Source organism: Eubalaena glacialis, chromosome 6, assembly GCF_028564815.1.
Source record: "Eubalaena glacialis isolate mEubGla1 chromosome 6, mEubGla1.1.hap2.+ XY, whole genome shotgun sequence".
NCBI classification, from domain to species: domain Eukaryota; kingdom Metazoa; phylum Chordata; class Mammalia; order Artiodactyla; family Balaenidae; genus Eubalaena; species Eubalaena glacialis.
Genome location: NC_083721.1, coordinates 101181490 through 101325668, shown reverse-complemented (window position 1 = coordinate 101325668; position 144179 = coordinate 101181490). Strand labels below are relative to the sequence as shown.

The 144179-nt window shown below is 35.7% G+C and overlaps 1 protein-coding gene and 1 pseudogene across 1 annotated transcript; one reads left to right on the top strand and one right to left on the bottom strand.

Moving 5' to 3' along the window:
• The first annotated feature begins 2195 nt into the window (after positions 1-2195).
• LOC133093018 (phosphomannomutase 2-like) lies at positions 2196-2947 on the top strand (annotated as a pseudogene).
• Positions 2948-32061: 29114 nt separating this feature from the next.
• On the bottom strand, positions 32062-112233 carry BCHE (butyrylcholinesterase). Its single transcript, XM_061193465.1, has 4 exons — positions 112138-112233; positions 104502-106026; positions 38240-38406; positions 32062-32300 (listed from the first exon to the last, which is right to left on the bottom strand). Exons 1-4 carry the CDS (start codon positions 112184-112186, stop codon positions 32176-32178), a joined length of 1866 nt encoding a protein of 621 aa, XP_061049448.1. The 5' UTR covers positions 112187-112233; the 3' UTR covers positions 32062-32175.
• Positions 112234-144179: the final 31946 nt, after the last annotated feature.

The following is a 144179-nucleotide window of genomic DNA, read 5'->3' as shown; positions in this document are numbered from 1 at the left end:
TCCCTATCAAATTACCAAGGGCATTTTTTACAGAAGTAGAACAAAAAATCTTAAAATTTGTATGGAGACACAAAAGACCCTGAATAGCCAAAGCAGTCTTGAGGGAAAAAAATGGAGCTGGAGGAATCAGACTTCCTGACTTCAGACTATACTACAATGCTACAGTAATCAAGACAATATGGTACTGGCACAAAAACAGAAACATAGATCAATGGAACAAGATAGAAAGCCCAGAGATAAACCCACGCACCTATGGTCAACTAACCTATGACAAAGGAGGCAAGGATATACAATGGAGAAAAGACAGCCTCTTCAATAAGTGGTGCTGGGAAAACTGGACAGCTACATGTAAAAGAATGAAATTGGAACACTCCCTAACACCATACACAAAAATAAATTCAAAATGGATGAGAGACCTAAATGTAAGACTGGACACTATAAAACTCTTAGAGGAAAACATAGGAAGAACACTCTTTGACATAAATCACAGCAAGATCTTTTTTGATCCACCTCCTAGAGTAATGGAAATAAAAACAAAAATAAACAAATGGGACCTAATGAAACTTCAAAGCTTTTGCACAGCAAAGGAAACCATAAACGAGACAAGAAGACAACCCTCAGAATGGGAGAAAATATTTGCAAATGAATCAACAGACCAAGGATTAATCTCCAAAATATATAAACAACTCATGCAGCTCAATATTAAAAAAACAAAGAACCTAATCCAAAAATAGGCATAAGACCTAAATAGACGTTTCTCCAAAGAAGACATACAGATGGCCAAGAAGCACATGAAAAGATGCTCAACATCACTAATTATTAGAGAAATGCAAATCAAAACTACAATGAGGTATCACCTCACACCAGTTAGAATGGGCATCATCAGAAAATCTACAAACAACAAACGCTGGAGAGGGCATGGAGAAAAGGGAACCCTTTTCCACTGTTGGTGGGAATGTAAATTGATACAGCCGTTATGGAGAACAGTATGGAAGTCCCTTAAAAAACTATAAATGGAATTACCATATGATCCAGCAATCCCACTACTGGGCATATACCCAGAGAAAACCGTAATTCGAAAAGACACATGCACCCCAATGTTCATTCCAGTACTATTTACTATTGTAAATAGCCATTTACAATGGAAGCAACCTAAATGCCCATTGACAGATGAATAGATAAAGAAGATGTGGTACATATATACAATGGAATATTACTCAGCCATAAAAAGGAATGAAACTGGGTCATTTGTAGAGATGTGGATGGATCTAGAGACTGTCATACAGAGTGAAGTAAGTCAGAAAGAGAAAAACAAATATCGTATATTAAAGCATATATGTGGAACCTAGAGAAATGGTACGGATGAACTGGTCTGTAGGGCAGAAAATGAGACACAGATGTAGAGAACAAATGTATGGACACCAAGGGGGGAAAGCGGCGGGGGGGTGGGAGGGTGGTGTGATGAATTGGGCGATTGGGATTCACATGTATACACAGATGTGTATAAAGTTGATGACTTTAAGAACCTGCTGTATAAAAAAAAAATTTAAAAAAAGAAAAATAATTAAAAAATAATTTAAAAAAGAAAACAGAGTACATTTACCCTTATTTTTAGGAAATGCAAATTAAACTAATATTAATGGATAGAGGGTCCTCATGTCTGCAACTTACTCTCAAATGGTTCTGAGAAAAAGAAACAGGTATATATAGCAGATAAAGCACATATGGTAAAATGTTAACCTTTGGGGAATCTGGGTGAAGCATATATAAAAATTCTTTGTACTATCTTTGAAAGCTTTCTGTACGCAGTACAATGTTAGAAATAAGGAAAAAAACTGTACATTTACCTAGAATTTTATATACAGTGAAGGTATTCTTCAAAAAGGAAGGCAAAATAAACTTTCAGAGAAACAAAACCAAAGAGAATCTAGGACTAACAGAGCAGAGTTGCAAGGGTCACCACAGGAAGTGAATCCAGCTGAAGAAAATGAGACTGGAAATAATTCTTGCCTTATATGAAGTGGTATGATATTAATTCAAGGTAGGTGAAAAGTTAAGGAAGCATATTGTAATCCTAAAATAACCACTATAAAACTAATTGAAACAGTGAATAATAAAATTCTATGTAGGAGATCAAATAGAATACTAAAAACAGTCAATTATTTTCATTATTTTAACAAAGTGTAGGGGAAGGGATGGAAACTAGGGACTTGAGGGCTCGTGGCCCAGTGTTCTGCCTCTTTGGTGTGGACTGGACCCTGCTGGCCCCTCAGCAGAAAATTACTAAAGAAATAAATGGCATTCTACAAAAATTGAGGCAGAAGATCAAAATCTGAGTCGTAGGTGGGTTAAATTTCGATAAAGTGCAGGTGAAGCTGGGAAATGACGTGATTAAAAAAATATGATTATGTGTTTCCAGGAAATGGCTTGGTAGCATACAAAGATGGGCAACTCTTATTTAAACAGAATATTCAAGGTCACCTTGAATAAGGCCCTAATCCAAGATTTAATCAATGACTGTCTGAGCTACATTGTAGAAACCAAACTCCTGAAGAAGAAGGGGTGCTTTCATTGAAATTCTAAATGGGATGTGAATTCATCCTCTATTGAAAGAAGCTGCAGCCCCAAAGAACACATGGAGTTCTATACACATTATAAAGAAAGAAAATGTAAGACAAAAATGTGTAGCAGGTCTGTGGAAAGCATTTGCAAATAAAGGCCTCACGTTTTCTGTAGGAGGCCAGATCAGCTTTGAGGTCTTTCGGGATGGATAGAGCAAGAGGTATTGCCTGGGACATGTGGAAAATCATGGTTATAAGACCATTTCTCTCTTTGGAGACAAAACTGTGGCAGGTGGGAACGACCATGAGATCTTCACAGACCTGGGAACTGCAGGCCACACGAGGCTGTGCCTGAGGACACAGGCAAGATCTGTGAAGAGCTCTAGTACTAATGGTCATTTTCCCTGTGGGAAGAAGAGGGAGCTAATGAGCCTGACAGGGTCATTCGGTAGCCAAACCCAAGGTCTCCCCTTCATATGCCCACACTACCCAGCCCAGGCCAGGCTCTCCGCAGGGTTCAGTCATCTCATAGGGTCCTGACAGTGATATCCTCACGCAGCAGAGAAACCTCCCTCTATCCCCAAACATGTGAGGCCTTCCACCTCCAATGCCAGAAGAGAAAAGAAAAGACTTGTCAAGAATGGAGCAAAGGAATAACCCCACCAATAGACTTTATCCCCCAACTCCATATTTGTAATCACAGTATGCCTGGGCTTTGGGGAAACTTCCTATCATTCTAGAAAGATAGAGAAAGAACAAATGTGCTGGAACCCTCCCTCTTCATGGGTCCTGTGATAAATGTAACAGATATTTATGTTTGGACCCCCTGCATCAATAACAGAAAGGGGGATTTGTGATGAGAAAGAAAGGACAGGACAATTACAATGATTCAACCCTGGGACAAAAGTCTAGAAACACTTTCTGAAATGAAGCTCCCCCCTGAGCGTCAGTTTGATGGGGCTTTGAAACTGAGAAGAATGTGATCACTGTGGTGGTATTCAGTTAAATGACTCTGTACAATCTTTCTTTTCCAATCCTGCTTCCTGTTTGTGAGATGCAGACCTCAGTACGGGCTGCCGACAGATGACCAGACAAGTGACCACTGACCCCAAGTAGTTTGCACTCAGCTCTCCCAGAAGGCAGATCAGCTCTGTATTCACTACACCTTGAATACCCTGGCTGGTTCTCAGTAACCATGGAGATGGGAGGAAATAGAAACCAACAACCCCTGGTTAGAGAACTGGCACTAGCAAAACAGTCCTTCCCTTGGATGTAGGTTCTGATCCCAGGTCTGGAGAAACTAACCTGGGATGTTAAATTTTACTAAAGGTACCTTCTTATGGGACCTGGCTGGCTTCCCAAAGGCATTATTTGCCTCTAGTTTCTCAGGTAAGAGCTTAGATTATTCATAGGAATAGGAGATGCACTTTATCTCTCTGCAGACTTTTTAATAAAAGTTGTCCACCCAGGCCCTCACCTAGACTTTGACTTAAGGGGTGAGAGCAGCTGTGGTTGGGACCCTCTCTCCTCCCTTCCACATTCTGCAAGTTCTTTGTGAAACTGGAGGCAGCTCAAGGCCCTAGTTCAGAACACAGCTGAAGAGAGCTCCCAAGGTAATTGTTCACACGTCACTTTTCAGTATTTGGCAACGTTGAGACCCCCAAACCCTGCACAGATAGGTCCTGGGGCCAGCTTCAGTCTACAGCGTGGCCTCTGCTGGGGGTCACCTACCTGAATCCTGGGCCAGGGGGAGCCCTGTGCTCTGCATCCCCTGCCTCCCAGCCCCCAAACAGTTGCTTGCATCAGATAAACCTGGTTCCCTCCAAACCTTCTGGCTGCTCAGTCTTCTCTTAGCTCAGGATTGGGTTGGGAGAACAAAAGAAGAAATGCTGGCCTATGAAGTCTGCCCGGCTCAACCACTCCGTTTACTACACACAGGACTGTCGTTTCTCAGTGATTCCCAGGCATAACCATCCAGTGGTATCTTTCCTAGTAGAATTTTGCAAATGATACTGCAAGGACCTTTCAAAGTGAAAAGCAGCAAATTAAAATGATTTTATTGTTTCCTAAAAAACAAGGCAAAACAAAATAAAAAGGCAGTGAAGGCTAAACAAAGGACAAAGAACAGATGATAAAAAATAGGACAAATAGCAAGAAGGTACAATTAAACCCCCAAATATCAATAATTATACTAAATATAAGTGGACATAATGCTCCTATTAAGAGTCAGAGATTGTTAAACTAGATAAATAAGCAAAATTCTGTCTATATGCAGTATACAAGAGATGAATTTTAAACACAGGAAAGTTGAAAGTAAAAACATTGGAAAAGTTATACTATGTAAACACAGCAAACTAAAACTGACATGACTATACTTATATCAGATAAAGTAGACTTCAGGACATGGGGTATTTCCAGGTAATGAATATTCATAATGGTAAGAGAGTCAATTTAACAAGAGGATCTAAAAATATTAAATTGTATGTACCTAATAACATAGCTCAACAAAACATAAATAATAACTGTCAGAACTAAAGAGAAAACTAGAGAAATCCATCATTATTGTTGAGCATACTGTAGGATTTTATTTACATGCATTTCTAGAACACAAAATACTAATCTAATCTGAGGCAAATTTCATTAATGGTTGATCTTGGTGAGGGTTTGATTGTAAAAGGACAAATTATATTTTCTCAGGGTGATGAAGATACTTTCTCTCTTGATCAAGATGGTGGTTTCACAGCAGTACACATTTGTCAAACTCTTCAGGCCATACACCTGTGCTTTTTATTGTATGTAAATTCTTTCTCAACAAAACCTCAAATCAATGCCCAGTATTTTCCATAATGCCCTTTTGTCACTTACCACATTTAATATTGGATTTTCTACACATTTAAATGTGTTATTTCCCCTATTGGAATTACAGAGTCCTGCCTGAGTTGTTTATTTACCTTTGCAATTTTGCAGCACTTTTCCCAATTTGGATAATGAGTAAATACCAATTGAGCAAATAAAAATGAACTATAAATATTGAATCCTGCATTTTAAATTGGATTAAGTTTATTTTATATTGTAGAGCAGGGATTAGCGAATGCTGCCCCATAGGCTAAATTTGGTGCACTGCTTTTTTATGCATGGCCCTCACCCTAGGAATGGTGTTTACATTGTAAATGAAAAAAAAAAAAAAAAATCAGAAGGAGAAAATATTATGTGATAAATGAAAAATGATGTGAAATTCAAACTTCACAAAACATAAATGGAGTTTTATTGTAACATAGGAAAGTAAAAAGATGAGAAAAGACAAACCAGGCAAACACTGAGAGTGATGAAAAGCTGATATGGTTTTACTAGTATCAGATAAAGGAGGCTTTGGGGACGCAGGGTATTACCAAATATAACTGAGGAGAATTCACAAAGGTAAAAGGTGAAATAGAGATTTTTACTGGGCTGACATAAAGCCCAGGAATCTGAATTGTACCAAGCCCTCTGTAACAAAACCTGCTCTAGAGTAACTGGAATAACAAAATAATCCTTAGTCATGAGCCATATAAATAATCAGCCATTTCACAAGATACAAAGTAACAGATGGCGTCACACAGATTTAGTGAGAGGAGTGCAAGTGATTATGTAGGCTCTAGGAGAGGATACAATTTGGAAGGCTGTGAGATAAGGAGATAACTGGTTTCTGCCTACACAGTTTCAGCAGCTTTGCAAAGATGAGATTTATAAATACTTTATAAATTAAAGAAATTAACTACAGCATCACTAAACTGAAAGTACCACCTACGCCACTTGCACAGTTTTCTATTAATAGTGAGTGAAGCATTAGCTGCCAAGGCCTTGGAATAAATTATTATGGAATTAGAGCTTGCAGAATTGCCTCTCATATACACATTACTTGTAGCAAGAAAATACCATATTTGGAGTCAATCTCTTGGAGAGTCCAAAAGCTACACACAGTTACATTGACATAAGAGCTTAGACTTACAGCCTTATTAATGTTTTATAGAAACAGGGTGGAGAAGATAAAATGGATAGTAATTTAAATGAAGATGAGATGGTTCTTCAGTACTTCTTAATCCTTTTGGTCTCTCAGCTACTTCTAAGAGTACAAGAAGGCATCCCTTGTTTTAAAAAGAAACACATCATTCTATAACGTTATTTATTAAGGAGGGAATAAATTCAGTATTAATTACATGAAAGATTATAGTTAGAAAATAGTTGAGGTCTACATTTAATAAATTGTCATATAACTCTGTAATGTGGGTATAAAGAGGTTTCTGTTCAGGATCATCTACCTATAGTTAATAGAATAATTATAACTCTTACTGGCAAATAACAAGCCCATTGGGACTTGCTTCATCAAAAAGGAAAATTTTTTTTTTTTTTAAACATCTTTATTGAAGTATAATTGCTTTACAATGGTGTGTTAGCTTCTGCTTTATAACAAAGTGAATCAGTTATACATATACATATGTTCCCATATCTCATCCCTCTTGCATCTCCCTCCCTCCCACCCTCCCTATCCCACCCCTCTAGGTGGTCACAAAGCACCGAGCTGATCTCCCTGTGCTATGCGGCTGCTTCCCACTAGCTATCTATTTCACATTTGGTAGTGTATATATGTCCATGACACTCTCTCACCCTGTCACATCTCACCCCTCCCCCTCCCCATATCCTCAAGTCCATTCTCTAGTAGGTCTGTGTCTTTATTCCCATCTTGCCACTAGGTTCTTCATGACCTTTTTTTTTTAATTTTTTTTTTCCTTAGATTCCATATATATGTGTTAGCATACTGTATTTCTTTTTCTCTTTCTGACTTACTTCACTCTGTATGACAGACTCTAACTCCATCCACCTCATTACAAATACCTCCATTTCATTTCTTTTTATGGCTGAGTAATATTCCATTGTATATATGTGCCACATCTTCTTTATCCATTCATCCGATGATGGACACGTAGGTTGCTTCCATGTCCTGGCTATTGTAAACAGAGCTGCAATGAATATTTTGGTACATGACTCTTTCTGAATTATGGTTTTCTCAGGGTATATGCGCAGTAGTGGGATTGCTGGGTCGTATGGTAGTTCTATTTTTAGTTTTTTAAGGAACCTCCATACTGTTCTCCATAGTGGCTGTATCAATTTACATTCCCACCAACAGTGCAAGAGTGTTCCCTTTTCTCCACACCCTCTCCAGCATTTATTGTTTCTAGATTTTTTGATGATGGCCATTCTGACCGGTGTGAGATGATACCTCATTGTAGTTTTGATTTGCATTTCTCTAATGATTAATGATGTTGAGCATTCTTTCATGTGTCTGTTGGCAATCTGTATATCTTCTTTGGAGAAATGTCTATTTAGGTCTTCTGCCCATTTTTGGATTGGGTTGTTCGTTTTTTTGTTATTAAGCTGCATGAGCTGCTTGTAAATCTTGGAGATTAATCCTTTATCCGTTGCTTCATTTGCAAATATTTTCTCCCATTCTGAGGGTTGTCTTTTGGTCTTGGTTATGGTTTCCTTTGCTGTGCAAAAGCTTTTAAGTTTCATTAGGTCCCATTTGTTTATTTGTGTTTTTATTTCCATTTCTCTAGGACCTGGGTCAAAAAGGATCTTGCTGTGATTTATGTCATAGAGTGTTCTGCCTATGTTTTCCTCTAAGAGTTTGATAGTGTCTGGCCTTACACTTAGGTCTTTAATCCATTTTGAGTTTATTTTTGTGTATGGTGTCAGGGAGTGTTCTAATTTCATACTTTTACATGTACCTGTCCAATTTTCCCAGCACCACTTATTGAAGAGGCTGTCTTTTCTCCACTGTATATGCTTGCCTCCTTTATCAAAGATAAGGTGACCATATGTGCGTGGGCTTATCTATGGGCTTTCTATCCTGTTCCATTGATCTATATTTCTGTTTTTGTGCCAGTACCAAACTGTCTTGATTACTGTAGCTTTGTAATATAGTCTGAAGTCAGGGAGCCTGATTCCTCTGGCTCCATTTTTCGTTCTCAAGATTGCTTTGGCTATTCGGGGTCTTTTGTGTTTCCATACAAATTGTGAAATTTTTTGTTCTAGTTCTGTGAAAAATGCCAGTGGTAGTTTGATAGGGATTGCATTGAATCTGTAGATTGCTTTGGGTAGCAGAGTCATTTTCACAATGTTGATTCTTCCAATCCAAGAACATGGTATATCTCTCCATCTATTTGTATCATCTTTAATTTCTTTCATCAGTGTCCTATAATTTTCTGCATACAGGTCTTTTGTCTCCTTAGGTAGGTTTATTCCTAGATATTTTATTCTTTTTGTTGCAATGGTAAACGGGAGTGTTTTCTTAATTTCACTTTCAGATATTTCATCATTAGTATACAGGAATGCAAGAGATTTCTGTGCATTAATTTTGTATCCTGCTACTTTACCAAATTCATTGATTAGCTCTAGTAGTTTTCTGGTAGCATCTTTTGGATTCTCTATGTATAGTATCATGTCATCTGCAAACAGTGACAGCTTTACTTCTTCTTTTCCGATTTGGATTCCTTTTATTTCTTTTTCTTCTCGGATTGCTGTGGCTAACACTTCCAAAACTATGTTGAATAATAGTGGTGAGAGTGGGCAACCTTGTCTTGTTCCTGATCTTAGTGGAAATGGTTTCAGTTTTTCACCATTGAGGACAATGTTGGCTGTGGGTTTGTCATATACGGCCTTTATTATGTTGAGGAAAGTTCCCTCTATGCCTACTTTCTGCAGGGCTTTTATCATAAATGGGTGTTGAATTTTGTCGAAAGCTTTCTCTGCATCTATTGAGATGATCATATGGTTTTTCTCCTTCAATTTGTTAATATGATGTATCACGTTGATTGATTTGCGTATATTGAAGAATCCTTGCATTCCTGGAATAAACCCCACTTGACCATGGTATATAATCCTTTTAATGTGCTGTTGGATTCTGTTTGCTAGTATTTTGTTGAGGAATTTTGCATCTATGTTCTTCAGTGATATTGGCCTGTAGTTTTCTTTCTTTGTGACATCTTTGTCTGGTTTTGGTATCAGGGTGATGGTGGCCTCGTAGAATGAGTTGGGGAGTGTTCCTCCCTCTGCAATATTTTGGAAGAGTTTGAGAAGGATAGGTGTTAGCTCTTCTCTAAATGTTTGATAGAATTCGCCTGTGAAGCCATCTGGTCCTGGGCTTTTGTGTGTTGGAAGATTTTTAATCACAGTTTCAATTTCAGTGCTTGTGATTGGTCTGTTCATATTTTCTATTTCTTCCTGGTTCAGTCTTGGCAGGTTGTGCATTTCTAAGAATCTGTCCATTTCTTCCAGGTTGTCCATTTTATTGGCATAGAGTTGCTTGTAGTAATCTCTCATGATCGTTTGTATTTCTGCAGTGTCAGTGGTTACTTCTCCTTTTTCATTTCTAATTCTATTAATTTGAGTCTTCTCCCTTTTTCTTTTGATGAGTCTGGCTAATGGTTTATCAATTTTGTTTATCTTCTCAAAGAACCAGCTTTTAGTTTCATTGATTTTTGCTATTGTTTCCTTCATTTCTTTTTCATTTATTTCTGATCTGATCTTTATGATTTCTTTCCTTCTGCTAGCTTTGGGGTTTTTTTGTTCTTCTTTCTCTAATTGCTTTAGGTGCAAGGTTAGGTTGTTTATTCGAGATGTTTCCTGTTTCTTGATGTAGGCTTGTATTGCTATAAACTTCCCTCTTAGAACTGCTTTTGCTGCATCCCATAGGTTTTGGATCGTCGTGTCTCCATTGTCATTTGTTTCTAGGTATTTTTTGATTTCCCCTTTGATTTCTTCAGTGATCACTTCGTTATTAAGTAGTGTATTGTGTAGCCTCCATGTGTTTGTATTTTTTACAGATCTTTTCCTGTAATTGATATCTAGTCTCATAGCATTGTGGTCGGAAAAGATACTTGATACGATTTCAATTTTCTTAAATTTACCAAGGCTTGATTTGTGACCCAAGATATGATCTATCCTGGAGAATGTTCCATGAGCACTTGAGAAAAATGTGTATTCTGTTGTTTTTGGGTGGAATGTCCTATAAATATCAATTAAGTCCATCTTGTTTAATGTATCATTTAAAGCTTGTGTTTCCTTATTTTTTTTCATTTTGGATGATCTGTCCATTGGTGAAAGTGGGGTGTTAAAGTCCCCTACTATGATTGTGTTACTGTCGATTTCCCCTTTTATGGCTGTTAGTATTTGCCTTATGTATTGAGGTGCTCCTATGTTGGGTGCATAAATATTTACAATTGTTATACCTTCCTCTTGGATCGATCCCTTGATCATTATATAGTGTCCTTCTTTGTCTCTTGTAATAGTCTTTATTTTAAAGTCTATTTTCTCTGATATGAGAATTGCTACTCCAGCTTTCTTTTGATTTCCATTTGCATGGAATATCTTTTTCCATCCCCTCACTTTCAGTCTGTATGTGTCTCTCAGTCTGAAGTGGGTCTCTTGTAGACAGCATATATATGGGTCTTGTTTTTGTATCCATTCAGCCAGTCTGTGTCTTTTGGTGGGAGCATTTAATCCATTTACATTTAAGGTAATTATCGATATGTATGTTCCTATTCCCATTTTCTTAAATGTTTTGGGTTTGTTATTGTAGGTGTTTTCCTTCTCTTGTGTTTCTTGCCTAGAGAAGTTCCTTTAGCATTTGTTGTAAAGCTGGTTTGGTGGTGCTAAACTCTCTCAGCTTTTGCTTGTCTGTAAAGGTTTTAATTTCTCCATCAAATCTGAATGAGATCCTTGCTGGGTAGAGTAATCTTGGTTGTAGGTTTTTCTCCTTCATCACTTTAAGTATATCCTGCCACTCCCTTCTGGCTTGCAGAGTTTCTGCTGAAAGATCAGCTGTTAACCTTATGGGGATGCCCTTGTGTGTTATTTGTTGTTTTTCCCTTGCTGCTTTTAATATGTTTTCTTTATATTTAATTTTTGAGAGTTTGATTAATATGTGTCTTGATGTGTTTCTCCTTGGATTTATCCTGTATGGGACTCTCTGTGCTTCCAGGACTTGATTAACTATTTCCTTTCCCATATTAGGGAAGTTTTCAACTATAATCTCTTCAAATATTTTCTCAGTCCCTTTCTTTTTCTCTTCTTCTTCTGGGACCCCTATAATTCGAATGTTGGTGCATTTAATGTTGTCCCAGAGGTCTCTGAGACTGTCCTCAGTTCTTTTCATTCTTTTTTCTTTATTCTGCTCTGCAGTAGTTATTTCCACCATTTTATCTTCCAGGTCACTTATCCGTTCTTCTGCCTCAGTTATTCTGCTATTGATCCCATCTAGAGTATTTTTAATTTCATTTATTGTGCTTTTCATCGTTGCTTGGTTCCTCTTTAGTTCTTCTACGTCCTTGTTCAATGTTTCTTGCATTTTGTCTATTCTATTTCCAAGATTTTGGATCATCCTTACTATCATTATTCTGAATTCTTTTTCAGGTAGACTACCTATTTCCTCTTCATTTGTTAGGCCTGGTGTGTTTTGACCCTGCTCCTTCATCTGCTGTGTGTTTTTCTGTCTTCTCATTTTGCTTATCTTACTGTGTTTGGGGTCTCCTTTTCACAGGCTGCAGGTTCGTGGTTCCCGTTGTTTTTGGTATCTGTCCCCAGTGGCTAAGGTTGGTTCAGTGGGTTGTGTAGGTTTCCTGGTGGAGGGAACTAGTGCCTGTGTTCTGGTGGATGAGGCTGGATGTTGTCTCTCTGGTGGGCTCGTCCACGTCTGGTGGTGTGTTTTGGGGTGACTGTGGCCTTATTATGATTTTAGGCAGTCTCTCTGTTAATGGATGGGGCTGTGTTCCTGTCTTGCTAGTTGTTTGGCATAGGGTGTCCCGCACTGTAGCTTGCTGGTCGTTGAGCAAAGCTGGGTCTTGATGTTGAGATGGAGATCTCTGAGAGATTTTTGCCGTTTGGTATTACGTGGAGCTGGGAGGTCTCTTGTGGACCAGTGTCCTGAAGTTGGCTCTCCCACCTCAGAGGCACAGCCCTGATGCCTGGCTGGAGCACCAAGAGCCTTTCATCCACACGGCTCAGAATAAAAGGGAGAAGAAATGTAAAGAAAGAAAGAAAAAGGATAAAAGAAAATAAAATAAAGCAATTATAATAAAAAAATAAGAAAAAAATTATTAAGAATAAATTTATTAAGAAAAAAAATTTTTTTAATTTTTAAAAATAGATTTATTAATTTTTTATACTAAAAATAAGAAAAAATTTATTAAGAAAAAAATTTTTTTAATTTTTTTAAAATAAAAAATATGAAACAACTTATTAAAAAAATTTTTTTTAATTTTTTAAAAATAGAAAATAAGGAAAAAATTATTAAGAAAACATTTATTAGGGAAAAAAAAATTTTTTTAAGTAAAAAAAAAAAAAAAAAAAAAAAAACGGACGGACCTAACCCTAGGACTAACGGTGAGAGCAAAGCTATACAGACAAAATCTCACCCAGAAGAATACACATATACACTCACAAAAAAAGGAAAAGGGGAAAAGTTAATATATCCTGCTCCCAAAGTCCACCTCCTAAATTTGGGATAATTCGTTGTCTATTCAGGTATTCAACAGATGCAGGCACATCAAGTTGTTTGTGGAGCTTTAATCCGCTGCTTCTGAGGCTGCTGGGAGAGATTTCCCTTTCTCTTCTTTGTTCGTACAGCTCCCGGGGTTCAGCTTTGGATTTGGACCCGCCTCTACATGTAGGTCGCCTGAGGGCGTCTGTTCCCCGCCCAGACAGAACGGGGTTAAAGGAGCAGCTGATTCGGGGGCTCTGGCTCAGTCAGGCCGGGGGGAAGGAGCGGTACGGAGGAGGCGGGGCGAGCCTGCGGAGGCAGAAGCCGGCGTGACGTTGCAGCAGCCTGAGGCGCGCCGTGCGCTCTCCTGGGGAAGTTGTCCCCAGATTACGGGAGCCTGGCCGTGGCGGGCTGCACAGGCTCCCGGGAGGGGCGGTGTGGAGAATGGCCTGCGCTCGCCCACAGGCTCCTTGGTGGCGGCAGCAGCAGCCTCAGCGTCTCATGCCCGTCTCTGGGGTCCGCGCTGCTAGCCGCGGCTCGCGCCCGTCTCTGGGGTCCACGCTGATAGCCGCGGCTCGCGCCCGTCTCCGGAGTTCGTTTAAGTGGCGCTCTGAATCCCCTCTCCTTGCACGCCGCGAAACAAAGAGGCAAGAAAAAGTCTCTTGCCCCTTCGGCAGCTGCAGACTTTTTCTCGGGCTCCCTCCCGGCTAGCTGTGGTGCGCTAGCCCCTTCAGGCTGTGTTCACGCAGCCAACCCCAGTCCTCTCCCTGGGATCCGACCGAGGCCCGCGCCTCAGCTCCCAGCCCCCGCCCGCCCCGGCGGGTGAGCAGACAAGCCTCTCGGGCTGGTGAGTGCTGCTCGGCGCCGAGCCTCTGTGCGGGAATCTCTCCGTTTTTCCCTCTGCGTCCCTGTTGCTGTGGGATCCGCGCTGATAGCCGCGGCTCGCGCCCGTCTCTGGAGCTCGTTTAGGCGGCGCTCTGAATCCCCTCTCCTTGCGCGCCGCGAAACAAAGAGGCAAGAAAAAGTCTCTTGCCTCTTCGGCAGCTGCAGTCCTTTTCCCGGACTCCCTCTCGCCAGCACCGAAGCCCGAGCCTCAGCTCCCAGCCCCCGCCCGCCCCAGCGGCTGAGCAGACAAGCCTCTCGGGCTGGTGAGTGCTGGTCGGCACCGCTCCTCTGTGAGGGAATCTCTCCGCTTTGCCCTCTGCACCACTGTGGCTGCGCTCTCCTCCGTGGTTCTGAAGCTTCCCCCCTCTGCTACCCGCAGTCTCTGCCCACGAAGGGGCTTCCTAGTGTGTGGAAACCTTTCCTCCTTCACAGCTCCCTCCCAGAGGTGCAGGTCCCGTCCCTATTCTTTTGTCTCTGTTATTTCTTTTTTCTTTCGCCCTACCCAAGTACGTGGGGATTTTCTTGCCTTTTGGGAGGTCTGACGTCTTCTGCCAGCGTTCAGTGGGTGTTCTGTAGGAGCAGTTCCACGTGTAGATGTATTTCTAATGTATCTGTGGGAAGGAAGGTGATCTCCGCGTCTTACTCTTCCGCCATCTTGCCCCTCCTCAAAAAGGAAAATTTATTAGCAGAATAGAATATAAGGGTAATTCACAGGTCACAAGGGCCTCATGTGGCCAGACCTCAGGAAAAGAACTGGAACCACCAGTATGAGTGCCATTAGAGCTTTCTCATTAATGGTCACTTTGGGCTGTTTCCTTGTTCAGTCTTGCTGCTGAACAACCTCTTCTCATACCTGAAAATGGCTGCTGTTGGCTTTCAAGTTTAGAATCCCTATTGTGGAGGGATGCCATGATAAAGGTTAAATGTCTGGATGCCTTGCTAAGGAACTATTTGGTCTGGTTGGTGTCAGTACCTCTCCTAGTCTAACCACAATGGGTCCTGCTACTATGTCCAGAGAAAGAGGTCTCACTATTCCAATCTGACAAGTTATCACTAGTCAAGCCAGAAAATATAGTAATAGGGCCAGATTGACAAGATATCATGTGTCTAAAAAATTCCCTTATCCATAAAAACAATGTTTGATTTTCATTTATTGCCCTCAACCCACCAACCTCGGAAGCTATTGAGAAAATAACGATAAGAAGATGAGCTTAATATGAGTCCATGCTCTTTTAAAATTAGTATCTAGATGCATGTGTCAGAATTCATTGAAAGGATACTAAGGGTTTATGCATTTAAGGTATATAAATTTTACCTCAACAGCAATAACCAAAAAGCACTAGAAACAAATATTGAACTCTGGTTAATAATATGCCTGTTGAGGTATTTGTGGGACCATACTGATGTCTGTAACTTTGTTTGAAATGCATCAAAAAATAATATACATGAATCAATGGTTAGAGGGATGTGTAGATGAATATAGACAAATAGGTCTGTGATAAAGCAAATATAGTGAAATGTTAATTGCAGCACTGACAGTATATATATGAATTTTTACAGAAAAATTCTTTCAACTTTTTTGTATGTTTGAATATTATCCCAATGAAATATTGGAAAAATATAAAAACTAAATGAATCAGCACTTCCTCACATAATGCATTCTCAATTAGTATTTCTATACACTTGAGAATCTAGAACAATCTCTATGCCTACTACTTTAGATAGTATTTTACATTGCTTTAAACTCATTTGCCTTTGGAGTTTCTGAGTTCAACGTGTACCTTTCTCACTGATTACAGTGGGTCATCTTAAACATTCCTTTCAAGTTTTTAATTCCACAATGAAGAGTTATGCATTTTTAAATACAAAAGAGCAAAATCTGAAAATATAAATTATCTGTATACTCACTACTCAGAGATATTTGGTGTATGTTCTTCTAGAATTTGGTTTAATAAATGCCATTTTAAAAGTTGGAGAGACTAAAGCAAATATATGGGAAACATGTATTATCTTTGCCATTTAATAGATCTGGCCAGAAACCCTGCTTTTTAAAATCCGAATTTATCATTTCCCACCTGAAACTTGTCATGACAAATATTTGTTTTTATCCTTCAATCCTTTCTCATTGACCTAGTCCATGGGTATTTTATGTTCTATTGATTTTCTCAGCTAGTACAGTATTTCATGTAATTCTACATGTAATTCATAATACAATATTATTGGATTGTACTGTCTCAATAGCTTAAGTACTGAGATGTTTATCAAGTACTGCCTAATAGGCACCACTATGAATTATGCCACAAAAATAATATAAAGGAGTAAAATTTATTTTAAAAAATAGAATTATGCCGCAAAAATAATATAAAGGGAGTAAAACTTATTTTAAAAAATAGAATTATGCCGCAAAAATAATATAAAGGGAGTAAAACTTATTTTAAAAAATAGAATTATGCCACAAAAGTAATATAAAGGGAGTAAAACTTATTTTAAAAAATATTAAACAGGTCATTTTGTTGAATGGTTAAGACAGGTAACTACCTTGAGCCCCAGTTCTAGAACCTTAACAGCTTCAAAAGAAGTAAAATAAGATACTTGTAGCACTTCCTCCACTGCACATCACATGCTCAGTAAATCTAAGTGGGAATTGCTATTAGTATGTTACTTTAAATTTGCATATTATTAGCATATTCACAGACTAAAATATGCTAAAAATGTCTGTACTTAAAAGAGGTTTCAATATTTTCCCATAAGTATTTTTTAAATTATTGATATTTTTATTAAGCCCATTTTCATTGATAATGCAGCCCACCTTCAGCTTAGACAAGTTATGACACCACAAAGTCTGAATTTTTTTATTCTCAGTAATTGAGATTTTGTTATTTAAGAATCTAAGATAATGAACCTCACTTAATGTTTTAGAGTCTTTGGGATGACATCATTCTTTTATCTCTATACTGGACTAGTGACTCTGGTACTTCATTCGTGTGTAATGCATCACTAAAAACAGTAAAATCTTTGTTCCTCAAATGATACAATATTATTTATGTTTTCTCTTTGAATTAAAGTTTTTCCATTTGTCACGAAACAGCCGTTACTAATCTGTTCAAATCGTTTGTGTAATTCTCACTTTCCATCCATGTTTGCTATATTTTTTCAATCAAAAAGAAGAAAAAACGATCGATTAATTTTGCTGTCCTCCTTATCTGATGGAGTTTCCCTTCCAATTCCCCTTATGTGAGTCAACTGACATGTGGCAAATACCCTCCTCACAGATGGATGGGTAATAGCAATTGCACAGTTGCTGAATTTTGCAACACAGGTGCTTGGATTGGCTCTGCTTGCCTGCCAGCAATATACAGATCTTGGCAGTCCCCGCACAGTTGTAAAAGGAAGCAGAGGAAGAGCACATACTCATTCAGCTGGCACTCATCCTTTTCTGCACTGAGGCCCACAGTTGAGCCAGACGCACTGCTTTCATTGCCTCTTAGCCCCTGAATCACTGTCAGATTCTTGACCTAAATCTGCGACTTGCAAGGAAACCATTTTGGTTTAATTACAAATGTGCAAATTTAATATAGAAATAATGTGTTCCTTCATGCAATACTTACTACCAACAAATGAGTGGGAACTGAGAAACTTGAAGATAGTATTTTTTCTTCCTAATACAAAATGGAATGTTTCTACAACAGAAATAAATATACATTTAAAGTGAGGTTTTCTTTAATAAAAAAATCATATATTTGCTATTAGTTTTTAAATTAAACCTTTGATTTTCCAAACATTCCTTGGTCCTATGTACTCGAAGATGTACCTAGAGAGAATGATTGCTATTTATATATGTGGGTGGGTCTAAAATACTACTTGTGAGCTGTTTTTCAGCATGAGAATGTAAGAAAATTTGTCTGTAGTGAGAATTTATGCACTGGGCAAGTTTTCAGGAATCTTAGTACAAATTAGAGGCAGACTCACCCTTGAGGAACGCATGGTAGAGTTGATGAAAATGTTAGTGTGATATCTTCTCCTAAAAAGAAGGAATAAAATGAAGTGATACAGTTGTGCCTGATAAGGGTCAAGGAAAGCAATAGAAAGAAACTGATATATACTTGGGACTTATAGGATCTGTAATACTTCTTTAGGAAAGTGTGCAGATGTAGATAGTTTGGACAAAGGGAAATGGAAGAGTAGGTTTGTTTTGGAAAATGGGATTTACATATGTTTGTTAGGATTAACTAGAGATGTGGTTCCAGAGATCCTCTTGGATCAGAAATGAAGAACTAATAATTTTTCCTAAGGATTATGAGGTTTATTTAAACATAGGCAGTGTGAATTGTATGTCAGAAAGAACACTTGATTTACACCCTCAACTAATGAACTGGTTCCACTTCTTGAGTTTCCTGATCTCAGCTGCCCCATCTCACCTCACCATAATACACTGAGTTAATCAAAACAAAAATCTTAGAGTCACTCTCAAGTCTTCCTTTTTCTTCATACCCTGTATTCAATCCATTAAAAAGCTCTGATGTTTTCACCTTCAAAGCGTATTCCACCTTCTCATCCAAACTTTCAAGCCATAATCTTTTCTTGTCTGCAGTATTTTAATAGCCTCCTTATTGGTCTCCCTGCTTCTGTTTGGGGCACCTTTCCCAAGAATCTTTGCCACACAGAAGTCAGAATGATCTTTCAAAATCTAAATCTGATCATGTCATTCCTCCACTTATTACTGTTCTAATAGCTCTCCATTGAATTTATAATAAAACGCAAAGCCCTAATGCTCTTATATGACCCTGCACGATTCAGCTTCATCTCTTGTGGCTCATGCTATTCTTTCTAAATTCTAATCTTTTCCTCAAAAACAATAAGCTTATTATGGCCTTGGGGTCTTTGCACTAACCTAGAATGCTCTTCCTCAGACATCTGTGTGATGATCTCATTCTTGTTAATTTCATCTCAGATTTAGATCACTGACTTGGGGGGCCATTTGTGACCATTCAGCCTAAGTCATCCTCCAGGCATACGGTATCACAGTGCTCCTCTAAATAAGACCTTCTGAGTAGTTGGAAACATAAATAAGGAACTTGCAACAGAATGGAAATCAATGCACTGCTCCTTGATGCAGAAAGTTTTGCTGTGTAGCAAAAAATAGTATCTTACGTATAAGAGTCATACTTGCTTTATTCAGAAACTGCAGAAGCGAGTATGGTGAACATTCTAAGAAAAAGTGGCTTTATCTTGATCAGAAAACAGACCTGATTATCTGACAAAGAATCTGCCTGGGCATGGTATTATGACTTTTTTGCTTTTTGTTAACCTCTTCTATCTTATCAACAGAAAAAGGGAGGAAGGGAGTGTATAGGGGTAACAGAAGGTCAAAGAAATTCTCTCTGTGTGTGGTTGTTATTCAAATTTTGATGCTTCTTTTCCTTTATCTTTTAAGGGGGCGAAATGGCCTGGGTTTTGGGCAAATCTTCACATGCATTTCATCTGTTCCAAAAACCCAGGATATAGGTACATTCTGATACTGATTGAAGCAAACTGTAAGTGCTCATTTTGGAAATTAAAGACTATAAATTGTATTTTCATTTAAGGAGTCCTATTGGCTATATTTTTTTTTTCCTGTAAAAGAATCAATGCCTTGGTTGAGATCCCAGAGTTCTGCACTGTGGAGCGTGGAAGAGCCATTTTGGCCTGGAAATGTTAAGGGCAGGTGTTACCAGTTATCCATAGACATTGAAAGACTTTAGTAAATTTCTTTGCCAAATGTATAATTTTGAATAACACTGCCTTCATGGATCCTCCAGCATGAGTTAGCAGCAAAATACTGCTCTAAGTAGTTGAAGGTGAAACCGAGTGAAGCCCTGTGGGGCTTCCAGGCACGGAGGCCCTTTTTGTCCCCCATTTCTTATAGACAAGACTCCAGCCTTCATGACCTTCCCTGAGTTCCAAAAGGTGGATTCAAGCCGTTACTAATCAAGGGGGGAGTAGCCAAGAAACCACCTGAGGCAAGAATGAAGGGACCAGAGAAGCTCAAGATTAGGAGACCAAAGGCCACCTGAGACGAGATTAAAGGAGTGCAGGCTTTACACACATCCTAATCTTGTCAGAGACTTCACCTTTGAATTATTGTTATAAAACCCCTCATCAAATCCTTTGGGGTTGGGACACATAGTTTTTCTAGGCAGAAGCCCCTGGTGTGTCTCCCTTTGCCTGGCAAAGTAATAAAGCTATCCTTTCCTACTTCACCTAAAACTCTGTCTCCGAGATTTGATTTGGCACCAGTGTACGGAGAGGTCGAGGTTTTGGTAACAAAGGTATTAACATGTTTGATGGAATTATTTAGCATCATCCATTATATTGCAGAAAAATGCCTGTCAAAAGCAACAGTATGGGTATTCAGTTGTTGTTATATATTTTTTTCCCTGCAAATAATTTAACAGGTTTGGCTGCCTTTTTACAATTACGTGTTATTATTTGTTTTGAATATGTAATGTATGCCCATGCTACAAAGTATAAAAGGCACTCAAAGACAGAACATGACAAATAATTCTCAGTCTGACATTTCTATCACAATCATCTAGTTCCTTCCCCAGAGGCATTCACTGCTATAGTACTTTAAAAACGTGTTTCCAGAGAGAATCTATGTATATCTAAGCATAGATACCAAACATATTGCTTTTAAATAGATATAATAATGTAACCGAAAGTGGGGTCCGGCTGCTTACCACTCAAAAGCTAATAAAGAGGCCAGGTTGGTGGAAAGGAAAGTTTTCTTTAGTTTGGATGCCAGCAACCAGGGGGAAGGTGGACACCTGTCCAGAGGCCAACTCCCCCCCTCCCCTGACAATCAGGGGGCAAGAGCTTTTATAGACAGAGGGAGGGGGCTACAGGCAGAAACAATACAGTCAGCTCCGACAGTCATCTTGAAATTGGTCATCGGTGGTCTGACCAGCGTCAATTTGATTGTTTTAAGTACAGTTCATCTTCAGTTCCCGGGTCGGTTTGTTTCCATTTCTTTGAGGACAGTTCTCAGAATTGTGGCAACTTATGTCATGGCTACAGCCTGGTCATCACATAGTTGACTTCTTCCACCTGCTGGGGGTTTCAGTATCTATAAGACAGCTCACAGGATATGGCTCAGAATATTATCTGTAGCCCTTGAGGAGGAACTAAAGGTCCTTGACTATGCTCAATGACTAAACTATTACTATTTGGTCTCTGACTGTTTTCCTTTGTTTCTGCACTTTCTCACTTGTCTGATTAAACTTATTCTTTGGATAAAGTTTTTCCACAGACAAAAGGCAGGCTGAGGACATGGTGGGGTAAGGGCCATAGGGTCCTGCTCTGTTTCAATAACACATCTTTAATATTATTCACATTGATATCTTTCAATTAAAAGAATCTTCGAGATTTTTTCATATCAACACATAAGGAGTCAATTACCTCATCCAACTGCTGCATGGTATTCCATTTTCTGAATAAACCAAATTAGCTTTAACACCTTCCTGTTAGTGGATATTTATGTTGTTTTCTAATCTTTCTCACAAAGAAGAATTTTTTTAAAGTCTTGGAGAAGTCCTAGGATACTGTACTACTCTAACATTTTTTCTCCCTGAGAAATACTGCCCTCATTCAATTTACAGGCAAAAAGTTTGTATTTAACATACTTTTTTCCCTGAATTACATCATCAATTCTTTTTTGTCCTCCTATTTCAGTTTTCACAGTTAGCAAGCTGATTGTGTTGTATCTCCTTCTTCAATCGTTCCTATTCATCTTTGGCTTTTTTTACTCCTGCTTTCCTTTTATCTTATTTTGTTTATTTTTCAATCCTGTCATATTGTCAGTGTGTTTTCAGCCAGGATCGTTCTCTTTTATGATGTTCTTAATGTGGGCCTCATACCTGAGATTTTATTTTTTCCTCCTTCTGTCTTGTGCTTTGCTGACTCATGTGTTGTATCTCTGTTACCTATGATATCTTTCCTGAATTCTTTTATCTCTGCTTTGAACTATTTGTTATATAATTACTTATTAAGATTTTTTAGTTTAATGGCAATATATTTGGTCACAATTTTTTTTTCTTAGTGAGTGTTTTTTGTCCATCCTTTATTTTCCTGATTTTTTTTTTTCTTTTGATTCTAGCATTTTCCTGTAAATCCTGTGCTGGTTTTGATCTTGGGTGACGTTGGCCTGCATTGGCTTGAAGCAGGATGTCGGTTCCCAGCCAGAGATTGAAGTCAGGCCACAGCACTAGACTACTGGCTAGTGACAAGGCCCTGGCCCTGCGTCTTTGTAGAAATGAATTCCCACAAAGACGGAAAGTAGTGAAACAAGTAAAGTGTTTATTAGGAGGAAAAAGAGTACGTGTCAATAAGCACACAGGGATGAGCTCAGAGAGAGGTCTCGCCCTCATGGTAGTTTGAATCACTTATATGGGGCATTTCTTCTGGGTTTCCTTTGGCCAATCATCTTGCTTTGCCTGGTTCTGGGTCCGTATTTGGTATATCTCAGGGTCCTTCCCTGTGTGCGTGCGCATCTCTTAGCCAAGACGGATTATAGTGAAGAGGCCTATGGGTAGGTTGACATAACTCCCTTTTGACCTCCAACGAGCCTTTCTGTGCATGTACAGTTGGGAAGGTCTCCTTGACTTCAAGAATGAGATATATGTGATCTCTGATCTGGGCAGGGCTCAGCTTCTCCTCCCTCCTGCTATTTTGGAGTATCTGTCCACAGGGGACAAACTCGGGCTGCTCAGCCTGGGGCCCATCTATCTCCTGCCTCAGTTTCGTAATTTCAATGAGTTCAGTTTGGGACCAAGAATTTGCAGAAATTTTGCATGAGGAAAATAATTTTTCTTAGAACTTATTGAATTAGGTCATTATTTCCTTAGTTTATTACTGAAAAATATTATATTTAAAATACATTTTGATATTTAATTATGGCATCTACAACCTCTTAGCTTAGTGGTCCCCACTTGTTCATCTTGAGTGCTATTTTTTTTAATTAATTTATTTATTTTTAGCTGTGTTTGGTCTTCGTTGCTTCGTGCGGGCTTTCTCTAGTTGCGGCGAGCAGGGGCTACTCTTCATTGTGGTGCGCAGGCCTCTCATTGCTATGACTTCTCTTGTTGTGGAGCACAGGCTCTAGGCATGCAGTCTTCAGTATTTGTGGCACATGGGCTCAGTAGTTGTGGCTCACAGGCTCTAGAGTGCAGGCTCAGTAGTTGTGGTGCATGGGCTTAGTTGCTCCATGGTATGTGGGATCTTCCCGGACCAGGACTTGAACCCGTGTCCCCTGCATTGGCAGGTGGATTCTTAACCACTGTGCCACCAGGGAAGCCCTTGAGTGCTATTTTAAAACAATAAAAAGATGAAGCATTTGGTGAATTTACTATGCCCGAGCCACGAGTTGATTTATTGCATCTCAGGATTAGCGGCACCATGCCTCTTGACTTAATCGAAAAAGCATCTCAGTGAAAAATGAAGGAGTCTTTAAATGCTACTGAACATATAGGCATATTATATAAGGTATATCTGACAGCTATTGAGCTCCTATTACAACAAAAATAAAATTACTGGTGGAAGTGCTACTCAAAATGAAAACTAGTGCTGTGATCCAGTAAAAATAGTTTTACAGTTCTTGTGACTATTATTTGAAACATTTTCAGTAGTCTTTTCTACAGGACAATTAATACCAATAGTGTGATCATCAGTTGATATCACTATAGGTGAGTTATTTGTTCTTGAGTGATATATCTCTTTGAGTTTCTGATGTAAGATATCTGACACACTGATTTACAGGTTTTGAAGATGTAGTTTTTTTTTTTTCTTCTTTTTCCAGCATAGGAATTTCTGCACAGATGTCACACATAATTCCAACCTATACCCCTTTATTTTTTTAGAATTAAAAAAAATCTTTAAAAATGCAGGTCAGCAGCATTTAGACTCTAACATTTTAACTAATCATATTTCTAGTACTGAAGACTGAGCCAGACAAAGACCAAACGGACCTCCGAAGGTGAATACTGGTGTATCCCATTACCAAACAAGGCTGAAAAAATGTGAAATAAAGCCAACAGGAAAAACGAAGAATAAACTGAAATAGGGCATTGCTAAGGCAGTTTTCTGTCTATCACACCTATCTTGGAGTGGAATCCAGGTAAATATCCCTTCTGTGGAAGGGCCCTCCACTAGAATTACCTCTTAGAACCTACCAGATATTGGATTTCCCCACTGATAAATTAAAATTATATTAAATATAATCTTTCTCCTCTTCCTTTGCCTGTATCTGGAGAACTAGACCAGCAATCCCCACCTATTTCTGCCAAAATTTACTTCAACATTTATATCACATAACACTGTGTTAGACCTATGGAAAGATAATTCATCTGAAAGGATGAATTATCTTTCCATAGGTAAAGCTAGCCTGCTTTTGAAATTCTGCTAGTGCAGAAATAAAAGAAAATTTTAGAGTATTTATAAACATATAAAAATTTATTTTTGAAAGATCAAAGGAATTTTTATACTTATGAAATTGTAACAATGAGTTATAAAGAGAGAATAAGTTGAAATTAGAAAAACTATATGAGATGCAAAAAAATATAAAATTTAATAAAAATAATTGTGGTAATAAAAATAATGGATTAGTTACAGAAGACAAATCTGGGAGGAAGAGCAAACACCAGAAGGAAATTTTCCCAAATCAGAGTATTTCTAAGGAAAGGAATAAAGGAAAATTAAAGTGAGGGTAAAAGGGGACAGATTCAGGTAATTTGACTCATGTATAATAGGACTATGGGAGGCGAGAACGGAGCAGACAGAGCAGAAATAACAAAAAGATATACACATGAAAACTTTCACCAAATTAAGATGTATATTAACTGGCAGATTGAAAGTAGCTTTGAAATCCTAGGGAAAATTATGTTAGATAAATAATACTTAGATATATCTTGGTGAAATTTTATTTTATGTATTAGTATCTTATGGCTGCTGTAATACAGTAACACAAACTTAATGGTTTAAACATTGGAAATTTATTCTTTCACAGCTCTGGAGATTAGAAATTTGAAATCGGTTTCATTGTGTCAAAACCAAGGTGTCAGCAGGGCCACCTTCCCTCCATAGGCTCCAGGGAAGAATTTGTTCTTTGTCTCTTCTACTTTTGGTGGCCGCTGGCATTCCTTGGCTTGTGGCTGCATCACTTTAAACTCTGCCCTCTGTGGTTACATTGCCTTCTCTTCTGTGTGTCAAATCTCCCTCTGCCTCTCTCTTATAAGGATACATGTTATTGCATTTACTGCTCACCTAGATAATCCAATATTATCTACTTCTCTCAAGATCTTCAACTTAATCACTTCTACAAAATTATTTTATGCAATATAAGGCAACGGTTACAACTTCCAAGGATTAGAAAATGGCTGTCTTTTGGGCTTCCATTATTTAGTCTGTGAGTTATAAGTATGCTTGCATGTACGTGTAAATCTAGCAAGCACCCAAACAAAAGATATAGATTATATGCATAAAAACAAAACTCTAGTTGCTCTTAGACTTTCATTCCGTAGAGAATTCTATGGAGTTGAGAAAAATATTTTTAAATGGTTATATTATAAATTCAATAAAATAATCATTTATTTGTGAGGACACCAAAAGATTTTCTCAACTATAAAAAGGCTTGGTTTACTTCTCCTGAGGAAAAAATTTTGTTGAATTACAGACGAATGGGAGATGAATCAAGGTTAGAAACTTAAGGATAGGGAAGTCATTTTATAAAGGTCTGACAATAAGCACAGACCTTTATAAAACTGACAGACTTAAACGTCAAATTAAGTCTCAGGGCTGGAGTGCTGGCTTGGCTCGGTCCAGATTTACACCCAATCTCTAGGTAATCTTCAGTCCTATGGCTTTATATACCATCTTTATGCTGGAAACAACTTAATTCATATCTCTAATTTAGACATCTCCCCACTACTCTACTCTCATTTAACAAAGTGTTTTCTTGGTTTCTTTCTTAGAGACCACATAGGCATCTGAAACCTAGCATGCCCTGAAGCAAACTCTTGTTTCTCTGTTAGATCTATTTCTCTATTTAGACCTACAGCTTTCCCTGTCTCAGAATATGATAAATCCATTCAACCAGTTATTTAAGCAGAAAATCTTGTAAAAATCATTGTTTACTCCTCTCTATCTTTTGGCAAATCTTGTTGGCTATGGCTTAGAAATATAATAAATATAATACCTCTTACTTCTCGACAGGTACTAACTAGGCTCAAGCCATTCTTTTCTCTTGCCTGGAATAATTAAACCGTTTTCTTTATGCCCATTCTTGCCTTTGTGTAATCTAACCTCCAAGGAACTAGAGTGCGCCTGCTAAAATAAAGGATGATCATGATTATGTTACTCATCTGCTCAAAGCCCTGTGATGGCTTCCTATCTGCCCTTCTCCTCACTTCCCGCCCCATTTCCTACCACCTTCCTCTATTTCCTCCAGCAGTTTAGATCTCTTGCCTGTTCCCTAAACACAGTAAGTGAGACGATCTCCCCAGGGCCTTCTCATTTGTTCCCTCTACCTGAACTTAAGTGGGACAGTGTCCCCAAACATTCCACTACTCAATTTCTTTAGGTAGGATCCAAGCCAGACTCAATTTACTAAAACTGACATGCCTTGGAGGGATAATGTAATGTGATAAATCAAATACTTTTCATTAAGACATTAGCATAGGATAGTTGGAATTTTTGTTCTTCCAAGGGATAGTGACAGTCAAAAAGAGGTTGAAAAGATGATTGAAAGACACCTTAGGAAAAGTTAGAATGTTTTTCAGGCATTGAAAAATATACATGAAAAAGTAGAATTCCATATAGCAGTGCCAGCGAATGATCAAGAACCTTAGGTGCTCTGGAATTCGAGACATTCCTTTGTAGCCTTCAATCTACTCTAAGATAAGAAAATTGCTGCCTCTCTAACTGGCTGTAACACCAGGTGACCTGAGAGGAAGGACATGGTATTCACTCTCTGTCTTTGAAAACTTCAAAAATCTTAAAAGAAGAACTAGTGTTCTGTTAGAATTCTCACTTAATATTTTGCACATGACTTCAAAGAGACAACTCCAAGGGAGATTATTAAAATTTTATCTTTCATGGTTATGTGAAAATGTTAATTCACTTACCAAAGAGAATATTATGCACACATTTGGTTTAAAATTGAAATGCCACAGCAGATGTTAGCATTTGAGTTTTTCACTCACTTATTACCCTGCACAAAGATAGTAACTTCAAAATTAGCATATTACAATGTTGTAATACAATGATAGCACATTTCAACTAAAGAAAACCGGTAGAATGTCTTTAAAGGCAATGGGGGGAGGAAGAGTCCTCTTAGACTAAAAATGTCATTTTGTGTCTGGGGCTATAGACTAAAGACTCATTTCCACTGATGTGGTGAAAAATAACAACTAAACCAAGTTTTGTTCCTCCTGTGGAAACTGTCTTTAAGAAAAATAATATAAAATTACCTAGAGTGCCTTCAAAGGGGTCCTTGCAAGTAGGATTCCTGAAGTTTAAGCTATTCTTCATGATAAATTTTTTTCTGGGAAAAAGCTATTTTTTGTTCCCAAAGGCCTAACAGCCTAATGAAATTTGCATTATAGATGTATATGCAATCCTTTATATCTCCAGTGACTCCTAGACCACTGTACAAGAATCTGTATCTAAATTTTTTCTTTTCTTTTTTTTTCTGCATTCATGAAAAAGAAAAGGAAAGAGGAGAGGAAAGAAGAGAAAAAAAGAAAAAAACGTCCTACACGCAAAATGGGGGAATCCATTTGTTTACAGCCATTCTATCAGGAAAAGAGTATGCCCATGAAAATTTAAATTTGATGTGGAAGGGAAGAAAAAAAAATACTATGGAACATTAAGACATGCTAAAAATGAAAAATTCCAAAAACTTGAGACTAACACGAGAATGAAAATTACCATCTGCTTAAACTGTAAAAGATATTAGAAAAAATTACTAAAAAATAGATAGTCAACACCTCATAAATTCAAGTTTTACTGCCCTCTTCACTAGGGAATCACTCTTTCTGAAGGATATCTGCTGCAAGAAAACATTTGTATTTTCCTGATATGATATTGATAGTAGAATATTAATATAAATGTGAATGTGCCCTAGGCACTTTAAGAAGTGTTGAATTTTGGTTTAGGCTGTGAAAGTAAATATTGCACTGAACAAAGTTCAACAGTCAAGAAAGACTTTATATAAGGCTACTGCAATAGGGGAGAGAGACTGAACTCAACTCCCCTGAAATAAAAGATGTGAAGGTTTCTAAGTGTTGAGGTGAACTAGTGAAAAAGTACTGGAGGACTTTGGGGGAGGGTTGACCAGTGGGATGTGTCGAGCTTGTAGAGTTATCCTAGAGTTTGAAATGTTTTCTTCTGGGATTAAGCCATCTGTGGCTGGTAACTGGCTCCCAAAGTAGTTAGGCTTCTACCTTCCCATCGAGACTGAGAGATGGAGGCACTATGTCTTATAATGTATAATTTCAAAGTAATAGTTCCCAGATCCTTGAGAAAGACATTTCCTGGGAAGTAAAACTGGCAAGAGGTCAAGAGGCTGGGAGATTTATATACATTTCAAAGGGACAGAGAAAGAATTTACAATTGCAATATTTCTGAAGCAAATTCTCTAAGAAACTGGAGGTCAGAGGCCCACAGCCAGGAAGAAATCTGTCTAAAAGTTAGTCAAGCTGAGGGGAACAGTAAGGCTATCTTGGTCAAGGCAATGGCTTTGAATTTATATTCCAGGTTGTATTAGGTATACTAGTAACCCTCCCTTTGGTTAAAATTGGGAGTGGCTATCCTAGATAGATGATAGATAGACAGACAGATGGTAGATGATAGATAGATAGATAGATGATAGATCATTCTCTTCATATATTCACTTCAAGGATTATAGAATGCTTAACACTGTTACATACATTTTTATAGTTTATTATCCAGAGACTTCTTTGATAAGTTTTCCCCCCTTTTCTCCCTGAACCATTGAAGGAAATCAAAAAGAATTAAAACAGAGTAGAAAGTCTCACTTCAGAAAAGCAAGGTAATACAGTAATTACCTCAAGCAAAAGACTTCTGCAAATTCTTCTGAGGAGAAAAAAAACTCTTAGTACTCACCTACCTAGTTTAGTAATCATTAAGTAATTAATCCCTAACAACATCTCTTTTTGAGTCTGGCGAGAATGATTATTTATCCATATTTTTGAGAGTTCACAAGACAGTTGATACTCTTTACATGAAAAGTGCAATGGAAAACGGGAATTAAAGTTCTGATTCCTTATCTTGAATCTGAATTACTATTATTAATTATTGTCAAGTGAAAAAATTCTGGTTTAGCTCAAACCAAATGATCTTCTGTAATAACTGCAGTTACATAAAACACTGTAAAATATTGTATGTACTTTATGTACTCTTTTTAATTTTTCAAACATACCTCTCAAAGCGTATATTTATGGTAAAAATGACATCCTGAAAAGATAACTTTCTGGTGTGGAGGTCATAGAAAAATGTGTGCATGCCAAATTTATTTTACACATTCAGTAATATCTGTTACAGTTCCTTGTTCAGAGAAAAACAATTAGGTCCTCAGATATCAATATCAAGTACATTTCTTTCTCATGCCAAACTGCAAATTTTATAGTTATCTGCTTGTGAGTAAAAAAATGGTATGAATATTCCCCCACTTGCTGAAATCAGAATCACCTGGGAAACTTAAAAATACTGATGTCTAGGTTCTACTCCCAGAGATTCTAATGTGTAGTCAAGGTTGAAAGTTAAGAATCGCTGAGTTAAATACCCAAATACCAATGTGAAATTATCTACTATATATATCTGCAATTCCCTTTCTCATCACCTCTTCTGCCCTGAAATTCTCAAGTATTTAGGATGACCCATTTGATGGCTCTCCTCCTCCTCCACCCCTGCCCCCAAGCTTTTTCTTCTACTTTTTTAATGCTTCTTCCTGGCTCTCTGAGGATTCACAGTGCAATTTTCCTGCTACACAGAGGAACTGAACTTGGCTGTATCTCATCCTCCCATCCATTCACTCAATCAACAAGCACCTACACAGTGTGATGGCACTTTGCAAGCAGTTCCCAGCTGCGAATCTAGAGATGAATCTCACAATATCAAGGCACTGACAATTAATTGCCTTGGAAATTTGGGTTTTTTCACTTTTCAGAGTAACCATAAAGGATTAAACCAGGCCAAGAAAATGGGCAATGTCTGGAGAAGAAAACAGCCTTTTTTTTTTTAGTGACATAAATGAGTTTTTGTGTTGTGTGTGCATGGTTATTTGTGTTAGCATTCACTTCTAAAATCACTGTCACTCCTACTGCTTTATTATTGTCTCATCAATTGGTAACTCTAATGATGAGATTTCAGACCAGGGATAAGACAGAGTAAAGCAAAATAAACTCATGGATAAAAGCTTCAGAGTAAGTCAAGTGGTGTTCTAGTTAAAATTCAAGAATGAAGCAATTTGTTGTCCAAGGTAGGACAAAGTGGTCCATGGGATCTTTTCATATGACTGGATTTGTCATATGAGGGAGGTTACAGGTATTCTACAAACATTAGTTATGTTTTCCTCATTATTGCTGTCATTAAGAGAACTTTTAAAGGGTCTTTAATGCTGTTGAACAGGCATCATCCAGTTATTTCATATGTAAGAGGGTTCTACATAAAAAGGAGGCTCAAATGATTCAGAAAACATAATAGATCCTAGGAGAATGGTACCTGAAATGAAGATGGTGGTGTAGAATGGAAAGCCAGATAATTTGTCTATCCTTTGTGTGGTTTTTTTCTTCATCTCAGGATGAGGGAAGAAATATAAAGCAAAATGTCCATTTACAGCAGCACTGAAATGAACTAACTTGGCTTGTATAACAACTCTCTTTAATCAGCTGAATTTGATAAAATACCATGATCTTTGAGTGACAATTTGATGAGGATGGCAGACCTATATTGGATCTAACTATAGACATACTTATGACCAATGAATAATGAGACTGCGTTAACCAACAGTCTACAGACCGATAGACTCACTTTATCCTATCCTGAGTGCTAGTTTTCAATGCTTAATTAGCATAATCAACAGTATTGCCCTTTCCTGGGATTTAAAATCCCCTGACTTCTCCCCTTTAGTGAAAGACAGTGAATTTATTCATGGGATGTGTTCTCTTGACATTCAAGTTAGTAAATGCAAATTTGTAATTTTTTAAATTATTAAAACAATATAGTTTGTCTGCAGAAAGTATAATCATTTCTTTTTTGGAATTGAACAATTTCTCTACTAAAATCCTGACATTTCTGGGTCCAGCCAAGTGTTCCCTTATTCCGGATGGTACATGACTTCTGAAATTGTTCATTTAGACTTCTGCTCATCCACATTTTTTAATTTTTGAGTTACCGGAAGAGTACTTTACATGTGGGCATGTTTGAGGAGAGTTGGGGAGTGGAGAAGTGAGGAAAAAAAGAGTTGAAAGAATGAGGAATATAATTTGAGGACTCCAAGCATACATATTTTTAAAAATACAAAATATAAATAATTATATTCTTTTACATTTTGTCTCTTGGTAGTAACATTTTGTTTCTGTCATAAGGTGTTTCCAAGTGACCAAGTCTGTTATTTTAAGATTCTCTTAAATAAATAAATTCTCTTGCCTTTATATAAAAAAATCAAAGCAGCCAATTATTTTCTGTTTGTTTTAATGTATCATATTAACATTAAATGCATAAATTAATTAAAGGAAGTAATATTGTAAATTATAGTATCTAATGTTTCAAGACCTTATCCATTTTAAAAAGATATCTTTTATGAGTGGTAATGAAAATAAAGTTGATACTGGAAAAAGAACACAGATACTTTTTAGGGAAAAAAAAAACATCTTAAAGTTTTTCAGGAAAGAGAGAGTTTGAAGCTGCAAATTGTTTGAATATGCATATAATTAATTGTGAAACTTTATAATGTGAAATTTAATTAAACTTGTTCTAGCCATTTGGGTTTTGAAATGCTAGGTACAATACTAAGTGAAAGATATGAGAAATCGATATTATCCTTCTGGCATTTTTGTTTCAGCTATATAATAGCTTTCTTACCACGTGTGTAAGAGAGCCACAGATATTTTTGCCTTGATCTACAGGAAGAAGAATGTTCTATAAAGGTAAATCTATTAATTAGAGACCTGCGCAGCTTTCTTTCTTGCTAGTGTAATCATTAAACTGATTTTTCCAGTCCATCATGTAATTGTTCCACCGATGGAATCCTGCTTTCCATTCTCGTTCTGCTTCATCAATATTTCCTGTAAAACATGGAATGAGTTGTATTAATCTAAATTTTAATCTCTGTTTACGTTCATTGAAAAATAATTTTGATTGCAGATGCCGTTTTCTCCAAGTACACTGTACATCGATGTTTTATTCATTATTTATTATCAACTTCTCTCACTACCTGAAAAGATTTTAATTGAATTTTTATATATTATATGAAAATGCAAATAATATATATGTACAAAATATATATAACATAAATGCAAAAAAATCAGTTCATGTATTATGTCAAATTATGTTGCATTACATATATTTGCTTTAGTTTCTGAGAAGATGTATAAATATTATTCTTCTCTTGACTCTCCTAGGCACAGCAAAAATCTCATTTAATACATCTCATTTACATATATAATTATATAGTGGAGTATTATTTCTGATGAAAATGTTTATACATGAATATTTATTAATGCATAAGGAGAACTTTGTAATTGGCATTCTGTATAGATTCTACACTCATCATATATCAATATATTTTAATTCCAAACAATGCTTGGTCATTGAAAGCAACTTATTGAAACTATTTTACTATATGATAGAAGTTTATTAATTGCTTTGCAAATTAGAAGGATGATTAAGAAAATCTCCAGCAATTTGCAAAGTATATGTATGTGTCAGGGGAGAGGAGTGTTTATACCAGAAATAATGTGAGGCAATGAATCGAAAAGGTTTTATGTACTACAAAAACCTTGAAATCTTGATTTATTTGAAAGTGTATTATATTAAAGAATAAAGTTTGTGAACAATAGAAACTCTTAAATTACAAACTTTTAAAACCATATATTTATGTTCCTAATATAAATAGATATAATAAAGCTAGAAGATAGTTTATTTAAATCTGTAAGTATTTTATACATTTGTAGTTCTTTTACTTTTTAAACTTTTAGGATGCTGAGCTATAGTCATTGAATTAAAAACAAAATTTTAAGTGATTTCAACTATTGTGAAAATAAGAACTGACAATTTTTTAATGTATACTTTTCAGTTAGGAATTTTCTAAAATTATAACTTTGTAGGATGTTAATTTGGAGAAGAAAGTTCATGTGATCGCATACTACATTATAATGTATATGAAAAAGTGCCTTCACTTATGCTATCAACAATGGAGCATATTCAGTGATTTGTTTTTAGTTTATATGAAAATCAAAATATTTAAAACATTTGTACATCCATTAAGAGATCCCCTGTAATTTAAGATATATATAGGTCTTAAATGTTCACAATGCTTGGACATTGGATAAATATTTAAGAATTTATACAAAAATGTCCTATTTTTATGTAAAATGCCTTTTAAAAGTCAATGGCTATAATTTTTTGTGAATAAAAGAATTTTTCTAAAGAGTCAAAGCCATTAAATGTGGAAGAAAGATGTTAAATAGCATACCAAATGATCCACTTTTATGTTCTTTTTTATGAAAATTAAATGCTGTTTTAAATGTTATTTATGCAAAATAAGGACTCTAAAATTCTGGAAAAACAAAATTTTTAATATAACAAATAAATGACTGGTAATTTAGCATTTAGACCATGAATTTTAATATTTAGAGAAAAGGTCTTATATCTGATTTTCATTTCCTCTTCATGGAATGATACCAAATCCATTGATACATATAAATATAAATTTATTTCCTTATGTGTCATAATCAAATATCTATACAATTTAGTTATTAAAATAGTTTACTTTTTAGTGCACAAATGCTCTGTAAACCTGAGTATATTTTTACTTTAGAAGTACTGGACATTGATTGAGACAATAAAGTTCAAAACATTTAATTATTTTCTAACAGTATCCAAAGGAACTGAATATACCATAATAAAAAGACAATAAAAATCCTGAGTCCTTTGTCATAAGTCAAAACCAAAATTAGAAGTTTTTCTCCTCCCCCTCCTTCTTTTCTGCCTCCAAAACTGGAACACTACTTAAGTGGCTATAGATTTATCATCATTGGTGAGATGTAGATCTATTTGTTTTGTAGTTAACAGGGTGCTGCAGTGTGAAATAAAGAAAAGAGTATCAGTATAGGCTTTGGAGTGACATGGGTTGAAATTCCAGCTTGATCAATTATGATATTAGTGACATAAAAAAAAAAATTCTTAACTTTTCAAATTAGTTTTCCAAATGTAAATGGAGTTGGTAATCCCTATTTTGCAGTGTTGCCATGAGGGATAAATGAGATGGTGTTTACATTGTGAAAGCAAGCTATATTCATCTACGGGGAGCTCTGGAAATGAATTTACTGCCCTTGTTATAAAAATTTATTCCTAACTTTGCTCTTTATTGAATCAGTGCACAGCTAGATCAATACCAGTAGTTCATAAACATATTGACACAACTTTTTCAGGACTTTGGTGACCTTTGTTTTGCCCACATTGTGTCTCATTTGGGGGAAAATCAGGCTCTCTTCCCTACAGAAAGAGGGATAATAATGAAACTTTTTTTTGTCTTGTCAATTAAAAAAGGGTGAGCAATATTTCACCAGAGCTGAGTCTATTTAGCCAAGTCTGAGGAGTTAGGACAGAACATAAGAGAGGTGAGTCAACCCCAAATAGTTATTGGAGATGAAGTTAGAAGACATTACATTGATATTTAATGGTGCTGAACATTTTGATTAAAAAATAACATATTTCCTGTACTTTGAGAGTTCATTAAAAATATCTTCTGTCCTCTTTACTTGCTTATTTTCCTGTTTGTCAACCAGTTATTAAAATTGCAAAGGAATTCATAATTCTTTATGGAGTAGATCACAAACTTACTAGTTGTCCTGTTATAATTTTGGGTGTATGGTGAGACAGTAGAGTGAACTACGATAAACTCAGGCTGGGCTTTCTGAAGACTTCATGTACTTTCACAGTGAAACAAATAGATCATTTAATTTGATTATCAAGTTACACAAAGCCTTTGTTTATTTGTTCATTTTGTTTTGCTTTTAACAATGAATGGAAAATTCAAATATGAAATCAGCAAAACTAGCATGATTTTTTTTCTTCAAACCACCTTTCCACTATCTCATTTTTGTTTGCCATTCTTGCTAAATGATTAGCAAATAGCAGTATATGAGGTTCCAAAGTGACTAATCCAAGTGGTATCTCAGCTCTTAAATTTATATGTGGTCTTCTTTAGTTGTAGCAAGCAACAACTAAAGAACACTTTGGTTCATGATTTATTCAACACTTTGATTCATGATGTATTCAAAGGTCAAAGGAGGAACCACTGGATCTGAAATTTTTTTTACTGGGAAGATGTGAAGGTTAAATATTTTTTCCTTTAAATAAATTTACTTTCTCAATTTTAATGAAAAATATTGATATTTTATTGACATTGAATGCGTCATTTCTCTACTTCCTTTTCTTTTTTCAAATGATTATGAGATATTGTGGAGTTATGTTCTTAGTGAAAAATCTGAATTTGATAACAGTTGAAACAAATATTGTATTTTATTTCTTGTAGGTGTATGCAATAACAGCATAGGTGTGTGCTGAAGTATAGTCTGAAAGTTAAGTGCTAGAATTTGTGTGTTTAAACAAGTCTTAAGGATCATTTTATTTGAGAATATTTATTGCTCAGATGTAAACAACTGCTCAAATGGTACTTATAAGGTCTATTGGGCTTCCATCGTGAGTGAGGTAAACATTTCTCCTTTTAAGAAAGGCAGTCACTAGTTATTTTTTGAAATTTTCCTTTACTTGTAAAGTTATCTTTTTTAAAAAAAGTAATATTTCCATAAAAACTTCAGCCCAGGTCATCTGAATAACTCCAATTTTCAGAACATTGAAAATTAAAATGTTTGAAGTTTTGTGACTTGAAAAATATAAGGTATGGTAAGAACATATTTTCTTAATCTTTTAGTCCTTTTATATCATTTGTTTATAAAACCTAAAAACATGGCATTTCAAACTGGTTCTGTTTGTTTAAATGTAAATATGTTTATTATTAATGAATACATTGTTGATGTTATAACAATTATATCATGCATTTACTTTAAATTTTATTAAATATTTTTCATATAACTCCTTTGGGGGAATTATCTGAAAAAATAGTGCTAAAATATAAAATTATGTTTTCAAGACACACTGGAAGTATCCCAGAGGAAGGTATGGTATTTCCATACAGCTCAGTGTTGCTTACACTAGAAAGTTGTTCAGCCTTGTGTAGGATGGAGCAGCACCTAGCCAAAAATTTAGGAGTTTGTTTATTCAACCTGCTTTATAGTAGTTGAGTATTTAGAGAGAGAGATTTTGAAGTACATTTTCAAAAATTGCTGATATTGAAATTTTATTTTACCAACAAATACATCACAGTAGACTACATGTGCTTGAACCAGAATGACTCAGTTTGGTTTATAATAAATTAGTCATTTAAAATTTGCCCTTACCCCACCTTATTTCCCTTCAAATTATGACCCTCTCATTTACAAATATTTTAAGTAACGATTGAGAATATGTAGTCTGTGATTTGTTAAATGATACCTCTTCTGGTCTCTTGGCAGATTAAATGCGTTACCTCATTGCTATTCACACCCAGAGGACACAAGGGCAGCACTGTAGTTCTGCCAAGGGATGCAGAAGCCCATCTCTGATATATATTGTGCCACAGAGCATTTAGTGATACACAGAGAACTGGTCTATCAGTAATGTTTCCCAAACAGATGAGTCCATAATTATAATTTTGGTGAGTAAAATCTGAGAATCAAAAGGCATATTAAACAATCAAATACAACTCTGAGATGTCCATATTTGCCTGAAACTAACCCCTAACCGCTCTAAGGAAGAAACTAAAAACATCTACTGTATTGTGATATCTAGTACGTAGCCTGAAAATTGTGGAATGTTCTGATGAACAGAATGGTAAAGTATAAAGGAACTAGTAGGCAATGTGTCTGGTGATTGAAAGCCAATTACTTTTATTTGAAAAATATGGAAAATAGACCTGAGGAGCCACATCAGTTATAAATAGCTGACATTTAAAAAAAAAAAGAAAAAAGAAAAACAGGCAATGAATTGTATAATGAATTGTATATGTATGTCATTTTTCTCACAGAAAATGTGATCATTCATGTTGGTCATTCAAGTTTAGCCAAATATCTTCTTACCAATGAATTCTGAAATAGTAGGATAATCTGAACAATTTTCCTAGTATTTCCTTATACAAATTTAAGTAATCACTTCCTGAAGAGTAGTTAACTAAATTACTACTTTTTTATTGTATTATGTAATGTATGTAGGTGGCCTTAAATATCTCCAAGCTTAGAATATTTAGAAATATTTGGATTGTGTTTTTAAATATGTAAATTTTAGAGATTTTTTCCCCCTTAGAAATCAAGCTTTCTACTATTTATCACTAATTTTTTTTTCTTATGAGTTATCTATTCTATACATATTAGTGTATATATGTCAATCCCAGTCTCCCAATTCATCCCACCACCACCACCCCTCCCACCACTTTCCCCCCTTTATGTCCATACGTTTGTTCTCTACATCTGTATCACTAAATTTGTTTTGCCTCTTTTTGAGTATAAATATATAAAATAAACAATTACACATTGTTTATTTTATATATTTATTTTTTCATTTATCCATTAGTTAATTCCACAAAAATTGGCTGAATAGTGAGAGTGCCCTATTTTAGTTCCACTGCTATGTTTCATGTTCCTCTAGGGAAAAATTCCTAGTTTTGCTTTCTTTATTTAACTGCTAAGGTTCTGCTTATATAGTAAGCCCTCAAAACATATCTAAACTTGATGGAAGAAGGTTGTTAAAATAATGTACACATTGGAATCAATTAATTGTAAAGTCACAGATGAACATTATCACTGTGCCATGAATAGTCTACCTTTTCCCCCTTTTACATAATCCATAACCAATTATTTAACCAAATACTAAAACAAAACAAAACAAAACAAAAAACAAAACACACCTGTCATTTCCAAGACTTTGGGAAAAAACAGTGTCCAGAATCGGCATTGTTGAGCACGTAGTTTAGTGTATACTCTTGGTGACTCTGTATTCAAGGTTAAATATTTTTGTTCATTGCTTTTGAAGACAGGCCATCTTGTACTATTGTTTTGGGTCCCATTTGGATTTCTAAAAAATTAAAGAGAGGCATTATAGTTCTACTGAAATCAATGATAGATAAAAAAATATATATATATTGTTCTCAAAAACCAATAAGAGCTTTTAAAAAGTCAGGAAAATTGTGGAAAAAGAAAAATTGTAGATTTGTTTGATGATGTCAAGCATAAATGAACTGGGTTGAATGTTTTCAGCACCTTGAAGCACTATGTTAGTTAAAATTGTAAGAATTAAAATTTAAAGAAGAACTTATTACACACATTTCTGCTTAACATACAGGGAGAAAAATATATTCTATTCTAGAATGCTTATATTTTCTTCACACTTAAACATGTGTTTAAATTTGGGACTGATTACACATTTTCCTAGTATGTAATAACCTCGTTACCCTAGGGAACTGCCCTCAGTCTCATTTTTCAGTTGATCTTACATTCTTATAGATCTGTTCACTGATTAAACATCTTTCAATAATTCCCCAGTGAGTTAGTTCAATAAAGGTTAGTGACCATGCTGCCACCCACATTTCCAAACTTACTTTCAGGTATTCTCTTCATGGGCCAACCAACAGGAATTAGGGACAGTTCCTTAGTGATTCCCTCCTCTATTTTACCTCCTGTCTTTGCTAGCTATTACTTGTGCTTGGAATTCCTTCATTTTCTAACATCAGGAGTCTAGAACCTTCAGATTCTCTTTTTGTGCTGATGTTTCCCATATCATTGTGATTTTTAAATCAGTAACACTTGGCTCTATTTTTCAGAAATTTATGATTTTTGGTTCTTTTGTACCTTGTAGGACTTAATAATATATTATTGCCTAGGTCACACAAACAGAAACTCAAAGAGTAAACATTATAGAAGTTACTCTGTCTAGATAGTCACTGGTGATTCTAAAGATTTTTCTTTAATATATTTGTATGCTATTATTATGAGTCAGACCCTGCCTGGGCTCTAGAAACACAAATGAATATGTAAAACATGGTTTCCCTCAGAGAATTTACAATCAAGGACATCCATGAAAACAAAGAACCAACAATATATGGTAGACTAAATCAAGCATAAACAAAGGGACAAAAATTGTCAGAAGAGGGAATTACCTAAAGGAATGCGATTTTAGCTGAAGTAAGGAGAAAAAATAAGGAACTGAACCAGAAAGAGAAGTTTGGAGTGCTAGAGAAAGGGAACAGAATTAACATAGTATAAATAATAAGTGTTCTCTTAGTTCAAATAGCAATGAAAAAACTAGTTTTCTTGGATTCTAAGATAGAGGAGATCCTATTAGAATTATGGCTTTAGGATGTAAGTGTTATAGCAGTAAGATCTGACAGCTTAGGAAAATGGTTTAGACTTTAGCTTGTAGGCATTTACAATTCTTGAGGGATTCTTTGCTAGATGGCTTATTGTGTACATAACATTTTAGAAATATTGACCTGGAGGTGGTATCTAAAATAATCAAGAAACCTAGAAATTAGTCACAGATACTTGTATCATAAAAGGGAGACTAAAGTGATAGGGATAAGTAATTCATTCCTTTCTCTTAGATTCGTCTAACTTAAGCAAAGTCATATAAGAAAAACTCCAGTTGAACTTTTCTAAAAGTTTAGCACACAGAATTCTTCATCATTCAAATACCTTCTGTATATTATTAATGGATAGGAAGTTGGGAGTAGTGATAGCAGATACACTTTTTTTTTTTTTTGGCCGAAAGTCTGTGAACCCCTAGAATTTGGAAAGCGAAGCAGGCATTCATCCAGCTTGGTTAACTAGAGGCAGATTTTGCCAACAAGAACTTGTGTTGAATAAGTACCATAAATTCCTAATTTATCACAAATGCACAAATATTCAACCATGATTCAGGGGCTGTAGAGATAAACAGCCTCTTGATGAACTAGTTGATTTTATGTAGGAGTTGGATGATTTAATAAGAATTATTAATAACCAGAGCTATTCAAGCTAAGCCAATATCATAACAGGATTGAAACCTCTTGCTTTAAGGTATTACTTGAAAGAGGTCAGGAAGAAAATTTCTTCAGATCACAGATGGCACACTTGTCTAGGTGAATTATGTAGTCTTTTTCTTTTCTTTTAAAGCTTTAGAAACGAACAAGTACAGCTGCTGGAGGCTGGATATTAAACCAGGAGAACCATTGGTCTGATTCGGTACAGCAATTCTTATGTTCCTAAATTGCCCACTTTCCTTCTAATTCCATTCTAATTAACTTATGGCACCATTTTAACTGCACATTTATTTCTGGCTTCTGCAAATGGCGACTTAAACAGAGCTGACTTGTACTTGAGTTCAAGAGCGAAACACTAATGACACTGCCAGTGTTCATTTAACAAACTTTGTCCTACGAAATAACTCATGACATTCCAAATTGTAATTCAGAGATAATAAAATTCCTTTGCCTATGGATGCAGATATGGTTTTCAAAAAGTGATTGAAATAGCTCTTGAAGTGATGAAGCATTTTACTCTATAATTGAAGAAACCTCCAAAGACTCTAAAACTTAACCAGAGACATAATTCTCTTCCTATTTGTATCAATTAAACACTTTGTGAAGTACAGTATAATTCCCAGATACAGAATTCTGAAACACTATGTAATTTTAATTCCAAAATTATAAGATAAATTTAAACATCTTGACTTTATTATTTTTCAAAAATATTTTCTATTCTGGTTACAAAATAAAGACCTCAAAGTGATAATACTTAACACTTTCCATGAGATAAAGAAATCTCTTCTCTTTTTGTTACCAGGTTCTTTTCCCAATTTGTGGTATACAAAAGTGGTTTAACAGTCATCCATTTCACTTTTCCTCTGATGTAGGATAGAAAAATTTTAAGACATGGCTTATTTAACTAAAAAAGCAGAGTACCTTTCAAACTGTATTACAGGAAATTACCTGCTTGTCATTCGTATTTGAGCACAGATTTGATAATTCATTTTATGAAGAAATTCTTTAAAAAGACATTAATTTACTCAGGATGCCTGGTATGAAGAAGTAGGATGCACTCAACTTCATGCATCAAGTTTTCTTTGAATTACAAATTCCAATATTGCTTACCCAATCCTAACACAGGAATTAAGATTCCCTTTAAGAATTCAGGGACAGTTATTTCTTTTTTTTTTTTTCTCATTTGAAGAACTTGTCTTTATTTTTATGGGATTTAAGCAAATATCAGAATTGTTAAAGGTGTGTTCCATTTGTTTCTTTAGCTTTTATTTTATTTTTTTTTTTAACAGAGGAAGCTAAGACAGTATGTTTTATATTGCTAGTTCTTCTATTTATTGTTTTTTTTTTTTTATGAACTCTAGAGTCAGCCAGAATTGACTTTTTTTTTTTTTTTAATTTTATTTATTTATTTATTTATTTTACTTATGGCTGTGTTGGGTCTTCGCTTCTGTGCGAGGGGTTTCTCTAGTTGCGGCAAGTGGGGGCCACTCTTCATCGCGGTGCGCGGGCCTCTCACTGTATCGCGGCCTCTCTTGTTGTGGAGCACAGGCTCCAGACGCACAGGCTCAGCAATTGTGGCTCACGGGCCTAGTCGCTCCGTGGCATGTGGGATCTTCCCAGACCAGGGCTCGAACCCGTGTCCTCTGCATTAGCAGGCAGATTCTCAACCACTGCGCCACCAGGGAAGCCCTCTTTAGCTTTTTAAAAATTTCCGAGGACCACAGGCATCATTTGTTCTTTCTTTCCGGCACAGGCAGCTCACTTTCCCTGTCATCTATTCAGTCCCTCTAATGAGGTCAAGTTTAGGCACTAACAATGTTTTTTTTTTTTTTTTTTTTGGCTGCATTGGGTCTTTGTTGCTGCGCACGGGCTTCCTCTAGTTACGGCGACTGGGGGCTACTCTTTGTTGCGGTGCATGGGCTTCTCATTGCGGCAGCTTCTCTTGTTGCGGAGCATGGGCTCTAGGCTGGCAGGCTTCAGTAGTTGTGGCACGTGGGCTCAGTAGTTGTGGCTCACGGGCTCTAGAGCACAGGCTCTAGTAGTTGTGGTGCATGGGCTTAGTTGCTCCGCGGCATGTGGGATCTTGCTGGACCAGGGCTTGAACCCGTGTCCCCTGCATTGACAGGCGGATTCTTTTTTTTTTTTTTTTAATTTATTTTTGGTTGTCTTGGGTCTTCGTTTCTGTGCGAGGGCTTTCTCTAGTTGCGGCGAGCGGGGGCCACTCTTCATCGCGGTGCGCGGGCCTCTCACTATCGCTGCCTCTATTGTTGCGGAGCACAGGCTCCAGACGCGCAGGCTCAGTAGTTGTGGCTCACGGGCCCAGTTGCTCCGCGGCATGTGGGATCTTCCCAGACCAGGGCTCGAACCCGTGTCCCCTGCATTGGCAGGCAGATTCTCAACCACTGCGCCACCAGGGAAGCCCCGACAGGCGGATTCTTAACCACTGGCCACCAGGGAAGCCCAGCACTGACATTTTTAGAAGGTGAAACTTCTAACTATATTTTGTGTTTCCAAACAGTTGCCTTTGGGTCTACCTTCTTCTACTTTGAGATGTGTCCTCCAGAGCTAGGGGTTTCCCTGGGGCCGATTGCTGCACTGCAGGTCTAAGGCCCAGGTGTCCAGTTGGCTTTATGAATGATGAAAGTGGTTTTGATCTCCTCTGTTAGACACCTGTGTCTGTCTCCCAGCTCCAAATCACATGCCACCTCTGGGAAGCCTGCCCGGCTTTCGTTTCCCATCCCATGAGGTGACATCTCCTGTCCTGCTGTAATTTCTAGGAAGTCCTGGGGAAGCAAACACTGTGTCCTTACGCTGGTGTATCCTGGTAACGTAGCCTGACACTTAGGCAGTGCAGGCAAGCTCTGCTGTGACGTCAGATAAGGAACTTCATTTCGTGTGCCTCAGTTTCCTCATCTGGACCCTGAGACGGGGCCTGGCGCTGTGTGTGTTCCGTGGGAGTAGGTGAACCACCTCTTCTGGGTTGGCATTTTCAGCTATTTTAACTATGTATTCACTTGTCCTGTTATTTTGGAGGCTCCTTTAGTCCAGAGATGTCAGTAAATTCCACTTAATTCTCTTTTCTTCCCTGATTTCCTTTAAACAGGCATCCTGGGCTGTCTGGTAAGGAGCAGGGTCGTGAGAACTGTAGCATTTGGTTGCTTGGGCTTCTGAAAACAAAAACCTCCACAAAGAGTAGCTTAAAAATCAAGATTTTTTTTTCCTGACACTATAAAGACAAAAGGAGGACAATTCCTGGTTTGGTTGGGTCAGTGACTTAGAAGCATTTGTTACCCAGGATCCAGGCCTTCCCCTCTTCCCACTTGGTCGTTCTCAGTGTGTCCAGGGTCCTCGGGTGGCTTCAGGAATTCTGGGTGTCCTTACTGTATTCCTTTCTGTATTGTTTCAGTTATCAATCTCTGCAACTAGTTTTTAGGATGTGTGACTACATCTAACTTTAGTAAGATTCTTGATCCCCAGCTTCAGGGCAGAGTGGCCCAGTGATTCCCTGAGTTTATGGATCACGGGTTTTTCCTTGCAGCTCAAGTCACGTTTAACCAAAGCAAATTTCTTCTGTTTCAGTGTCACCATCTGTCGGAAACTTAGATCTTGAGTGGGAACCCACACACAGGACGACCCTGTGTCCTGGGGGGGGGCTCAGGGGTGACAGTAGCCGTGATTGCAGTAGCCGTTAGGGGTCCCCTTCAGAGCCTCTGTTCTGTGATCCTGGCCACTGGAACAGGTTTCAGAGGGGAGCATCAGGCCCATGCCCCCTTCCACACAGCCTGGGGGCCTCTGCTGGACACCTCAGTGTCCACGTATCTGCCTTAGCAGAGTCCTGCTAGTGTTGGAGGGTCTCCTGCAGAGGCGGGGGGTGGCTGTGTCCCACCGTGAGGACAAGGACACTGGCAGCAGGAGCTCTGGGAAGCACTCCCTGGTGTGAGCCCCCCCAGAGTCCGCCGTCAGCCCAACCAAAGAGCCTGGGTAGGCTCCAGTGCCAGGTCGCCTCAGGCCAAACAACCAGCAGGGAGCCAGAGATAGTTATTTCTAACTAAGTTATACAGTGATTTTAAAGTGAATATATTTTAGAGTGCTTTACAATCTAGTAAAATGAAGCCATGATTAGCGGTTGTAAATTGAAAGGCCACCTGAAATATTCCACAATCATAAGAGTGCTAAAGGGATACAGTATATATTGGATAATTTCTTAAATATGCAAATATTTGTGGATTTATATTCTATGTCATGTCATGCTTAAATAAAACTGTATTTTTTTGGGGGAGGGGAGGTAGAAAAGGATAATTTTATTACTTTGCCAGACAAAGGGGGACACAGTGGGCTTTTGCCTTCAAAAACTGTGTGTCTGCTAACAGTATTTTAATTTAAAGAATAGAGGGGTTATAAGAGAATCTGAATTTAGAGATTAAATCCATCCTTTCATTAAACAAATATTAACTGAGAGTATAGTATTGAAACTGTGCAACTCAGATTGGGAATTGAACCCACATTCTTTTAACTGAGATCACACACCTGGTCGCAGGACTTAATGAAGCTCAGGTTCTTGATGTCTCATCACAGAAAGAATTCAGTGAGAGACAAAGTGATAGGTAAGAAGTGGATTTATTTAGAGAGAAATACAATCCACAGATGGAGTGTGGACCATCTCAGAAGGTGAAAGCGGCACCAGGGTATGGGGTTGTCAGTTTTTATAGGGGTGGGTAATTTCATAGGCTAATGAGTGGGAGGAGTATTCCAGCTATTTTGGGGAAGGTGTAGGAATTTCCAGGAATTGGGCCACCACCCACTTTTTGACCTTTATGGTCACCCTTGGAACTGTCATGGCACCTGTGGGTGTGTCATTTAGCATGCTGATGTGTTACAATGAGTATACTGAGGCCCAAGGTCTAGTGGAAGTCGACTTGTCCGCCATCTTGGACCTATTTGGTTCTAATCAGTTTATGTTGTATCCTCAGGCTATGTCATTTTTTCAAAGTTGTGCCCTGCCCCCTTCCCTCCTGTTTCATTATGTCAGGCTTGTTTGAATCACTGAAGATTCAACAAAAACAAAAAAGACAGAAATCTCTGCCTCTTACAGTTTTCATTCTATGAGAAAGATAGATGATAAAGATGAAAATAAGGGAAAATATATAGTATGTTAAACAGTAATAGCTGCTAGAAATAATAATAAAGTGGAGAGTGGGGATGATAGGAAATGAGGAGTGTATATTATTGTGTGTGTGTGTGTGTGTGTGTGAGAAGGGGCAGTGGTGAGGGACTGTATAATAATGAATTTGATTGGCTTTTGTCCACATTTCCTTGTGAGATAACCCCTAAGTCTTTGGAATTTTTCAGTGTACCTGATACTTTATGCTAACAAGGTGACTCATGTTGTGCACATGATGGCTTTTGCTAATGCCATGACTCAGGGTGAGGCTGTCACACTGATAATTTTAGGGAAAGAAGTATCCTCACCAGAAAGGCTAACTATGTGATTAAAGGGTTGGGACTTTGAACCAAGTGATATCATCCTGATCTCCAGGAAGGCGAGGAGCCTGAAGATTGAGTTTCACCACTTGGCCAATAATACAATCAACCATGCCTTTATGATGAAACACCAGTAAAACTGTGAACCTCAAGTTCAGGTGAGCTTCCTGGGTTGGCAATTCTCCATGTGCATATTGCCACTTTTTTTTTTTTTTTTTATGATAAAGAAACTGGATTTTATTTTACATGGCATCAGAATATTTCAAAATGTTTAGGAGGGTAAGTGAAAGGATAAAATCTACGTTTTATTGTGTGAATTTTTGAATTTTATTTTATTTTTTATACAGCAAGTTCTTATTAGTCATCAATTTTATACACCTCAGTGTATACATGTCAATCCCAATCACCCAATTCCTCACACCACCACCCCCACCCCCCCACCGCTTTCCCCCTTTGGTGTCCATACGTTTGTTCTCTACATCTGCGTATCAGTTTCTGCCCTGCAAACCAGTTCATCTGTACCATTTTTCTAGGTTCCACATATATGCATTAATATACGATATTTGTTTTTCTCTTTCTGACTTACTTCATTCTGTATGACAGCCTCTAGATCCATCCACGTCTCTACAAATGACCCAATTTCCTTCCTTTTTATGGCTGAGTAATATTCAATTGTATATATGTACCACATCTTCCTTATCCATTCGTCTGTCAATGGGCATTTAGGTTGCTTCCATGACCTGGCTATTGTAAATAGTGATGTAATGAACATTGGGGTGCATGTGTCTTGTTGAATTATGGTTTTTTCTGGGTATATGCCAAGTAGTGGGATTGCTGGCTCATATAGCAATTCTATTTTTAGTATTTTAAGGAACCTCCATACTGTTCTCCATAGTGGCTGTATCAATTTACATTCCCACCAACAGTGCAAAAGGGTTCCCTTTTCTCCACACCCTCTCCAGCATTTATTGTTTGTAGATTTTCTGATGATGCCCATTCTAACTGGTGTGAGGTGATACCTCATTGTAGTTTTGATTTGCATTTCTCTAATTATTAGTGATGTTGAGCAGCTTTTCATGTGCTTCTTGGCCATCTGTATGTATTCTTTGGAGACATGTTTATTTAGGTCTTCTGCCCATTTTTTGATTGGGCTCTTTGTTTTTTTTAATATTGAGCTGCATGTGCTGTTTATATATTTTGGAGATTAATCCTTGGTCCGTTGATTTGTTTGCAAATATTTTCTCACTTTCTGAGGGTTGTCTTTTCATCTTGTTTGTAGTTTCCTTTGCTTTGCAAAAGCTTTTCAGTTTCACTAGGTCCCATTCGTTTATTTTTGTTTCAATTTCCATTACTCTAGAAGGTGGATCAAAAAAGATCTTGCTGTGATTTATGTTAAAGAGTGTTCTTCCTATGTTTTCCTTTAAGAGTTTTATAGTGTCCGGTCTTACATTTAGGTCTCTAATCCATTTTGAGTTTATTTTGGTGTATGGTATTAAGGAGTGTTCTAATTTCATTCCTTTACATGTAGCTGTCTAGTTTTCCCAGCACCACTTATTGAAGAGACTGTGTTTTCTCCACTGTATATCCTTGCCTCCTTTGTCATAGATTAGTTGACCAAAGGTGCATGGGTTTATCTCTCAGCTTTCTATCCTGTTCCATTGATCTAAATTTCTGTTTTTGTGCCAGTACCATATTGTCTACATTACTGTAGCTTTGTAGTATAGTCTGAAGTCAGGGAATCTGGTTCCAAGCTCTGTTTTTTTCCCTCAAGACTGCTTTGGCTATTCAGGGTCTTTTCTGTCTCCATATAAATTTTAAGATTTTTTGTTCTAGTTCTGTAAAAAATGCCACAGGTAATTTGATAGGGATTGCATTGAATCTGTAGATTGCTTTGGGTAGCATAGTCATTTTCACAGTATTGATTCTTCCAATCCAAGAACATGGTATCTCTTTCCATCTGTGTCACCTTTGATTTCTTTCATCAGTGTCTTATAGTTTTCTGAGTACAGGTCTTTACCTCATTATGTAGGTTTATTCCTAGGTTTTTATCTTTTTTGTTGCAATTGTGTATGGGATTGTTTCCTTAATTTCTCTTTCTGATATTTCATTTTTAGTGTATAGGAATGCAAGTGATTTCTGTGCATTAATTATGTACTCTGCAACTGTACCAAATTCATTGATTAGCTCTAGTAGTTTTCTGGTGGCATCTTTAGGATTCTCTATGTATAGTATCATATCATCTGCAAACAGTGACAGCTTCACTTCTTCTTTTCCAATTTGTATTCCTTTTATATCTTTTTCTTCTCTGCCATGGCGAGGACTTCCAAAACAATGTTAAATAATAGTGGTGAGAGTGGACATCCTTGTCTTTTTCCTGATCTTAGGGGAAATGCTTTCAGTTTTTCACCATTGAGAATGATGTTTGCTATGGGTTTGTCGTACATGGACTTTATTATGTTGAGGTAGGCTCCCTCTATGCCCACTTTCTGGAGAGTTTTTATCATAAATTGGTGTTGAATTTTTTCCAAAGCTTTCTCTGCATCTATTGAGATGATCATATGGTTTTTATTCTTCAGTTTGTTAATATGGTGTATCATATTGATTGATTTGCATATATTAAAGAATCCTTGAATCCCTGCAAAAATTCCCACTTGATCGTGGTGTATGATCCTTTTAATGTGTTGTTGGATTCTGTTTGCTAGTATTTGGTTGAGGATTTTTGCATCTATATTCTTCAGTGATGTTGGTCTGTAATTTTCTTTTTTTGTAGTATCTTTGTCTGCTTTTGGTATCAGGGTGATGGTGGCCTCATAGAATGAGTTTGGCAGTGTTCTTTCCTCTGCAAATTTTGGAAGAGTTTGAGAAGAATGGGTGTTAGCTCTTCTCTAAATATTTGATAGAATTCACCTGTGAAGCCATCTGGTCCTGGACTTTTGTTTGTTGGAAGATTTTTAATCACAGGTTCAATTTCAGTGCTTGTGATCATCTGTTCATATTTTATATTTCTTCCTGGTTCAGTCTTGGAAAGTTAAACCATTCTAACAATTTGTCCATTTCTTCCAGGTTGTCCATTTTATTGGCATAGAGTTACTGTAGTAGTCTCTTATGATGCTTTGTATTTCTGCAGTGTCTCTTGTAACTTCTCCTTTTTCCATTTCTAATTCGATTGATTTGAGTCTTTTCCCTTTTTTTTGATGAGTCTGGCTGGTAAATTTAATCCATTCATGTTTAAGGTAATTATTGATATGTATGTTCCTATTACCATTTTCTTAATTGTTATGGCTTTGTTTTTGTAGGTCCTTTCGCATTTTATCAATTTTGTTTATCTTCTCAAAAAACCAGCTTTTAGTTTTATTGATCTTTGCTATTGTTTTCTTTATTTCTATTTCATTTATTTCTGCCGTGATCTTTATGATTTCTTTCCTTCTCCTAACTTTGGATTTTGTTTGTTCTTCTTTTTCTAGTTCCTTTAGGTATAAGGTTAGATAGTTTATTTGAGATTTTTCTTATCTCTTGAGGTAGGCTTGTATTGCTATAAATTTCCCTCTTAGAACTGATTTTGCTGCATCCCATAGGTTTTGGGTTGTCATGTTTTGTTGTAATTGTCTCTAGGTAGTTTTTGATTTCCTCTTTGATTTCTTCAGTGATCTTTTGGTTATGTAGTAACGTGTTGTTTAGCCTCCATGTGTTTGTGTTTTTTCCGTTTTTTTCCCTGTAACTGATTTCTCATCTCATAGCATTGTGGTCAGAAATGATGCTTGATATGATTTCAATATTCCTAAATTTACCAAGGCTTGATTTGTGACCCAAGGTGTGATCTATCCTGGAGAATGTTCTGTGTTTACCTGAGAAGAAAGTGCAATCTGCTGTTTTTGGATGGAATGTCCTATAAATATCAATTAAATCTATCTGGTCTATTGTGTCATTTAAAGCTTTTGTTTCCTTATTAATTTTCTGTCTGGATGATCTGTCCATTGGTGTAAGTGAGGTGTTAAAGTCCCCCACTGTTATTATGTTACTGTCAAATTCCTATTTTATAGTTGTTAGCAGTTGTTTTATGTATTGAGGTGCTATGTTGGGTGTATATATATTTATAATTGGTATATCTTCTTCTTGGATTGATCCCTTGATCATTATGTAGTGTCCTTCCTTGTCTCTTGTAACATTATTCATTTTAAAGTCTATTTCATCTGATATGAGTATTGCTACTCCAGCTTTCTTTTGATTTCCATTTGCATGGAATACCTTTTTCCATTCCCTCACTTTCAGTCTGTATGTGTCCCTAGGTCTGAAGTGGATCTCTTGTAGATAGCATATATATGGGTCTCGTTTTTGTATCCATTCACTGAGCTTGTGTCTTTTGGTTGGAGCATTTAATCCATTCACGTTTAAGGTAATTATTGATATGTATGTTCCTATTAACATTTTCTTAATTGTTATGGGTTTGTTTTTGTAGGTCCTTTTCTTCTCTTGTGTTTCCCACTCAGAGAAGTTCCTTTAGCATTTGTTGTAGAGCTGGTTTGGTGGTGCTGAATTCTCTTAGCTTTTGCTTGTCTGTAAAGCTTTTGATTTCTCTGTCGAATCTAAATGAGATTCTTGTTTGGTAGAGTAATCTTGGTTGTAGTTTCTTCCCTATCATTACTTTAAATATATCGTTCTACTCTTTTCTGGTTTGTAGAGTTTCTGTGAGAAATCAGCTGTTAACCTTATGGGAGTTCCCTTGTATGTTATTTGTCATTTTTCCCTTGTTGCTTTCAATAATTTTTCTTTGTCTTTAACTTTTGTCAGTTTGATTACTCTGTGTCTCGGTGTGTTTCTCCTGCCTGGGACTCTGCCTTTCCCTGACTTGGGTGGCTATTTCCTTTCCCATGTTAGGGAAGTTTTCAACTATAATTTCTTCAAACATTTTCTAGAGTCCTTTCTCTCTCTCTTCTCCTTCTGGGACCCCTATAGTGCTAATGTTGTTGTGTTTAATGTTGTCCCAGAGGTCTCTTAGGCTGTCTTCATTTCTTTTCATTGTTTTTTCTTTATTCTGTTCCACAGCAGTGAATTCCACCATTCTGTCTTCCAGGTCACTTATCCGTTCTTCTGCCTCAGTTATTCTGCTATTGATTCCTTCTAGTGTATTTTTCATTTCAGTTATTGTATTGTTCATCTCTTTTTGTTTGTTCTTTAATTCTTCTAGGTCTTGGTTAATCATTTCTTGCGTCTTCTCAATCTTTGCATCCATTCTTTTTCCTAGGTCCTAGAGCATCTTCACTATCATTTCTCTGTATTATTTTTCTGGAATGTTGCCTATTTCCACTTCATTTAGTTGTTTTTCTGGGGTTTTATCTTATTCCTTCATCTGGTACAATGTACTCTGCCTTTTTATTTTGTCTATCCCTCTGTGAATGTGGTTTTCCTTCCACAGGCTGCAGGATTGTAATTCTTCTTGCTTCTGCTGTCTGCTCTCTGGTGGATGTGGCTATCTAAGAGGCTTGTTGCACATTGCCACAATTGATACCATGAAGGTAATGTATCTCTGAGGACATCAAAAGTTTCTGTTTGGAACCTTGTCAGTCATAGATTTTGCTCTATGTATTTCTTCCTTTCATTCTGAACTATATCATTTTGCTATATTAAAACTGTTCATTGTAATTATAGCATTTTCCTCGGTTCTGTGAATCATTCTAGTGAATTATCAAATCTGAGGGCATCTGTGGGGACTCTGAACTTGTAAGTGTTGTCAGAAATCTTGGGCCAACTTGACAGTCTGAAGGCTGTGTCTTCACCTTGACTTTGGCTACCTCTGGGTAGTGAAACTCTGCAATATTTGATAGGAAAGAAACTTTTAAGTGAAGAGGACAAGAGTAAGCCATGCAATTTTTTTGAGGGAAGAATATTTTAACAAAAACAAGAGGAGACCTTCAAGATGGTGGAGGAGTAAGACGTGGAGATCAGCTTCCTCCCCATAAATACATCAAAAACACATTCATGTGGAACAACTCCTACGAAACACGTACTGAACGTTGGTGGAAGACCTCAGACTTCCCAAAAGGCAAGAAAATCCCCACGTAAGTGGGTAGATCAAAAGAAAAAAAAAGAATAGGGATGGGACCTGCACCTCTGGGAGGGAGCTGTGAAGGAGGAAAAGTTTCCACATACTAGAGAGCCCCTTCACTGGTGGGGATGGGGGTGTGTGAGGGGAATCTTCGGAGCCATGAAGGAGAGTGCAGCAACAGGGGTGCAGATGGCAAAGCGGAGAGATTCCTGCACAAAGGATCTGTGCCGACAAGCACTCACCAACCTGAGAGGCTTGTCTGCTCACCCACTGGGGTGGGTGGGGGCTAGGAGCTGAGGTTAGGGCTTTAGAGGTCAGACCCCAGGGAGAGGACTGAGTTGGCAGTATGAAGACAGTCTGAAGGGGGTTAGTGCACCACAGCTAGCTGGAAGGGAGTCCAGGAAAAAGTCTGGACCTGCCAAAGAGACAAGAGACCATTATTCCAGGGTGCACGAGGAGAAGGGATTCCTTCCCCATGTGCCCACAGAAGCAGAGCACCACCTAAGTGAGCTCTAGATACAGGCACAAGCCGTGGCTATCAGCTCAGACCACAGAGATGGGCATGAACTGCTAATGCTGCTGCCGCTATAACAGCAGAATCCTAAATGAAAGTGCAGGTAACTACCCCAACACCCCCACATACACTGGGAGCCTGTGCAGCACACACTGCCAGGGTCCCATGATACAGGGACAATTTTCCCGGGAGAACACACGGTGTGCCTCAGGCTGTTGCACTGACACACCAGCTGCTGTTGCTGCAGGCTCACCCCTCATTCTAATTATGACTACCGTACCCCTCCTTCTGCCCGGCCTGAGTGAGCAAGAGAGCCCTAATCAGCTGCTGCTTTAACCTGCTCCTGTCTGGGTGGAGAACAGACTCCTGAGGGAGGCCAGCACACAGAGGCAGGGCCAAAATCAAAGCTGAACCCCTTTGTGAGCTGTGCAAACAAAGAAGAGAAAGGGAAATTTGTCTGTGCAGCCTCAGGAGCAGCAGAAATAAATCCCCACAATCAACTTGATAAACTCCGCATCTGAAAAATACCTCAATTGACAATGAAGGTTAACAAAATTGAGGCAGTGAAATTTGGGAGCAACTGTAGACTTGGGGTTTGCTTTCTGAGTCTAATTTCTTTCTGGTTTTACATTTATCTTAGTTTAGTTTTTAGTGCTTATTATCATTGGTAGATTTGTTTATTGGTTTGGTTGCTCTCTTCCTTTTTTTTTTTTTTTTTCTTTTTACCGTTTTGTTTTAGTGTGTATACATATGCTTCTTTGTTTGATTTTGTCTGTTTAGGTTTGCTTTTACCATTTGTCCTAGGGTTCGGTCTGTTCGCTTTTTTCTTTCTTTCTTTCTTCCTTTACTTCTGAACCACATGGGTGGCAGGGTCTTGGTGCTCTGAACAGGTGTGGGGCCGGAGCCTCTGAGGTGGGAGGGCCAAGTCCAGGACATTGGACCACCAGAAACCTCCCCGCCCTACGTAATATCAGTCGGTGAGAGCTCTGCTAGAGATCTTTGTTTCAACACAAAGACCCAGCTCCAGCCAACGGCCAGCAAGCTCCAGTGCTGGATGTCCCATGCCAAACAACTAGCAAGACAGGAACACAAACCCACCCTTTAGAAGACAGGCTGCCTAAAGTCATACTAAGTTCACAGGCACTCCAAAACACACCACCAGACACAACCGTGCCCACTAGTAGGACAAGATACAGCCCCACCCACCAGAACAAAGGCACCAACGCTTCCACCAGGAAGTCTACACAAGCCACTGAACGAACCTCACCCACTGGGAGCAGACACCAAAAATAACAGAAACTATGAACCTGCAAACTGTGAAAAGGAGACCCCAAACACAGTAAGTTAAACAAAATGAGAAGACAGAGAAATATGCAGCAGATGAGGGAGGAAGGTAAAAACCGACCAGCCCAAAAAAAGGAAGAGGAAATAGGCAGTCTACCTGAAAAAGAATTCATAATAATGATAGTAAAGATATCCAAAATCTCAGAAATAGAATGGAGAAAATACAAGAAACTTTTAACAGGGAGCTAGAAGAACTAAAGAGCAAACAAACAATGATGGATTACACAATAAATGAAATTAAAAATACTCTAGAAGGAATCAATAGCAGAAAAACTGAGGCAGAAGTATGGGTAAGTGACCTGGAAGATAAAATAGTGGAAATAACTGCCACAGAGCAGAATAAAGAAAAATGAATGAAAAGAATTGAGGACAGTCTCAGAGACCTCTGGGACAACATAAAATGCACCAATATTCGAATTATTGGGATCCCAGAAGAAGAAGAGAAAAAGAAAGGGTCTGAGAAAATATTTGAAGAGATTATAGTTGAAAACTTCCCTAAAGTGGGAAAGGAAATAGTCAATCAAGTCTAGGAAGTACAGAGAGTCCCATACAGGAGAAATCCAAGGAGACACACCCAGACACATGTTAATCAAACTATCAAAAATTAAATTCAAAGAAAAAATATTAAAAGCAGCAAGGGAAAATCAACAAATAACATTCACGGGACACCCCATAAGGTTAACAGCTGAACTCTGAAGAAAGCAGTGACAAGACATATTTAAAGTGATGAAAGGGAAGAAACTACAACCAAGATTACTCTACCCAGCAAGGATCTCGTTCAGATTCAACAGAGAAATTAAAAGCTTTACAGAAGAGAGAAAGTTAAGAGATTTCAGCACCACCAAACCAGCTTTACAACACATGCTAAAGGAACTTCTCTAAGTGGGAAACACAAAAGAAGGAAAAGATGTACAATAAAAAACCAAAACAATTAAGAAAATGGTAATAGGAACATACATATCAATAATTACCTTAAATATAAATGGATTAAATGGTCCAACCAAAAGACATAGACTGGCTGAATGGATACAAGACAAGACCCGTATATATGGTGTCTTCAAGAGACCCACTTCAGACGTAGGAACACATACAGACTGAAAGTGAGGGGATAAAAAAAGGTATTCCATGCAAATCGAAATCAAAAGAAAACTGGAGTAACAATTCTCATATAAGACAAAATGGACTTTAAAATAAAGACTATTACAAGAGACAAAGAAGGACACTACATAATGATCAAATGATCATTCCAAGAAGAAGATATAACAATTGCAAATATTTAGGCACCCAACATAGGAGCACCTCAAAACATAAGGAAAATGCTAACAGCTATAACAGGGGAAATAGACAGTAACACAATAATAGTAGGGAACTTTAACACTCCACTTTCACCAACAGACAGATCATCCAAAATGAAAATAAATAAGGAAACACAAGCTTTAAATGACACATTAGAACAGATAGACTTAACTGATATTTATAGGACATTCCATCCAAAAACAACAGATTACACTTTCTTCTCAAGTGCTCATGGAACATTTTCAAGAATAGATCATATCTTGGATCACAAATTAAGCCTTGTTACATTTAAGAAAATTGACATCGTATCAAGTATCTTTTCCAACGACAATGCTATGAGACAAGATATCAATTACAGGAAAAAGACTGAAAAATACAAACACATGGAGGCTAAACAGTACGATACTAAATAACCAAGAGATCACTGAAGAAAGCAAAAAGGAAATAAAAAAATACCGAGAAACAAATGGCAATGAAAACATGATGACCCAAAACCTATGAAATGCAGCAAAAGCAGCCCTAAGAGAAAAGTTTATAGCAATACAATCTTACCTCAAGAAACATCTCAAATAAACAACTTAACGTTACATCTAAAGCAATTAGAGAAAGAAAAATTTTTAAAAAAACCCAAAGTTAGCAGAAGGAAAGAAATCATAAAGATCAGATCAGAAAAAAAGGAAAAAGAAATGAAGGAAACAATAGCAACGATCAATAAAACTAAAAGCTGGTTCTTTGAGAAGATAAACAAAATTGATAAACCATTAGGCAGACTCATCAAGAAAAAAAGGGAGAAGACTCATATCAATAGAATTAGAAATGAACAAGGAGAAGTAACAACTGACACTGCAGAAATACAAAAGATCATGAGAGACTACTACAAGAAACGATATGCCAATAAAATGGACAATCTGGAAGAAATGGACAAATTCTTAGAAAAGTACAACCTTCCAAGACTGAACCAGGAAGAAACAGAAAATATGAACAGTCAAATCACAAGCACTGAAGTTGAAACTGTGATCAAAAATTTTCCAACAAACAAAAGTCCAGGACCAAATGGCTTCACAGGTGAATTCTATCAAACATTTAGAGAAGAGCTAACACCTATCCTTCTCAAACTCTTCCAAATATAGCAGAGGGAAGAAAACTCCTATACTCATTCTACGAGGCCACCATCACCCCGATACCAAACCCAGACAAAGATGTCACAAAAAAAGAAAACTACAGGCCAATATCACTGATGAACACAGATGCAAAAGTCCTCAACAAAATACTAGCAAAGAGAACCAAAAGCACATTAAAAGGATCATACACCATGATCAAGTGAGGTTTATCCCAGGAATGCAAGGATTCTTCAATATATGCAAATCAATCAATGTGATACACCATATTAACAAATTGAAGAATAAAAACCATATGATAATCTCAATAGATGCAGAAAAAGCTTTTGACAAAATTCAACACCCATCTATGACAAAAACTCTCCAGAAAGTGGGCACAGAGGGAACCTATCTCAACATAATAAAGGCCGTATATGACAAACCCACAGCCAATATCATTCTCAATGGTGAAAGACTGAAACCATTTCCTCTAAGATCAGGAACAAGACAAGGTTGCCCACTCTCACCACTATTATTCAACATAGTTTTGGAAGTTTTAGCCAAGGCAATCAGAGAAGAGAAAGATATAAAAGGAATCCACATTGGAAAAGAAGTGAAACTGTCACTGTTTGCAGATGACATGATATTATACATAGAAAATCCTAAAGATGACACCAGAAAAATACTAGAGCTAATCATTGAATTTGGTAAAGTAGCAGGATACAAAATTAATGCACAAAAATCTTTTGCATTCCTATACACTAACAACAAAAAATCTGAAAGAGAAATTAAGGAAACAATCCCATTTACCACTGCAACAAAAAGAATAAAATAGCTAGGTATAAACCTTCTTAAGGAGACAAAAGTCCTGTTTTCAGAAAACTATAAGACACTGATGAAAGAAATTAAAGGAGATACAAACAGATGGAGAGATATACTATTTTCTTTCACTGGAGGAATCAACATTGTGAAAATGAATATACTACCCAAAGCAATCTACAGATGCAGTGCAATACCTATCAAACTACCAATGGCATTTTTTACAGATCTAGAACAAAAAATTTCACAATTTGTATGGAAACACAAAAGACCCTGAATAGCCAAAGCAGTCTTGAGAAAGAAAAATGGAGCTGGAGGAATTAGGCTCCCTGACTTCAGTCTATACTGCAAAGCTACAGTAATCAAGACACTATGGTACTGGCATAAAAACAGAACTATAGATCAATGGAACAGGATAGAAAGCCCAGAGATAAGCCCACGCACCTCTGGTCACCTAATCTTTGATAAAGGACCAAGAATATACAATGGAGAAAAGACAGCCTCTTCAGTAAGTGGTGCTGGGAAAACTGGACAGCCACCTGTAAAAGAATGAAATTAGAACACTTCCTAACACCATTCACAAAAATAAACTCAAAATGGATTAAAGACCTAAATGTAAGGCTACACACTAGAAGACTCTTAGAGGAAATATCAGCCAGAACACTCTTTGCCATAAATCACAGCAAGATCCTTTCTGACCCACCTCCTAGAGTAATGTTAATAAAAACAAATGTAAACAAATGGGACCTAATGAATCTTAAAAGCTTTTAAAAAGCTACTGTACAGCAAAGGAAACCATAAGCAAGATGAAAAGACAATCCTCAGAATGGGAGAAAATATTTGCAAACGAAGCAACTGACAAAGGATTAATATCCAAAATATACAAGCAGCTCATGCAGATCAATATCAAAAAAACAAACAACCCAGTCCATAAGTGCATGGAAGACCTAAATAAACATTTCTCCAAAGAAGATATACAGATTGCCAATGAACACATGAAAGGATGCTCAACATCACTAATCATTAGAGAAATGCAAATCAAAACCACAATGAGGTATCACCTCACACTGGTTAGAATGGCCATCATCAAAAAATCTACAAACAATAAATGCTGGAGAGGGTGTGGAGAAAAGGGAACCCTCTTGCACTGTTGGTGGGAATGTAAATTGATACAGCCACTATGGAGAACAGTATGGAGGTTCCTTATAATACTAAAAATAGAACTACCATACAACCCAGCAATCCCACTACTGGGCACATACCCTGAGAAAACCATAATTCAAAAAGAGACATGTGGGACTTCCCGGGTGGCACAGTGGTTAAGAATCCGCCAGCCAATGCAGGGAACATGGGTTCGAGCCCTGGTCCAGGAAGATCCCACTTGCCATGGAACAACTAAGTCTGTGTGCCACAACTACTGAGCCCGTGTGCCACAACTACTGAACCTGCACACCACAACTGCTGCAGCCTGCGTGCCTAGAGCCTGTGCTCTGCAACAAAGAGAAGCCACCACAATGAGAAGCCCGCACACCACAACAAATAGTAGCCCCTGCTAGCCACAACTAGAGAAAGCCCATGCACAGCAATGAAGAGCCAACGCAGCCAAATAAATAAATAAATAAATAAATAAATAAATAAATTTATTAAAAAAAGAGAGAGACATGTACCACAATATTCATTGCATCACTATTTACAATAGCCACGACATGGAAGCAACCTAAGTGTCCATCGACAGATGAATGGATAAAGAAGATGTGGCACATATATACAATGGAATATTACTCGGCCATAAAAAGAAATGAAACTGAGTTATTTGTAGGCAGGTGGCTGGACCTTGAGTCTGTCATACAGAATGAGGTAAGTCAGAAAGACAAAAACAAATACTGTATGCTAACACATATACATGGAATCTAAAAAAAGTGGTTCTGTTGAATCTAGGGTCAGGACAGGAATAAAGACACAGATGTAGAGAATGGACTTGAGGACACACGGAGGGGGAAGGGTAAGATGGGACGAAATGAGACAGTAACGTTGACATATATGCACTATCAAATGTAAAATAGATAGCTGGAAGCAGCTACATAGCACAGGGAGATCAGCTCTTTGCTTTGTAACCACCTAGAGGTGTGGGATAGGGAGGGTGGGAGGATACGCAAGAGGGAAGGGATATGGGGTATATGTATACATATAGCTTGTTCACTTTGTTATACAGTAGAAACTAACACAACATTGTAAAGCAATTATACTCCAATAAAGATGTTAAAAGAACAAAAAGAAAAAGGAGGAAGCAAAGGCTGGTGAGGCAGGTGTGTGCCTGGAGTTTTCCACGAATAACAAGTAAGAGAGTGTGGCTCGAGTGAAGCCAGCCAGGGAGGGAGGATTGAGAGTTGACATTATTTAGTGACCTGTAGGACCTTATGATTTTTTACATCTACTCTGAATGAGGAAAGAAGCAATTGGAGGGTTTGCACAAAGAAAGGATAAGATCTCACTTGTATTTTTTAAAAGATTATCTCTGAGAATTGACTGCAGAGAATCCAAGAGCAGGAGCAGGGCGATTAGTAAGGAGACCACAGGAATAATTTAGGTGAGAGATGATGATTGCTTGATCCAGTGAAGTAGCAGCAGAAAATGAGAGAAGTGCTCAGAGCTTGCAAATATTTAGAAGGTAGAGCTCTTGCAATTGGCCAATGGATTAGATGTGGAGAGAAGGAGAGCAGTCAAAGATGACTCCAAGGATTCTGGCCTGAGGAATTGGGATGATTAACGGAGTTGCCATTATTCAGATAGGAAATGCTGCAAGAAGAGCATATTTGGAGGAAAATATCACGAGTCAGCTCTTCCAATGTCTTTAGGAAAAACGTCAGCTTTTTTCCTTCCTATGCAGGGAAAACCTCATTTCTTCCCTACTGTATATTTCTTCCCTGTGTGTCTCCTTTTCTATCACATAGAACACGTCACTTCCGACACTTCTGGTCATCAACTGTGTGAAGGCTTTTCTCACAACAATAAGCTAGTCTTTGACACCAGCTTGGTGTCCTACAATTTAACTAAATTCTGACACTATCTACCTTGACAGAGCATCAGATCTCACAGGAAAGGACTCAGTCCCACAAGACCGCCCCACTCTCTTGACACACTTTAGATGCCAGTAGCAAGTTCAGGTTATCACCTGTGCTTCTGACCAACCAACTATAGACTGGAGGTTCCAAGGACCCCTTCCTCAGGTTTGATTAATTTGCAAGAACAGTTCACAGAACTCAGAGAAACGCTTATTTACAATTACCAGTTTATTAAAGGATATGATAAAGGATACAGATGAACAGCCTGATGAAGACATACATGGAGTGAGCTCTGGGAGGGTCCAGAGCACAGGAGCTTCTGTCTCCATGGAGTTGGGGTGTGTCACCCTTCCAGTGTGGATGTGTTCTCTAGCCAAGAACTCTCCAACCCCACACTTCTGGGATTTTATGAAGGCTTCCTCACGTATTTATGATCAATTATTAACTTTCTTTCTAGCCTCTCTCCCCTCTCTGGAGGATGAGGGGTAGAGCTGAAAATTCTAAGCTTCTACTCATGGCTTGTTCTTTCTGGTGACCAGTCCGCATCCAGAAGCCCATCCAGAGTCACCTCATCAGAACAAAAGATGCTTCTGGGGCTCTTATCACTTAAGAATTTACAAGGGTTTTAGGAGCCTTGTGTTAGGGACGGGGTTAAAGACAAAATAATAGAACCAGAGATGCTCCTAATGTTCTTACCTCTTAGGAATGTATAAGGTGTTAGGATCTCTGTGCTGGGAACCAGGCACAGCGACCAACATATATATATATTTCTTATCATTTCACAACAAGTTAAATTTGAGATCCAAAGGGAAATGGTAAGTAAGCAGTTGGAATTTAGTGGTTAGTCTTTATTTTACTGAGAGTATCTCTGCATTTCAAATGGATTCACAAACTCTTTAATGTAGTGTGCCCTCGGGAGCACTAAAAATGTGACTAAATTTACAAATTTCAATACATAAATGATATTTTAAAGTATATATATTACAATGAATTAATTCATAGGAGATACAGCACCTACTCTCTCCCAGATCCTTGTCCTATGTTTGTTCTACCATCTCCTCAGACAGGCCTTCCTTCAACTATAGAAAATTTTCAGATTTAAAAATTATCACTGCATAGAAAATTATATTTCACAGATGGTAATTACTCTAATTTCAGAAAAATTAATACTCTGAGCTAAACAATGTGAAACTCTGCATCAAATAAGTTTTTACTATGCCTATAAGACACCATGGGGCAGTTTTAACATGTGCCTTACGTGTAAACTATTTTTTACCATGATAGTTCAACATTTAAATAAAAATAATTGATAACATAGCATATAGCCTGTGCCTAAAGGGTCCACATTTTAGAAACAAGATGTGCAGATTTAGTACCCTTAGAAAAAGTCAGAAACCAACTGAGCAAAATTGAGAAAAAGAAAATGCAAAGGAGACATTCAGTTAGTATCACGATTACTAGTGGGAGCAGCAAATGAAACATTTCACACGTTGCTTCTATTACTTTGACATATTTACATGAAGAACAGACAAAGCAATTTTCACAGAGTGAACAAATTTACTCTTCACATTTAAGCATATAAAGATGAACATGAATTCCTAACAGAATCTGTTTTAGAAAAATACGGAGACACAGGTGAAACAGCAAAGGACAATAAACAGCAAAGGATAAATACAATCTTGTTTCTCCCAAGATCATATTCTCTGCTTTGTCTTGCATACAGGAAACTTCTTAGGGTAAATATGGGCATTAAATATATTTTGAAGTAGTTTTGGATTCCTTCTAGAAGACTGTAATATATTTGTATATTTTTTAATTTAAAAAAATTTATTGGAGTATAGTTGATTTACAATGTTGTGTTAGTTAATATATTTACAAAATTGATCAAATTCCATTACTAATTATGTTTGTGTTCTAAAATCTGAACAGTCTTTGAAACTAACCCAAAGATAGCTTTTTTTAAATTAATAAGTAAATTATAACATTTATTCTTAATTATATAGCCAAATAAAATGAGTTTAATACCCACTGAATTCTATTCAAATAACTGAGTATTAATTCATAAATTCATTACCAGTAATTCAATGATACTGGTTCCATTTTCATCTATAAGGCTATATCCTAGGCTGATTAGTTTTATAAAACTTCTTATACTGAATCTCATGGTTTTCTACAAGCTTCCAAGATGAATCTTCAACAACGAATGGAATAATTAAATAATTTTTCTTCACAAGTATACATACTTATACACACAAACACATACATTCCTGTTTATCTGGCTCCTGATTCCTATATATTATCTACATATGTGTGTGTGTGTGTGTGTGTGTGTGTGTGTATTACACAACTTAAATATTAGGGATACCAAAAACAATTAAGCAAATATCATTTACATAAAAATTTAATCTATATCATAATATCATACTATTGCAATACACTGTAACAGTGCCAAATTATATAAATAACAATGATGTTTTGAGATTTGGAACAAATCACCTTATTTTTGCATGTTCAGTACCTGTCATAAGCCTGAGCAGAAAGTATATGCTCAGTAAATGCTTATTGAAATGAGAACTAAGTGAATAGCCTTCAGAACTTTGGATGTATTTTGAATTAATTCAGTATCACTTATAAAATATTTTTCACAGTAGTATAAGAAGAGAGTAATTCCCTTTATTCTCATGTGTTAAGGTGAATTAAAATGTCTGGTAAATATTACTCTTCTAAGATTAAAAACTTGAAAATGCACATTGATTCTTCAAGTGCCTAAAGCAATAATATATTTGACTTCAAAGTCCTACATGAGCTGATGGAGGGTCACAATGTGCATGAGTTTCTCTTAAACATGTTCACAAATTGAATCTCAACTCTTTTCCGAGTCTTGTGTCCTCCATCTAGATGCACTATATATTTTTAGGAAGGTTTTTATGACTGTACTATTTTCCCCCTGGATGTAATAAGGGCAAAAAAATTAGTTACTAAAGCAATATGGAGTGTATAATAATGTAGTTGTGCATAGAAAAAATTTTATAGGTGGATTATTTGCAATTTAGATTATATTTAATGCAAACGTCTAAATCTAGGTCACTTTTGCTATTTGTTTCCTCCCATCTCCTGACATTTCCATTGCAAACTGTGGAAATGAGAGAAGTAATTATTGAAGAACAATTCCCTAGCTTCGTAAGCTTAAGTTTCCTCCTTACTTCAACAGGTTTGTTTTTCTAGGCAGGAATCTGGGTACCCAGAGGGACAGGATTGTACTAGTACACTGTAGAAGTTTGCAATAATTCAGAAATTCTCTAACAATGATTTCTTCCATCTAAATATACTGTATAAGTAGGATCCATGGTCAAGTTGGTTATTAAATTTTTATTATCTCATCATTCCTAACTAGTGGACTGGGATACATTCTCAACTTCACAGAGAAATAGGAATACAGACTTTTATGAGAGAAAGAAGAGAAAAGAGAAGGCAAGGGAAGGGAGAGAATTAAAGAGAAGACTCCGAAAGAAATACATAAATTATATAATCCTGTTACCAAATTTGATCAAAAGGCAAAACACATCAAGCATCAAACTTTCTGGGGGGAAGGAAAAAAAAGGGAGGAAGATTTATTTTCACTCAGCACAAATAAAAAGGAACAAATTATATTTCGGTTATATAAATACCATTAGGAAGATGAGATATATTTAGCTGCACATCATCCTCTAACTTTAAAAATAATTAGCAACTGTAGTAACTGGAGGCATGCAGAATATGGGATGAGGTTTCAGTGCTAGCAACAAGCAAAGGCCAATTATGATATAGTACAGATAGATATGTGCTGTGAAAATGGATGCCTGGGAAATAAGAAAAAAACATCCGGTCTAAAGGATGATTAAAAAAAGTAAAGCTGAACATTTCATATAAGGTGAGACTTCCTGAGTGTTCCCTGGTGTCAGTACCTTGTCTAATCTTTTTTATTTTTTATTTTTTACTAACACTTAACGAAGAAACTGGCACAGATTTTCAGTGTTGTTGAACTTGATAATATTTAAGGGAAAAAAAAAGGAGTTAAAAATGTCTTAAACACACACAAAGATGCTTCTCCTTTTAATCCAAATCTGAATGTTCCAACACATTACCACCTTTGCTGAGATGTAGTTTCTTTTTTTCTCTAAATATGTAACTAAACATCAGGTGCCCACTTTAAAGCACATTTTCTATTATTTTGTAGGAACATTTAAATTGTAATTAGTATTTAAAAGAGGTTTTTGTACTTAACCCAGTCTCCTAAATACTTCACTAAAGTGGTTGGATAGAACCATGCAAACAAATTGATTCCCAGGGCACAGTTTGCATTTAGCAATTAGGTTGCACTGCACATCTTCAGTTGTTCATCAGCCGAAAGGGCAAAAGGTTGCCAGACAAAAGATCTCTAAGATCTGCACTAGGTGGCTGGTATGATGGATGAACAAAGCTTTCATGGTCTGGAAGATTATTCTTTCTTCTTTCCTCTGCATTGTTTGGACAAAAGGTTTGGCTTAATTAGCTGGAGACTTAAAGAGGAATACCAGGCAATGTTTAGCCTCCTCCAGCTCTCTAGAAAAATGAACTGGGCTGAATACTTGATTGATTTAAAGAGAAGCGGAAATGTTTCCTCTCTTCCTTCCTTCCTTCTTCCTTCTTTCTTTACCTTATTAGCTTGGCAAGTGCATCCAGATATCCTGCCTAATTTCTAAATGTGAAAATGCATTATATTTGTACCTGTTTCTGTCTTCTAGTGACACTAGAGCAGTTGCTATCATTTGGATGCAAACATAACAATCCCGGAGGGGCTGTAGCCCAACAGTCTGTAGAAAGTTCAAATGCACTTTTACGTAACGGCACCAGAGCACTTATTTTAATAAGGGTGCAGACTTAGTATTAATTATGGATAAGAAAATAATCCCAAACTCGAAACAAATTGGCTTGTCTTTTGAGTCTTCCAAATTCTACCAGTTTTGTTCTTCTTCATGTCAGTTTGCTCTAGTCTGTGCCATAAAGTTGATGGCAAAAAGCCCACAGTTTCAAGAGTAAGCCTAGGAAATGCCAAGAAAAAGTCCTGGAAACTTAGTTTTGTAGTAGTATATGCAAGTCTTAAAATAGCTTGATTTTAAGGGAACACTTGAACATTAGAAGGGACTTGGGAAAGCAAATGCTCTGAGAAAATTACATAAAACCTTAATTATTGCAGTTTCTTTCTTTACTGGAGAGTTTGAGTATATCAAATAATTCTTCCTGAATTCAAACTTATTGTTCTTTATATCACTGTTCAATGGGGGTTCCTTTATTTGAATAATCAACTCCATTAGGCTAGAAAGCTCCATGAGAGTAGATAACGTGCCTGTTTGGTTCATTCCTGTAGCCTAGCACAGTCCGTGCTCAATAAAATCTGCGTGCTAAAGGTTTTTCCTATCAGAGGGCTTGCTTAAGTAAGTAAATGATTAGACTAATTGTACTGAAACTGATTGTAATTTTATGAAAAATATATGTATATCTCCAATGTGCAAAGAAAAGATATAGGTAATATGATGAATATATTGCAAACTAAAACTATAAAAATATTCACGTATATTTGATTTTATTTTACAGGACATTGATTCTAGGGAAAGTAAGGTGAAGGAAACAAATATATCATGTTAAGGTGCAGAGACAGCAGTGACATTATTTTTGGAGAAACAAATATTTTAGGTAAGTTTTATTGCAATACACATATGTACAGAATAGAGCGCCAAATCATGCTTAATGAATTTTCCAAAGTGAGCACCCAAGCATACTGAATTTCTATCATTAAAATGGTTATACACATAAAATAATCTTATTTCATTTAAGATCAATTTTGTGTAATTTAACTAATCGGTGAAATTCTTTGGCCCCAGTGATATTAAATCTATATTAACATTGGAGAGATAACAACAAATACGTGTTTTTTATCTGCCATATAAGGTACCATGCCTTTTTCAATAATTCTTCTATCATATTAATTATTTGACCAAAACCTAGTAAATTAAAAATAATATTTTACATTATTTAAAACTTTTATGATGTGCCATATAAGCCTTCAATTATTTCTCAGGAAAGCATTGTATTTTATTAACAGGTAGTTGGATATATTTTATAATCAAAGATTTTCTATTCTTAAATTGTTTCAGTTAACTTTTTTCTGGATACTTTTCCTAGCTTTTCTATTAAATAATTTTTATTTTTTTACTCAGAGATAAATATTATGACCTTTAAATAAAGTTGAAGTTGAGATAATGTTGCTTAATCTCCTATTCAGTCTTTCATTGTCTCTAGAATATCTGCTTAAAGCTCTTCTAGCTTGTTTGTTCACTTTCCATAGTGGGATGTGTGCCACATTCTGGACAAGGTCATTCCAACTCCTGACAACCTTATTCATCATTCACTCTAGTTGATCAAACAGATCTGTATTAAGACTCTACTAGAATTCCAGGCACTATTGTTTATTTTTTCTCAAAGAGAAATAGTTTTGAGGTTTTTTTATACTAAGCTAAAATGACCTCTCTATGAATTTTACCTAAAGGTTCTCTGCTTTGTGCCCACATAAAATATATTAAAACTCTCTTTATGACAAATTTTTTGTTTACCTCACCCCCTCACTCAAACACCTCTTTTTGTCTACCAGACTAAAGATAACCTCTTGGTTCATGAGAAAATGAGGTTATTCTTATTTGGAGATGTATTATATGATAGCCAGTATTCTGCTGAATTTTTTTTAATCCACAATAAAATATCAAACTTATGTTTTTTTCAGGAAGTTGTTTGTTACTCACTTATTGAATTCTATTGCCTAGTGTGTGCCAGGAACTCCATGGGCAATGGACATAGTAGTGACAGAGTTGATAAGGGCCCTGATCACAGATTTCCATCAATTTAATGAGTGGAGATAGACAACAAATAAAGTAATATCATTAAAAATTCAGGTAGTTATTTTATCTATGAAGACAAGACAAGCAGTATAACCAAATATCTTTCAAGAACATGTGATAATTCAGAGTTGGCTATTGAGTCATAGAAAGGAATTGTGAGAGGAACTAAGGAAGGATACTGAAAGTGAACCTTACTTCCTGCACTGGTTCTTGGTTACAGCTTTCTGGCTTTTACCTAGAAAGAGAAATGCGAGAAGGAGTGGACTTTGCAGTTCTCATAGATGCTAAATACAGCCTAAGCAATTCCTTCTGGACTCTTCTTTAGTGACAATGATGAATGTGACTTCTAAATGACTTGCGAATTGCAGCTAAGTCAGTCACAGGACTCTACTTCTTATGTCCAAGGCAGATGGACCATAATAAAAACTAAAGAGATAGTTATTTTACACTGGGAAGTGTGATTTAATAACTTGTGAATTTAAAAGAAGTGTTCCTTGGACACTATTTCATGAATTTTATGCAAAAATATTGAGGTAATGAAAAATTAATATCTTTTCTATTAAATTGTATTCTGTCTTATGATTAGGGCTATAGGTATATTTATCTTGTTATGATCAGATATATTTTCAACATTTTATGACTATAGAATTATGAAACAAAATATAAATTATGAAATATAATATAAATATGATTTTTGGAATTAGAAATATTAAAATGTCCTTAATCTGAGAGGTGGGATAAACGTTTATTTTCTACATAGAGAATGGTAGATTTTTAAAGAAGATAAGGAGTATTTCTGCCAACAATATATTCCTCTTATGTTTCAGAGGTTTGTTTTATTTTTGTTTTTTGTTTTTTTGATACGAGGGGTTCTAAAGTGTTATTGCAGGTGTCATAATTTTAAAACAGTTTTAATATCATAAAATGAAGTGGAAGAAGTATTTGTTATAAATGTTATTGGTTGTGTGACCTTGGGCAATTTGCCTAAATTCTCCAATCATTAGTTGATTTGTAATATAGGGATATTAATGCATTTTACATAGAGTGGTTGTAAACTAAATATGAAATATCTATACAGAATGTTTAGAGCCATACCTGGATATGAATAAAATATTTAACAAATGGAAGCTATGATGATGAAGAGGAAGATAGCGATAGTGGTGACAACACTGTCCTGTAATCACTGGAGCTATTCTAGCAGCTGTTTGCTGACTTCCCACAGTAGGATCCACATTACTCACTGGACAAAGTTTGCCAATAAAGATGTGAGATAGATTTTATTTGGGAAATAGAGACACAGAAGAATTAATTACCTTGGCAACTCTGTGGTAAACATGGGCTTCAGAAATCAAGTATGTGTTTGTCTAAAGGCCATGCTATTTCTGATGCATCATTGTTTGTTAGAAGTTTAATAAAAAAGCAAGGCTTTGTGTGTGTGTGTGTGGAGGTGAAAGAAAAACCAAGAAATCCATACTAAAGTGTGTGTTTAGATTTTCAACTTTTAACATCATTTATTTCAATATTTTCAGGATTAAAAAGTAATTAAAATAAAAGTATTGCATCTTTTAAATGTGTTCATACTTTTAAACATTATCATCCCAACTCTTTTTTGGAAAGTACATTCTTTTGGACATTCATGTACCAGTAATTTATATTATCCGTACAATGATGACAGTGTTATACATGAGATAGCTTTTAATTTAAATGTATATTTATTTTATGCTGTGTCTCTTTTGCTACTACCATCATTTCTTCTTACATTTTTAACGCTTTTTGCTGGTATAGTTTGAAAAGAAGTATTTTAGGTGTTTCTGCTTCCTATGCTGTACATCAGTGATTCTCAGTAGGAAGGGAAATAAGAGTAAAAGAAAATGGTGATGATTAGGAGACACATCCATTTAGGGGTCTACCAGACCTATTTGCAGGACTTTTTAAAATTGCACATACCTACCTGGAAACTTTGATGAAGATGTATGTCTTATTCTCTATCTTTAAAATCACTGTCATTGTGACTCAATATTCCAAAGGCAAGTAAGTCCTTGTTATTCAAATGTTTGTAATTAGTAAAAAAAAAACCAAATTGCCATTCAGATTCTGGGTTCCCCGGGTGTAACTTTTTGTAAGGTTCATTCCCCAGGCTCAAATTTTCTTTGTGACTCTCTCCACTCCCTTAACGAACTTATCCACTCTTGGTTTTAATTATTCTTGTCTATGGTGAACTTGCCTGCCTCTCTCCACATTCTTCATCCACAGCACCTTGCTGGACCCTAGAGATGAAATCCCAGCCACTTGTATATATACCTATGTTTAGCATTCTGCTTCCCTGTTCAACTCAGTGAGACCACACTATACTTAACCTCCACAAAAGTGCACACTTCTGTGTTCTCCCATTCAATGGATACCCTCAACCTGCTCCCAGTATCACATTACATCCTGAAGAGATGCATGATATTTGATTTATAATCACAGGCCTTGTGCTCAGACTCTACTACTAAAAATAGGGTAAACTTACATGAAGTTATTCAACTTCTCAGGGACTATTTATCCATACATTTTTAATCGATTGTATCAAGGAGACCAAAGTGACTGGAGTATAGTGAGCAGGGAGGGAATTTTAACAGAGGTAGACAAAGAACATGCCATATAGGTTCTTTTAGATAATGATAAAATTTGGATTTTATTCTAGATAAACTAAGAAATCACTGGAGAGTTATTATCTTGGCAGTGATAAGATCAGGTTTACATCTTGAAAAATTAATTGCAACCATAGTGAGGAGAATAAATTACAGAGAGACAATCGTGGAACCAGGGAGACTGGCTATTGTAGTAAACTAGAAGATACCTTCCTGACATAGATTAGGTTTGTAACTGAGGATAGTAAGATTTGTTATTTTTTGAAATATTTTGAAGGTTGAGCTACTAGAATTTGCTGATATGAAATGGAGGGAGTAAGGATTCAAAGATAGCAAAGGTTTGGGTTTTGAGAAACTTGTAAATATAGGGGACATTTACAGAGATATAAAAAAATTCATGAGTATATATATGGTGTTTAACATCATAGAAATAAGATGAGATTACTTAGGGAAGCATATAGGAAAATAGAAGGGAAGAGATCTAAAACCTAAGCTCTGGAAAGCTTAAGATGTAGGGAAGATAAGAATAATTCATTTAATCATTTATCTATTCAGTTTACTGAGTAATTATTCATTGACTATCTATTATGTGCCTAACAATGTTGTAGGTACTGGATAATACAGTTCTGAACAAAATAAACAAAACCCCTTTTTCTTCTGGAGCTTATATTTTGGTGAGAGAGAGAGAGAGAGAGAGGGAGAGACAATGTATAATATCAACCAGTTAAATAATACATGCTTAGGGGACAAAAGAAGCAGAGAAGGAAAATGTTTAGCATGTAGAAAGCTGACAATGTAATAAGGTGACCAGGAAAGTCTTTACCGAGAAGGTGATTTTGGATCGACCTGAAGAAAATGAAAGATATATTCACATACTAATCTAGAGAAGGAGGCAAAGAAACCAGTGAAAGAGACTCAGCGCAAAAGTTCTGACTGTACATAGTATAGGAGTGTGCCAGTAAGTTCAAGAAACAGCAGGGAAACCAGTGTGGCTGGTGTGGAATGGAAGAGGTTAAGGCAGAGGAGATGAAGTCGGAGAAGAGATTGTTTAAGGGGCCTATAAATCATTGTAAAAGATTTCATTTTACTCCCAGTGAGATGAAAGCAAATGAAGGATTTTTAACAAAGGAATGACATGACCTGACAAACTTAATAGCTCCTTTTGGCTGCTGTGTTGAGAACGGATGGAAGTTGAACAAACACAGAAAATAGACACCAGACAGGAGGCTAGTGCAAAAATACATGTGGGAGATGATGTTGGTTGGAACCTAAGAAGTAGCAGTGGAAGTGGCCAAAACTGGTTATATTCTGGGTATTTTCCAACTTATTCTATTTATTTGTTTGTTTTATGCTATAGTGCAGGCATCACATTCTTCACCTAAGCAATTCAGTATGCATCTTCCTCCCCTCAAATAAAGCATATTCCTAATTAGCCAAAATAACATCATACTTAACAAATTAAACAATGATTTATTAATATCACCTAATGCCCAGACTATATTTATGATTATTTTAGATTAAAAGATATGTAATGAATATTAACAATTGTAAGCAACGTGTACTCTTGAAGAGATTTCTTTTTTTTTAATTTAATTTTATTTTTTATACAGCAGGTTCTTATTAGTTATCCATTTTATACATATCAGTGTATACATGTCAATGCCAATCTCTCAATTCATCACACCACCACTCCCCATGCCGCTTTCCCCCCTTGGTGTCCATACGTTTGTTCTCTACATCTGTGTCTCAATTTCTGCCCTACAAACCAGTTCATCTGTACCATTTTTCTAGGTTCCACATATAAGCGATAATATACGATATTGGTTTTTCTCTTTCTGACTTACTTCACTCTGTATGACAGTCTCTAGATCCATCCACGTCTCTACAAATGACCCAATTTCCTTCTTTCTTATGGCTGAGTAATATTCCATTGTATATATGTACCACATCTTCTTTATCAATTCGTCTGTTGATGGACATTTAGGTTGCTTCCATGACCTGGCTATTGTAAATAGTGCTGCAATGAACATTGGGGTGCATATATCTTTTTGAATTATGGTTTTCTCTGGGTATATGCCAAGTAGTGGGACTGCTGGGTCATATGGTAATTCTATTTTTAGTTTTTTAAGGAACCTCCATACTGTTCTCCATAGTGGCTATATCAATTTACATTCCCACCAACAGTGCAAGAGGGTTCCCTTTTCTCCACACCCTCTCTAGCATTTGTTGTTTGTAGATTTTCTGATGATGCCCATTCTAACTGGTGTGAGGTGATACCTCATTGTAGTTTTGATTTGCATTTCTGTAATAATTAGTGATGTTGAGCATCTTTTCATGTGCTTCTTGGCCATCTGTATGTCTTGTTTGGAGAAATGTCTATTTAGGTCTTCTACCCATTTTAGATTGGGTTGTTTGTTTTTTTGATATTGAGCTGCATGTGCTGTTTATATATTTTGGAGATTAATGCTTTGTCCATTGATTCGTTTGCAAATATTTTCTCCCATTCTGAGGGTTGTCTTTTGGTCTTGTTTGTAGATTCCTTTCCTTTGAAAAAGCTTTTAAGTTTCATTAGGTCCCATTTGTTTATTTTGGTTTTTATTTCCATTACTCTAGGAGGTGGATCAAAAAAGATCTTGTTGTGATTTATGCCAAAGAGAATTCTTCCTATGTTTTCCTCTAAGAGTTTTATGGTGTCTTGTCTTACATTTAGGTCTCTAACCCATTTTGAGCTTATTTTTGTGTATCGTGCTAGGGAGTGTTCTAATTTCATTCTTTTACATGTAGCTGTCCAGTTTTCCTAGCACAACTTACTGAACAGGCTGTCTTTTCTCCATTGTATATCTTTGCTTCCTTTCTCATATATTAGTTGACCAAAGGTGCGTGGGTTTACCTCTGGGCTTTCTCTCCTGTTCTATTTATCTATATCTCTCATTTTGTGCCAGTACCATATTGCCTTGATTAGTGTAGCTTTGTAGTATAGTCTTAAGTCAGGGAGTCTGATTCCTCCAGCTCCGTTTTTTTCCCTCAAGACTGCTTTGACTATTCAGGGTATTTTGTGTCTCCATACAAATTTTAAGATTTTTTGTTCTAGTTCTGTAAAAAGTGCCATTGGTAATTTGAGAGGGATTGCATTGAATATGTCGATTGCTTTGGATAGTATAGTCATTTTCACAATGTTGATTCTTCCAATCAAAGAACATGGTATATCTCTCCATCTGCTTGTATCATCTTTAATTTCTTTCATCAGTGTCATAGTTTTTGCATACAGGTCTTTTGTCTCCCTAGGTAAATTTATTCCTAAGTATTTTATTCTTTTTGTTGCAACGGTAAATGGGAGTGTTTCCTTAATTTCTCTTTCAGATTTTTCATCATTTGTGTATAGGAATGCAAGAGATTTCTGTGCATTAATTTTGTATCCTGCAACTTTACCAAAATCATTGATTAGCTCTAGTAGTTTTCCGGTGGCATCTTTAGGATTCTCTATGTATAGGCATCATGTCATCTGCAAACAGTGACAGTTTTACTTCTTCTTTTCCAATTTGTATTCTTTTATTACTTTTTCTTCTCTGATTGCCATGGCTAGGACTTCCAAAACTATGTTGAATAATAGTGGTGAGAGTGAACATCCTTGCCTTGTTCCGGATCTTAGAGGAAATGTTTTCAGTTTTTCACCATTGAGAATGATGTTTGCTGTGGGTTTGTCATATATGGCCTTTATTATGTTGAGGTAGGTTCCCTCTATGCTCACTTTCTGGAGAGTTTTTATCACAGATGCATGTTGAATTTTGTCCAAAGTTTTTTCTGCATCTATTGAGATGATCATATGGTTTTCCTTCTACAATTTGTTAATATGTTGTATCACATTGATTGATTTGCGTATATTGAAGAATCCTTGCATCCCTGGGATAAATCCCACTTGATCATGGTGTATGATCCTTTTAATGTGTTGGATTCTGTTTGCTAGTATTTGGTTGAGGATTTTTGCATCTATATGCGTCAGTGATATTAGTCTGTAATTTTCTTTTTTTGTAGTATCTTTGTCTGGATTTGGTATCAGGGTGGTGGTGGCCTCATAGAATGAGTTGGGGAGTGTTCCTTCCTCTGCAATTTATTGGAAGAGTTTGAGCAGGATGGGTGTTAGCTCTTCTCTAAATGTTTGAGAGAATTCACCTGTGAAGCCATCTGGTCCTGGACTTTTGTTTGTTGGAAAATTTTTTTCTTTTTTTTTTTTTACTTATTTTTTCAAATGGCATTTCAACACTAGCTTTATTTTATTTATTTATTTATTTATTTACTTACTTATTTATTTATTTATTTATTTATTTATTTATTTATTTTTGGCTGTGTTGGGTCTTCATTTCTGTGTGAGGGCTTTCTCTAGTTGCGGCAAGTGGGGGCCACTCTTCATCGCGGTGCGCGGGCCTTTCACCGTCGTGGCCTCTCTTGTTGCGGGGCACAGGCTCCAGATGCACAGGCTCAGTACTTGTAGCTCACGGGGCCAGTTGCTCTGTGGCATGTGGGATCTTCCCAGACCAGGGCTCGAACCCGTGTCCCCTGCATTGGCAGGTGGATTCTCAACCACTGTGCCACCAGGGAAGCCCTGTTGGAAGATTTTTAATCACAGTTTCAATTTCATTACTTGTAATTGGTCTGTTCATATTTTCTATTTCTTCCTGGCTCAGTCTTGGAAGCTTGTACCTTTCTAAGAATTTGTCCATTTCTTCCAGGTTGTCCATTTTATTGGTATAGAGTTGCTTGTAGTAGTCTCTTAGGATGCTTTGTATTTCTGCGGTGTCTGTTGTAACTTCTCCTTTTTCATTTGTAGTTTTATTGATTTGAGTCCTCTTCCTCTTTTTCTTGATGAGTCTGGCTAATGGTTTATCAATTTTATCATCTCAAAGAACCAGCTTTTAGTTTTATTGAACTTTGCTATTGTTTTCTTTGTTTCTATTTCATTTATTTCTGCTGTGATCTTTATGATTTCTTTCCTTCTACTAACTTGGTTTTGTTTGTTCTTCTTTCTCTAGTTCCTTTAGCTGTAAGGTTAAATTGTTTATTTGAGAGTTTTCTTGTTTCTTGAGGTAGGCTTGTATTGTTATAAACTTCCCTCTTAGAACTGCTTTTGCTGCATCCCATAGGTTTTGGATCGTTGTGTTTTCATTGTCATTTGTCTCTAGATATTTTTTGATTTCCTCTTTGATTTCTTCAGGGATCTCTTGGTTATTTAGTAATGTATTGGTTAGCCACCATGTGTTTGTGTTTTTTACATTTTTTTCCCTTTAATTGATTTCTAATCTCATAGCGTTGTGGTTAGAAAAGATGCTTGATATGATTTCAATTTTCTTAAATTTACTGAGGCTTGATTTGTGACCCAAGATGTGATCCATCCTGGAGAATGTTCTGTGTGCACTTGAGAAGAAATTTTAATCTGCTGTTTTTGGATGGAATGTCCTATAAATATCAATTAAATCTATCTGGTCTATTGTGCCATTTAAAGCTTGTGTTTCGTTAATAATTTTCTGTTTGGATGATCTGTCCATTGGTGTAAGTGAGGTGTTAAAGTCCCCCACTAGTATTGTGTTACTGTTGATTTCCTCTTTTATAGCTGTTAGCAGTTGCCTTATGTATTGAGGTCCTCCTATGTTGGAAGCATATATATTTATAATTGTTATATCTTCTTCTTGGATTGATCCCTTGATCATTATGTAGTGTCCTTCCTTGTCTCTTGTAGCATTCTTCATCTTAAAGTCTATTAATCTGATATGAGTATTGCTACTCCAGCTTTCTTTTGATTTCCATTTGCATGGAATATCTTTTTCCATCCCCTCACTTTCAGCATGAATGTGTCCCTAGGTCTGAAGTGGGACTCTTGTAGACAGCATATATATGGGTCTTGTTTTTGCATCCATTCAGCAAGCCTGTGTCTTTTGGTTGGAGCATTTAATCCATTCACGTTTAAGGTACTTATCGCTATGTATGTTCCTATTACCATTTTCTTAATTGTTTTGAGTTTGTTTTTGTAGGTCCTTTTCTTCTTTTTTGTTTCCCACTTAGAGAAGTTCCTTTAGCATTTGTTGTAGAGCTGGTTTGGTGGTGCTGAATTCTCTTAGCTTTTGCTTGTCTGTAAAGCTTTTGATTTCTCCATCAAATCTGAATGAGATTCTTGCTGGGTAGAGTAATCTTTGTTGTAGGTTCTTCCCTTTCATCACTTTAAATATGTCATGCCACTCCCTTCTGGCTTGTAGAGTTTCTGCTGAGAAATCAGCTGTTAACCTTATGCGAGTTCCCTTGTATGTTATTTGTCATTTTTCCCTGGCTGCTTTCAGTAATTTTTCTCTGTCTTTAATTTTTGCCAATTTGATTATTATGTGTCTCAGCGTGTTTCTCCTTGGGTTTATCCTCCCTGGGGCTCTCTGCGCTTTCTGGACTTGGGTGGCTATTCCTTTCCCATGTTAAGGAAGTTTTCGACTATAATCTCTTCAAATATTTTCTCGGGTCCTTTCTCTCTCTCTTCTACTTCTGTGACCCCTTAAAGGCGAATATTGTTATGTTTAATGTTGTCCCAGAGGTCTCTTAGGCTGTCTTCAATTCTTTTCATTCTTTTTTCTTTATTTTGTTCCACAGCAGTGAATTCCACCATTCTGTCTTCCAGGTCACCTATCTGTTCTTCTGCATCAGTTATTCTGCTATTGATTCCTTCTAGTGTATTTTTCATTTCAGTTATTGTATTGTTCATCTTTGTTTATTTGTTCTTTAATTCTTCTAGCTCTTTGTTAAACATTTCTTGCATCTTCTTGATCATGCCTCCATTCTTTTTCCGAGGTCCTGGATCATCTTCATTATCATTTTTCTGAATTCTTCTTCTGGAAGGTTTCCTATCTCCACTTCTTTTGGTTGTTTTTCTGGGGTTTTATCTTTTTCCTTCGTCTGGTACATAGCCCTCTGCCTTTTCATCTTGTCTGTCTTTCTGTGAATGTGGTTTTTGTTCCATAGGCTGCAGGATTGTAGTTATTCTTTCTTTTGCTGTTTGTCCTCTGGTGGATGAGGCTATCTAAGAGGCTTGTGCAAGTTTCCTGATGGGAGGGACTGGTGGTGGGTAGAGCCAGCTGTTGCTCTGGTGAGCAGAGCTCAGTAAAACTTTTTTGCACTTGTCTGCTGATGGGTGGGGCTGGTTTCCCTCCCTGTTGGTTTTTTGGCCTGAGGTGACCCAACACTGGAGCCTACCCAGGCTCTTTAGTGGGGCTAATGGCGGACTCTGGGAGGGCTCATGCCAAGGAGTACTTCCCAAAATTTCTGCTGCCAATGTCCTTGTCCTCATGGTGAGACAGAGCCACCTCCCATCTCTGCAGGAGACCCTCCAACACTAGCAGGTAGGTCTGGTTCAGTCTCCTATGGGGTCACTGCTCCTTCCCCTGGGTCCTGATGCTCACACTACTTTGTGTGTGCCCTCCAAGAGTGGAGTCTCTGTTTCTCCCAGTCCTGTCGAAGTCCTGCAGTCACATCCCACTAGCCTTCAAAGTCTGATTCTCTAGGAATTCCTCCTCCTGTTGCCAGACCCCCAGGTTGGGAAGCCTGACATGGGGCTCAGAACCTTCACCCCAGTGGGTGGACTTCTGTGATATAAGTGTTCTCCAGTTTGTGAGTCACCCACCCAGAAGTTATGTGATTTGATTTTACTGTGATTGCACCCCTCCTACCATCTCATTGTGGCTTCTCCTTTGTCTTTGGATGTGGGGTATCTTTTTTGGTGAGTTCCAGTGTCTTCCTGGTGATGATTTTTCAGCAGTTAGTTTTGATTCTAGTGTTCTTGCAAAAGGGAGTGAGAGCACAACCTTCTACTCTGCCATCCTGAACCAATCTCCTTGAAGAGAATTCTGATTGGTTACTTTTTTGAAGGTCAAGTTGACAGAATTTACTGATGAACTGCATGTGAGGAATGATAAAAAGGGAGACAGCAACACTGATGTTGAAGTTTGGAGCATAAGCAAGTGGAAGAATGGAGTTGTTTTTAACTGAAATGGGAAAGAAAGCCTGTGAGGAAAATATTAAAAACAAATTATTGCTATAAATGTTTGTGATAGTAGATATCTAAGTGGATGTGTACATTAAGTCCAGGGTTTCAGGGAGAGATCTGGGCTGCAGATATAACTTTGGAAGTTATCAGCATGTAGATGGTAGTTAAAAGTGTGAAACTAGGTTGGATTCCCTATGGAATAAATATGTAGAGAAAAGAGAACATGACCAAGAACTGAGTTTTGGAACACTGCAACATTTAGAGATGAGAAGAGGAAATGCCAAAGGAGGCTAAAATAGCAGTTTTGGAAAGGTTAGACAAAACCTGGTGATTTCTGGGTTCCCAAGACCTAACTGAAGATGTTTCAAGGAAGAGAGGATGCAAAATATATTGAACATTGATGACAGGTTAAATAAGAAGATTGAGAAATGACTATATGGCTTAGAAATGTGGAAGTAACTGCCAACCTTTATGAGAGTTATCAACATGAGGTGACTGGGATAGTGAAATAGTGTAAATATAGACTGAGAGAAGTAAGCAATTGGTAGTGTAACTCATTTAGAGGGTTTTGTTGTCCAAGAGAATAGGAACATGAGGAAGTAGCTATTGAACAATGCGTGGTCTTTTTTAAAGATTAGAGGTACTACTATATATTAGTAAACTAATGGGAATGATTCAGTAGAGAGGAAAAAATGATGATGAAGGAGAAAAGAAAAATAAATTTAAAAGCTAAGTTCTTGCATAGTCACGCATGGGCTCTGCAGAATCCCACCCATGGTTAGAGATGAGAGACAAAATATACACTGTAGAAGGAGGAAAGTAAAGTAGTTAGGTGTGGATTTTGATAGGTTGATCGGTGAGCTGATTGAGTCTGGGTTTTTTTTTTTTTTCAATGTAAAATGAAAGTTTATAACAGAAAGTGTGTCTGGAGGAGGAATTTTTAAGCTTTGAAGAGAGAGAAGATAAATGTTATTTAGAAAAGTTGGGGAAATGAATTGGTGAAGGACACAACACTGGGCAACATTAAAGACCTTGAGGTTAAGGTCTTGAATTCATTAGTAAGGGGTGTGTGTGTGTGAGAGAGAGAGAGAGAGATAAAGATTGAGAGAAAGAAGTCAAAGCATTGGATAGATTATTCGTATGAACACTAAAATAATTAAAAGTGCTTACATGATTTATAGTAGAGAGAAGAAAAGTAAGCTAGATGCTAAAAATTTCTATAAAATTTCAATAAAATTCATTTCATTGAATGAATAGGATTCACCAGTATTTAAGCAGATGACTATAGCAAAAATGGGGAGTGGATAGCATAGTCTGATGTAGTCTGACAGAATCTGCTTCACGTGAACTGAAATATTCTGAGGGAGGAGGGAGGAACAATGTTTTGAAAATGGTAACCACTACTCAAATATATATACACAAATCTATGGTACAAGAATAGTGAAATAAAAACAGCCATCAGTTGAATGGACTGAAGGTGAAATAGAATCTTTAGGATCAGCCATACATCACTTAAAGTCAGAGTTAAGGAAATATTCAGAAGCTGAAACTGCAGTGAATTTTATGGTCAGATTTGAATCCCAGAAGGAACAGTTGATGAGGTTTGGAGGTTTGAAAAATGTAGTAATGTGATTAGTATTTTTTTTTTCAGTATAGATATTATCAAAACTATAGACAAACTATGATCTATCATATTTTTCTAAAGAAGCTATTACTTTTTTTTTTGGTTGGTGGAGTGGAAATAGTTAACTCAACTAGTACATAATTTTCATTTCTTTATATTTTTTGAGGTATTACTGAAAAACAAAAAAAATGTTATATTAGATTCCTCACATTAATTTATTAAAATTTTCCAGCGTCTGTTTCTTTGAAAAAATAAGTTTAGAACAAAAATCCTGCAGATTAAGGTAAATTATAGTTGAATTACAATGTTTGCCTACCTTTCTGACATCATACAAGATTTTTTTTTTAAAGAATTTTGTTCCAATTTCTCAAGATAAAAGCCATTTTTAAAGTAAAGTAACATTTTTTAGAAGCTTATTTGTCCAATAAGTTTCCTTATTGGAAAGAAAATAGAGTTGAAATTCTCCCTACATGGAGCACAATATTATTTTAATACACTTAAAATAGTTACAGTTGTTTTTAATAACCAGTTAACACTGTAGTGGACACTGAAATATTCATTTTAAAAATGATTGAGATCAAAATAGAGAAATTTGATTAGAATTTTAAAAATAAAAAGTATTTTCCTCACATTGAAATTTTTGTGATTAAGGTTTTGTTGAGTTGGATTTCATTAAGAAAAACTGACCACCGAGTAGTATAGTCTTGCTTATTTTAAATAATATTAAGTATTCTGACACCAGCTATTGGGAAAGGAATGATAGATATGTCAGATGCCGTTTATGAATTCATAAACACTGATGAAAAATAGATTTTAAGGAATTTTTTTGGACTTGTTAAATACATATCTAATCTTTGTATACTAGTTACATACATTATAAGGAAACAATGAAAAAAGTTTGCTATTTTTTAAAGTAATTTTTGGTATATTTAATTTCTAATACTCCAGTGACATTTTATGAAAAAATGCTGCATAATCAATCCACTGTGACAAGATTGTCTTTAGGAAATATCTTCTATTTTAACTAAATACCAATTTTGTCTTCTATAAACATAATAAATAAATATTTAATTTTAAAGGCTATGACTATATTGTGGTTACTTTATTTCTGCTACAACTTAAGAAGGCCGATTTTGAAAGCATTTAGCATGCTATGAATATTCTTCCAAAATGCCATTTATATCTACAAAACAGAGGTATATACTACAGAAAAATGCTGAATATAATCTTATCTGTGGGTAAGTTAAGAAAGTGAAATGTAGGGGAAAAAAACATCATAAATTATGGAGTGGCATATTACAGTTATTTATTCCTTTTGACTTTATATATATTATTTCATCACTAAGAAAGTCAAAGACTATTTTTACCATTTATATTTAAAGAGTAGACAATCCATAAGTATTTCTCAAGATATTATGAAATAATTTCCTTTTCTGATAAATGGGTGTCCATAATATTATATAGTACTTAGCTTGTGGAAGACAAAACTGTTACGAACTTTCATTTTTCTATATTTTCAGTAAAAATGTTTATCCTTTATTTTCTGCGGACTATTTTGAAGGTTGGATGGATAACATTAAGCCAATATAAATTAAAATATTGAAGTTCAGGTACAAAAAAAAGCTAAACCCAATTTCCATGTGGTTTCTATTTAAACATTTTATGAGAGTTCTTCAACTTTTATGATAAGACATCAAAATTTGCCAAATTTGAATGTTTGTAGGTCTCCTGTGTGACATAACAGCTTAAATACAGGATACTTTTATTTTATTGTTATATAATAAGAATTTAGAATAAATGAGTAGATTTAAAGATTTTTTGACATTCAAGATGCATTAAAATATGTTACTTGCCATTATATATGTGTCTATATAATTGTACACATGTAACTGTTTAGATCCATTGCTCATATTTAGCATAAGTTTATTAGTGATACCTTAAAACAAGTATGTGTTGGGTATATTCCCCTCTAACTAATCTCACTCATCTTGCTATGCATTTTTATAATCTGAGAGTAGCATATTTTTATATTTACAGTACCTTCCAAAGTAGAGTACATAATATAATAATGTACACAAGTTACCTAAGAGAAGTGACATGGTTTTTATGATTAACTTGTAATATTTAGTAAAAGTTGACTTTAGCATGTTTAGTAAAGCATGGCCCTTAATTAAATTTCCTTCATTGCCAAAATTTCAAAGACATGGTGTTGTCTAGATAAGAATTATTATCATAATTTATTGGAAAATGCCCCTATTTCTTCAGTATTTTAGAGGTCAGTAGAGTTTTACTCATTCTTAGGAGGATTTTTAATGTTTATGATAATTAGTAATATTAAAAATTGCCATTCTTAATCACGCCTACTATGTGATAAACATTGTATTAGGTAACTTAAATTCATTCTCTATTTTCACACTAATTATAGAAGTTGAGATTTATTTTGGTGACAAAAATAATAAGTTTTAGGTAGGCTGTATTCTTGCTAACTGAATTTTTAAAAATATATATTCATTAATGGATGGATGGATAAAGAACTTGTGGTATATATATACAATGGGATATTATTCAACCATAAAATAAGAGAAAATATTACCATTTGCAATGATATGGATGGACCTTTAAGGCATTATGCTAAGTGAAATAAGTTAGAGAAAGAAAAATACTGTATATGATCTCACTTATACGTGGAATCCAAAAACAAAAACAAACCAAACTCATAGAAATAGAGAACAGATTTGTGGTTACCAGAGGTGGAGGGTGGGGAGGGGGAATTGGAGGAAGGTTGTCAAAAGGAACAAACTAGATTGGTACAAGGGATGTAATGTACAACATGATGGCCGCTGTATGATATGTAGGAAAGTTGTTAAGAGAACAGATACTAAGAGTTCTCATTACAAGGAGAAATTTTCCTTTTCTTTTTATTATATCTATATGAGATAATGGATGTTAACTAAACCTATTGTGGTAATAATTTCACAATATATATAAATCAAACCATAATGCTGTATACCTTAAACTTCCACAGTGATGTATGTCAATTATTTCTCAATAAAACTGGGAAAAGTAATTAGGTTTGTTATCTATAGTTATACTCAGTATGAGCTAGGGATAATATTTTTCTGTTTAACCTGTCATTTTCTAGCAGCAGGTTCAAATTCACAGGCAAGATGTTTATGACAGTTTTCCATATTGTCTCTACTAGGAAGATTATGTCCACACAAAATATCTTGATATACACTATATATAGTGTCCTGAAAGAGTGCAGATTCCGGGACATACACTTCCTTCATTTGTGTACTAATGTATTTTAAGGGATTCACTGAATACTTTACATAGCTTTATCACTTTATAACATTTGTTCTTATTTAGTCCTTGGATGTATTATTTTGTTACCAGCTTTCCACTCAGAGGCTAGGCTGTGATACTGGGACAAACACCACTAGTCACAATGCCACTGGGAATAAGGATGCTTATTAAGGAATAAGGATGTGCATCAGCTCTGCTTTGATGACCATCTGGAGAATCAAGTTCCTCCATTTGAAATTAATAGCAAGTTATTTGACATTGGTTCCCTTAGCAGTCCTTGAGGTAAGCTGTTATCTCTTTTAAATTTTTTTGTTCTTCAGTATAACATTAAATGAAGAATTGGTGTGGTGCTTTCAACTCAAAGAACAAACTGTGGCAAGATCAGAACATAAGACTGAGGGGAAACTTCTGCACAAACAGAAACATCTGATTCAGGATTAATACATTAAAACTCTGATTAAAACATGCAGTTGAATGAATTATCCTTTTTTTTTTACATTTTACTTGAGTTATAAATTAAATTGACTGGTTTATTTCACAGCGATGATAAAAATGATGCTGCAGTACACAATTGATAGCTGAAGTAGACAAAATAAATCTTTAATTTTTAAAATCAGCCATGAAAACAGCAGCAATGTTAAATTTTTAACTAGTAGAATATGACAACCTGAGAAATGAAACAATCTGGCTCAAAAGTGGAAGCCTCAAACTGCAAAAGAATCTGAAGTGGAGGGATTTAGATCTCCATTTAAGAGGCAGTTACAAACCTCACAGAAGAGGTGAAATTAGAAATGATTCCACACATGCAGGTGGAGGTCTAGTTCTTCTTCTAACTAAATTTCTATTTAATACCAAAGGACAAGAGTCTGAAATAAAAGTGAAGACACACCTACCTATATATTCATGAACAGGTGCCCCACCTGTGTGCAAATGTGCTTGACAGAGGGATGTAAATGCGGAGAAAAATTCAAGAATGAAGGATAAATTGAAAAGTAATAAAATTATTTTAAACATGAGAGGGGTTTTGTATGAATAGACAATGGTAATGTTCTGGGAATAAATGAAATATCTGCATCTACCAAAAAACACAAAACTCAACTGACAGTAGAAATTAATTTGATTTGCTCTTCAAAAATTCTATTTTTGGATTTCTATTTTCAGTATTAAAATTTTAATTTCTAAATTTGAAATAAAGACAATTTAATCTGATAATATAGACTTCTTGTTTCCTCAACGAGAAGGTAGGGCACATGGATAACCATTGTTACCTTCCTAGTGCATAGAGTTTCAGTTTAAGCACAGAATTTTCTGTGAGTAAGTACTGGACATAGTAGGGATTAAAAAATAATAGTAAACATAGTAAAATCTAGAGTGGCAAGGTGGCTACGTGGTGTAGTGGGAAAAAAATGGGCTTTGGCGTCAGAAAGACTTGGGTCAGAAGCCCATTACAAACCATGTCTAACCTTTGATTTTGCCAATTTTATTCACCCTATCTCTTCATCTAACTAGGAGAGATAATACCTTTTAAGCAAATTTGTTGTCAAAATTAAATTAAATGCATTAATGTACGTAAACACACAGTCCAAAGCTAGAAACTTGATAAATTTCTATTTTTTTTCTTTCTTTTCTCTCCTTCTCATCCATCATTCTCTAGAGATTCTTTTTACTGTAGATCAGTTCAAGAGTTCAGAATATCTGCAGGCTGTATCCTGAAGATTCTGTGAGTACAGACTTTGAAAAACAGATAAGGGACCACCTCATTCTATCAGGAACAAACAGAAAATTATATAAGTAAATATTTTTAGTCTTTATCCATTCTTAACACTTTGGTACTAACTCTGAAATACATAATTTTATCAATAGTTAAACAGTTTGATGAGATAAAAATATACTGTAATATCCTTGTTCAAAGTTTTCTTAGATATAAATCCATAACTGGATAAAAATTGTATCTCATAAGTCTTTTATATTTTTGTGGATCTACCACAAGACTTAAAAGACAAAAGTATTAAATTTATCACTGTTTATACTCTATGTTTAGGTTTAAGGCATTAAATATGCTCTTGGTGGCATGATAACCTAACCATTTTTTTCACATGCTAGACATAAGAAAACTATAAAACTACAGTATTATGGTTTCAAATAAATGGAAAGTTCAATTTTTAAACTGTGCTTAAAATTGGCATTTCTAATTTTGTGAATTTTTAAATTCAACGCTTGCATTCTAGTTATAACTTAACTGTTGTAGAGTGCCAGAGAAGTAAAATGAAAATGAAATATTTTACATACATTTTTCATATTTTTTGCTAGTTACTAATGATGTCATTAATATTTATTTGAGCTGTCTTTAATGTGGTATCTTCCCACGGTGAAAAATGTTTAAATAATATTCTATAGGAAGAGATGTAACACCGTGGCTAGGCATACACCCTGATAGTGTACGGGTGTGAAGGGGGAAACTTACTAAATATACCTTCTTTAATATGGAAGTATGTATATTCTAGTTATTAAGGGATATGCTCTAAAGCATTGTACATTGGCATTAGTTCTTCCCAATTTTTTCTAACCCCTTTCTCTGTTGTTTATCATTTTAAGCTAGTAAAAATGTTTAGAATGCCCTTCATAATGTCATAGGATTTCCACAATTCTCTAGTTGCTCAACCATCTTTACTTTCGTTCCATGATGGTTTTCTGCATACATTTTTTTTTGGTCAGGATTATGGTTCAAAACTTTTTAACCAGGGAAAAAATGGTATAAAGAGAAGCTACTGTGGATTAAACCACACAAACTGCAGAATTATAATAAATCAATGTTCTGTGGCATGTTGTTAAACAAGAAATAAGTTCACTTTGACTATTTACCAATAATTTTTTTAAATACTTAAAAAAATTAAATAAAAATACTTTAATATGTAGCTGGAATCTTTTTGATGTTGGACTAATTTTTATATTATTTTCAATATTAAATTATCAAATATTTTTGTTCATTTTCTTACAATCATCTTTTTTTCTCTTGTTTTTCTTCTTTACTGAATAATTTTCAGTTCTTAAATCACTAAAGATTGAAGATCAATTTTGATTTTTCATCACCTTATTATCTTCCACTTGTGGATATCTGATTATGTTTATATCTAGAGCAGGTTTACAATGGGAGAATTTACATATGATGTACCAATATTTTATAAAGTCAAAACTACTTTACAAGATAAAGGTTATTGATCCTTAACTACGTTGAAAAGTTGGTTGAGCATATTCTGTTAAAACCTTAATTGATCCACCATTTAGATTCACTTATTGACACCAAAATCTTTCCCTAGTCCAAAAACTGGAGACAAAAATGTTAAAAGACAATGTTGAAATAATTTCTAGGCCTAAGATGGAACTGTTTCTGCCTGGGGTGCTATATCAGCAAACCCAAACTTTGATAACTTTTGTACTCCTGTAAATGCTCTGTTTTACCAGAAAAGTAGTACAGTTGACCCTTGAACAACATGGGTTTGAACTGCTCAGGTCCACTTATATGCATATTTTTCTCAATAATAAATACTACAGTACTACACGATCCTCCATTGTTTGAATCTGAGGCTGTGGAATACGTATACGGAGGCCAACTATAAATTATACTGGATTTCCAACTTCACAGGAGGGTGGGTGCCCCTAATCCCAGCATTGTTCAAGGGTCAACCGTACATCCAGTCAGCCAATCCCCAAAGTCAACTCTGGGCTCTATACTTATTTCCTTATCCTTGATCTTTAATAAGGTCACACATGCAATGCCAGCCAGTCCTGTCCTGTCTCCTTCTTACTGCTTCTAAAGTCTATAAAACTCGCTCCCGTCCAAACATCCCTCAGGAAGAGCGCTACACTGCTTGTGAAGCACTGTATTCCCCCAGTCCATAGACTGTTTTCCCTTGAATAGAACACCAAACCCGATACTAAGTTGTTTTATTTTTGTCGTTTGACAACAATGAATATAAATTTATGTTTTAAGCAAATTTTCTGTAAAAGTTTCCACATAAGAAAGGGCAATTGTAAAGATGAGGTTCAACTTCATATTTAGAAGTTAATAATTTTTCTCAATTTAAAATTACTTATTCATTACATATAAATGATCTCTATTGTACTCATGGTAGAAAAAGAATGTAATTAATTAAAGATATAAACCATCCAATGTGGTTCTATATTATAATTTAGGTAGAGATCAAAAAACCTATTTTAATTTACACTTAGTTCATTAGAAGCCCGAGTAACTAATAGACTATCTGAACCCCAAGTTGATGGAGGAGACAAGATTAAGACTTGTATATCCTTGAATTTTAATTATTTTTATAGTTGTTAGGCTTCTTTAACTTCCACAATGGTTATGTTGTAATAAACCCCCTTATATTACAAGGTCTGAGTAATTTATTTTCTAGTAACTCAAATTGATAAGTAGAACATTGTAAATAATTTTGGGGGGTAATAACTTAAAAATGAAATCTGAGATTGCAGTCTAGTGTTATAAATAGAATTAGTTTGAAGAATCTACAAATAACATTTTCTGGTTTATGTTATTTTCCCCTCATTCTTTATTTCAGGGTTTATTAATATGATTCAAAAGTCTTTATGAACACATTTTATGAAACATTCATTTCCCAGAGGTTATCTTTTCCTAAGCAGAAAAAAAACCAAAACCAAAATCCAAAAATAAACAATGAAATAAATTCAAATGCATATTCAGAGCTTTAGAGATTTAGGGTGAGGGAGAAGGAAACCTTATTTCTATTATAATGCTAATATTTAGACCAACTTTTGCCCTTATGATGTTGATCTTTACTTTCCTCAGCTCACTTGACACTTAATGGAAACCCTAAATATGCAAATTGAGTCCTGCCTAAACCCAGAGCCAACCTTGAGAAATGCAACCAGGACAGTAGAAATGCAGTGAGTCCCTTTGAAACTGGAGGGAATGGGGCACTGCACAACATTTAAAAGAGTGACATAGCCCCAAGGGCACGACATAAACTGGTTAGAACCAACTAGGTCCAAGATGACAGACAACTGACTTCCACTAGACCTCGAGCACGCTAAATGACACACCCACAGGCACCATGACAGCTCCAAGGCCGACCACAAAAGGTCAAAAAGTGGGCAGTGGCCTAACTCCTGGAAATCCCCGCCCCTTCCCCAAAATAGCTGGAATACTCTTCCTACTCATTAGCCTATGAAATTAACCACCCCTATAAAAACTGACAACCCCCATACCCTGGTGCCTCTCTTGCCTTCTGAGATGGCCCATACTCTGTCTGTGGAGTGTGTTTCTCTCTAAATAAATCCACTTCTTGCCTATCACTTTGTCTCTCACTGAATACCTTCTGTGCTGAGACACAAAGGACCTGAGCCTCAGTAAGTCCAGATACCAGGTGAGTGAATCTAATTAAAAGACTGTGGGTTCAAGTCCCAGTCTGGGTTTTGGCTGGGTCCGAGTCCTGGCATGTGGATTCAAGTCCCAATCTCAGTTGCATGGTTTCACCTTGATAGCCTCATTCTCCAATCCCTGCTGGCCTGATCCAGTTGTGAGAATGAGTTCTCACTTCAGTGTCCATTTTTTTTATTCTATTCTTCTTCCTACCAACCTGTGGGCCTGATACTGAGCAGGACCCTGTGGGGCTCCTGGGCACAAAAGCCTTTCTGTGTCCCTCATTTCTTGGTTACAGGAAATAGGCTTCATTCAGACTCTATGACCTTCCCTGAGTTCCAATGAGCAGGTTCAAACAGTTGCTAATTAGGGAAGGGAAGGGATGTGGAGACAAGGGAGGAACAGCCAAAAGAAACAATGGTGCAGCCTTGGGGCAAAGTCCTGGTTCTCCTTTAAGGGATATACGTAACATACATATACTTTGAGCTGTTTTGCAGATACTGAAACTTCCACCAGGTGGGAGAAGATAACGGTATGCTGCCCACAAGCACATAGACCCCAGACCAGTTGGAACCAAGAGGTTGATGATGCGTACTCCCACTTACTTCACCACCAACCAGTCAGAAGAATGTCCACAAGCTGATCACGCCCTTTTTGAACCATTGCTATAAAACTTCTTACTGCCTCTCCAAGTTGGGACACACAGTTTTGAGGGCATTAGTCCACTGTAGCTCCCTTTCCCTGGCAAAGCAATAAAGCTATTCTTTTCTACTTCATCCAAAACTCTGTCTCCAAGATTTAATTTGTTGTCGGGGTACAGAGGCCGGATTCGGCTTCAGGCCCTTCACTGAACTTCCCTCCAATACTTTTTCAGCTTTTGCCAAATTTTGTTCCTTGGGGCTACTTCACAGTCGCTGTAGGCCCTCTGACTTCCAGTTAGGATTACCAGATTCAGCACAAACAAAACAAAACAAAACAGAACCCCACGTTAATAGTGAATTTTAGCTAAACAAGTAATTTATTTATTTGTTTTTTTAGTTTAAGTATGCCCCATGCAGACTTATGAGACATACTTACACTAAAAAAATATCTGTTTAGTTGACCTAAACAATATGTAACTAATCAACTAGGTATCCTGTTCTTTATCCATCAACCCTACTTGCAGTATGTGTCTGGAAATACGTCAGATATTTTACATGTGGTTTCTCAAATTTCCATGACAGCCAGGAGATAGGTATTAGCATTCCCATATTAAAGATAAGGAAACTAAGGGCAGAAAAGATTCAATTATTTGCTCTTTCCCTTTCCCATTGGTATACAAAAATTCTGATATAGAGGGGACAAAGTACAGGAAAGAAGTACCTGGGTTCTTCCATCAGAACACAGGGCTCAAGCTGGAGCTCTGGTGTTTACTAATACGTGTGCAATTTTGAGCAGCTTAAGTTCTTTAAATACCCTCAGTATCCTTGTCACCACCTGTTGATGATGATCATACTTCCTTAGAAAGTTGTCTGTCCTAATGAAAGTGAAGTCCTAAGCAGAGAACGAGCACATGTTAGCAGTTAATACATTTTAACTGATGTTATTATTAATATGAATAATACTATAGGCTTAAAATTGTTAATCCAAATGCTACTTGGTCAGTACTTTCTTAAGAATATTCAGACCGCAACAATAGCCTAAACTGTTATGTATAGGTCATGTGTGAGGCATATTCCTTAAGGGCTCAGTTATTTTTATTGTAACCACGTTAATTTTATTTTAACAAATTAATTTTCCTAACAGATATTGCATAATACTTCCTTGAATCTTAAAGGATGCATGGAAAGCACTACATAACATGTTTTGTGGACTCAGGGTCAATATTTTGTCACCACTTAACAGGAGGTTGTGCATCAGAGTTTACTGCCCCTCCCCCACCCACAGCTGCTTGTCTGGCTGTTGGTCTGTGACCTCTCAGTTCTGTTGTAAAGTTGCTTGCTTCCTGCCTTAGCTCTCAGAAATCTACTGCTTCTGATTGTGTCTCATCTTAAAAAACAGAGAAATAATTCTTTCAGAATTTAGGGCACATTATAAGTCCATAGGTTCCAAAGGATGAAATACAACCTTTTCTGTGGAATGAATATCAAAGAAATATTTCATGACAGCCTTGTTTTGATGTTCAGAATATTTGGGTGGTGGTTTTACTTTCCCTTGGCTTCCCATCTCTTGATTCCCTTAGTTTGTGCTCTTCAAAATCCAAGTTACCGACAGCCTGATTTCTAACCAAAGGGTTTGCATTGTATTTAGATGCATTGTTTTCTAAAAAGAAAATAAATAAATGAATAAAGTTAGGTAGATGATCATGATGCTGACACAAAACCGTTATTAGTCACATTAATCACTATACCATTCCCATCAGCACACAAACCTTTTGCAACATCTCCCGTGAAAAAGCAAAAACAATCAAAAAAACCTCCTGCTCTCTTGTTCCCACATCCCCTGGTTCAATTTCCCTGTTCCACCTAAAAGTAAAGCTCTTCGAAAAAGACGATTCAAATTGCAATTTCTAATTATTTTCCTCTCATTCTCCTTTGAATTGCCATTAAGGTTTTAGTTCCGATCACTCCATCAAAATATCGGGTATCTTTGCCACCAATAACCTCCACAGTTCCAAACCCACGAACCTTTATATACAGTTTCATATAGTTTTCCTTATACTTATCCTATATTTGATACAGATATTCACTCCCTCCTTGAAATGCTTTCTTCATTTGGTCTTGGGAGATATCTTGTTCTCCTAGTTGGTCTTCTAACTCATTGGCTAAACATTCTATTCTCTCTGCTGGTTACTCTTCCTTCTCCAAATCTCTAACCTTGAAGAACTCAGACATCTGCCTCCGTAAATGATATAGTCCTTTCTTGTGACTTTAAATACCATTTTCATGTTGTTAGATACCAAATTTATATCTCTAGCTTCTACCTCTCCCTTGAATTTCAAACTTCAGTATTAGAATAGCTATTTTATTGCTCCAAGTGTCTACAGAATAGGCAGCTTAAATTTAAAATGTTTAAATCAGCACTTTTGATTACACAATCTCAACCATTATCCTACCGTAGTCATCCCTATCTCAGAAATTGGCACCTCTGTTCTTCTGGTGGCTCAGGTCAAAAAACTTGGTGCATCCTCTTCTCCACATGCTCTCTCATATCCCACATCCAATCTATCAGCAAATCCTGTCAGATCTTCTTTCAAAGTATATCCTGACCATTCCTTTCCAGTTATACCTAATTCAAGACACCACCTGGATTGCTATAATAGCCTCCTAGCTCCTTTCTCTGATTCACTCTTATTTACCTACCAGAGAGATGACATGCTTATAAAAGTTTGAGTCAAATTATGCCACTCGATTGCCCCAAATGTTCCACGGCTTACTGTTTCACTCAGAATAGATTCCAGAAAACGTATCTGAGCTCCAAGTCTTATATAGCTTGACCCTCTGTGCTTCTCTGACCTTGCCTTTTACCACTTACCCCTCACATACACTCGCTGTCTTGCTGTTCCTGCAACATCCTAAATATTTCAGTCTTAGGGCACGTCCTTGCTGCTTTCTCTCCTGAGAAAACTTTTTCCCAAGATATCGACACAACATTTTTCTCTGGATATCCACATGATTAACTCTGTCATTTCGCTCTAATATAACTCTGTGAGAGACTTTTCACGGCAACCCTACAAATAGTGTCACATTCCACTCACTTCAGGCTCTATGTCTCTAAATATGCTTAATATTTTTTCAGAGCTCTGATCACTATAAGACATATTATACATTTGTTTATTGTCTTTTTCCATCTATAAATTATAAGGCCCCTGAAGGTAGAAACTTTCTCTAGGATTTTTTTTTTTCCCCTCCAACGTTTTCCTTTTCGTTTTTTTTTCTTTCTTTCCCTCGGTATATTTTGATTACTGCTGTATTCACATCACCTAAGTAATATTTGGTGCATAAAGGCTTTCAAATGTATTTGTTGAATGACTAAATGGAAGAATGAATAAACAAATCATCATATTCCATGACCCATCTAAAGAAACATTATTAATTTGTGATTAGCAAGTGCTTTATAAAAGATGTAAGTTTTAATTACAAGGAGCTTCATAAAATGTGTAATTTTTCCTATTTCCAGAAACATTATCAAACCAGCAAGAGCCTGATTGGCATTATGGCTTTTAAGAAAAACATAAATTCTAACACTTGTGATATCATTGGGTTATTATTTGGTTTGTAATGGTTTATCAGATAAAATATATTTTGTAATTAATAATTCTAGTCATAAAGCAAATATTATTTATATATCAATCCTTAGAGAATGATACACCAAAAGTAATTCAATTTAATTTGTAAGATAAAGATTCACTTGCTTTTACATAACAAGTGAATATTAACATTTCATGTATAATAAATCAATAGATTATCCCATCAGGTTAATAGTATCTATCATGCTAATGTGAAGGTGTCCAGGAGAGATATTAACATACAGAAAATTTAAAAGAGTGGAGTTATGCTTTTTAGCTCTGATCTTGAGTGTTATTGACTGGGAAGGAAAATTGGAGCAAAAACAATTTCTTGGAACTTAATATAACCAACCACATTTTAATCATATCTGATTATGGAACAGTCAGAAAAATATAGTATTTTAAACAGCAAAAAAAAAATTTTAAGTCACATTTTGGTTACTGCATTTTGTTATTTTGAGGTTATTAATTTGTATCTGACAAGTCTTTTGAAGTATTGTATTTATGTGTACATTCCTGAAAATATGACACTGACTTTTAAAAAATAATTGATAATTAATTCTAATTTCAGATTGAACTTAAGATTTACAGGTAGACTGGATGTTATAATTTTTCCAAATACAGAAAAAACTTTGGGCAAACATAGAGAACAAATCACACTAAGCTATTTGCAAGTAAATTGATCCTATAAATATGATTTTCTATGTTTTAATGAGCTCCCTTATACCCCCAAAACATTAGTTTTCCCCTACTTCACTGTGAAGAGTATTTCAAAACACTTAGTCAAATATATTTTAGTATAGATATCTTTGTAGAGTTAGTAGCCTTTTGGGGAATCTGGTTTCTCCTCATTCCACTGTCACTGATGGTAAAATATTGCTGCACTCTAATATGGTTTTGCAAGTAATCTTATGTACATTTTAAATTGTCCTGTAACATAATTCTTTTCTTTTCATATAAGTTACACTAATGCATATGTATAGTTTTTCACTTACATTTATATTCTATTTGTTAAACTAAGGTATTTTACAGAAACACTGCAGCCAACATTTATTGTTTTATTCCTTACTAAATCCTCACCTAATTCCTAAGGGGGAAAAAAGAATTTGAAGCAATAGAACATTGATGCATTGGTGCAGTCATGATAACAATAAAATAAATCCCAGGAGATTTGAACCCTAACCCTTTTGTGAAGTCATCAAAATGTTCCAGTTAGGTTAATTATGATAATGTACCACAAATAATTATAGAATCGGAGAGTAAGGACTTTTTCCCTCACTCTGGAAACCACATGAACTATTATCTGTCAAAAAATCTAATTATAAGCCTGATAATAATTGGACTAGATGGCCAGATGACAGTCTTTCACAAACTTAAATTTGCCTCTGTATGTCACGATGTCTAATTTTAGTCTATGCTCTGCCCTTACCTCTGTAACATTAACCAGGCAGGTATCAGCATGCTAACATGTTAAAATTATAAGTTTGCAACCAAATGCATTTCCTAAGCATATTTAATGACTGCTTTCATAATAATTCATGGTGAAGACAGCCTGGAGAATGGATAATAGAAGGAAATGAAAGTTAATCGTCTTGAGTCACAGCTAATCTTTGTTCTTCCCCTATTAGCTCCAATTCACTTTTCTTCTATGGACCACACTCTTCTCATCAGAAAATGTTAAATAGTGTCATCATTTCAGCAAATTTTCATTCTAATAATAGCATCCATATACTTCATACCTTGTCAGTATAATGGTACTGTTCACTTTAAAACTATCTTTAACTGCTACACTTTTGGTGTATTTAAGACACCTCTTATTAAAAGGTGTGTTGTAATTAAGTCCTAGAATATTTATTTTAAGTTGAAAAATATAATAAAAATAAATTCAAGTGTAATTTGAAAATTAACTTCTTGGTGAAGGGATACAAACTCTATAAAATGAGAACAGACACATGCTAAGTTCCTATACAGAGATTTAGAATAAAGGGGCACCAGTTCTCCACTAATATTTTCTTTAACTTTTCTTCAGTTTTTCTATTACCTTTTAAAAACATAAAATGATTCCAGGAGATGAAAAGAGAAGAACACACAAAGAAAATATACTTGTTTGAAAATTAAGTGGGGTTGAAATGTTATTTCAATCACTTTATTTCTTGTGTCATATATAAGTAAACACAATAGAAATATAGCTATTAAACACTAAATATTATTAAATAAACTTCACATCATAAATATTAGAAAATACATTATTATTAAGTTCACTCCTACTAGTAAAATGAAGTTATAGCAATACATATGAAACACCCATCATATATATATCTGGAATATAGCAATAAAGTTCATTATTTTAGAAATCTGGCAAATCTGTAATTTCTAATTATTGCAATTACAATTTATTACACAGAAGCAGGCTTATTTTAAATTCTCCCAATTATTCAAAGTAATCTTGTGCACTAAGGAATAATGACAGCATTTCATTTAATGTCACTTACTTTCCAGTACAAATGTCAAGAACTGTTCATATTTATTTTTTACAGATCAGTGAACCAGGGGACTGAAAGTTTAGTAATATATTTTTGTTCCTATTTAATAAGTTGTTCCTCACACTGTAAGGGAATAAATAATAAATAAATAAAACACACAAGGATAGCAGCAGGTATACTGATGTGAAGTTACTAAAAATACTTTGTTAAGTAACTTTTTGGTTTCATGACATCAAACTAGGACAAAATAAGAGTGCCTTGTGTTATATCATTTATTTCTGGCAAAAAAGTATTAGGAAACAGTAACAAATTCAGAGCAGTTCCGAATAAATGAATTCTCACCAAACAGACAGAAGCAAGTTAATTGCTTCAATTTTGCAGTTTACCTTTATTTGTTTGAAAATTTGATTAATGTTGAGTCAGGAAGTTAAACAATTGTACATTCTTGGGAGGAAGCCAAGTTTTATCTTAGATAAGAATAGATTGAAGTAGTTTATGCTTGGTAGGGGCAAAAGTGAATTTGTTTAATGGAAAGGAGGAATGCAGTTTCCTGTCAATGATAAGGTTTATTTCAACATGTCAATAGGGTTGTATATTTATAGTCCCATTTTTCAGATAAGGAAAAACAGTAAGGAATTTTAAGTAACTTGCCTAAGGTTATATTATATACAAAGTATCTGTAGAAAGATTAACACTGGACACATCAGGGCTATCACTTACGATGGGGAAGACTGTGTAACTGCACTGTGAATAGCTCTCCTTGAGGTTGTGCCCTGGAGGAGCTCTGAAAATAGCACCCAGAGAAGACATAGCAAACAAAAGATGCTCTGCATCAGCAGGAGGCAACTGGAGTTGTCCTGGAATAATGATCCTCTATCTGACGTTATGCTACTAATTGTATTTTGGCTTATTTTCCTTCTTTAGCTGTTCTGCTCTATCTGACAAATCAAGTTTGATTTCACCAATTTCCTGTATCACTGAGGTAGTGCTGAAAATATGTCATTAAGTGCTGGTTAATTTAATCTATTGGTCATCAAGCTATTGACTGGATGAATAATTGATGGATATATATGTTATATGGATATTTCAACAACTCCTATTATAGGATATTGGATATAATGCACATATGGAACTGTCTGCTATTTGGATATGGGTTTAATTCATTTTTAGAGATGGGATTGAGGGAAAAGAAGAAGCAAGCCAAGTACATATAGGTGGAAATTCCAACTAGCAAAGGCATAAATACATTGTGGCTTCTACTTTATGAGGACTCTCAAAGACTGCAACTAAAGACACTAAATTTGAATACCATTTAGTGCTTTCACAGAGTAATGTTTTCTTTATTTTTGCAAGAAGTCAAATTAAAAAGGTTTTTTTTCTAATATATCTTGGAAATTGAAAAGATCTTTTAAAGTAACTGAAAAAAATGAATTTCATGGAACTGAATGAGAAATGTAAGGTTAAGATTCTCTTAAAATACAAATGGGAGAGAGGTTGGGCTTTCATCTTCATCCATGATGGAGTGACTGAAACTGGATTAACTCTCCTACCAAAAACAATTATATACTAGACCAAAAACAAACAAACCAAAACAAAAAGACAATGAGTTTCAGGAACTGGATAACAGGCAGCATAAGTCTATGATGTTTGAGAGAAGGGGAAGTTCAAGGTGAGTCCACATTTACTGTGGTTACTCACATAAGGATAAATTATTGTCCAAGATGCAGAGAGCTTGAGACTAAGCAGAGTACAGTAGGTTCACTGAGGTTAAAAGACAGAAATAAGAGTTCTAGGATACAGAAGAAACTAGAATCTGTGCGACAAGTCTCCCTGCAGATCTTTGGCTGAGTCTTGGGCTAAATATGTACAAGATGAGAGTATGAGAGGCTAAACAGAGAGAAGATGCTGCAGGGCTGAGAGCAGAAAAGAGATGGGAAAACTGGAGAGTGAATAACTATTATAATGTTGTCAACACTTTTGTTTTCATCTCAGTAATACTCAGTCCAGCTGAGTGGAAAGTTATAACTTGGGAATGAAGAGACTCAGTCTATCCCCATCCTAACAGACACTTAAACCAAGTAACTGTAATATCCTCAGTGACAACGGATATCATTGGAGTTTAAGTCCTGCCAAGTTAGAGGGTCTATAAAATATCTTGGGCCTTTCATGGATTCACTCTAACAAAATATAAAACCAAGCCTATACACATTTGAGAAAAATTCAAGTCTATACACATCCCTTAATTGAACTGCCTAGTAAAATTAAAAACAAACAAACAAACATTATTCCATAGAAGCATACATTCTTCAGAGGAGCCTAAAATAATATAGAATTTCTACTCATATCATCCACAAAGTCTAGTACAAATTTGAAAATTTCTAGACATGCAAAGAAATAGGAAAACAGAAAATGAACCCATGAAACAGATATTGGATGAGCAAACAAAACCTTAAGGCAGCTATTTTAAGTATGTTCAAGAACTTAAAGAATAATATCTTTAAATAGAAAACAGGGAGGAACTCAGAAAAATAATGAAACTACTGAAAAAAATTACATCTGAACACTAATAAGTGAAATAAAAAAATCATTGGGTAAATTCAACCACAGATTGAAGAAGATAGAAGAGTCATTGAGCTTGCAGAGAAACTAATTTAAAAATGTACCTAATTTGAAAAACAGAAGCAAAACTGAAGAAAAGGGAAGAATAGAAACGAAACTGAGTTATTTGTAGTGAGGTGGATGGACCTAGAGTCTGTCAGACAGAGTGAAGTAAGTCAGAAAGAGAAAAACAAATACCGTATGCTAACGCATATATACGGAATCTAAAAACACGGTACTGATGAACCTAGTGGTAGGGCAGGAATAAAGACACAGACATAGAGAACGGACTTGAGGACATGTAGGGGGAAGGGGAAGCTGGGACAAAGTGAGAGAGTAGCATTGACATATATACACTACCAAATGCAAAATGGATAGCTAGTGGGAAGCTACTGCATAGCACAGGGAGATCAGCTCAATGTTTTGTGATGACCTTAAGAGATGGGATAGGGAGGATGGGAGGAAGGCTCAAGAGGGAGGGGATATGGGGATATATGTATGTATATGGCTGATTCACTTTGTAGTACAACAGAAACTAACACAGTATTGTGAAACAATTATACTCCAATAAAGATATATTAAAAATAAATAAATAAATAAAATAGAAAAAAAAAGTATCTAATTTGAAAAACAGAGGCAAAACTGAAGAAAAGGGAACAGAACCTTAGAGACCTGTGGAACAAAATTCAATAGTCTAGTGCATGTATATTTGAAGTTCTTGAAGGAGATAAGAGTGAGAATGGGGCAGAAGGAATATTTGATGGAATACTGACACAAAATTTCTCAAATGTGACATTGAAAATCACCAGGAAGAATCTTAGTAAACACCAGGCCAAAACAAAACAAAACTCTTAACCAAAGAAATCACACTTGGAAACATCATGAACAAACTATTGAAACCAAAGATAAACAGAAAATTTTGAAATCAACCAGAGGAAACATTTTTTTTTAATTGTATACAGTGGACAATCATATGAATAAAGGCTCACTTTACATCAGAACTGAAGAGATAAGAAGAAAATGAAACACATCTTTAAACTGATAAAAGAAAAAAAGATCAAACCAGAATTTTATCTTCTTAAAAAATATATCATTCAATTGAAGCAAAATAAAGGTATTTTCAGATTATAAAAAGCTGAGGACATTTGTAACTAGCCAAACTGCCAATGAGAAATCCTGAAGGATGTTCTTCAGCACAAAGGGAAATGATGTCAGATGAGAAGTAGAATCCACAAGAAAGAGTAAAGAACACTGGAAATGGTATATACATGAGTAAACATAAAAGAATATTTTTTTCTTTTCTTTTATGAATTTATATTAATATAACTAATCATTTAAAGAAAATAAAATTTTATGAGGGACTTTATATTATACGTTGTATAAACATATGACAACAATATAAAAGACATGGAGGACAATAAATGAAACTATACTGTTAGTTTCTTACATTTGTGAAGTAGTAAGAGTGAAATGGACAATAGGAAGCATGAATTGTTTAGAAAGTGGGAAATGTCAATGGCAAAGTGTTAAGTGGTTCAGTATTAACTCTAAGTAGATAGTTAAAGAAACAATTGTTAGCATTAAGACAAATACTGGGGAAAAAAATTAAAGGCAAACTAAAACATCTGTTTAAAAATAAAATCAAATAAAACATTAAATTAATGCAGAAAAAAGCTGAAAAGGAGCAATAAGAAGGATGGATTAAAAATAGCAAGGTGGTACCAGAAAACTACTAGAGCTAATCAATGAATTTGGTGAAGTTGCAGGATATAAAATTAATGCATAGAAATCTCTTGCATTCCTATACACTAATGATGAAAAATCTGAAAGAGAAATTAAGGAAACACTCCCATTTACCATTGCAGCAAAAATAATAAAATACCTAGGAATAAACCTACCTAGGGAGACAAAAGACCTGTATGCAGAAAATTATAAGGCACTGATGAAAGAAATTAAAGATGATACCAACAGATGGAGAGATATACCATGTTCTTGGATTGGAAGAATCAATATTGTGAAAATGACTCTACTACCCAAAGCAATCTACAGATTCAATGCAATCCCTATCAAATTACCAATGGCATTTTTTATGGAACTAGAACAAAAAATCTTAAAATTTGTATGGAGACACAAAAGACCCCGAATAGCCAGAGCAGTCTTGAGGGAAAAAAATGGAGCTGGAGGAATCAGACTCCCTGACTTCAGACTATACTACAAAGCTACAGTAATCAAGACAATATGGTACTGGCCCAAAAACAGAAACATAGATCAATAGAACAAGATAGAAAGCCCAGTGATAAACCCATGCACCTATGGTCAACTAATCTATGACAAAGGAGGCAAGGATATACAATGGAGAAAAGACAGTCTCTTCAATAAGTGGTGCTGGGAAAACTGGACAGCTACATGTAAAAGAATGAAATTGGAACACTCCCTAACACCATACACAAAAATAAACTCAAAATGGATTAGAGACCTAAATGTAAGACCGGACACTATAAAACTCTTAGAGGAAAACATAGGAAGAACACTCTTTGACATAAATCACAGCAAGATCTTTTTTGATCCACCTCCTAGAGTAATGGAAATAAAAACAAAAATAAACAAATGGGACCTAATGAAAATTCAAAGCTTTTGCACAGCAAAGGAAACCATAAACAAGACGAAAAGACAACCCTCAGAATGGGAGAAAATATTTGAAAACGAATCAACGGACAAAGGATTAATTTCCAAAATATATAAACAGCTCATTCAGCTCAATATTAAAGAAACAAACAATCCAATCCAAAAATGGGCAGAAGACCTAAATAGACATTTCTCCAAAGAAGACATACAGATGGCCAAGAAGCACATGAAAAGATGCTCAACATCACTAATTGTTAGAGAAATGCAAATCAAAACTACAATGAGGTATCACCTCACACCAGTTAGAATGGGCATCAACAGAAAATCTACAAACAGCAAATGCTGGAGAGGGTGTGGAGAAAAAGGAACCCTCTTGCACTGCTGGTGGGAATGTAAATTGATACAGCCATTATGGAGTTTCCTTAAAAATCTAAAAATAGAATTACCATATGATCCAGCAATCCCACTACTGGGCATATACCCAGAGAAAACCATAATTCAAAAAGACACAGGCACCCCAATGTTCATTGCAGCACTATTTACAATAGCCAGGTCATGGAAGCAACCTAAATGCCCATCGACAGACGAATGGATAAAGAAGATGTGGTGCATATATACAATGGAATATTACTCGGCCATAAAAAGGAACGAAATTGGGTCATTTGTTGAGACGTGGATGGATCTAGAGACTGTCATACAGAGTGAAGTAAGTCAGAAAGAGAAAAACAAATATCATATATTAAAGCTTATATGTGGAACCTAGAAAAATGGTACAGATGAACTGGTTTGCAGGGCAGAAATTGAGACACAGATGTAGAGAACAAACGTATGGACACCAAGGGGGGGAAAGCAGCAGGGGGGTGGGGATGGTGGTGTGGTGAATTGGGCAATTGGGATTGACATGTATACACTGATGTGTATAAAATTGATGACTAATAAGAACCTGCTATATAAAAAAATAAATTAAATAAAATTCAAAAATTCAAAAACAAAAGAGAAGAAAATCATAGCAAGGTGGTAGATTTAAACAAAAACATTTTGACAATTACATTAAATATCAAATGGATTAATCACACCAACTGTAAGAAAGGGTTTTGTTTTGTTTTTTTTAAATAGGTGGGTTGGAGTAAATGGATGGAAAAAATATGTTATGTAAATGTAAGCATGGGAAACTTGATGTATCTATCTTAATATTAGGCAAAGTCAACTTCAGGACAGAGACATTTCATAAAGATAAAACAGTCAGTTAATCAGGACTACATAATCCTAAATGTACATGGAATTTATAGTATAGATTTAAAATATTAAAAGGAAAATTAGCAGAACTAAATGGAGAAATAAAAAATACCATAGTTGTAGTCCAAGATGTTAATACCCTTCTCTCAGTATTTAAAACAAGTAGGCAAAAAATATTAGTAAGACTATTAGAAGACCTGAGCAACCATGAACTAATAAATTTATAGAACACACCATACCAAATAATTGAAGAACACGCATTCTTTTCAAGAGCACATAAGATAATCACCCATAAGGATCATATGCTGGGTCATAAAATAATTCTCAATATATTTCAAAGGGAAAAATCTTACAGAGTATAGTCTCTTACTAGAACTGAATTAAATTAGAAATCCACAACAAGATATCTAGAAATTACCCAAATAGCTGGAAGTTAAACAATAGACTACTAAACAACCCACTGGCAAAATAAAATATCACAAAGAAAAATTCAAAATTATTTTGAACTTAATCATAATGAGAAATACAATATATACTAAATGTATTATTTAAGGAGAAAAATTCACTAAAACATTTTATGAACCATGAACTGGAAAACTCATTTTCCTGGATGATTATTACAGTGCTCAGTTCTACTTTTTTACTTTCTTGATGTGTCATTTTGGGGTTATATGGAAGTAAAATCCTGCAGTTTCCCAGTCTTGGCATTGCTGACCTTTGGAATGAATAATTCGCTGTTGTGGGAGGCTGTCGTGTGCATTTTAAGATGTTTAGCAGCACTCCCGGCCTCTACCTTGCTAGTAGCACCCCAACTCCAGACATTGTTAAATGTCCCCGGTATGGGGAGTAGAGGGGAACCAAGGAGGAGACTCTCCCTGGGATGAGAACATCAAACATCATGTTTGTGGTCAAATAAATATGGGTGGATTTCCAAACCTAACGCTTAAACCAACTTTGTTTCCATGGAGTTTATTTAATCATTCTAAACTTCTGTGTTTATTCATAGGTATACTTTGAAAACAGATAGTGCACACCAGGAGATTAAAATTATGTTTGCCATCAAGTCAAATCTCAACACATATGACATGTTATTTTCTGTTCAACTGTGCAAACATGGACTCTAAATAAACTCACCGACTGAAATGACATCTTGTTATGGCTGAACTTCTTTAAAAAGTTTAATTTTTATGGTTTATAATCTTGTTTATATGAATTTATCATTATAATTAAAAAGTGTCAACCTTTATTTATTTCCCATTAAAATATGCTAATCATAGAAGGAGATTAGGATTAAACAATCTATTATTCTATTAATTGTCAAATATTCTCATCTTTGACCTGTTGCTATCTGTGTACCATAAATATGACCTTTACCACATCCGGTTCTCAGTGTTCCCAATTGTGAAATACGAAAATATAAATTTCTTGATGATTTAAACATGCAAAGTATGAAGTCCTTTAAAAATTTACAGGCATCAATAATTTGAAGAAATATTGATATTTCCCTTAAATTCCCTTAATATTCCCCTTAAGTTACTTATAATCTCTAGAATTGCCAGAAAGAATTTAAAAACGTATTCAGATGATTTAATATGGATAGAGCCTTGAGGGAGAGAACAGAATGAAATATACGTAATTCTAATGCAGCTCTAGAAATAAGATGATCCTTCTTAAGCAGAAATTTAGACTGATGTTGAGAAGGTGTAAGGTATTGCACAGCTACAGATAATATAATAACAGATAATATAATAGCCTACATATCTTGAAAAAAAATTTTTTTACCCATACTAGCTTTTACCTGCTTTCATTGAATCATTAACCAAATATTTGCTAAGTGTGACATATACTAATGTCAGTACTTTAATGAGTATCCAATAAAACCACAGGTTCTCTTTCAAGAAGCTAGTTCTTAGTCTAGCTTAGGAGGCTCAGAATACAATGAAAGATAGGATTTAGATACGTGACAGTCAATGGCTTCTGTGAGAGAGAAAAAGAGGTCTGAAGGAATTACAACTCTAGGAATTAAATATACATTGTCTGAAACATGTAGTCAGTCAAAACCTTAACAAAATAGTAGGACTTGTGTCATTAAAAAGGCGAGCAGTAAATATTCTAAGCAGGGCACATAGCAAGAACAAGGCTCAAAGGTGTAGTTAGGCTTGAAATCTTTGGTATTCATGAGATAACTCGTCTACCAAGCAACAAGGTGTTGGGGAGTATGGGTTGCAGCAAGATCATAGAAGCCTCTTAATGCCAGATGGAAGAGTTTTAGCTTTATACACAGTAAATAAGTATCAAAAATTTTGAGATGAATTATATCATACAAGTACTTTGTAGAAAGATACATACAGTAACATGGAGTACAATGAATTCCAAATGGAGGATGGAAAAGAAAACCAGAAAGCAAAATCATTCTCAACATTCTTTTCAACCGTAAAACACAGGATGACAAATTGGATTAATGCATCAATCGACTTGTGAGTTTCTGTAAGCACTTTTCAAAAAAAGAGATGCCCAAATTTCTATTCTTTTATTATTCTCATTGATACAAATTATTCCAATGTATAAAATTCAATTTGGGGTTACAAACAGTAAAAAAAAAACAAACCTTATTTTTTATACACACAAAATATTAAAAAAATAGAATATATATTAAAAGAGATTATTTTCCTCTGACTATTGAAGACATACTATCACAATATTTATAATATATGAGGGAAAATATGTTCTTTTGTAACATCTCTGATTATGTAATGTAATGTCATCCATATGACTACTCAAGTGTAAAACAGCTTAGCTGAACAAGATGACTCTTGTAGCTCTCGTTCAACACAGGTTACCTAAAAGCTCCGAACAAACATATTAGGGAATAAAAAACGTTGATAAAATGGCAAATTCTGTATTTTGAGTAATCTGAGGTCCAACCCTATCATCATTTTGCCCTTTGATTTTCCTGAGCAGGGATGTATTTCTTTGTGTATCAGGTAACAATGTACTACTGCTTAAGAGCATGAGAAAAAGAGAGATATTCCTAATCTTTCTTAAACCTGTGAATGCTATAAACTTTCAGACTTAATAACATGTCACAGTAATTTTAGTTCTCAAGGTAAACATCTATTTCCGTACAAACTTTGGTGAACATTGTTAAAGTACTTTGCAGTACTTTGGAAATGAAATCAGAAAATATTTTTCATAAAATTTCTTTGATTATTTCTTTTAAGCACTCTGATGCAAGGAACTGAAATGCAGTACATAATAAAAAACAAAACCAGCTTAAGGTATGAAGAGAATAAATAATCAAGACATTTCTGTACCTTTAATGAAATCTACACTGGAGACCAAGCAAAGTTAAGCAAAACAAAACAAAGCCAAACAAGAACAACTACAAAAATTGGCACTTACCCATATTTTGCAAAATTTGCCCAGCGTTTCATAATGGATCTACTCAAAATTTCCTCAGCTTTTGTGTAATTAACTCTTCTTTCCAGAGGTAAACCGAAGACAAATTCAATCTCATAACCATGCATCACTCCCATCCATTCTGGCCAAGGGAGTTTGGAGGATCGGTGTTCAAAATAGTAGAAAAAGGCATTGTTTCCCATATCTGAGAACTTTTTGGTGAACTCCAAGGCAGGACATATGATATTATAATCCCCAACAACATCATCCAAGGCCTCCCGGTAGTTTTCAGCTCTCTGATCATCTAACCAGTCCATGTAGTGGAAAAGGATCGATTCCTTTCCAAATTCACTCAATCCCGGAAAAAATATTTTTAAACCTTCTTGAAATTCTTTTCTAGTTATAATACTATTGTTATCTTTGCTGAAACCAGGAGCACCGTATACTAAAAATGCTGTCCCTTCATCTTTGTTAACACCCACCAAGATCTGGGTTTTTTTGAACTGTCCAAGTTGGAGTAGTGTGTCTGGCATGTCAGTGAGAAAATCACCATCCACAGTTGGACCAAAGTTTACTGACAAGAGCGTACCATAAGGGACAACAAATACTTCATTCAGAAGAATTTCCTGGGGATCTTTATTTCGAAGACATTTGATTATCTCAGTCTCATTTTCTCTAGAGCAACCAATAAATTTAGCTAAAGTCAATGTTCTGTTCCTAGCTTCATAAAGAGATGTCACTACCCAAGGGGAATTAGAGGATCCACTTTGCAGAATGGCTCTGGTAAACAATGGGTGGCTTCTAGGAGAAAGTAAATGAAGGCTAACTGAAGCTGCTCCTGCACTTTCTCCAAAGAGAGTTACACTCTTCGGATTTCCACCAAAGGCTGCTATATTTTTTTGGACCCACTGAAGGGCCAACTGTTGATCAAATAAGCCCGTGTTTCCTGGTGCCTCAGGATTTCCCGGTAAAGCTAAGAATCCTAGGGCACCCACCCTATAGTTCATTGAAACCACAATAACTCTTTCAGCCCGTGCCAGAAACTTGCCATCATAAACATGCAAAGATGATGTCCCAGTCTGAAAACCACCACCATAGATCCATACCATTACAGTAACATTTTTTGGTTTAGGTGCTGGAATCCACACATTCAGATATAAACAGTCTTCACTGAGGTCAGTGTTCGGGTTCCACATCTCTGATCCAAGGAAGCCTGGGAAACTTTGATCTGTGTTTTGATAGCAAGAATTTGCATATTTTGTGGCATTCCAAATATTGGGCCACTTGGTCAAGGACTGTGGCTTTTTGAATCGAAGTCTACCAAGAGGTGGCTGTGCATAGGGGATTCCAAGAAAGGCTGTTACTGTGCCACCAAGAACTGGCAAGTTCATCCCTCTGACTTTTCCATTCTTGGTGGTAATTATGACGTCTTCTTCAGTGTGTGACTTCCCAAAGAGCACCCAGAGCAGAAGAAACCACAAGAGAAATCTGATGTATATGATTGTACCCTTGCTCTGCATATTGGTTTCTGCAAGAGAGATAAGCGGGAAGTTTTAACAGCCTCATGCATCTAGTATTATATTTTATTGATGATAATTAACTAAAATTTAGCAGTTCTTTTCAATCCTATAAATTATGAAAACTAATAAATCTGTCACTGCTATAAAGACACGTAAAAAAACATAGAAAATGGTTGGAGATGTTTCAGTTTTCAATTTAGAAATAAATGAGTGAAATGGAAAAGGAGAAATTATTTCAATTTGGAAAAATTCGTTTTCAAACCTCTGTAAGAAAGATGTAGTTTTTTAAGGAGGAAATTTGTCCAAGGCATTGGTATATATATATATACTTCTTTACCATACACAGCACCACCAAAGGTGGCATTAAGTGGTAGTCTACTTAATGATAGATATAATAGATTACATTTCTACCATAGTTAGAAGAGGAAATACAAGCTTATATAGTCTCTGAAATATATACAGTTCTAATCATGGCTGGCTGGCTCTTGACAGTAGGTTAAGAACCTTTAAGGATCCTCAAACTTCTATTACTGCCTTTTTCTGTTTCCATGGTCCCTTCTGTGGTCCTTTTTGCCTAGTGGTTTCTTCCTCTATATAATTGTAGCCTATGGTCAGAAGAGAATTTGGACAAGCAATTCACAGAATGTGAAGTAACAAAAAAATACAGTAGTTGCCATTTTTCCTACAAATTGTGAAAACTAACAAATCTGCTACCACTATAAAGGCCTACGGGAAAAACTGGAAAGGGAAGACTGGGTATATACCAATTCCTCTGAAACTGAATAACCACGAAGGGCTTTTCTACCTGAATTATATTGTCAATGGAGATAACGTTAGATGTGGGAGAAGAAACTGACTTAGAAGAAATTTTACACGCAGGGATTACTCAACGCATGTCTGTTAATTTGTTAATTGATTAAAGCATGTGCAACTAGGGAGGTTAAATGTGCCAGCATGGTCAGATTTACTTGTATTTTGATAGTGGACGCGATGAGTGAAATAAGAGGATTAAAACTGAGAAATTACTGGGAAAAGTGGGGGAAGCAAAAGTAATCTTTGAGACCTATAAAATCATAACTATTTGGCATTTTATTAAATAATATTTATTAATGATATGAAGAGAACGTTTGGGGAAATCAAATTTTCATTAAAAATTCATAATGCATACTTGAGTTTCTTTTAAATAAAAAAAAATTTAAATCAGATTCTGAAACTCCAAGTGGCAAAGAGGGACAGAAAAATGTAATGCAGATATCATTTGAAAGAACTAACATCTTTATATAACTGAAAGAAAAAAGAAAATCTGATTAAAACTGTCAAATACAAACACTGATTCTCATCCACATAACAATAGCAAAGGTCCATACATGTACAAAATATTTTTATTATGTTTTGATAGTGTAATAATAAGTCCAACCTATGTGTCCAAGAAGCTAATCCTGTGAGCATTGAGAATTTGTATTAGTCTTTTTATTCTACTTTTTAAATTAAATTGTCTTAGAAGGCAGAGATTAAGGCACTATCTATGGTGATAACTGTCTCAGATCTACGATCCTCACAGTTAATCAGCCTCATTCACCACTGCTCATAGGACAGCTAGTGATCAACAAGTAGTTTTTGATCCCCTAAAATATGTGAATAAACTAGTCCATTGTGTACACTATTTTGTTCAGTGTCTAGTATTTATAGATATATCTCCATCTATACCTCTATCTCTGCCTCTATTTCTGCCTCTATCTTTGTCTATGTTTATGGCTATGTCTATATCTATATATTTATATCTAATTCTACTGATGTCCATATGTTTATGCATATATATACATATATATTTATACATAATGATTGTTAAAGGTTTAAAAAAATCAAACCATGAGAGTAATTTTTATGCTCTCAATTTTTTTTTTTTTTTTTTAATAAATTTATTTATTTATTTTTGGCTGCATTGGGTCTTTGTTGCGGGCTTTCTCTAGTTACGGTGAGCGGGGGCCACTGTTCGCTGCGGTGCACGGGCCTCTCATTGCGGTGGCCTCTCTTGTTGCGGAGCACGGGCTCTAGGCACGTGGGCTTCAGTAGCTGTGGCGCATGGGCTTAGTTGCTCCACAGTATGTGGGATCTTCCCGGACCAGGGCTCGAACTTGTGTCCCCTGCATTGGCAGGTGGACTCTTAACCGCTGCGCCACCAGGGAAGTCCCTATGCTCTCAATTTTGATACAACTGAATTTGTGCTAATACCAATAAAATATATTATTGAAGTATATAATATTTTAACACTATGTATATACTATTATAAAATTTAGCTATTATTATAATCATAACAAATATGCAATTTATCTTCTAAAAATAATAAGTAAATAAAATGTCATAATAATATAAAGTTTCCTGTAAAGTTGACACTTACTAATAAAATTTTATATTTCTGAGAGTTAGGAGTTTTAGAGACACTGCTACCACATACCACAGTTGTGTGTTTTTTTTCTTCCTTCTGATAATTCCTAAGACATTTCTTCTAAATAAATGGAGGAGGGCATTTGGAAGAAAGCAAAGTGCTGTGATAGATTTTTTTTTCATTTTTAAGAACTTGCTTTAGAAAGGAAAAGGAATTAAGATACAAAGCTGGTTTATTCTAAGCTGCATTTCAATAGATAAATTGCAGCCTCTTTGGTTGGACTCATTCCTGCCTTTGGTCTAGCTCAATCAATGTATTCTGAGTCTAATAAAGACAATCATTTTTTTTTTTGGTTTTATATAAATCTTATTTTGTCTTTTAAACCATAAAACAAATCCTAATAATTTTTGCTTTCTGACATTTTTCAAACTTTCATCCTATTGTTTATTAATTTTATTGCACAGCAAATATAAAATTACTTCCAAAATTTTGGTTTTGTATGTAATTAATAAATATAATAATTTTCATTGCATGTGTTATGAAAGGCTGCTATAACATCTAAAAGGTTGTACTATCATCCCCATGTCATTTAGTTTGATTTATACTACTACTTCTTGTATGTTTTTATTTATATTTTGTGCTGAGTAGAACTTAATGTTATATAATATGATTTATATGAATAATAACTTGCTTTGTCAACAATGATATCTGTGAGTCATCACCTTGGTATTAGTAATACAAGTACTTACACCTTGTAATTGTAAATAATGTAATTAGTAACATTCAAAAAATCATTGTAAGCCTGTGTTTATTGCAAGAATGGCAATATAATTCCAATTCACTTTCATGGTACCTGTTGTAGTGTATTATATACCATATTATTAAATCTAGGTTTTAATAGGAAAATATGCTTATGTTCACATACTCATTGTTAGCATAGGCTAGTTTTTTTTTATATATATATTTAGCTGCAGTACTTTATTTAAGTAAGCATTATTTTGTTCTTTTCATAACCTGGTATTCTCTAGTCTCACATGTTGCACTGTGGTTTTACCATTAAGAGATGTTTATGTTTTTAATATATGCTATCACATGATTAAACAATCAAAAGAGAGACAAATACAGGAGACTAAGAAATGTTATTACTCTATATCTCTAAGTCTTTACTAATAATTAAAATATTCAATAAAATTTCATTTATTTCCTCCTATACTTTCTGGTGCAAATTGACTACTGGCACATTAAATAAACTATGAGAACACATAACATGTTTATCATAAAGAACGGGGTAAAGTTTTATACCAAGGACAACTAAATATCTGAATTTAGATCAATTAACTTATTGTAATAATCTTTAATATTTGATTAAAAGACGGAGGTTTTGTTTGGAATTGCAAAAGAGAATGGATGGGAGTGGGAAGAGAGAAAAACCTGAAAGACAATTAATACTATAGTATTCCAAGTTTATCAAATGTTCCAGAATATCAAAATCTACTGGCAATTTTGGGGAAATATTCTAAACTTAAAAAAAATTTTTTTAATTAAAAAAAGGTAAAAAATAATTTCCTTCTTTTTGCATTCTTAATTCAATTTTGAAAGTGTCGAAATTCCTTGACTGATTTTTAAAATATATAAGGTTATGCTATAACATATGGGTGCAATCAAATTATTGATATAAAGAGCTATTTATTTGCCATATATTTGCCATAATTGGATATCAACCAAATTTTCAAAATAATTGGCCAGTCAAGGACTTCTTAAAGGATGGTCATGCAAAAATTGATAATAGTTTTCTCTGAATGTAATTTTCCTGTCTTTTAAAAAGTTTTATTAGAATATATATTTCTGTATAAAAATAGACTGTTAAAATGGTGGGGAAAGAGCCATCTAGAAAATATGATCTAGAACAAGTGCCACTAAAATGTATTTAGTTCAATTAAAACAACTGAGCCTTTATACCAAACCTAAAGAGCTTGTATTGTTGTAGGCTAAGTGAAGTGGGGAACTGAGGAAGTCTGTTTATAAATAGACTATACCACTGTCTTTCAGGGAGCCTTCAGATACCCAATAGGCACTAAAAGGATGTGTATACATAGAAGACACTATATTAGGTATGAGAAACAGATCTGTAACTGTCCTCAATCAGGAAGAACATCCACAAACTTTTCATTGTGTGAACAATTTGAACATTTAATATTAGAGAGATATCTTGGCTCTTCTTTGAAAGTTCAATCTGTTCTTAGGTTGACATCTATCCAATTATAATTCTCCAACGTTTGAAACAGTTTAGTTTTGATAAGAATGAGCAGATTTTGGCATGAAAGCATTAAAATGAAGACAGCATACAATTTAAGTATATATTATTAATTGTTACCAAGAAATAAATCAAAGCACAAACTAAATTTGTAACTAAGATATCATTTGCTAAGATATTATTAGCTTATTATATTATTAACTTATATATTATTATTATTATATTATATTATATTATTAGCTTATATTCTAAAAACTGAAATGTGGAGTAGATCCCAAATATTTTCTTACAATTAAAGAAGCAGGACATTAAAAACAAACAACAACAACAGGTTTAGGAGAAAAAAACAGAACTTTGCAAATCCAATTAGAAATTTAGTTTGCTTCCAAAAGGTCACGTTATTTCAGATACACTGAGAATTCTAAAGATGTCATTTAAAGTAAAAGTCACTCTTTAAAAGCTCATGCTTATCCTTAAACAAAGTAACTATTTATATAAGTGAAATGTAATATTTATCATAGATATGAGATAGCTTATATTATGGAAGCATTACACAGCCTAGTGACAGTAACTCCTAATTGAGTTTATTATCATGCAATATCTTCATAAAAATTTGGAAGCGATAACTTTAATTTTTTAATTACAAATAAAAATCATAAATAATGAAATAATTTTGCTCACATTTCAGTTTACTTTTAATCATTCATATATTTTATACTCAATGCTTAATCCTCTGGTTAAACAAGAACTGATATCAAAATAAAGGTAGAGTTACATAATCATAGGATGAGCAGAAAGTCAATATTTGCTTATTATTTCCATAATAATAAAATAATAGCAAATGTAAAATATTTTGCTATAAACACACATATTAAAAGAAAAAGAACAAACAGGGCAAATGGGACAAAAGTTTGTAAATCAAATCGGGAAATAGATTTTTCCTTTTAGAGAAAAGAAACTGAGACTTTTTCTTTGCCAACTGATATTGTTAAAGTTTCAGATGGCAAAATGTTAAGTACCCTGTAGAGCCAGACAATAACTATTCATTTCAAACCACTTAAAAAAAAGAAAAAACTAGAGAGTGACTGGTCAAAAAACACTTTTGTTACTCTTTTAAGGAGAAATTCACTAAACAGTTCATTTAAGGGTAAAACACAGCATAAAGTGTTTTCCCTTAGAGGGTGCATTAGGAACATATATTACAGTGATTCCACAAGTGCTACGGTCCTTTATACAAAGTTGAATAAATTCATTATTTCCTTAGCAGTTAAATGGCCGCAGTCTGCGTTCCCTGAATAATCGGAAGATTTGATGTATGTGGCTGCTCCCTTACTTCATCTGTCCCATTTGCAATGACTGTCTCCCACAGAGCACCAAAGGGGCACAGCAAACATGTGAAGGGCTCACGTTCCTCCCACAGAATGAGCTTCACAGTAACTTGCATCTCTAACAGGAAGATGTAAATTCAGAGCAACTTACCCGACTCACTGCAATGAAGATGATAAAGTTTGCAAGGAATGGAAATCATATAATACTTCAGGGAAATGCAGTAAGCAGCTTCTGCTCCAGCCTGTAAATTGGACCGCACTGACATTACAATCAACTGTTACTGACAAAGCTCGCGAGAGTTGGCAGCTGCAACTTGATCTAGAGGCAGCCAATCTTTACTTTCTGACATCTGTTCAGAGGCTAATTGCATGAATGCAATAGTGATTCATTTACAGAAGTATTACCGGCGTCATGCTTTACGATTGCAGGCGCTCATCTAACAGTGAAGAAAAAAAAGACACAGAGCTTCATTAACAGACGCTGAAATTGAACAGCAAATACACAGGTTATTTTTGTTTGTTTTCTTAAACACTACCAGAACTTTTAAGATTTTTTTTCTCCTTTAAGGAATATACATTTTTCTTATGCTTGTTTTGATTTAAAGATATACATGTTGCTTTAAAGAAATGCTGCTATTGAAATCTTTGTACCTTCAATCCGTGGCAATCATGGAGCTATAAAGGAGTGTAAAAGATTAAATAGGAAACTAATTACTCTGTAGATAAAGCTATGAAAATCAAAAGACTAGTTATATACACGAAAAAAAAAAAAAAAAAGGCTAGTTATATGAATGAATGAATGTCTCTGATATGTATGTCCTTCCAGCTCCCACACCTCAACACTCATTTAAGTCATACAGATCTCAGCGTTGGTAATTTCCTAATCGGCGACCCTGCAAGCAGTCAAGTGTAATGAGAAGCCACAGATTTTCTGGTTGAGACAAGGAAAATAAAATACAATGAACAATCAGCACTAAACTTTATAGAAAAACACATTTGTCAGCTGAAAGGATGTATTTATGTCTTTCAAACTTATCTTCTTTGACTTAGATATTTGGGAAAATGAAAAGACAAAATACAAAACAAAACTTCTTATAAACTGCTTAATGCCTGACTTCTCAATGCAGTTATATTCTTTATCTCCCTCAAATGATCACTTTCACTTTTAAATCTCTCATTTTGGGGCTTACTATGGACTAACCAGTAGGCGTGTAATTGTGGATAAGCCCATTTTTTATTTTTAAAACATGGTGTTTAAAATTTCAAACATGCAAAGGTAAGAACTGTCATTTGTTATTAACACTACTCTGTGCCAGTCATTATAATTGACAGTTTACATAAATTATTTTATTTTACTCCAACAAAATATATGAATTAATATATGAATTAATATGAATTCCAGTGTATGAATTAAATATTATTAATCACATTTTCAGATAAGGACACTAAGGCTTTTAAAGATCAGAAACTTGGCCATATATATCCTACCACTAGTAAGGGTTGGAATCAGAATTTTAACCTAGATTTGTCTGATGTCGTTCCATGTCAACTGTTTCCAAGATAATGACCACTTTGGTCTTTTAAAATTATCTTTTCTGGGAAAATTTCTGCTTAGGAGGTATTTATTAGACAATGAATTTCACAATCACAATGATTTATATTGTATTTAGAATATAGTTTATGTAATGACAACCTAGCAACACAAAAGTTACAGAGTATATGGTCTATCTAAAAGGAGAAAAAGATTTTTTCGAAGGTGGTACACTGACAATCATGCAATGGATAGTAACGTGATGGCGTTTCTGTTTAAAATGTAGTCATTCTGGTGGCCCATGTGAAAGAGAGCTCATTGGTTTAATATGTGATTTTTTTTAATCCAAACGTCAAAAATCTTCTCTCCAACACAGCTCCACTGCACTGTTCTCTGTGCTGGCATGTGTTTGGTCTTATTCTCAAATCCTGCAATTATACCATAATTTGTTGCACCGTTTGTTACTTATATGACGATAATAATAATTTGCATACACTACTATTTGTAAAACTGTTCTAAGCCTTTGAATACATTAACTCTTTTAAAACTCAAAACCGTCTTTTAAGTAAGTACTATTATTATCCCTATTTTACGGTTGAGGAAATTTATCCACAAAGTGTTTTAGTAACTTACCAAGAATCATACAGGTAATAAAAGTATTTTCTAATTTTTTAAATGTAAACACTTGCAATTGGCATTTTTGCAACTTTCTCTTGTTTTCTTAATTTATTTTCCCAGAAGTGGAATAACTGAACTTAACTAGTAGAATGTGGATTTTTTGTTTGTTTGTTTGTTTTTGCAATTTTATGAGGTTCTCAATAGACTGTGGAATAAGAAGAGGTTTCCAACAGTTCTGGCAAAAGGGAAAATGTTCTTAATAGCAATAAATCTGAACAAGTCTCTGGAGCCAAGACACTAGACATTCATACCTGGATGTGGCAGGTGAGGTATTTAATGGTAGATTTCTTGACAAATTTTAAAAGTGCCCAGCCCTGCAAGCAAAAAGAATTCTTTAACAGTATGGCAACACCTAATATTGGAAGTGCCTGCAGGCAGTAGCATCAGTAAATGATAAAACAAAGATCTCTTGGAGTTAAGGGAGAGTGAATGACAGGGAATCTGAAGTAGCCCTGTGTTATTTAGACCAGGATATAGGTATTTTGTGTAAAAAGTTCTGGAAAGAGGTTTATAAGCCCAAACAATTTGGTTACAGTCTAGATCACTAGACTCTAAGAAGATAATTAAAATCAATAACAAGCTACAGCTTCTGAGGAAATATGGTACCAAGCCCAATTTCATGGAAGGTGCAAAGACAAAAGAATCAAAGTAAGAAAATAAACTCTGAAACTAAATTATTCAGGGCTTGAGCAAAGAAAGAAGGAGAAACTCATTTTTTAAACATGAAAAAAGAGACAGAGAAGAAGAGCCCTTCTTTGTTTAAAATCTAATTTATTGAATAAGCTTAAATTTACTCTTACCAAGCACTTGATTAATCTTGGAATTCTACTCTTAGAAAAAAGTTCTACATTAGCATGCCAGCAAATCAATCTTGGTGCTCTTTCAAAATCCTGGAGTGGGATATTTAAACTAGCTTCCTATGTGAGACTGATTTGGGAAGTTCACAGGCCACACTGAGAGGCAGAGTCCTGGGGATTGGCTCATCAGGAAATTGTTATCATATCATGTTTATGGTTTATCTTTTTTCTCCTATTTACTCATGTGCAATTTTGCCCTCTACTTTAGCTAATTTGGAAATGCGTCAAATATAATATTTTGTAGTCTACCTTCATATAACTAATGCTATCAAATATTTTTCTTCAACTTAATTTCATTGCCTGTATATTGATCGTTTTTATGGATGTACTATAATTTATCTAACTCTTTTTTTTTGTTGTAAAGGTAGATTGCTTTAAACTGATCATGGAAATAGTAATACAAAAATGGGTGTAACAATTGTAGATATTTTTACACATTTCTGATTTTTTACGGAATAATTAAATCAGAATTGTTCAAAAGTTATGTACACTTTTATGGCTAAGACACATACCACCAACTACTTCCACAAAATATTTTCAATTTGTATTCTCACTGGCCATCTAATGTGTCTCCTTTAGGTTCAAAAGACAGTTGACTATCATATATTTTCCTATTTTTCCATTTTGCTTGATAAAATATGACTTTATGTTTAATTCATTTGCTATTATTGTGATCAACCATATTTTCATGTATTTATCAGTTTCCTGAAATATAACATTTTAATTTAGATATAATTTATAATTATGGAAAACTTTCAAAACACTGTAAAGAACTCTCATTTACCCAGATTCACCACATGTTAATATTTTGACCCATTTTTAATATCATGTTCTCTTTCTTCATGAAAATGTATATGATAATATATGTATGTACATATATGTGACTATTATTTTTTCTGAGTTATTTCAGTGTTATTTGCAGGAATCACGTTCCTGTATCCCTAAACACTCCTTTAAGATCTATGGAAATCCACCTGCTGTAGATATAAGTGAATTTAATCAGCAGTCTGATAAATAGACTACAAAACTTAACAGCCCTGTTACTGAGGGATAAGTCTAATTTAGAGAAGAAGGACAACTAATATGTGTAGAAGGAATAATATGTTAGAAATGAAAATTTAACAAACTGTGATGAAAATTGGGTTGGGCAAGAATGAACAACTGGTATTAAAATCATGAAGTGTATGATTGATGGAGAGCTAGATATTTGATATTCCTCAGAAATCACACATATTACATTCAGAATTTCATAACTTAAGCAGAGGGTCAAATTTGTATCATGTATGGTGGGGTCTATGGAATATTAGGCATACAACAGGACCTATTCCATCTGAAATGTTTTAAATTGAATTACATTTTTTATCAGCAAACTTTAAGATTTGACTTACACTTTATGTGAAATAGAGAAAATCAATGAACAAAATAAATTATATCACGATAAAGTAATCAGACAACTCCTGAAAGTGGGACATTCTGGCCTGGTCATTTGAACAAAACAGTGAAGAAAGTTTCTATACAAGACAGGGCAAGAGGTAAGGGACATTATCAGATTCAGTGCATGGTACAGATTAGGAATGGGTTTGTATATCAGAAAGGATATTTGGGGGGTCAGTTTGGAAATCTGAATAATTTCTGGCTATTAGATTAGATGAGAATAACTGTGGTGAAAATTCATGATTAAAAGAAGTACGTAGCAGGACACTATGAAAAACGTGATTCCATTGTGGTGTGTGTGCACATGCACACACACACAGAAAGATTTGGAAGGGTATGCATTAGAATATTAATGGTGGTTATTACTGCATAGTGAGTGTATAGACTATTTCTAAATGTTTCATCTCTATTTTCCAATTTTCTGTAATGCTAATGTACGGTTCCTATCATCATCATTTATATATATCAAAATAGAAAGTCAAATTTAAATAAATAACAGTCAAAATTTTCACTCTGCACTTCATTTCCTGGTGATCTAACGAGATTTTATCTTGTGTTAATTGTTTCGGAGTATTGGGAAGCGGCAAAGCCCCCCATTTGATAATATTGAAATGATATACACTTCATGGCAAAACAAGTTAAGGACAATAAAAAAAAAAAAAAAAGACAAGTTGCAGTTTGAAGAAGTTGGAGCAAAGAGATTTTAGGTTGAGGTGAGGTAAATAAGATGAGAGGCAGACACAAGATAAAGGAAAGGGAGTGAGTTGGGGAGCCACCCTGAAGAGTAGAAATGTGGAGGAGTTATACGCATAGGAAAGACTTTTAGGAAGGTAGATATTGGTGGTGAAGTGTAAATCCCTCCTGAGAATCCTCAAATTTGTTAGTAGAGACTAACATTGTTTTTTAATGGTTCTGGAGCAAATGTGTGTGTGTGTGTGTGTAGAACTAGAGAGACACTGGCTGCAAGATTATGCTAGCTGGGACTTAGACAGGAAGAAAGACAGATATATATATATATAGTATATAAAATAAAATAGTTATGCTACGATATTTGTTAGGTGGGAAATTGTAACATTGTGCATTCTTCCTCTATTTCTATAATTTGAAAAACTTCCTAATTTTCATGTAACATATTTACGTTAAAAAATAAGCTTTTGGGGCTTCCCTGATGGCGCAGTGGTTGAGAATCTGCCTGCCAATGCAGGGGACACGGGTTCGAGCCCTGGTCTGGGAAGACCCCACATGCCGCGGAGCAACTAGGCCCGTGAGCCACAACTACTGAGCCTGCGCGTCTGGAGCCTGTGCTCCGCAACAAGAGAGGCCGCGATAGTGAGAGGCCCGCGCACCGCGATGAAGAGTGGCCCCCGCTTGCCACAACTAGAGAAAGCCCTCGCATAGAAACGAAGACCCAACACAGCCAAAAAAATAAAGTAAGTAAATAAATAAATAAGTCAGGAGCTCTTTAAAAAATAATAATAATAATAATAAGCCTTTTATTAAACAATTTTGATCATTCTAAGAGCACATTTTGGAGTCATCCACGACCTCTGAGACAAGAGTTGAAAAAGAGCAACAGGTGGCACCTTCCCCAGAATGGTCTTGCCTTCATTCGCAAGGTAATCTCATCTCAGTTTTTTTTTTTCCTGACGATCTTCTGTTCTATGTCTTCTTTCCCTTTATCCCTTTTGCAATATTTCCAGATACCTCTCTTTCTGCTTTTTCTTTGAAACTTTATTACTCTAGGATGACGTTGCAAATGCCAAAATTCAAATCTTGTTTTTAGGGAGAGTAGGGAGAAATAGTGTCAAAAGCCACAAGGCAGAAACTCTGAACTGCTGACATTCACCTCTGTTTTGCAACTGGATTACCAATGTAATGCCAAATATTCTGACTAATTACCTAAGCACTGGATTGCCAGTGCATTACTGCAGTTACTAAATATAATCAGGCAACTAATAATTAATCTTGCTATGTCAGTATAATCTGTATCTTAATATTGTTTTTGAGTCTGTTCCTATTTGGTGATCATATTCACAGAATGATTTTATCATACAAAGGAATTTTATTCGGAGTATATTGCTAAGTATGGAGAGGTTTGCTTTGCTGGCCAGGAGAAAACTTATATCAAAATAATTTGCTGCCTCCAAGTAATGATTCTACCTTTGATTTCCTCCTTAAACCCATCAGATGGCACTTTAGTTCTCTGTATAATCATTCTGATGTCAGATTTCTGGCTCTGTTTAAAAGATCAACATGACATAAGTAGATAAGTGCTACAAATACCAAGAAACATGACTTGAAAGCACAACCTATTTGTAGACCTTACAAAGTATTCTTCTACAAATAGATATACATATCTAAATTATTTTTATCCAGTAATTCTTAAAATTATGGATGCATAAGCTTATGTAAGCCATATAGGTGGACACAGACAAGACATTAGGGGCCTTCAAGAGAGAATATGTATTTTTGTCTTGTGTATTTCATTAAATTTGGGGAAAAAATCACATGAAGTAATGTCTGGAAAAGCATGTAATAAATTATAATATTATTGCATAGCTCTATTGTATAGTTTATAAGTATAAATAACCAGAAAATATTTTGATTTCTATTGCTAATCATTCTCTGTTTCCCAAAGCACAATAAAATTGTATCACCAACAGTGATCACGCTCTTCTTACTTGGTCTTAGAGAAGTAAGAAATGCCCCTAGGTCTGTTACCATAGCCTATCAGTGGAGGATTTTCAAAAGTATCAACATCAAAGTATAAAAGCAAACATAAGTACATTTAAGGGCATTCACAACAATCTTAAAGAAGGATGGCCATATCCCAAGAATACATTACTTTTGAAGCAAAAATGTGAATATAAAAGGATGGATGTTTAGTCCTATTTCTATTTCTCCTTCTTTTGATCTGCATCACTCAAATAAATAGTCATTTTTAAGTGGATGTTATACTCTGATTACTTCAGTTAAATTCAACTGAATAGGCCAGGGTAAATGGTCCGAGAAAAAAGAGAGGGGGTGCTTTTAGAGTAAGTACCTTACTGTAGTTCTTTAAGTGCTAATTTTCTCATGTCACCCTCCTATATTTGTTTATAAAATGGACAATCATTTGTATATCTTTGTATTGACAGCACCTTGCAAATCGCTTGGTACATAGTAGATTATAAAAATTTGGTAGTTGTTTGAATGTATAAATAAATGTATAAAACATGTAGATTGTTTTTCTCAAATACTATTTTATTAATACAGTGTGCCTATTCCTCTAAGAGTTTCATTGTTAGACACAGGAAGTACACTTTTTTTTTATAAATTTATTTTATGTATTTATTTTTGGCTGCGTTGGGTCTTCTTTGCTGCGTGCGGGCTTTCTCTAGTTGCGGTGAGCCACGGCTACTCTTCGTTGCGATGCACGGGCTTCTCATTGCAGTGGCTTCTCTCCTTGCGGAGCACAGGCTCTAGGTGCACAGGCTTCAGTAGTTGCAGCGCATGGGCTCAGTAGCTGTGGCGCACGGGCTTAGTTACTCCGCGGCATGTGGGATCTTCCCGGACCAGAGATCGGACCTGTGTTCCCTGCATTGGCAGGCGGATTCTTAACCACTGCACCACAGGGAAGTCCCTACACTTTTTTTTAAAAAAGAAAAAAATATTTCTTATCATTGGGGATATTTTTTGAAGCCATTCATCTATTATCGGTGGTTACCTACTACAGGGATTTGCCAGTGTCTTTCCCCATGGTATTTTCTGAACCACTTCTATTCCAGCTGGATACACCCAATGAAGCAATTTATATGAAAGTTAGACATGTCTCTTTTGTCTAAGGAACGCAATAGAAGGTCTGAAATATCAAATTCAGGGAGATGTTCTTGAACTAGTCACACACATTCCTAAGGGGGGTTATGCTGATTGTGGTAGTCATGAAATACAATGACAAAGACACTTCCTGGGATGTATAGGTACACCATGATTATAGTTCATATGCATTAGTGATTATAATTGAAATCAACACCTTACTATTCTTGCATCAAGGAAGATTTGTGTTAAATTTCACCACACCCAAGGTTAACAACAGCCAATTATTTAGGATATTTTGAAAGCAAACTGTTAGCAGTATTTTGAGAACATTTTGATAGGAACATAAGTTTTTACTTGTATTTTACAATATTTAATGGGACTCAGCTTTCTCAAATTGCAGACCTGTACTTCCTTTGTCTGGAACACTCCTGGTATATGCTTGTTTTCTCTGCATGATTATTAATAGTGCTGCCATTATGCTCAGAAATTTAAAGACAAAGTATAGAGGCCCCTACTGACTGACGAAAATGGGTCCATGAGAAACGTTGTACATATACCTAAGTAATAAAGGACAAATATTAATCCAGAGTTTTCAGTACATCATTTTATGTAATGACATAGCTGATAATGACATATATATTCCATCCAAGTAAAGAATGGTATCCTTTCTTATGAGGTCCCTCTATAAACAAAGCAAGATCTTCAAAGTTTTATTGGAGTAATTACTATTCATCCTGTTTTCTTCGATGCATTGCCAAAGCATTTCTTCAGCATTAGGATAAGCCTGGCATACGAAGGATTTATTGACTGTGTAGTCTGGGCTGTGACATCGTGATGAGCACAAACCCTGCTTCTTGCCGCTCACACTTCACCTTAGAGTGTTGCTGCTGTGCTTAGCAACAGAATGCCAGATGGCACGGAGACATCAATTGATTAGTGCTCAAGAACAATGTCACCTACTAGAACAGACTACAGGCAAATTGACAAAGACAATGCAGTGTTTGCAGGCCTAAATGAAGAAGCCCTTTAAATAGATTTATGGCTGCATTTTAAAAATGTGTGCTGTTTGGAAGCTTTTGTTTGTAGGATAAGGCTACAATCTTAATTATATAATTATGCATGTTTTGCTGCAGTCTGTTCTTTAGTGCTTCATCCTTTTAACTTGTATACACATCTAGAAAGATAATATAGCATATAAAAGCTCTTTGTTGTCTGCCATTGAAAATCCAAAATAATCCAAACTCTTTTTTTAATGCATCCTTAGCCCCCTTTTTGTGATAATCAGTTAACATTTTAAACTCGGGCCAGAGAGAATGGCCAAAGAAGAATTGCCTGAAGAATTCTGGAATTCACAATCTGTCACCATGAGTTCTCTGGCCACAAAGAATGTCTTTTATGAGCACGTTTTTTTTGTTTTTTTTTTAAATAAATTATTTTTATTTTTTTTTCTTTTTTTTTTTTTTAAATTTTATTTTATTTATTATTTATTTATCTGTTCGGCTGTGTTGGGTCTTCGTTTCTGTGCAAGGGCTTTCTCTAGTTGAGGCGAGCAGGGGCCACTCTTCATCGCGGTGCGCGGGCCTCTCTTGTTGCGGAGCACAGGCTCCAGACGCGCAGGCTCAGCAGCTGTGGCTCACGGGCCCAGCCGCTCTGCGGCATGTGGGATCTTCCCAGACCAGGGCTCGAACCTGCGTCCCCTTCATTGGCAGGCAGATTCTCAACCACTGCGCCACCAGGGAAGCCCAAAATCCAAACTCTCTTTTTTTAATGCATCCTTAGCCCCCTTTTTGTGATAATCAGTTAACATTTTAAACTCGGGCCAGAGAGAATGGCCAAAGAAGAATTGCCTGAAGAATTCTGGAATTCACAATCTGTCACCATGAGTTCTCTGGCCACAAAGAATGTCTTTTATGAGCACGTTTTTTTTGTTTTATTTTAAAATAAATTATTTTTATTTTTTTAATTTTATTTTTTTAACATCTTTATTGGAATATAATTGCTTTACAATGTTAGTTTCTGCTGTATAACAAAGTGAATCAGCTATATGTATACATATAACCCCATAGCCCCTCCCTCTTGTGCGTCCTTCACACCCTCCCTATTCCACCCCTCTAGGTGGTCACAGTGCACCAAGCTGATCTCCCTGTACTATGCAGCTGCTTCCCACTAGCTATCTGTTTTACATTTGGTAGTGTATATAAGTCCATGCCACTCTCTCACTTCGTCCCAGCTTACCCTTCCCCTCCCCCTGTCCTCAAGTCCATTCTCTACATCTGCGTCTTTATTTGTGTCCTGCCCTAGGTTCATCAGAACAATTTTTGTTTAGATTGCATATATATTTGTTAGCATACGGTATTCATTTTTCTCTTTCTGACTTGCTTCACTTTGTATGACAGACTCTAGGTCCATCCACCTCACTACAAATAACTCAATTTCATTTCCTTTTATGGCTGAGTAATATTCCATTGTATATATGTGCCACATCTTCTTTACCCATTCATCTGTCGATGGACACCTAGGTTGCTTCCATGTCCTGGCTATTGAAATAGTGCTGCAATAAACATTGTGGTACATATCTCTTTTTGAATGATGGTTTTCTCTGGGTATATGCCCAGTAGTGGGATTGCTGGGTCATATGATAGTTCTATTTTTAATTTTTTAAGGAACGTCCATACTGTTCTCTATAGTGGCTGTATTAATTTACATTCCCACCAACAGTGCAAGAGGATTCCCTTTTCTCCAAACCCTCTCCAGCATTTATTGTTTGTAGATATTTTGATGATGGCCATTCTAACTGGTATGAAGTGATACATCATTGTGGTTTTGATTTGCATTTCTCTAATGATTAGTGATGTTGAGCATCCTTTCATGTGTTTGTTGGCAATCTGTAAATCTTCTTTGGAGAAATGTCTATTTAGGTCTTCTGCCCATTTTTGGATTGGGTTGTTTGTTTATTTGATATAGAGCTGCATGAGCTGCTTGTATATTTTCGAGATTAATCCTTTGTCAGCTGCTTCGTTTGCAAATATTTTCTCCCATCCTGAGGACTGTCTTTTCGATTTGTTGCTGGTTTCCTTTGCTGTGCAAAAGCTTTTAAGTTTCATTAGGTCCCACATGTTAATTTTTCTTTTTATTTCCATTTCTCTAGGAGGTGGGTCAAAAAAGGATCTTGCTGTGATTGATGTCATAGAGTGTTCTGCCTGTGTATTCCTCTAAGAGTTTTATAGTGTCTGGCCTTACATTTAGGTCTTTAATCAATTTGGAGTTGAGTTTTGTGTATGGTGTTAGGAAGTGTTCTAATTTCATTCTTTTACATGTAGCTGTCCAGTTCTCCCAGCATCACTTATTGAAGAGGCTGCCTTTTCTCCATGGTATATTCTTGCTTCCTTTATCAAAGATAAGGTGTTACCATATGTGCGTGGGTTTATCCTTGGGCTTTCTATCCTGTTCCATTGATCTATATTTCTTTTTTGGTGGCATTACCATAGTGTCTTGATTACTGTAGCTTTGTAGTATACTCTGAGGTCACGGAACCTCATTCCTCCAGCTCCGTTTTTCTTTCTCAAGATTGATTTGACTATTCGGGGTCTTTTGTGTTTCCATACAAATTGTGAAATTTTTGTTCTAGCTCTGTGAAAAATGTCAATGGTAGTTTGATAGAGATTGTATTGAATCTGTAGATTGCTTTGGGTAGTATAGTCATTTTCACAATGTGTATTCTTCCAGTTCAGAACATGGTAAATCTCTCCATCTGTTTGTATCATCTTTAATTTCTTCATCAGTGTCTGATAGTTTTCTGCACACAGGTCTTTTGTCTCCTTAAGTAAGTTTATTCCTAGGTACTTTATTCTTCTTGTTGCAATGGTAAGTGAGAGTGTTCCCTTAATTTCTCTTTCATAATTTTTGTCATTAGTGTATAGGAATGCAAGAGATTTCTGTGCATTAATTTTGTATCCTGCTACTTTACCAAATTCATTGATTAGCTCTAGTAGTTTTCTCGTACCATCTTTAGGATTCTCTATGTAGGGTATCATGCCATTGGCAAACAGTGACAGTTTTACTTCTTGTTTTCCAATTTGGATTCCTTTTATTTCTTTTTCTTCTCTGATTGCCATGGCTAAAACTTCCAAAATTATGTTGAATAATAGTGGTGAGAGTGGGCAACCTTGACTTATTCCTGATCTTAGAGGAAATGGTTTCAGTTTTTCACCATTGAGAACAATGTTGGCTGTGAGTTTGTCATATGTGGCCTTTATTATGTTGAGGTAGGTTCCCTCTGTGCCTACTTTCTGGAGAGTTTTTATCATAAATGGAAGTTGAATTTTGTTGAAAGCTTTTTCTGCATCTATTGAGATTATCATATGGTTTTCATCCTTCAGTTTGTCAATATGGTCTATCACATTGATTGATTTGCATATATTGAAGAATCCTTGCATTCCTGGGATAAACCCTACTTGATCATGGTATATGATCCTTTTAATCTGCTGTTTGGTTCTGTTTGCTATTATTTTGTTGAGGATTTTTGCATCTATGTTCATCAGTGATATTGGCCTGTACTTTTCCTTTTTTGTGACATCTTTGTTTTGTTTTAGTGTCAGAGTGATGGTGACCTCGTAGAATGAGTTTAAGAGTGTTCCTCCCTCTGCTATATTTTGGAAGAGTTTGAGAATGATAGGTGTTAGCTCTTCTCTAAATGTTTGATAGAATTCACCTGTGAAGCCATCTGGTCCTGGGCTTTTGTTTTTGGAAGATTTTTAATCACGGTTTCAATTTCAGTGCTTGTGATTGGTCTGTTCATATTTTCTTTTTCTTCCTGGTTCAGTCTTGGAAGGCTGTGCTTTTCTAAGAATTTGTCCATTTCTTCCAGTTTGTCCATTTTATTGGCATAGAGCTGCTTGTAGTAATCTCTCATGATCCTTTGTATTTCTGCAGTGTCAGTTGTTACTTCTCCTTTTTAATTTCTAATTCTGTTGATATGAGTCTTCTCACTATTTTTTTGATGAGTCTGGCTAATGGTTTATCAATTTTGTTTATTTTCTCAAAGAACCGGCTTTTAGTTTTATTGATCATTGTTATCATTTCCTTCATTACTTTTTCATTTATTCCTGATCTGTTCTTTATGATTTCTTTCCTTCTGCTAACATTGGGGGGTTTTTTTGTTGTTGTTGTTGTTCTTCTTCTTTCTCTAATTGCTTTAAGTGTAAGGTTAGGTTGTTATTTGAGATTTTTCTCGTTTCTTGAGGTAAGATTGTATTGCTATAAGCTTCCCTCTTTAAACTGCTTTTGCTGCATTTCATAGGTTTTGGGTCATTGTGTTTTCATTGTCATTTGTTTCTAGGTATTTTTTGATTTCCTCTTTGATTTCTTCAGTGATCTCTTGGTTATTTAGTAGTGTATTGCTTAGCCTCCATGTGTTTGTATTTTTTACATTCTTTTCATGTAACTAATGATTAGTCTCATAGCGTTGTGGTCAGAAAAAATACTTGATGCGATTTCAATTTTCTCAAATTTATGAGGCTTGATTTGTGACCCAAGATATGATCTATCCTGGAGAATGTTCCATGAGCACTTGAGAAGAAAGTGTATTGTGTTGTTTTTGGATGGAATGTCCTATAAATATCAATTATGTCTGTCTTGTCTAATGTGTCATTTAAAGCTTGTGTTTCCTTATTTATTTTCATTTTGGATGATGTGTCCATTGGTGAAAGTGAGATGTTAAAATCCTCTCCTATGATTGTGTTACTGTCGATTTCCCCTTTTATGGCTGTTAGCATTTGCTTTTGTATTGAGGTGCTCCTATGTTGGGTGCATAAATATTTACAATGTTACATCTTCTTCTTAGATTGATCCCTTGATCATTATGTAGTGTCCTTCTTTGTCTCTTGTAATAGTCTTTATTTTAAAGTCTATCTTGTCTGATATGAGAATTGCTACTCCAGCTTTCTTTTGATTTCCATTTGCATGGAATATTTTTTTCCATCCCTTCACTGTTAGTCTGTATGTGTCCCTAGGTCTGAAGTGGGTCTCTTGTAGACAGCATATATATGGGTCTTGTTTTTGTATCCATTCAGCCAGTCTATGTCTTTTGGCTGAAGCATTTAATCCATTTACATTTAAGGTAATTTTCGATATGTATGTTCCTATTACCATTTTCTTAATAGTTTTGGGTTTGTTTTTGTAGGTCTTTTCCTTCTCTTGTGTTTCTTGCCTAGAGAATTCCTTTTGCATTTGTTATAGAGCTAGTGTGGTGGTGCTGAATTCTCTTAACTTTTGCTTGTCTGTAAAGGTTTTAATTTCTCCATGTAATCTGAATGACATACTTGCTGGGTAGAATAATCTTGGTTGTAGATTTCTCCCTTTCATCACTTTAAATATGTCCTGCCACTCCCTTCTGGCTTACAGTTTCTGCTGAAAGATGAGCTGTTAACCTTATGGGGACTCCCTTGTATATAATTTGTTGCTTTTCCCTTGCTGCTTTTAATATTTTTTCTTTGTATTTAATTTTTGATAATTTGATTAATATGTGTCTTGGTGTGTTTCTCCTTGGATTTATCCTGTATGGGATTCTCTGCACTTCCTGTGCTTCATTGAGTATATCTTTTCCCATGTTAAGGAAGTTTTCAACTACAATGTCTGCAAACATTTTCTCAGACCCTTTCTTTTTCTCTTTTTCTTCTGGGACCCCTATAATTCAAATGTTGGTGTTTTTTAATGTTGTCCCAGAGGTCTCTGAGATTGTCCTCAATTCTTTTCATTCTTTTATCTTTATTCTGCTCTGCGGCAGTTATTTCCACTATTTTATCTTCCAGGTCACTTATCCATTCTTCTGCCTCAGTTATTCTGCTATTGATTCCTTTAAAAGAATTTTAAAGTTCATTTATTGTGTTGTTCATCATTGTTTTTTGCTCTTTAGTTCTTTTAGGTCCTTGTTAAATGTTTCTTTTATTTTCTCCATTCTATTTCCAAGATTTTGGATCATCTTTACTATCATTACCCTGAATTCGTTTTCAGGTAGACTGCCTATTTCCTCTTTATTTGTTTGGTCTGGTGGGTTTTTACATTGCTCCTTCATCTGATGCATTTTTCTCTGTCTTCTCATTTTGTTTAACTTACTGTGTTTGGGGTTTCCTTTTTGCAGGCTGCAGGTTCATAGTTTCCATTGTTTTTGGTGTCTGCCCCCAGTGGGTGAGGTTGGTTCAGTGGCTTGTGTAGGCTTCCTGGTGGAGGGGACTGGTGTCTGTGCTCTGGTGGGTGGGGCTGTATCTTGTCCTTCTGTTGGGCAGGGCCGCATCCAGTGGTGTATTTTGGAGTGTCTGTGAACTTGGTATGACTTTAGGCAGACTCTCTGCTAATGAGTGGGCTTGTGTTCCTGTCTTGCTAGCTGTTTGGCATGGGGCATCCAGCACTGGAGCTTGCTGGCCATTGAGTGGAGGTGGGTCTTTGTGTTGAGGCAGAAATCTCTGGGAGAGCTCTCACTGTTTGATATTACATGGGGTTGGGAGGTCTCTGGTGGTCCAATGTCCTGGACTCGGCTCTCCCACCTCAGAGGCTCAGGTTTGACACCTGGTTGGAGCACCAATACCCTGTCAGCCACTCATCTCTGCCCTGCTCCCCCACCAGTAGTGTCACAATGTGGGGACCAACTCAGCCTCCAACTTCCATTTCCTCAGGACAGGGGTTCTTCCAGGAGCTCAAGCATCTCAGTGGCACATCCCTCACACCTGCTGCCACTCATGCCTAGTAATTTTGTTTTTATAGAAGGCATTTATTATCTAATTTGGCATCATTTTATGTAGCATATCTTGAACCATTTGCACTCAGTCCTTGGCTACAAGCTGTTTTGGCCTTAGAAGTGGATGCCAATATTTGAAACACACACATGCCAGTTTACTCAGCTTAGTTTTGGTAAATAAGTCATACTGACTTTTCAAAAATATTCCTGGAAATTTCTTGACTGCAGTAGCTTCCTCTCAAATTTATCTGAAGTGATACTAGTATGAGAGTGAAAATCCTACTTCAACAAATGCAGTTAATTGCTGCTTTTATACATGCATGGATTGCCTGTAACTGTTGTTTCAGATAAAGCTTGCATTTACTTAAGTGCCAGTATAATATTTCTTTGGACACAAAATTGATCTATTTATCTAAGATGTTACCAAAGTGCCTCACTTGCTGTGAGAGAGGCCTTTACTTGGATGATCTAAGATTTTTGGAAAAGAGAATCCCATGGATTCTGACTCCTTCTGTGTTTAGTTACATATTTTAACTCTGACAATATAACTTGATTATCTATAGCTGACCTCATTGTCTCTTGGAGCATACATTCCAGCTGATGGTAGTGACATGGCAGTGGACTCTGCATTTGTTTATTAAATTTGATACCTTCTGGTTGAAAATAGTTCCTTTCACTTAATTACTCTGTCAGTATAAAGTTTGAGCATATTATCAGGGCTACATCTGCTTCAAAAGTTCTTACCATGACTTTCCAGTTTGATCCCTTGGTTCAAAGTGAAGCTTTCTAATCTCAGTGGAAGACATTGTCCATAAGCATCTCCCTGTTCATTGTCCTCACTTAACTCTTCCCTGACAGTCATTCCTGAACTGTTGTTGTAGGCTCAGGAGCACCTGGTTTGGCCTGGTTTTAAACCATCAAGATGGTACTCACTCATGATGACTGGGTGCTCCCACTGCCTCAGGTTCCCAGATTCTGTTGCTCCCTTATTCTAACTTTTGGTCCTTTGCAGGTCACAGGTCCTCAGCATGGCCACATGCTTTAAGAGTGATGAAGAGCTTCTGTAGCTCACGTCTGCTTCAGGCAAGCTCTCAGGTAGGTCCCTGTGCACCATCTTCAGCTCTCCTTCTGCCTATGAATGTCTATGAATGTCCAGTTGCTACTTCTCCTCTTCTGTGGTTATAAAGTGCCTCAGAGACCAGGCCTTTTCTTTCAATTTGCTCTTTCCCCTGTCTTGCAATTATTTTATTTTTCCCCACCCCAAGGTATCCCTTATCAGATCCCTACTCAATATCTTTAATTTTCTTTTTTTTGTAGTATCTGTGTCTGATTTTGATATCAGGATGATGGTGGCCTTATAGAATGAGTTTGGGAGTGTTCCTTCCTCTGCAATTTTTTGGAAGAGTTTGAGAAGGATGGGTGTTAGCTCTTCTCTAAATGCTTGATATAATTCACCTGTGAAGCCATCTGGTCCTGGGCTTTTGTTTGTTGGCAGATTTTTAATCACAATTTCAATTACAGTACTTGTGATTGGTCTGTTCATATTTTCTATTTCTTTCTGGTTCAGTCTTGGAAGGTTATACTTTCTAAGAATTTGTCCATTTCTTCCAGGTTGTCCATTTTATTGGCATAGATTTGCTTGTAGTAGTCTCTTATGATGCTTTGTATTTCTGCGATATCCATTGTAACTTCTCCTTTTTCATTTCTAATTTTATTGATTTGAGTCCTCTCCCTCTTTTTCTTGATGACTCTGGCTAAAGGTTTATCAATTGTGTTTATCTTCTCAAAGAACCAGCTTTTAGTTTTATTAATCTTTGCTATTGTTTTCTTTGTTTCTATTTCATTTATTTCTGCTCTGATCTTTATGATTTCTTTCCTTCTACTGACTTTGGGTTTTATTTGTTCTTCTTTCTCTAGTTCCTTTAGGTGTAGCGTTTGGTTGTTTATTTGACGTTTTTCTTGTTTCTTGAGGTAGGATTGTATTGCTATAAACTTCCTTCTTAGAACTGCTTTTGCTGCATCCCATAGGTTTTGGATGGTTGTGTTTTCATTGTCATTTGCCTCTAGGTATTTTTTGATTTCCTCTTTGATTTCTTCAGTGATCTCTTGGTTATTTAGTAACGTATTGTTTGGCCTCCATGTGTTTGTGTTTCTTACGTTTTTTTCCATGTAATTTATTTCTAATCTCATAGCGTTGTGGTCAGAAAAGGTGATTGATATGATTTCAGTTTTTTTAAATTTACTAAGGCTTGATTTGTGATCCAAGATGTGATCTATCCTGGAGAATGTTCTGTGTGCATTTGAGAAGAAAGTGTAATCTGCTGTTTTTGGATGGAATGTCATATAAATATCAATTAAATCTATCTGGTCTATTGTGTCATTTAAAGCTTGTGTTTCCTTATTAATTTTCTGTTTGGATGATCTGTCCTTTGGTGTAAGTGAGGTGTTAAAGTCCCCCACTATTATTGTGTTACTGTCGATTTCCTCTTTTATAGCTGTTAGCAGTTGCCTTATGTATTGAGGTGCTCCTATGTTGGATGCATATATATTTATAATTGTTATATCTTCTTCTTGGATTGATCCCTTGATCATTATGTAGTGTCCTTCCTTGTCTCTTGTAACATTTTTTATTTTAAAGTCCACTTTATCTGATATGAGTATTGCTGCTCCAGCTTTCTTTTGATTTCCATTTGCATGGAATATCTTTTTCTGTCCTCTCGCTTTCAGTCTGTATGTGTCCCTAGGTCTGAAGTGGGTATCTTGTAGACAGCATATATATAGGTCTTGTTTTTGTATCCATTCAGTGAGCTTGTGTCTTTTGGTTGGAGCATTTAATCCATTCACGTTTAAGGTAATTTTCAATATATATGTTCCTATTACCATTTTCTTAATTGTTTTGGGTTTGTTTTGTAAGTCCTTTTCTTCTCCTGTGTTTCCCACTTAGATAAGTTCCTTTAGCTTTTGCTGTAGAGCTGGTTTGGTGGTGCTGAATTCTCTTAGCTTTGGCTTGTCTGTGAAGCTTTTGATTTCTCTGTCGAATCTGAATGAGATCCTTGACGGGTAGAGTCATCTTGGTTGTAGGTTCTTCCCTTTCATCACTTTAAATATGTCATGCCACTCCCTTCTGGCTTGTAGAGTTTCTGCTGAGAAATCAGCTGTTAACCTTACGGGAGTTCCTTTGTATGTTCTTTGTCATTTTTCCTTTGTTGCTTTTAATAATTTTTCTTTGTCTTTAATTTCTGTCAGTTTGATTACTCTGTGTCTCGGCCTGTTTCCCCTTGGGTTTATCCTCCCTGGGACTCTCTGTGCTTCCTGGACTTGGGTGGCTATTTCCTTTCTCATGTTAGGGAAGTTTTTGACTATAATCTCTTCAAATATTTTCTCAGGTCCTTTCCCTCTCTCTTCTCCTTCTGGGAACCATATATTGCGAATGTTGTTGTGTTTAATGTTGTCCCAGAGATCTCTTAGGCTGTCTTCATTTCTTTTCATTCATTTTTTTTTTATTCTGTTCCACAGCAGTGAATTCCACCATTCTGTCTTCCAGGGCACTTATCCGTTCTTCTGCCTCAGTTATTCTGCTATTGCTTCCTTCTAGTGTATTTATATTTCAGTTATTGTATTGTTCATCTCTGTTTGTTTGTTCTTTAATTCTTCTAGGTGTTTGTTCTTTGATTTTTCAGGTCTTTGTTAAACATTTCTTGCATCTTCTCAAGCTTTTCCTCCGTTCTTTTTCCGTGGTCTTGTATCATCTTCACTATCGTTATTCTGAATTATTTTTATGACAGTTGCTTATTTCCACTTCATTTAATTGTTTCTCTTGGGGTTTATCTTGTTCCTTCATCTGCTACAAAGGCCTCTGCCTTTTCATTTTGTCTGTCTTTCTGTGAATGTGGTTTTCATTCCACAGGCTGCAGGATTGTAGTTCTTCTTGCTTCTGTTGTCTGCCCTCTCTCAATATCTTAACAAGTGTTTTATTCTCTATATTTATGTTCCTGTCACTGCTCACACGTTTGTTTCCTTTCTGAGTCACAATAAACTGTCCTCATATCATTTATATACTATGCCCGGTCTAGACTTGGCTTTGGCAAAAAACTGCTCAGACTGCTAAATTTTATCTTGATATATATTTTTTTAAATGTTCTAAAATGTAGAAAAAAATGTTAAAAAGTCTATTACCTTCCATTAGATTAAAAGACTGTCTAATTTGAAACCCAAAATTGATCAATAAATACTTTATTTAAGCTGTATTTGACTTCCTCTGATACAATGTATACCATTATTTCAATCGGTATGGAAGCCAGCATATAGCTGAGATTATCAGGAATAGAATTCCATTGTTTTCATCTGCAAAAATATTATCTCAATGTCATCCTACCTAAGTAAAACATTGTTTCCTGAAAAAGACACTTATTCTTAGGCAAGGATGCCATTTCTTCCTAGAATTTGAAAACCAAATAGTCTCAAACTTGATTTTTCTGTCACTTGCCATCTCTCCAACATCTGAGTACTAGAAGACACTATGTCTTACCCTAGAACAGTGGTTCTCAAAATAACTGTGCATCAGAATCACCAGAAGGGCTTTTTAAAGAACTACACCCAGAGTTTTCAATTCAGAAGGTCTGCGGTGGTTCCAAGAATGTTCATGTCCTCCACTAGTAGCTTTGCCACCAGCATAGGCAAATCTTTCTTTGAGCAGTCATGCACCACTCTCCAGCTAAGTCACAATTGCATCTAATTCAAAAGAGATGCAGGTGTCCTCATTCCCTAAATAATGGTAAGACCCTTTTCTGGCTGCTCAAGACATCTCCAAGGTGACTTAGTGTTCACATTACCAACTGCACATTTTCCTTCAGGCCTGGATATAGAGACCAGTCTTTTTCTACAAAGTCCGAACTCTTCAAATATCCTCTCAGCCACGACATTTAGGGATTTTGTTGTGGAAATTTGTATTCTGTACCTGAAAAGAGATTCCATATTTTGAAAGTTTAAAACCCAAGAAAGAAATTTAAAGGTTATTTTCTATGTCCTTCTTTCTTTCTTTATTTCTTTATTTTTTTTGAAACACCTATTTCTTCCTTGGTATGATATTTTTTCCCTAAAGTGTTGGTCATGACCTTTGGTTCATATGACTAGACTTCTCTTTATTTTATTTTATTTTTCTAAAGACTAGTAATGACTCTGTGGTATGGATATAAATCCCCATGAGTAACAGGTCTGGTTTATACCTCTATAGTCTAGTAGCTAAGGTCTATGTCTTATGTATCATTCTAATTTTGTAAATTCTCTGGTGTTACTCAAAAGGCTTACAAGAGGTCCTGACGTAAATATTGGAACACCCACATTGGTCATTTTGACAGGAGCTCTGCAAAATCTTGCAGCATTGGTGAGAATCCCTTCTTTGTGATGATTCATGAGCAACCCATAGGAAATTGTTGAGGAAGGCCCTTACCAGAAATGATGAGAAGCATAACCTACATGACTACTCAGCCCAGCAATGTGAGTCACATGCTCATGTGGGGACTGATGTGACTCAAACATTGGCCTGGATCCTACATAGCTCTGTGATGGTGTGACCCACGCTAACCAGGCTTGTGATGCTGTGTTTGCTTCTCCATACACCACCTCCATAAGTCTCACCTCTGATTACAGTTTTCAGTATCTTCTTCTAAACCCCATTCCATGCCAGATGAACTACATCTTCCTTGGGCCAAGTCATATGTTTTCCTCTATCATTTATCTAATTCTTGTTGTGACATAAGCTTATGTTCTGCTATAAGAGCCTTCAACTTTTGCTCTTCAAGGATATTTTATTCTCTTAACAAAGCTCAACTTTAATAAAACAAAAAACTTGACTTTAAAATAGACTCTCAAAACCTATATTGTAGGGATATTTTTCTTTTTTTCTTTTTATATTCCTGTCATATAAACTTAAAAAGTTTTGAGGCAGTGTGCATAACCCAGGTGTATTTTGGACCTTGTGTAAGAAAGGCAACATGACCTTAGGCATAGAATTCAGGCACCTTGATTCATTGTTATAATTGCAGATAAAGAATAGCTAAGGCGTAATAATTAGTATAAAAATGCAAAAAGCAGTATTTGGTAAACAATACTCCGTATCAGATACAGGGTACAATCTCCCAAGCAGATACCACCCTCACAGTTGTAAGAACTTGATAGTCCAGAACACTGCCTCCTTCTGTGATAGATGCAGGGGCTCATTGATCATTCTAGTCCCAATGCTTAGCACAGTGATTTGAATATGAAATATTTTAGTTTATTTTAGCTGAATAGGTTAACAGAAGAGGGAGGTGTATATACTAGGGCATTCTGGTCACTTTAAGTTTTTACATTTATATAGAAACTGGCAATAATCTCAGGTGTTGTGGGTTAATTTATGTCAGATCATCTTAAAGTTTTGAAACTTTGGTTTCTTTACACACTTAAAAATTATTGAAGAGTCCAAATAGCTTTTTTTAAAATAGATTTTATGTATTTATTTATTTATTTATTTATTGGCTGTGTTGGATCCTCATTGCTGTGCGCAGGCTTTCTCCCATTGTGGCGAGTGGAGGCTACTCTTCGTTGTGGTGTGAGGGCTTCTCATTGCAGTGGCTTCTCTTGTTGAGGAGCACAGGCTCTAGGCACGCAGGCTTCAGTAGTTGTGGCTTGCGGGCTCTAGAGCGCAGGCTCAGTAGTTGTGGCACACAGGCTTTGTTGCTCCGCAGCATGTGGGATCTTCCTGGACCAGGGCTCGAACCCATGTCTCCTGCGTTGGCAGGCAGATTCTTAACTACTGCGCCACCTGGGAAGCCCCACAAAGAGCTTTTTAATGACTTATATGTATTAATATTTACAGTGTTAGAAGTTAAAACAGAGAATTTTAAAAATATTTATTTATTTATTTAAAATCGTAATAAACCCACTACATGTTAACTTAAATATATTTTTAAGCAAAATAACTTGATTTTTGAAATCACAAAACAATTTAGTCAGAAGAGTAGCATTAACATTAAAAAAAAACTTTTAAATGTCTCTCTTAATAGCAGACAATTGTATTCTCATATCTGCTTCCACATTCAGTCTGTTGTGGTATCACATGTCATATAGGCTCTGGAAAACTCCACTGTACGCTTGTGCGATAATGAGTGTGAAAAATACAAATGAGGTCTCAGTGTTATGAAAATAGTTTTAACTTTACATATCTCCCTAAAGGGACTCATAGAAATGAAGGGATCCCTAATCCATATTTTGAAAACTGTTGGCTTGAGTATTTCTTGATAGTTTCCTTCTTTTGTTGTAGCCATTAAACACAACACCTCAACATAAGAAAAATAAGTAAAAGTAAAGAGTAAAGAGAGAAAAATTTTTTTAAATACAGGGAAAAACTGATCTGTCTCTTTATGTCTACTTAATTCATCCCCTTATAAATTTTTATTTATATTTAAAATTTATTTCATAACCAAAGTGTATTTAACTTGATGTATAAACTCAAGGAAGAAAATAAAATAGCTTCCACATTTTCTATTGACTCAATAAGGGATTATTATATTGCTCTTAATCAGAAAATAACAATTTCTATAGTTCACATAAGAAAAATCAAAATATTGTGGAATTTCTAAGTTCCAGTTTTAATACTATCAGTTTGTTTCAATGAAAGTCCCTGATAATATTTAAATTTTTTATCATAGAAACATAAAATTTATTGTACATCACATATTTAGACCTTGTTTAAGCAACTCTCAAATGTGCCTAGGCAAAAAGTGAAAGACAAGTGTCACATAATCGGGCTTGTAATTTGTCATCATTAGTTTATAGATTTAAAGTTCAATAATGACTGCCAATATAATAAATATGTGGATAGATGAGAATTTCTTTTGGATAATTTAGAAAAAACAATCCAAAATGAAGTTAAAATAATTAGTACTATATGTGCATATTCCTTGAATTTTTAGGAAGTGTGTTTATATGTGCATGGTGGTGTGTGTAAGAGAGGCACACACAAAACAAGACAGACATGGGACAGAAAGTAAAAATAGATGAATTAGAGCCTCGAATATGCTAGGACCTTGTGTTTTTCTCCATGTATTAATCAGTGAAACTCAGAATTTGTGTTTGGAGCTGAGACTCAGACATCCGACTCTTAGAGACTTACATATTTCAGTATTAAAGAACCAAGAAAGAGATTGTTATGACCCATGCTTCTGCCAGTTATTTGTATTAATATTATGTCAAGTGATTTATCTGCCTTCCTTGGGAATCATCACTAACATTTCAAGTCACTAGCTCCCTATTAATATCATCTTAAAGTCCTTTACAACTCAAGTTAATTAGCTTCATGTCTTTGGAATAAAAGATTTTTTTCCTGAATGGTCCATTTTACCTGCTATTCTGTAATCTGCATTTCAAGGAGAATTAACATAGCATCATAATTCATATATCTTGATATCAGCATTTTATTTTTCACTTGAAACAATATTTTCTCTGTATAACAAAATGAAGTTTTTCTCCTGACAGCCTGGAGAGCTCTGTGGTTGAAAATTAAAATCATATTTAAATCTGGAAATCTAGTTTTGTAAATACCTTTAAGCCCAGAGTATTTTCAACTCCTTTTATTAAAATGAATAAACTCTAAATCAATCTTTCCCATCCAAAGTTTTCTTAGAAACATTTTACCTTAAGTAAATATAAATAAATAAATTGATTTCATAGGAAATACATCACCCTTAAAGCAAAGCAGCGTCACTAAATTTTACTACAAGCAACCTCACCGTGAAAATGTCTTTACAACAGAAGGCTCTGTCATTCTCTGAATGTGCAAGTAGTATGTGATCATGAACATCTTATAATAAGCATCTGTGCAAAGTTTCCAGATTCATGCCATGATTCCTACATATTGGATAATTTATCATAGTGCCATCTGTTTAAAAAACATAGTTGCCAACATGGATGGATGATCAAGAAAATAAATTATTTTATGTCTTTATGTAAATGCTTTTGATGATATATTCATGTGAATTCTGCATAGATCATTAGCTTTTAAAGGCAAAATAACGTTGCAAAGATGGACTAACCATTGAAAATAAATATAATTTCAATCAAACAATACCTTTTAACTATAATAATAAAGTATTAGTTGTTCTGGTCAGTTCATGAAAAAAATAACAATGTGGTAATTTGGGGGGAAAAATCTGTGTTTCTAGATTTTTTTTCTCTCCACCATTTGTGCTGGTATCATATGGACTTAAAACTTATTTCCTTAGAAACAGAGTGTGTATATATTGTTATTAACTTGTATATAATTACAACTATTTCCTCTTAGTACTTACTAAAGATTATATTGTAAGTGATCAACAATGGAAATAGAACGCAGCTCATTCAAGCTCTTATACCTCTGAGAAAATGACCTTAAATTGTAGCTCATAGAAATCCTGGCTACAAAAGATTTTGAAGTCATGTGATCCAGTTCCTTCATTTTGTGGCTGGGAAAATTGCTATTCAGTGTGGTTAAGTATTCGTTGTGACAGAGTGTTGTTATTATCAAGGTTTTCCAGAGAAACAGAACCATTAGGAGATATACACATATATGGAGAGAGAGAGAGAGAGAATTTATTTTAAGGGCTGGGTTCGTGTGATTGTGGAGATGCAAGTCTAAAATCCACAGGAGAGGCGGGCAGGCTGGAGATCCAGGGAAGAATTGAAACCGGACTTCGAAAGCTGTCTGCTGACAGAATTCCTTCTTGCTTAGAGGTCAGTCTTTGTTCCTCTAAGGTCTTCGGCTGATTGAATGAGGCTTACTCACATTATAAGGATAATCTGCTTTTCTCAATTCCAGTGATTTAAATGTTAATCTAATCCAAGAAACGTTTTCACAGAAACCTCTAGAATAATATTTGGCCAAATATCTGGGCACCATGGCCAAACCAAGTTGACACATAACAATTAACCATCACACTATTGTAGATGCTGCACCTTCAATGTTCTATTAACAATGTTTGGAGAACTGTTTGGGTTTTTACATATTGCCTCTCACAAGTATTCATTACACATCACCCTCTCTTTAAGGAATTTGGTATGAAATTGCATTACAAAGTATGTGTCTAAAAAATATAATGAGTACATGATGTCACTATCAACTGAACTAAGATGCCTATTTAAGCTAAACAAGCAGTTTAAAAATGTTATGTAAATACTAAATAATACATTTGTCTAGAATTTTTACACTGCTTATAAAACTTATATGTGATCTTAACTCTAGATCTATTTTGAAAGAAAAAACTTAGTTTATTAGAGTAAGAGTATTACTAAAACATTTGCACAACAAATCACGAGGGTTGAAAGGACACTTCTTGAATAGACTTAACAATAAATATTTTAATTAAAGGTACATGTCAGCCCTTAATATGCTATTCTTTTGTATTCAGGTGTCTTTATTTCTGCCATCTCTTTTCTGCTTTTCAACTAATGCTTATTCTCCAAAACAAAACTTAACCATCTCCTGCTCTTCTTATTTTCTGGTGGCTCCTTCCCCTATTCCCAGAGCAACTTGTGTGTATTTCAATCTTGCCAATCCCCTGTGACATAGTTTGCAAGTTTAAGTGAATCAGTATTTATTTTCTACAACAAATATTCTATCTGGAATTCTAACTGGAACTATGAAAGAAAACCTTTCAACCTTTTAGGATGATCCTTGAAAATTTTATTAACTGAAGTAGATATAATTCAATTTTCTGATAAGAATAAGTATAGATTTCACTATGACAATTATATTTGTTAACGTTTCTTTTCTTTCCTCATTAAAAAAGTAATGCCTATCCAATGTTACATTTTAAGATTTAATATAAAAATTTCTCTTAAGGTTTTTTCATTAATAGTTGAAGCATGTGGCTACTGATTTCAACATTAATTTTTATCAGGAATGGATAAAATTTATTTGGGCTACATAATATTTATTCCTCTAGTTATGAAATATTTGATGAAAGGTAATGTGTCTTATTCACCTCTTCATCAGGGGTACATGTCATATCTTATCACAGGTATTACCCAATACTTGTTATTTTAAAAACACTAAATAAATCATATACACTATGTGACTTGTATTAAGGAAACTTGATTTTGGGTTTCTACCAAGGATAATTATAATAAAATTGTAAATTTATTTTTCTATGCTCTTAACACCATTTTTAAACACCCATTTGTTACTAACACATTTTTATACTCCACCAAATTCAGGGACTTTATGCTGTCTTTATTTCTTCCCATTAGAAAGAGTTCTGATTTAAATATCTTTCACTAGAGAGTGGTATATAACATAAATGGATCCATCACCAAAGATTTTTTTAAAAAATATATGTAACATAGAAATATCAACACAACTTGGTAGGAGTAAATGTAATAAGTTCATATTGATTGTAAACTGCTACATTTGACATTTAGGTACCATTTATTTTGAAATTATAATGTTAATAAAATATTAACACCGTATATGTTGATAGAGTTGAATATTATAGTAAACACATCCATTTATGCTCTCAAACTTGATCCTTTTCCCCAAATTTGTGAGGCATTTAGGGCACTACTTAGTGTTAACTGTATGAACAAAATCTAATTGGCTCAATTCAATTTTCAAGCGGGATCACCAAGGTCACAACAACTCTTAGTTTAGGAACTGGCATTTGCCCAATCCTGGCATAGGAAAATGTGGCTGAGAAAGTAGGGGAAATACCTCCATTTGGTAAAAATCATGGGTGGAGCTGTAGACGGGACAGCATCCTTTGTGTTTCTGCATGGGTAAGCTACCTAGGGTTGCAAATTCAGTGTATTTATTAGTTATCTATTGTTGTATAGGAAAATACCACAAACTTAGAGGCTTAAAATAACACAAAGTTATTATCTCAAAGTTTCTGTAGGTCAGGAGTCTGGGCCCAGTTTAGCTGCCGTATTTGCTTATAATAGTATAATAATTAAATATTGCAGACTCTAAAAATAGAGCTACCATATGATCCAACAATCCCACTCCTGGGCATATATCTGGAGAAAACCATAATTTGAAAAGATACATGCACCCCAATGTTCACTGCAGCACTATTTAAATAGCCAGGACATGGAAGCAACCTAAATCTCCATTGACAGAGGATTGGATAAAGAAGATGTGGTACATATATACAATGGAATATTAAAAAAGAACGAAATAATGCCATTTGCAGCAACTTGGATGGACCTAGAGATTGTCATACTGAGTGAAATAAGTCACACAGAGAAGGACAAATATTGTATGATATCGCTTATATGTGGAGTCTAAAAACATGGTACAAATGAACTTATCTACAAAACACAAATAGAGTTACAGATGTAGAAAACAATCTTATGGTTACCGGGGGCAAGCGGGGGAGGGATAAACTGGGAGATTGAGATTGACATATACACACTACTATATATAAAATAGGTAACTATTAAGGACCTACTGTATAGCACAGGGAACTCTACTCAATACTCTGTAATGACCTGTATGGGAAAAGAATCTAAAAAAGAGTGGGTATATGTATGTGTATAACTGATCCACTTTGCTGTACAGCAGAAAGTAATGCAACATTGGAAATCAACTACACTCCAATAAAAATTTTTTAAAAATAGATATATATATATATATACATATATTTATATATATATAGCAGTCCCACAAAGCTACAGTAAAGGTCACCTGGGGCTGTGTTCTTATCTGGAGGCTTGACTGGGAAATAATCTGTTTTCAAGTTCACTCAGGCTTTTGGCAGAATTCATTTCTTTGCAGCTGGAAGATTGAGTGCCCCAGATTCTGGCTGGCTAGAAGTTGGCAGCTAGAGGCTGCCACTGTTCCTAGAGACTGTTAAAGTTCCTAGTCGTGTTAGCTTTCCCAACATGTCACTGTACTTCATAGTGACAAAGCCTGCAAAGGGTCTCTAGAGCAAGTCTGCCAGCAAGATGGAGATTTATTTAATGTAGCATAACCACAGGAGTGACATCCATCACCTACTTTTGCCAAATTCTATTGATTAGAAGCAAGTCACAGGTCCTGTCCACACACTCGGGAAAGTCCTACACAAAAACATGAACCTCAGTTTGATGGGATCATGACACGGGAGCAGAGGGGCCTGAGAGTCTGTCAGCTCTATTCAATATAGACAGGTTTTATCAGCCACAGATGAAAACAGCAGAAGTAAAAGTTTCTCTCAAGTCACCACTAGCAAATGATGACACTAAGACTTAAAAATAAATCTTTCTTATCCTCAGAATTAAAACCTCAATATTATGAAATGTTTATATCTGGCGGTTTTTTTTTTTTTTGGCTCTGTGACTTTTATTCCACTTCTCGGCATCACCAGCCACGTCAACCCTGGCTCCTGTCCCCATACCAGCTTTATCCCTAGCCTCCACTCAGTATTCACCATGGTACCTTGTTGGCAGATGATGTGTTTCAGATGCCTGCACCCCACACTCGCTTCAGAAACTTAACATGCAAAGAGGCCAGACATGAGAAATAGGTCCCTAGGATACAGTCTAGAAAGAGACACCCCAAAGCAAGCAGGAAATAAAATAACTCAATAGAGACTAGAGGAAACTTAACTGAAGAACAGAGAAAAAAATGTCATTAAAATGAAGAAAAATGAAAAAAAAAATACTCTCCTCCTTACATTCTGCATGTTATATCTGGAATACTTTAAATTGCAGGCATAGCTATATGTACAAATTGTAGGTGGCAAATGACTACCCTGAAGGCTGCATATTTTAATAATGTAAAAGTGAAGCAGGCAGCTATTTCCTCTCCTTTGGGCAGGTTGACGGAGGTGATCCTGGATGGATGGTGAGCAAGGGTGTAATATAGAGACTTGGAGGGAAGGGTAAGAAGTCCAGCCGAAGCCCAAAGCTCTCATCAACATGAAGGGACCAGAAACTGAGGTATAGGCTTGAGGTATAAAGCCAGGGACCAGAGAGACAGGATCAGAGAGACAGCTAAGCAGGAAGACCTTCGGAGTGTCATCCTGGGAAAACACGTAACAACTAGGCTGTATTTGAGGATGATCCCTTGCTACTCAATTAGCTGGATGCCTGTGTCAGGAGGATATCAGACTGTGGCGGACAGAAGGTGTGTATCTTGCAGCATCAGGAAATCCTGAACACCCTTTTCTTTAGTCATCCTCTGTGAGGCTACTCATTCATTCATCAGATACAGCGGGGAATAAAAGAGACAAAAATATCCTCTCTCATAGACTTTATATTCCAGTCAGGGGAATCAAACTTTAACATAATAAACATGCATATTATACAGTGATAGGTGATAAGCCCCATGGAAAACAAGAAACAGGGCAAGGGGTCCAGAGGAGTTAATTATTGGATAGTCTTTACTGAGACAAGGTGACATTTTAAAAACTCTTGAAGGAAGTAAAGGTATGAACAGATAGAGTCTGAAATACGGTCCTGTGTGTTGTGCCTGAGGAATAGCAAAGAGGAAAGTGCATCTGGAGTGGACTGAACAAAGGGGTAAGTAGTTGTAGATGAGGATAGAAAGGTTATGGGAGTTCTTATCACATAGAACCTTGTAAGCATTTAACAGGATCTGGGTTTTACCCTGAGTGAATAGAGAAGCCTTTGGCGAGTTTAGACAGGCACCAGGAAGCCCAGAGGTTTCATTAGTTTGATGTTGCACCTACAAGCAGGCTTCTGTGTCCTCCCCTGTGGCTGATGTTTATCTCTACTCTTTTCTACTTCCAAGTAATAACAATCCTATCTGAATTATAGAAATCTCCTGACCTTGCATTTGCCCTTAATTCCAGCAGTAGGTAGTCACTTGTATTCTTTTAACATGGTTTGGGAAATAATATACAGGGATTGACAAATACCCTTTTAACCAAACACTACCTGATGGATGTGCTTTATAATTTTATTTATTTTTCATGTTGATGCTTTGATATTGTAATGACATTAAAAAATCTGTCTATGTCTACAAAGAATTCTTTTGACAAATTTGTGAATCACCAAAATCTAATGAGAGTGATCTGCGTTACATCAGGTCCAGGACTGAGGCCAGTAAGGCCTACAATTCATATTCTGATTTCTCATATTTTCCGTATGTCTTTAGACTCTGTTAAACAGGGAATGACCCTCCTTCACACTTCTGATTTTAATATTCCCTAAACAATTCTTTCCTCTTCCTTCACCCCTTACTTTTACTCTCACAGGAGTAGCCAATTATCTGGTTGCTGGGTAAAAGCCATTGTTATGCATTTTTCTGTTTGACTTAGCTAATCTACCAAAAGATATAAACAACAACGGGGGATATTGTTTCTTCTTTCATCTCCATTTCAAACCAGTGTTAAGACTGAGAACAAATGAATGTTTGCTGGTTGGGCTCTCCCAGGCTCGGACTGGGGGTCAGTCCATCTGACTATTATTTAAACTCTATCCACCAAGGTAGTCTTGGAAGGCTGACATTTTGGCCTTTTTTTCTTTTTCTCAATTCGTTAGGGATCTTGAGAGTGGTGAGAGATACTTCAAATCCTAGATACCCTTCTTAGATTAAAATCCTACATTTGTCTCAAGACTCAACAAATTTGGAACTGTTGTAACTAAAAGGAGGGGTATCATTGAGAAGCCATGATTTTCCACTGTTTTCAACTATGTGTTGCAGTTTTCCTTGTAAATCTCATTCTTGCAATGATAATATGTTGCTACTAGGTGACAATGTTGCCACACATTCTAGACTTTAAGGCTGAGTTCCTTTTGACTGAGCTAGAAGAATTAGGCATATAATTTATGTTTCTGTGTTAACTTATGCATAGATTTTAAGTCTATAATTAAGTACATTTTGTCCAATGCATACACCCACAAAAAGAAATACCTCAATTGAAATAGGGAACACTTTCATCACCTTAGGAGGTTTCAGATCACTTTCAAGGAGTCTCGAGAGAATGGGGGAGGGACAGAAGTGGGGAAAGACCCAATTTAGAAAATATCAGAATATCCAAGGTTAAGCATGGTTCAAAAAGTATCCTTTCTCACAAATCACATGGCGGGGAGGGGGTGGTAGTCTGTGTCCTACCTCTGCCTTTAGAGTGTTACTTATGAGAGTACGTTGTGCAAGTGAATGTTCTCAGAGTGGAAAAAATGGGTAAAAAGCCTAGAACATTTAA

Coding starts and splice junctions, on each gene's coding strand:
- BCHE (XM_061193465.1), bottom strand. CDS start 112,186: ATGATTTCCATTCCTTGCAAACTTTATCATCTTCATTGCAGTGAGTCG. Junction 38,407..104,501: donor GCAAATTTTGCAAAATATGG/GTAAGTGCCAAT, acceptor TTAATTTTTTAG/AAATCCAAATGGGACCCAAA. Junction 32,301..38,239: donor CAAAGTCTTGGAAATGACAG/GTGTGTTTTGTT, acceptor CATGTTTTACAG/GAAATATTGATGAAGCAGAA.